Raw genomic sequence first — 144,179 nt, forward strand, 5'->3', positions numbered from 1 at the left:
CATCGTCAGATCCCTGTACTCCTCTTCCTGCCCGTTCCTGATACGCGCCACAATAGCTGTGTCATCTGAGTATTTCTGGATGTGGCGGGACACAGAGTTGTATTTAAAGTCGGCCGTATACAGGGTGAACAGGAACGGAGCCAGAACAGTTCCCTGTGGAGCCCCAGTGCTGCTCATCACTGTCCCTGAGACACAGTTACCCAGCCTGACGTACTGTGGTCGTCTTGTCAGGTAATCCACAATCCAGGATGTGAAGCAGGGATCCACCCCCATCCCTTCCAGCTTGTCTTTAAGGATGGGGGGGTTGGATGGTGTTAAATGCACTTGAGAAATCAAAGAACATAATCTTCATGTAACTACCTGGCTCATCCAAGTAAGAATGGGCCTGGTGGAGCGTGTAAAGGACGGCTGTAGGGGGTCTAGTGCATGTTCAGTCTGTGGCATTAGAAAGCAGCGAAGCAGCCGCTCCAGGGTCTTCATGATGTGTGATGTGAGGGCCACCGGTCTGTAGCCATTTAGCTCAGCTGGTCGTTTTAGTGCTTTTTATCTCCTTATTTTAGTTTTCAGACGTGTTTCCAGCAGCAGCAGCAGCAGGCAGCTGTTTCCAGCCAAAAAAAAGCTCTGATAAACGCACTGTATGCTACCTGCCCAGCAGCAGATGGGAGACAGACAAAGTTAACAGCGAGCTGGTGAACACAGTGGAGCATTTAGAAGCTAAAGAGCCAGAGATTTTGTCTCAGGGGTTGATGTATCACACGGCCAGAAACACAACACCAGATCTGAGCTCATGTTGCTCTGAGTCTGAGTCGTTTGTTTACGTAACACTAATTCAATGGCAAGGAACATTAATGAACAATTTAATGAAAGAAGAAACTGCACAAAAGAAAAATCAACATTGACACAGAGAGAGTCGTCACAACCTTGTGTCGACAGTAGATCTGCGTCACTGTGATTTAAAAACAAACAAACAAGGAGATGTTATTCATACTGACATGTGATTGATAACCTTGGCTTGTAAATAGTAAAAATAGTTATTTTTGGACAGTCAGACCAGGTGCATTTATACTTTGAATTAGTCACAACCCACCTCAGTCTGATCCTCCAGCAAGAGGAAAACTTTTCACCTTTGTTATGTTATGTGTTATTTCTTGTAAAATAAATTCTATCCAATAGAAAAGATTATTTTAAATGCAGCACTTCCCTAAACATTTTGATATTTTTCTAAACCATAATTTTAGCACACTGCACACCACCTTTTCTAAATGCTAACACATACAGGATGTCAAGAGCAGCTTTTTCAGTGGACAGTTGTTTGTTTGGTTCAGTGGTTTCCTCAGCACTTTCAGAGATTTTTCCACAATCAGGCATTAGTGAGAGGTTTTGTCTGCGCAGAATGTCAAATGTTTTTAGTGACATTTCAAGACACCTCTGGATCGGGTGAACTGCGGGTACGTAATGACAATACTGTTTGTGGCTGACGAGTCCCTAGGTGGGAAAGTGTAGTACACAGTATGCCACAGTTAGAGACGCAGCCCTACTGACACTGAAAAGTACTACAGGACGCATAATAATACTGAACTTATCATTTACAGTGAATCTTTGCAGTGGATGTGTCACAGCCCATTTCATCTTCTTACTGCGGGTCTATGCAGACAAAGCTTAGACAGTCAAGGAGGAGACGATTAAAATTAGAGTTGGCTTTGTATTGCCTGATGTGATTTCATCACCTCAGAAGAAGCCCATTATTTGTGCAGCCGAGCAGAATAGCTTGCAAAGGAGAATCACTGCCATTTGGCAAAATCTGTGTGGAGAGGATGGCCTCTAATTTCAGCCTGTGAAGTAGCTATTTCAGCATAGCCTTATCAGCATGTCCTGCCTGACTGAAAACCAGACTGTGCTGATGCATATTCCCAAATTAACGGGCTGTGTTCATCAAGTTTGTCATTTATGAATCTGTCATATGGGAACAGTCCCAAAAGGACTTTGTGCTTAAGGACCTGCCAATTCCTGCCAGTTCAGCTATTAGAAAGGTTCAAGGTTTTTCATTTCACTGTATACCCGCTCAGGAGAAAGATAAGGATTATATCTAAACAAACACACATGGATGGTCTCTCAGATGCATCGCTTTCTGAGACGTGATCGCTTAATTGTCAACAGCTGTTGCAGACAACACTTCAGGGAGACAGCGTAACCAAATCATCTGCTAACAGAACATAAAAAAATTTATGAGGTTACTAAAAACCCAACCTGTTTTCACAGCGGTTTGACTTCCACATCAAGTCAACCATATGTGATTTAAACAAGAATGGAGATGATTAAATTTCAGCTACCAGTCAGATGTACCGCCTGAACAGTCTGAGAGTGATAGTTTGCAGTGGCGTTTTCTCCCGGTGGCCAAGGGAAGCCACACTAAACACTCAGACTCTGTAAGTATTGTGTGCTGTACCTGCCATCCCTCCCCTTCCCCATTCTCATTTAGGTAAACAACGCCCCTCTAACTGATGTGTGAATGTGTGGTGAAACTACGGTGGCCGTGAGCTATAAACGCCCTCTGTAGACTAATGTCACATCTCTGAGGAGCTCGGGTCGGAGTTGGTATCCCTTGATGGAAAAAAAAAAAAAGAAGAAGAATGATTAACCAATCAGATGGAGCTGTCATCATGTCACTGCCAAACTGTGATTGGTCAGGACTATGCCAAGGGAAGCCAGCCAACCTCTGGCCACACACCAACTTATAACATTGTCATTGAAATTACAGGAGATAATTGCTAACCCAACAAGACTGGTAAGTGCAGTTATGGAGTTTTAGGATAAGTTAAAGGATGAGGGAGTATGCAGAGTATTTGTGTAGGGCAAGCAGATAAAACGGAGCTCGTAAGTCATGTGTTTGTTTCATACATGTACCACACTGTTCCTTTATGACGTGACCGTAAAACTATAAACGTCTCCTGCTTAAGTTTGTGAACGAAGCCGTCTTTTATTCCTTGTCGAATGTGTACTGTGCATTGATTATCAACTGGTTATGCACTTAGGTGGGGAGTTGCATAAGTGAGTAAGATGTTTAGGGCGGTGCGTGTGTGTGTGTGAGCGAGAGAGAGAGCGGATGTAGGTAAACTGAAGTGAAGGGTAGTATTTAGTAAATAACACACATGTGCTAGTCCTGGAGGAATACGGTAGTTCAATGGTTAAAAAAAATGTGGCTCCAAAGGAAAGGGCTGTTTGACGGCGAGATAAAGAAGTGAAAATGTTCAAAACGTAGCGTACCCTTCAAATGACATTAGCTTTCCTGAGCTTTTTTCTTTTTAAAATGGCTAAAACACATTGTTGCAGCTGACCCCGTCCACAGCAGCACATTGCTCAGCTCCTGTGCCGGTGCTCCTGGCTGCTTATCTAAACTGATAGGGCACTGATCTGAATCTACTGCAGGTAATACACAACCTCACACAACACAGAGTCAAATAACCTGAACTATCTCTTTAACATGTCAGTTCACAGTCTCCCATACTGAACAGTCTGTGTTCGGTAGAGTGGAGATCTGGGCCCGTCCTTATCAATCTTCTAAGAAGATTCAAGATCCAACAGGGAGAGAAAATGTATTTGCAGGGTGTGTAGAATAAGACACGTTTATCAAGAAACAACTCCATGCTACTTTTTTCTTTAGTTGTCCATCTCACACACATCTGAGAGAACTGAATCAATCCAGCATCTACACAGGCTCATTAATGGCTCATGTTTCACTTGTGGTCCTATTTTACACTCTATTTTCTTCTATCATATGAGACTAACATCTGTGATTGTGTGTTGGACTCCAAAACCATTACTCTGCCCAAATGTGTCCTGTATATAGACAGAGCACTGAAGCTGCTGCTGTGCTGTTAACATGCTGTTTTCTCTCATGCAATAACATGATCAATCACAGACATGATGAGGAGGAATAATCAGTCAGAGAAAATGATTAACCCTGCATCTGCTATACTGTTTATTCTTTATTTCCCTACATTTTTCTCAGTGATGTTTTTTCCCACAATTTCTTAATAAAGACTGTGTAAAATCTTAGATACTCTTATCTCCAGCCCAGAAGCAATTAACACAGGAAATTAACACCGATCTAATATATAAATATTTGATAAAATAATAGGACATAATAAAATGGAAACAAGCAGAAAATCTAACTGGAGTTCGAGAGAGATCCTGCTGCAGCAGTACATCAGACGGTTGATTTTAGTACCACTTGACAAGTGCAGACAATGAAGATGCATGGAAAATGATATAACAAAATCTCTGCCAGATTTGTTCCTAGCGTTTGCACCCAAAATAGATGCAAAAACAGAAAAATAAAAACTCAGAGATGGTTTGAATGCTCAAATCAGTTGGAAAAAATACGTTCAAAACACTACTACAGTACAACTGTCAGATCTACTCTTGACTCAGAGATTATCTGTACCATTAAAAATATTAGTATTTTTAAATCAAACGTTATTTCATAAATACTTTTGTATTTAAATTCTGCAAGTACAGTAATTGAAAAGTTGAAGGGTTCTTGCTTTGAAGTTACTTAATTCCAAAATATCACTTTTAACTGTTATATTAAAAAAAAGGATGTAGTGACTGGCAGTGAGCATGTATTATTATTATTCAGCTATTTAATATTTATACCTCTCTAATATTCAGTTCTCCAATATTTATTTTATTGAATTTTTTTTTCCATTAGGATCATAGAGGAATGGCGGCTGCAATAACTGTCAAGAACTTGTTCCATCCATACTCAATATTGAAGCAAAAATGTTCATTATTTGTTGTGTGTAAATCATCATTATCCCCATCACTTTGGAAAAGACATTTACTAGGGTCAATTTGACTTTGTTATCTCTTTGTTGTATTGTATTGTATTGTATTGTAGTCTTTTCTACTCTAGATCGTGTCATTATGAGACTAAAACAACATGCAGCTCATATGAGTAGCAGTTTATTCCTCTCTATGATCTTTTTATTACAGAGTGGCTCAGAACCTATAAACTACTCCTCGGACTACATCAGACATGATCCACTTAAAATCAGCCTGGCTTCTTTTCATCACTGGACTAACTATGACTGTTAGTCTGACCTCCTCAAACTAAACTACAGTAACTGACAAGACAACCTCCAATCTGAGCGACCATATAGACCACTTGGCCCTACTCTCTGATACCACCCATACAAACACACGATTTAGGTTGTGGAACAGTTGCAATTTGGTTTATAACTAACCACTTTGTTAGTTATAGGAACATAGTTGTGGAACAGCCATGGTCAAAAGAAATATCGATGATCATTGGTTTCAAATGGGAAACAGCATTTTATCCAAGCAGCAACCTCTAGGGCTGAAAAAAAAAAAACCTGCAAGTGCCAAAAACTGCAGTTCCTCAAATGACCACTTGAGGCTTGCTCCAAAAGTGAGTCAATCCCCATAGACTCCCATGTTAAAAAGGCCAACTTTACAACAGAAATAAAACATTTTTACTGCCTGGTACAAGAAACAGTTTTGGTCTCTACAGCTAATTTCCTCCTTCACGACAACTGCAAACTAGTTTATATAATTCACCTGTTTAAATTTTATTAAGGCTTAAACTTGTGTATAACTGAGGGCAGGGCTGCTTTGAGTGACAGGTGGGTGTATGCATACCAGTTTGCTTTCCACAAACCGGCATGCATTAAAGCTGTGAGTTAAGTGGAGTCAGGCACTGCCAAGATGGTGATGGTGGAGCAGCTCACTCTGAGCTTCGAAACCGCTCTTTAGAAACCTGTGTGTGATGTCACAGAGGTTACGTCCATCTTTATTTACAATCTATGGTTCTCTCAAGCTGGAACAGGTGTTCACAGAACCACTGTTTTTATGCTGCTAACGGGTAAACAAACAATGAAATCTCGAAATGAGGACTCGTGAAGATATATATGTATATATATATATATATATATTCTCCACATTCACTGAGGGATGTCTTGTGTCTGTGCTTTTTGTCTGCATTTTTTGGCCACTTAACAGACTCAACAGAGCAATGTTTTCAAAATCTAACTCATTCTAAATAATTGTCATGTTCCTGAAATGTAGCTTGATGTTTGATCTCTAGACAGCACATCAGCGAGGTTTCCCAGCCTCTCAGGATAAAAACAATACAAGAAGAAGTCATTGTCTTTCAAGAGTAGATGCTTGCAGGCACAAAAGAAACAGTGATAGTATGTTTGTGTGTGTGTGTGTGTGTGGTGCTGATTGTGTGTGTGTGTGTGTGTGTGTGTGTGTGTGTGTGTGTGTGTGTTTGTGTGTGTGTGTGTGTTTGTGTTTCTTCAAAGTGAGACTGCTGTGTCATCTCAAAACTCGGATGAAGCAAAAAAATTTACTAACTTCATCAGTGCTTTTATTATGTCTGATTTTCAATCTCCTACTTTTAGCTTTGCCCTGTAACCACAATCACACACTCATAAGTATGGCCAGAAAAGGGACCTTAATTGCAGAGCAAAGCCTTTGTGCTCCTATTTCTGTATGAACTAATTGTGTGAGCAGGAAATCCCCCTTAGGCTCCTTTGTTTGACATGAGCCTGGTTCGTAAATCCATTTTAATCAAATTCCAGTGGACTTTTAATGTGAGCGCACAATATGACCTATCCACGCTGAGAGAGATATTCTTTCCAGACAAAGTGAAACTGTCCTTCCCTGAACTTGGTCCAGATGCAGCTACAGATGCTTTTGTCAAATCTGTACATGGGGAAATGATTGAGAGCAGTGACTCACAAGCAGAGTTGGAGTAGCTCGATTAATAGGAAAGAATAGAAATTATGATTTGATTTGATTGTATGGACCTTATGTGGCCGACCTTTTCATCGTTACTCCCTTTCTTAAAGCTCATGTGGCCTGACAACAACACATCCACCACAAATATCTGATTAAAAAGATGATCTTTGGTACAGAAGATTCATTCAATTATAACTAGCTTAAAGCTAGCTCAGATGTTTCTATATTGACAATGTTCAAGAGCTCTAATGCTTAACGTATATGTTAATATATTAAAGTTAAAGTTAAAGTTAACAAGACCAGGTCAAAATCAGTATATGGCTGGACCATGTGGTCAATGTGTGAAACCAAGGACGTATTTGAGAACTGTGTGGGAACTGCTGTAAACAACTACTGTCAATGGAAAGCAGCTAAAGGGCGCTTGAAAAGTTGCTAAATTGTGTAATATGCTAATTAGCGTAAACACAGTCCGGACCAAATCAATGCTTTGTAAGTCACAAGTAAGTCTTGAGTCTTTCCACTCAAGTCCAGAGTCAAGTTTCGAGTCCAAAACAAGCCATAATGTTGTTTTCACCAAATATAATGCCATTGTAAATTTTAACAATTAATTAATTAATGGAGAGAATAAACTGTAGCTTGATCCATAATGAAAATAATTATTAGTTGCAGTTGTATACAAAATAGTTCAAAATGAGTTCCACCTCAACAAAGTACAACAATAAAATAATGCATTTACATTAATGCATGAATAATAATAATGATATAATGATTTAATATATATATATATATATATATATATATATATAAATGGTAGTAGTACTTTTACTAGTGTCTGAATACTTCCTCCATCACTGCTTATAGCCCTACATGAACTACAGATGAAATGACTCAAATAATTGTAGATAATTAATAATTAATTATACACATAATTAATTTTTTTAATCAAATCTCTCTCTCTCTCTCTCTCTCTCTCTCTCTCACTCTCTTTCTGTTTATGTGCGTGTGTTTGTGTGTGGTTACATTAACATATTTCAATGTTTTTTTAGAAGAAGCAGTAATGGTAAGCTAATGCTGGCCATCCATCACTAACAGATAGCGAGCTAACATTAGACATATCTAATTGTATATTGATTTTTTAAGACAAGATTAAGACTCCTGACTGCTTAACCAGCCATGTATCAATCTTGCACCGACTGTGTCTTGAGCTCAGGCTAAAAACCAGGACCTTTTCTGGCTTTTGGGGGCTCTGTGCATAATCTTGTTTTTGGGGCCAAAGTGGATACACACCAAATCTGCCTCTTGTTCTGTATACTGTAAAAGGAAATAAATGAAACCAAATGCTTAAAAACAATAATAGGAAAGCCATGGCTGAGTATTTCCTCCTTGGAACTGCAGTGAACCAATCACAGTCTCATAAAAACAGATTCAGAAAGCCAGGGATTCAAATGTCAGATATCTAAAGAACCAATCCTGTCAATTTGTGGGGACAGGGGCGGGGCTAATTAAACTTGAAACCTTATTAGTACAGAGAGCGACAGTTTGCATTAGCACAACCAGTAACACTGTGTCAGCCACTGCTAGTTACAAATTAACAAACAACATAAACAAATATCTAGACTTACCGTTAACTTTCAAGAGTGTAAGATGAGCCAAAAACCCACCAGGCCACCGGCAACCCGATCACCAACAGGACGTTTTTAAGGAAAGTGTGTTTAACCTTTTTCAATAGGTGAGAGTCTCTCAGGAAGGGTTGTTCAAAGGAGGCATATCTGCTTCCTTATTGGCTTAACTGATGCTTATTATTAAGTACATAAAGGTGGAAAGTAACTACTTTGTTCTGTTATCATTGCAGAATAATTTTAATAAAATCACAGCTGTCTATGAAACGAGCTGTGTCTGCCTCGATGCTGTGAATGGTATGGATGAGTGATGTGTCTGATAATCTTTGTCTGTACCTGACATCATGTCCGTGTTATTGAGGATACCTACATGCCAATTTTGCTGAGTTGTGTCAGGTCAAATGCAGACAGGTTACCAAACCACAGTATTAAACCTCCTTTATGAACACTTTTTCTATTCCACAAACACAAACTGAGCAAAGTGTAGGAGTGTAGAATATTTCTTGAGGCATCAAGATTAAACAGTCTTTGCTGTGCTTTTCTTATTTCAAAACAACACAGTCGGTGCTCTCAGACCGATAAAGATTGTTAGAAATCTTTAGATGGATAGATATTTTATTTATCTCCTAGGGAAATTCATGTACCTGGGCATTTAAAACCATCCACGACCTTGAAAGAAAAAGCATCAATAGTGACTGGTGACGGGAGTGCAGGTGGTCCTATTCTTGCTAAAGTCACTTTGATTTTACACACAATGAGAAAAAGGTTGTTCTCAGTGCAGCACAAGCAAATATCACTCTACTTTCTCTTGTGGGACTTCTCCCATGAGAGATTGAACTCTTTAACCTCATTCTGGAGTTATTATACACAGGACAACACAAATCAAGGTGCATTTCATGTTCTCCTTCCTTTAACTCACATAACTTACAAAGCTGATCCTGCTCTTTAATAGGGAAATAAAATAACCTCCCATCTCCAGATGTAATGGTCAAATACCGCACCTCACATTTAGAGCTCATACAGATCTTTTTTTTTTAGATATTCAGTTTCAGATAATATTCAGCACTAACTACTTTGCAGATGAATTGCGGTATTGAACAGTCTCAGAAGCCAGTGTGTACAGCTATGGAAAGCCCCGACAAGAAAACATGACAATCAATCACCACCTGCACTGCTTAATGCAAACTAAACTTTGTCACACAGTACTCAAGTGAGTCATTTACGCCGTACTGTAACAGATAAGGACAGACTAAGTTAGAGGAGATTTTATTTTGAAATTTGTGTCGACCTGATGTCCTCTCCAAGGCTCATGGTGACGTTACAGGAAAAGTATACTGAAATGATTTCTTCTTCGCTGTAAAAAAGAATGCTCAAACTTGTAGACAAGTTAATTGATTTTAATTTTGTTATTTATTTATTTTAGTTTTCATTCTTTCGTTATGTATGTACTTGTATCTGTTAGGATGGTCGTGTTCGTCATGTTATGGCACTGTGGGAAACAAGTGGTAGACTTTTTCATGCCTCTAATCTGAGAGTGAACTGATTTAAACTCATGCAATTTTACTGATGTCACTTTTTGTATCTTCACCTCACCGTTAGCACAACACAAAACAGAACTTGATGGTCTGTGATTGGATGTTTCTTACCGAGAAACACCTTGGGAGTTATTGACTTCTCTGGTTGAATTTTCTGACATAGTTGTTTATCTTTTGTACTGATGGTTCAACCTAGAGCTCCATCTGTCATTCAGCCGTTATTACTTCCTGTCCAGGTGAACATTGAGCGTGTTGTAATTAACACTGCAGCCTCTAAGGCACAGGACTGTAAGAGTTTCTCAGAAACAGAGACAGTCCTGTTCCAGTTCACTTTTATTATGTAGGTGTCCAACAAACCACGACTGTCAGCATTCAAGTATTTACACAGCGGTTTTAGCGATTTACAGTTATTTACTTAAAGTTATCTCATGAGATTTTTCATATAATTTACAGAGACCCAACATTCCCCCCAGAGCGAGCACGGCGACTGTGGCGAGGAAAAACTCCCTCCAACAGGTAGAAACCTCNGGCCCCCCCCCCCTGGGCCGGGGGGGGCGGGGGGGGGGGGGGGGGTAAAAGGGGTAGGTGGGAGAGAGGAGGGAGAGAGTGAGAGAGGACGGAAGGAGAAGTTGGAGAGAGAGGGTGAGAGGGGTAAGGGGGAGATAGAGAGTGACAGTGAGATAAAGGGGTGGGGTGAGAGAAAGACAGAGATGGGAAGGGTTGGAGGGTAAAGAGGGAGAGGGGGGGTTGAGAAAGAGGGAGGAGAAAGCTGGAAGAGAGAGAGAATGACAGGAGGGAGAAGGGGAAGTTGGAGAGAGAGTGAGAGGAGAAAGGGGGGAGATAGAGAGTGATAGTGAGAGAGCGAGGGGGAGAGAAGGGGAAGTTGGAAAAAGAGGGGGGAGAGGCAGAGCGAGAAAGAGTGAAAGAAGGCAGGAAAAGGGGGGAGAGAGAGAGGGTGGGGTGTAAAGAGGGGGGAGTAAGGGGTGAGAGACAGTGGGAGAGAGGGGGACGGGGAGAGAGAGAGGGACAGCGAGAGAGTGGAAGAAGGGAGTAAAAGGGGGAGAGAGAGGGGGTAAGAGAGCAGGAGAGAGAGAGAGGGGATGGATAAGGGTAAGTTGGAAAAAGAGGGGGGTGAGAAAGGGGAGAGAGAGAAAGAGGAAGGAAGCAGGAAAAAGTAGAGAGAGAGTGGAAAGGGTAAAGAGGGAAAGGGAGAGAAAGGAGTGAGGAAAAGAGTGGAAGGGGGAGAGAGAAAGGAAAAAGGGAAGGGGGTGAGAGAGAGGGGAAGAGAAAATAAAGGGACAGAGAGAGAGAGGAGAAAGAGGAGTGGGGGTGAGAGATAGGAGTAGAGAAAAGAAAGGGGGAGGGAGAGACCGAAGGGGAGAGAAAGGGAAGTTGGAGAGAGATTGGGAAGACAGTTGAAAAAGGGAGAGGGGAGAAAGAGAGTGGGACAGAAAGGGTGGAGAGAGAGTGACAGTGAGATAGAGAGGGGTAAGAGAGAGAGAGAGAAAAAGGGGGTAGGTGGGAGAAAGGTCGGAGAAAGGGGAGGAGAGAGAAGCAGAAGTTTGAGAGAGAAGGTGAGAGGAGGGAGGGGGGAAGTGTGAGAGAGAGGAGGGAGGGGGATAGAGTTGGAAGGGGCAGAGAGAGTAGAATGGGGTAAGAAGGGGTGAGAGAGAGGGGAGAGAAAAGAAAGGTGGAGAGAGGTGAAAGAGGAGGGGAGAGAGAGGAAAAAGGGAAGAGGGGGATGAGAGAGAGGGGGAGAGAGAGACAAAGGAGAAAGAGGAGGGGGGTGAGAGAGAGAGGAGAAAGGGGACAGGGGTGAGAGAGAGGGGGAGAGAGAGTAGAATGGGGTAAGAAGGGGTGAGAGAGAGGGTTGTGAGGGATGAGAGAGGGGAGCAAGAGGGATTGAGATAGAGAAGGGGCATGACAGAGGGGCGTGAGATGAACGGAGGCGGGGTGGAATAGAGGGTGTGAGGAATGGTGGAGTGAGAATGCGACGGGGTGAGATTAGGAGTGATAGGGGGGTGACTATGGAGGTGAGATGGGTGCGGCGAGAGTGGCGATGGGGGTAAGATAGAGAGTGGCGGTTGAGAATTTGAGGAGGGTGGGATAGATAGAGAGGGGAGGTTGAGAATAAGAGGGGGTGAGTAGCGTGTGATAGGAGGGTGACGATAGGGGGTTGGTGATATGAGGACGGGGTGATGTTAGAGGGGCTGGGATAGATAGCAGAGGGGAGGTGATGACAGTGCGGCGGTGAGAGAGTGGAAGGTGGAGAAGAGTTGATGCGCGCTGGTTATTATCGTCTCGTCGTGTCATGGCGCAGCAGCAGCAGCAGCACGAGCAGCAGAAACAGTCTCATGCACAGAGGTCGTTTGGTCTTTCTTCTTCTTCTGTTCAATGATCAAAAAACAACAGTCAGGACAGAAGTCACACATAAAAGGCCACAGCATCAATAAAATTCCACTGAGCAGACGTGTCACAGTAACAGCACACCACACTGCTCCTATGTGTCCTGAAGGAGACTTCATCACCTTCACCAACTCACAGAGGTTCTTCTGCTTTCAGCTCAAAGAATAAGATAAAACTGCCTCTGACTTGTGGCTCATCATGAAGCCTTCACACTGTCTGTGCTGCTTCCTTCTATGTAACTCAACATCATTTGATCAAATCTATCCTGGTGTACTTCCATTGTGGTCTCACTGATTATAATTCCATGTAAACACTGCCTTACCTTTGAGGTGGTGCTGCAGACCTCATCTGTTGTAGCTTCAGACAGGGGCGGGTCTTTTCTGGTGGAGGACATCAGAGGAGAGGGGGAGTCCTGTGTCATCGGCCTTGCAGTGAAACTTATCCACACGGGCTCTTCCTTCTCGGTGTGAGGCTCCGGGGTTTTCTGTTTCAGGACCCTTCTCTTGACGAGAGAGCCTCGTCCTGTCAGGATGGATTTCATCGTTTTAATGGCTCCTGCCAGAGTCTTCTTCCCTGCTCTGTCCTTTGACACCTGGGAACTGGTAGGAGAAACAGCACTGGAGGATCCTTTAACCACTGAGGCTTTAATGGCCACAGAAAGGACAGGGTTGACCACATCGAGAGCCTCAGTGGCGATGGCCTCCGTGAAGTCAGGTGAGATGCTGACGGGGATATCTGCACCGATGGTATCACTGACAGCCTGGCTGAAGGAGCTTTCCACGCTACTCTCGACGTCATAGTTGAAAAACTTTTTCAGATGCTCGGAGGAAATGGGGCTCTTCAGGATGGCGGTGCGAGATGTGGTGGATAACTGACTGAGTGACCGCAAGACGTTTCTTATGACCGAGTCTGAGATGAACTTCAGCAAGTCCACGCACATATCGATCAGCTTCTCCTTCACATCTCGATTGTAGACGCCTTCGCTTACTTCCCTCCATTGTCTTCAAAAGAAAGAACAGAATCAAAGGGTGAAACACAAATAATGCACACAAATGTGTAAATGTCTTCAAGCATCCACTAGAGTTTTAGTGAGAAAATAAAGAACTTACTCTTCAGTGAGACTCTGGAAGAATCTCCTTATTACAGGAGACATGTTTGGCACAGGTGTCTGGTCTGCTGCTGCTTCATTGTCCCCCTGGGAAAACTCAGTAGGTCCGTCTTCTTCTGAGGATGATGCTGAATGTATCTCCATGACCAGCTCATCTTCAGCCTCTGCACGTCTCTCTTCAAGAGGCTCAGTGAATTGTTGTTCCAGAGCGAAAGACGTTTGTTCAGCTGGAGCTTCATACTGCTCTTTCTGATCCTTGTAAGAATTTAAAGATCAACAACAACAATGGTTAGTAAAAACAAGTAAAAACAATATTTCAAAGTTGAACAAAAAGGCAACAGAAGACAGTTCAATATAATAAATAGGTCTCCTGTGTCCTGACGTCCTGCTCAGTCACTTGACTGATGGTCATATTTGGTTCTTCGTTGATGGCTCTGGTGGAGCTTGAAGAAGAAGCGGATAAAGCTTCCTCCTTGCTCTCATGTGACCTGGTGAAGAGTCTGGAGGATAATCCTGTCTCAGGGATCCTGACTTCCTCTCTTTTTTCTTTCTCTTCTTCCTTTTCGTCTTTCTCAGATATATCTGATTGAATAACATCTTTTGTTATCAGTTCATCAGCCTTAGTCTCTTCAAAGTCTTCAATAAATGGTTGCTCCAGACCAACAGATGTTTGCTGTTCCACTGTAGCATCGTCCTCCTCTGCCTCTACATCCACAGGGTTCATGTTTTTGCTAAAGCCTTTCTTTAATGTTGTCTTTAGGCTTTTGAAAAATTTCATCTTGGCTGGTTTTTCGGCTGTGGCTTCATTATCAATGGACTCCTGCGTCCTGATGTCCTGCTCGGTCACTTGGCTGACATATTCCTCTTCTTTCTCTGGTTGAATTATGCTTTTTGTTATCTTTTCTTCAGCCTTAGTCTCTTCAATCTCTTCCTTTGAGCATCTGTCCGTCTCCTTTTCCATGGTGTCCTCTTCTTCTTCTTCTTCTTCTTCTTCGTCTTTTTCCTCTTCATCTGAAATGTCTTTGTCCTTCTTACTATGCATTTTGCCAAATCCACTCTTCAACGCAAACTTTCTCATAGAACCCTCAGTTGTAGTAGTAGTTGTTTTATTCAAATTATATATGAATATGTGCATTTATTTATATTTTATCTGTTTTTCTCTCTCTGTTTTATATACACATGATGTACAAATAACATACTGTAAATATATCATTAATATAAAGGTGTATTGATCTTGGTGTTTGTTGTATTTTGATGCTTTGGCTGCATTGCTTTTCTACAACTTTCATGTCAATAAAGCATCTTTGAATTTGAATAGAAGTGTAAGTGTTAATAGTAGAAGTACTCAATACAGAAAAGAGGCATTGTGAGTGTTAAATTATTGCATGTTATCCACATATCGGGGTTAGGGTTAGGATTAGGGTTAGGATGTTTGAATTACTTTCCAGCCCAATAAGCCTTTGCAAACCCTGCAAGGCGCCTGCAATAATATGACTACGATACTTGATGGCACAGAGGATGTTATACTTAATGATGTTTGATTTTGCTTGTTTTAACTTACATAACTTAAATGTTAATTGCACAGAAGAAAGAAAATCCAATTAAAATGTCCTCATCCATCAATGCACTTCAATCCGTTCCCACCCTAACTTGTGACATTTTGCACAACAAGAATCAACAAGTTTATTTTTTGCTGTATTTATTCAGGAATGCAAATATGATATTAGTGTGTCTCCCTCCAGATGCAAAATTACTCATCATCTCCTGGAGATGCAATTAAAGCATCTAATATATTTAACTGAGACTTGAGATTAATGTAAGCTGGGTGCTAAGGGAACGGATGTACGAGGCTATAAACAGTAATGTACACAATGATGCTGTGCTATTTCCTCCTGATATCAAAGCAACAGTAGCCTGTATTCCAGCTCCAGGTGGGAGAGCTTTTGTATATCCCCCCTCTGTGTGCCAGGAGTGAAAAAAATTAACTGTTCAGACATTCTATAACGCTGCTGTAGACGCTATAAATTGTTTGGACTGTAATCATGGCACCATTTTACATCAAAGAGAGCTGCTTATTCACTGGCCCCTGGGCCCCCGAGAAGTTACAGAGATTACACTGAGACAGATAATGAAGTGCACCAGGTGGTTACAGAATCCAGCGGGAGAGGTTCACATTAACGCCAGCAGGTGTTGTAGCTGTGACTCAGTCTCTGAACCTTTATTTATAAGTGGCCACAGATTTCAACCCACACACTACGAGTCTATACTCAAGGACCATCCTTTGTCAGACAAAGACTTCTACTGGCTCATTAAATTAATTATTGATCTGAAGGTTATCTCACTGTGGAGTATTATGTAAATCGTCAGCTGCTTTGTTTAACTTTATAAAAGGAGTAATATTTTTAAGATGAACTTTTGTCAAAGCTTCATTACTCTCCTTTCTAAATCGCCCACCAACATCATCTGACTACTTTTAAACTTCCTTCCATTACAACTTGAAACATGTTTGGCTGCAGTGGAGGATTTCTAATGGAGCTAAAGGACTGTGAGTGTTATCTGAGCAAGACAGAGCATGGCAGAATGAAGTGGTCTTGAGCAAGGCTTAATACAAGTCTTTTGGGTAGAGCTGCAGTAGGACAGAGAATGATGGCTGCTGGGTGTACTTCTGTTTGCAGAATTACACGTATCAAAGAGGGAAATAAGAAAATGTTTTTATTCCTTATTTTTGATGCATAAACTTCTGGGGACGGGCTTATAACACCCTCACTAACTCAAAACCATACAACAGCTGGCTGATTCTCCACAAGGGGGAAGTGTTTGGTCATTGTCAGACAAGCCATCATGCTGACCTGCAACACCCTTTGGAAAGGAAAATAATAGCAGCAACAGTTAAAGCCTTCAGGTGTAGATATGTTGACGTCTGTTCTCAGTCTTTTATTGGTTTGTGACCTTTTATAGCCAAGAAATAAGAGTGTTTCTCGCCACCGTTTATATGCGCATCCTCAATTCGTGCATAAAAGCTTGTGTGGATACTAAATTAAAAAAATATAGTTCTTACACTTGGCTGAGGTGGAGATGTTGTTGTATCTCCACCTCAACTTAAATCCTATGTGGATCGATGTGGAGATTGTAATTTTTGTCAAATTAATCCATTAAACAAAAGTAAATGCACTATTACAGTCATATTTTCCACAATATTTACAGAATCTTGTTGCAACCTCTTCTTGTTCAATGGTTTTGTAAGTTTTCTCTGCTGCCGAAAGTGGTTTCTCTTTGGAAGCGGTGGTGGTGACTGTCGCTTGACAAGAGCTTCATCCATCGCTGTGTTTACAAGACAAGAGGTTATAACAGACTGATGAGTTGGCCAGCTGGTTAGCATACTAACTTTAGCAGAAGAAAAGACCTGAAGGAGACAAGAATTAACACTGGTGTTGCTTTCCACCACTGGGGACAGCTCTTGGTCAGTAAAGGAATGAAGTTTGACACTGAACTCACAACAATACTTCTAAACTGGTACAGTAAACAGCTGTTAATGCTACCTAGCTAGCTAACATTAGCTATGTATTGTATAATTAACAATATTGTGTCAAACTAAATGAACAACTAATGAATATTGAATACTAAAAAAGATGGTGTAAAGCATCAAATTTTGCAGGATATTAATTTATCATTTATTTCCTTTTCTAAATATACTGTAAAGAAATTCAACATTTCTTCCGATCAACAATAGCTCCATGTGCCATCTGCATCTGTAATATATTTTCTTTTCTGGAGACAGATAGAATTAAGGACTCCCATTTCTCTGTGAAGTTACCAAGAGTACAGTCATTGAAAACAGAGGGCAGACAATAACGTCATTCATCAGCTCCCTACAAGCCACAAAGTGTCAGGAGTTGTGGGAAAATTAGCACACAGGAAATTCCATCAGGGATTTTCTGGAGATTTCACCATGTGACTTTTACTTTCTCTCCCTCACCAGCTTTCCACTGAGAAGGTGGTGGGGGGGGGGCACAGATTCACAGTTTCCCTGAACACAGTGAGTAATAGTGTTGCATGATTAGTCTCACAGACAGACACATTCTTGTCCACTGACATCCCACACATGTGCACAAATGTACAACCAAGCGCACAAACTCAGGAACACACACACTGAAAAGCACCAAGACTGTGGACTGTGGTGTGTTGCAAATTGATTCAGTCTCATTTTCAGCCTTCAAGGCTAATTTTCTCTAAACAAGAAGAAATCTGCCTGTGGGGTGAGAAATTTGTGCCTGTGTGGTTTCTCTCGTTTCAGGAATATTAAAATTGAGTGTTATTATCTTAAGTCAAGACCAAATGTCATCTGACTGTACATTTACATTTCCTATACATTTAATGTAAATACTTACTATATGTTTGTACATACACCACAGACAGACATTTTAAAACCAGTTTCCCACACATCTCCTGCTATATTATTATAAATATTGGCTAATTTGAGAAAGCAAAATGCATTCTGGGGGAAACAATCTTTAAACATATCAGATACATTGTTTGCAAAACATTGGCACCTGTGAATTCAAGTGTGGGTAAAATCACTTGGTTAATTTTATGGAAACAACATGTTAATGGCATTATGGTTAATGAAGGTTTAACCTGCATTGATTAATAGTTTGGCCTCCTGGGGGCAGATTCACCAACCTGTCAGCCCCCACACCTTCCACATTAGTTGTTATTGGCTAACATGTTAGCAAACACTTGCCTATGTTCACATTCAATAGACACAGAGCAACATTGGCATTTGTTTCTATCCATGTGACAAACGTAATATTGACTCTCCTTTTAGCTCTGTTTTGGTCTCCTCCAACTCCAGAAGGAAATATCTGTCATTTTAGCTGCTTAATGTTCCTCTATGTTCATCAGATAGATGCTAAATGTGTCTGCCTGGTGTTAGGTAATGTGGAGGGGGGGGGTTGTTGGAGCTTTTTTCACAATTAAATCTAAAATTAAACCTGAAATTAATCTAAGCCTTAATTGCTATTTTGGAATCACTGCAAATGAATGTAATTCATAGGAAACAGCTGCTGTTTGGGAGTGGTTTGAACCTATTTGAAAACAGCAGACTGCACCTCAGAATATCAAACCTTTATTAACGATGACACACTTGAATTGATATCGCTCCGGTAGATATTGACCCATGCACAATGAAATAGTCATAGTTTACTCAGGGCGGTTGATGTGATTTAACTGACTCATAAGATCCACATGAAAGTGTCACACTCAATTATCTTAAAGACATTTAGAGATATCACACTTTTTTTTAATAATTTTATTGCTTTGTTTCAAACCTTTATTTGTCAAAGGAAGGTGAACTGAGCATCTTTGCCCTTTTCCTATTCTACATCACACTCATTAAGTTCCACACAGTAACTCCCAGAAACTCCCCATTATGACCACCGTCTACTGCTCCTGGCTGTTTATGAGCTCCATGAGAGCAGTTGCGGTTGAGGAGGCTGACATGATGGTACCTCAGCGTCTCTCCAGGGAGAGGAAACAAATATTAACTTTCCCTGCACAGATTTTCCCAGCTGTTCTGGGGAGTTGAACCAGGACCCCCTGTCACAGTCTTGTCTGGAAGGACAGCTTGTCTTGGCAGCTCTAAAGACAGAGTGGCCAGCAGTGCTGGAACAATTTGCAATGTCTTTCACTTTCTTTGACAGCACTTGGAGTTAATAAGGAATACAAATATGATTTAGTTGATCAATTGAACAATTATAACAGTCACTTATCTGAGAGCCAAAACCCTTAGTTAAGAATTTGAGTACCTACAGTTACAGTTACTGTATTTTTCAATATTCAAAGGGGAGGTCTTTGGTACATAGATGTTCCCCTCCTTATATGGTAAGTTACATTTTAGCTAGAAGGTTGCTGACACATAGTGAAAGTCACAAAAATATGATCCCTTAATTTTGGTGTAGTCGGTTTCTAATCTGTGAACCTTATAACCAGTGGTTTTGTTGCCCTAATTTTGAAGTGACCTGAATGAAATTGAACTTACGCTCAAGTGTGAATGGTTAGAAACAGCTGGTTATGGATGGTGATGCAGTGAACATAGTGATGATGTTATCTTTCCAGTTCACCCCAAAGGTGTCCAATAAGGTTGAGGTCAGGGTTCTGTGCAGGCTAGTCAAGTTCACATTCACAAAACTTACTAATAGCTCCTTTAGTCCATACAAAGTGTGAAAATGACAATTAGCTGTTTTTTTGAGGGGTTATGTGCCAGACTATTTCCTGGTCAGGACCTCCTTTATGGTGTCTGTGTGCAGTTTATCTTTCTGTTGTGAAAATGTTTAAATATTGAGTTTCAAATTATGTTGCTATTGTTACTGTTTGTGGCCATGCGGAGTCTCCAATATGTGAAGTAGCCCAATTTACTGTGGCTGCTACGCCGCTGAAAACCTCTTTCATTTAAACACCAGAAATTTTATTTCTTAATCCTCAAGTCACAGATTTGTCTGAGAGGGCTATACAGTCTCTACAACAGATGACACCCAATCTGTAAACTCTGACTTGGACTTGAAGACGAAAAACTCTTGTGAATTTCCATGCATGACAATGAAAGCATGGATTTTTATTCTGTGTGACCCCCAACTGTGTATCAAATCCTCAGCCTTGGCAGAAGTGCAGCCATCTCTATTTAACAGTGTGTTACTGTACATAAATTCAATGCAGTATTTAACACAGTGTAATGAAATCATTCAAGTTATGAAAGTCTGGGGTGCAAAGGTGCTGGCAGACTATAATTTCAGTATGTATGTGCCAACATGAAGCTAAATTACACTGTGTGTCACTGGCAGAGGCCTGGAAGAGCTGAAAGGCGTTTCAACCCCTCTCCAAAACCCATTACTCAGGTACGAATTTCCTGAATGAAACAGACAGCTGAGTCTGGGTAATGGGCTTCAGATGAAAATTTCTCATCACTGTGAGATGAATTGCTGCGGATTAAAGTGTTGTTGAGGGGTTGAAAAGATGCAACCTGGGGCCCGCTCGCTACAGTTCATCAGCTCCCAACAGAGAGATAGATAGATAGATAGATAGTGTGAGAGAGAGAGAGAGAGAGAGAGAGAGAGAGAGAGAGAGTTGTGTGCCTTCTAAACAGCAGGATCAATTATCTGATTAGATGCCTTTGTTGTCTAAAATCCTATTATTATTATTATTATTATTATTAAAGCTAATTAAAGCTTACGTCATACTCCTTTTTTGGCAAAAATAATAAGTGGTGGAGACAGGTGAAATGATAAAACACTATTAAATATTCTAATTGTTTTTCATTTAATTCGACAGTAAACGTTATGACTCAGGGGAATATTTCACTGTCCTTCCAAGAAATTACTGGAAATTTCAATTTCGGACTGTGTTATCAAACGGAAGTACGCACACACACAGACACACAGACACACACACACATATATATACACACACACACACACACACGGACACACAACTTCAGCCCTTCAACTTGAAGTTTCACTCTAAACTTTACGTTCAGCGCGGACCAGTCCCTCCGTTCAGCAGCATGGCTCTGTCAAACAAGTGGTGGCTTCTGTGCGCCGTTTCGCTCTCCTGTGTCGCCCGTTTGGGGTCTTGCAGAGGACATAGACAAGGTAAGATGAATAAATAATAAATGTGCGGGCAGATTATTATTTTAACTGTTTTCACGGCTCGACTGCTCTGTTTTGCTTCCACAGTAGGGCAAAGTTTTCCTCCGAAACTCGTGCGTAAAATTGAACCGAATCCAAACGTTGTACACACATTCACACTATTATACGTTCTAGCTTGAGTTTAATGTTTTTTGAAAGTTGCATTTAGTGTGTCAACCAATAGTGTGGGTTATTTTCGCTGTGATATGTATTCAACTCCCTTTCAAGCGGAATAATTGCTCTTCAGGGAGACTCGTTAAACTAAAACTCGTAAAAATAACAAAGTGGCAACTGTATATTGCAGTTTTGCGCAGGAGGTGATAATAATGTGTAACATCCCTCGGACTAATAATACAAGCTCTCATACTTTAATCAGTGCTTTTACTGAAATCCCTCTCTTGTGTCAACACCGCAGCCGCTGCACTACTTAGTTTGTTTTGTTGTGTTGGAGGCCGCTCAAGTCCTTATTACTGTGGGGGGGAGATGTGGCGTCATCCAGTGCCAAAGTCCAGATCGACAGCAGTTCTCGTACCGGCCACGACCCACACCTGAACCGCCTGGCACTTCCTCCTGTCTTGTCATGTAGTAACCACAGTCTGCAGGCGGTAATGAGGCTGCTGGGATTGGGTGTCACATACCCAGCAAGCTACAAAGGTCTCAGTGGAGGCAGGCCTGGTCCAAAGTGGAGGAGAAGCAGTAATACTCCTCTTCCCTTCCTACATCCCTGAGAGCAAACACTAAGCTGGACTAATGAAAGCTATGCAGCTAAGAGGAAAGTACAGAAAGGTCCTTCTAAAAGTGTTAGGTCATATATTGGCTTCAGGCGGAGGAGAGGTCTGCTGATGAACTGCAACTTTCACTGTATGCCTTTAGGGTCAGTGTGTTTCTTCTCTTATCTCTCAGCCGGGTTTGTGCATCATTCGCCAGTATGGAAGGAGCATTTACAGTCTATGAGCAGAACTTAAGTCTAGAAACGCTCTTATGGAGACAAAATGTGACACATTGTTGTCTCTAAAAACATTTTACAAATAATTCCTGTAAACATTGTTATCAAAGCTGATGTAGATCGGATATATAATAGACTGTTCCCAGTGTCAAAACCTTTTCCTAAAATACAGTAGACGTGGCAGCCTTGTAATATATATTTCCACAGTCCAGAAACCAATCACTATTACTGGCATATATCATTATATTATATGAATAATCAATATACCACAAAATAACTGCCACAGAGAGCCTGGGCCATATATAAAAGCATTTGTTATTTTCTCTGTGTCAGTAAGTAATTTGATCTTACTTTGAAAGATACTCTTCTCTTGAGCTGATAACATGACTGGACTCATATCTTTATATTTTGCCTCAGGCTCAAGCCACAGTCAAAAAACAACAGGCAGATATTTGGGGGGCTGAGGTAATGTTAGGCCTGAGGGGCTGAGGAGTGGCTGTATTTTGTTGGTACTGTGTTCCAGGCCAAGGGTAATTTCTTAGAATTAAAATATTAAAGGTTATGGGACATCCAGTCTTTTGCATTGTAATTAAAAGTTGTATCTCACTTAGCTGCCAACTTAAAGAAACTTAGCTTTGTTCAAGTAGTTCACGTTACACTTTTTCCTATTCATCGTTTTGTCATTGGCAACAAATAAACTATGAACATTTTAACCCAACCCATATCGATATTTTGGAGTTTTAAAAATTCAAAAATGACATATTTGCTAATAGTAATATGTTTACATGTTGAAACACAACATGAAAAAACATTCTTGATATGGATTCATTATTTGTTTTTTAATGATGCATGCTAAGCAGAACATAAGCTTGAAACAAAGCAGTGCTCTCTGGTGGAGATGCTATGTAATGCAGACACTACTTCGAAATTACTTAAAACCTCATTTTGCACTTTCTTGCTACTGATTGGCCAATAAGATTGGCTGATGTACCTGTCAGTCTAGCTCTATTGAGAACAGTTATTAGTTACAGGCTTACCTTCGGTCAGATTTTGGTTCTGTATCTTGAATAACATGAGAGTTGGGCTCACTGGTCACTTTACTCAAAAGCTGATGAGAGGATTGGCAGCTTCCTATTGGTTCTGTCCATTGAACACTTCAGTTACACTTTAGTTTCCAGCAGAAAATCCAACTGGACAGGACGTTATTATCCTTTGATGAAACAGATAAATATACTTTTCCTGCACCTCGAAATAACGGTAATATCACATGGTGCTAGCATAAAGCTATTGTGTTGTCAGAGCAAACAGCACATGGCAGAACATGTTGTATCTTGTCTGAATATATTTGAATTTGAATGTATCTGAGGTTTATTCTTTAAAGAATCTAATATTTTCATACCGTCTCCTCAAACAAGCGTTTAACATCTTTTGCATGTGAATAAGATTTCCCACAATCCATCAACTGACATTTATTGATGGTTGAACATTTGCAAACATCACACGTTCATCGTTTTAACCTTAAAGCACACGAGGACAAATGTGCTGAGTGCTTAAATATACCAAAGAAAAATTGAGCCTGCAGGCGGTATTACAAAAACACATTAACATTTTGCAATTATATTTGTCACCCATCAGAGATAAGAGAAAACAAGCTTTAGATAAATACAGAGAGGCAGTTTGGCCCATTTACACTCCACTGGCCTTCAAGAAGGTTTTGCACATAGAGGAGCATTAGTTTTTATTATTTGCATATCATTTAGGTGAAACAATAAGGGCCTCACTGAGTCTCTTTGAAACTTAACATCAGTATCATTGGTGCACAGCTCTGGTTGCTTCACTAATCGTCTCGTGGAGGCGTAAACATTGTGTCTCATTAATTTGTGGAGAAATTTAATTAGATGCTCACTCGCTGTTTGAAGTAGTCCTTTTATTAGGGAGCCTCGGGCCATAGAGAGAGAGGAGTCTGTGTAGCATGTGCCGTCTTAATTAGCATTTGCAGTACGGGGTAGACTTCAGAAAAGTACTGACCTAAACTGTCACTAAAAACCATTTCACCATTAGATGAATACACCTATAACTGTAAAGTGTAGACACTTCTCTGCCTTGACACTTATTAGGTGTAGCCTAATGTTTTCTGGACTTACCAGCATACATACTTTTTGTTTTGTTTTTTTAAACAAGAAAATGTCTGTTTGGTCTCAACATGAATCTGACCTACAAGCAATTTCACTGCAGCAAAAGCAGCACCTCTGTCAAGGAGCCACTGCAGCACTATAATACAGATACTTAATGAACAAAAACTGCATGTCATTTTCCCTGAATGATGCAAATCAAAATATTCTGTCTGTTCTCTGTTTGCACATGCATGCATCCACCCCCACTTTGTATTAGTGTTCAGTCTCTGCCTTTGGTCCTATTGGTTTTAATTAATACTTTTTTTTATACATTCTGATATTTAGTTTGATGTGCCAACACATTTAATTATTTTACGTTGTCGTTTTTCTATGACTGACTACTAAAAATCTATTTAACGGTAACCGCAGACTTGACAGTTCACTTGGACTCATCTGCTGTGGGACTTGACTTCTTGAAGACTCGTCTTGAGACTTGACTGGAGACTTGACTAATTTGTGACAGTTCAAGGGTACTTGATGTGAAAAAACTTGACAACCACTGCTCTATAGCTTCAAAATATTTATACAGATCAATATTTTTGTACAAATTATTAAATTATTCTAACATAATTCTTTTTGTTAACTGAACTAATACTATCCATTTCATTAGGGTAGTTGTAATGTGAGCTACTGTTTGTCAACTTAACTGAACTGAATTACAGTTTTTTATAATTGCTAACTGAGATTTCTTGATACTACAATAAGTTTGCTTTGCCAAAACTCCCCACGCAGTCAGCACCACAGTCAGTGTGAACCAGCTTCTTTCTTCTTCTGGTTTTCTGAATACTGTAATCGATAGTGTTACTGCGCCTATTGTAAAGCCACCTGTTGTTAGAGTCTGTGTGCATGTGAATGACAAAGTTTTCTTGTTGGAAGACGAATGCTGACAGTGTTCTGCTGCAAGAGTTGATTTTGAAATATGAATGACTTGTGTTTGTTGCATTAGTGCATTTCGGATTGTGAGATTCACTGTTGTGCTGAGCTGTGAAGAAAACTGGGAGTTTTACTGAAGTGAACTCATTAGAGAAATGTGATTGAGCAATTGTGCAAAACTGTAAAGACAGACAAACTTGAAATTTAATTTTATTTATATTTATATTGACAAGGGCTGCCTGTTGTGTTTATTTTACTTCCACTGCACCATGCTGCTTTATCATTTCACCTTCCACTGAGCTATTGACAGGGAGGAGTTCAGATGAAAACACAGGAACAATGTTGTATAGAAACTATAACTTTACAAACAGACTAAAACTCATCTTGCTGCTTTTTGCAGTAAAGACATATATTAAAATATTTGCCTTTAGTGTTCTTATTACTTATCTATCTACCTAGAAATGAACACTGAGAGAAGCTTTGATTCATTACTTGCAGCTGGATGTTGAGTGGAGTTAGCAGAGTGGAGTGTAGAGTGGACTCGAGGACTTGAGAGTGGACATATGGAAGCCTTCTACATACTTGACAAATACTTGAAACTGCACTTGGGTTTTCCATCTAAAGAAGTGAGACTTGACTTGGATTTGAACCAAAAGACTCCAAAACAGCTCTGCATTTAATTTCTGAAAAAAAAAAAAACATTCTTATTTTCATACTTATGTTATTGTACATATGTTTCAGGTGTTTTTTGTATAATATATTATTATTATATTTCATGTTTCAGATGTTCTTTTTTAATGTTTTTTTTTTTATTTGTCATGTGCCAAGGTAAAATGTACAGTAAACAAAGCGTTGAAATGAGGGTCGGACTCGGCACCAGGGCAGACTGTGCAAAACTGCAAAAAATGCTAATGATAAATATCGCTTATGGTGGGAAACATCACAATATTCAATATTATTGAATATCGGCCGAAGACTAGCCCCAGCACATCTGTTGTTGTGTTTGTTTTTGTTTTGTGGTGTTTAAACTCGGCTGTATGGATTACACAATAATTGTCAGTCGATGAAATGAGCTGCGCTGGTCATAATGACAGCAAGAAATTCATAATCTTTGCTGTAATGAAGCAATTTCCAGCTTCTTGATCATTGCTGCCTTGGACGTCAGCATAAATCTCAAGAGGTGACATCGTTCTGAAATGGAAAAAACAGGCTTGATTGAATCCCATTGGTGCATGTGACCTAGTTCTGACATTCCCAGCTTGCTCCCAACGCAGCATCACTGCCGGTCGCTGTATTTCTCAGAGGGTCAAATGGTTTAATCCTGCTGAAGGTGAAGCCTGCAGCTAGTACACTGATGGTCTAGTTATCATGTTTCTATCTTTTTCTCTCACTACTTCAATAAACTAGAGTGACTATATGGTTTATATTTAATATATAATTTATTATATAATATGTGAACCACTGCTGCATATTAATACACAAAAGGATAAAGAGGCTCCAGAGCTGAGTGGGAGTCGTGAACTCATTATGACACTTGCATTATGCAATGGATTGGGGACAATCTGTAATTTTTGTTTGTCTGAGTTCAAAAGGTCTTGCTGATTCAACTGCTGCAGAATATAAGATAAAGGACACCTCCTTGTCTAACATGACGGAAGGAAGGCTTTAGGGAACAAGATGAGTGTGATTTTTCAGCCGTGAGTGGGAGTGATGAACAAGACAGACAAGAATACTGGGGAGATACGTCTGCTGAGTTAACTCCAAGCGTTTTTTTTCTTAGCAATATATAGTAAAACAATTAACAGAAGCACAAATCACAAAATTTCCACATTTGATTCATCTTGTGTAGAACACAGACTCTCAAACAAAAGACTTTGCTCCAGGGAAACTGCGTCTGAGCATCAAACCTTTGAATCACAGATAAAAAAAATAAAAAATAATAAAAAAAACTGACTAGTTTGCAACATGATAGTGTAAGTGTAAGAGCAAATGGCTGACCACTTGAGTTTAACACAGCTGGAGAGATGATAAATGTGCAGAGCATCAGCCTCAGGTTAATCTGTGTCCTGTGCACTGTCACCTGTAGGAATGGGCAAAGGAGACTCACTTGGCTCTGTATTTAGAGAGAAGATACTGTCTCCTAGGTCATCCCCCCACCAACTTGACAAGATCGTTAAGTTAGCCTTTTTTTCTTTTTGCAGTAACAGCAGAGAAGAGAGCAGACTCGCTTCCAAAACCGACAAGCGAGAAATCTCTTTGCCATCTCATTTGCTCACTAGCAGGAGAAGATAGCTCTGCTCACAGGCAATCAGCTCACAGAGATACATTGCACCAAGTGGATAAAAACGAGTTTCGTGATGCGATGTTACAGCTGGAATCGGTACGGCTTCAGAACAGCCAACAGTTGTTCTTCTGTGTCTGCCTGGGTCGTGTCAGACACAGACATGCAGCATTTTCATATTAGCGCTGCTAAGTAGCTGCTGTGAGTAGCACTGAACACGTCATTTACTCTGTGTTTAGCGCTTTTACTGACTTGAGGTGTAGTTTACAGTTTAAAGTTGAAAGTTACACAGTGCAACATCTCTGATAAAAAATCCTTTCCTGTTCACAAAGACAGATGTCAGGTCAAATAATGTGTTGTAAAAAAAGTTCTTTATACACCTCATATCATTAGGGCAGAAATGATTAGTGGCTTAATTAGTTAGTCTATCAACATAGATCTAATCGGCAACAGCTTGGATAGTCGATGAATCATTTAAGTCATTTATCAAGTAAAAACGACAAACATTCTCTGGTTCCACATTATCCAGTGTTATGTAAACTTAGTATGTCTAATTAATTGTGCAGCCCTAATTGATATTAATAATAGCTGATATTGAAAACGATTGTTAGTTACAGCCCTACATGTCATGTCACAAAGGTGAAGGATTAATTACAGGATTTTTTTTTGCTGGGACTGCCCTCTAAATAAATGAGCCCATAGGTCGCCTGTGCAGCAGGTTAGCATGAGCCATAGTTTCATTTTGTTGCTAGGTGACATGTAGAAGTCGTAGTACTAATGACAGGAGCAAAGGGAGAAGTGTGGTGATGTAGTATGAAGAGAGACAAAGTCCACGGCAGGAGGAGGTTGTAGAGGACGGACGGGTCAACAAAACACAGGAATATGACACAGCAGTGTTCGATTCCCATCTGAAACTGGCTGTTTATATTGTAACCATGACAACAAACATAGTCTAATGTTGAGGAAGTACTTATTTTAACCGCTGCCGTAGAGGCACTATTTGAGCGGACACTCCTATTGGACGCTTCAGAGGGTTGAAACAAACGACCTGTGTGGTTGCTATGTAATACAGAAAAAAAATACACCTACAGTTCACACATGCATTTTCTAAGATTATATCTAAAATACTGGACAGTCCCTGACTTCACTGCCCATGCTTAGCACATACAGAATAACTATAGCAAATTAAATATGATAATGGAGGCCAAAGAAGAGACACCGTCAAGTTAAGAGACACATTTAATAGACAACTCCTGTCTTTTTCCTTCTGGTTTCTGTCTGAGCTAAAGGGATGATGCATAATATTCCTGTGGTGACACACATTGGACTGGGGGAAAAAAAACAAAAAAAAAACAAACCCACAGACGTGGTTCAGTTTTGACAACACTAGACGGACAGTGTGTGGACAGCAGAGTCTGCAGCTGGGGATTCATTATTAGTGTCTCTCTGTAGCTTACAGGGAGCTGTAATCTCTTAAATGTTGACGCATAATTGGATAAATATTTCACATTTTGCACTGGGGGTGAATGACACCAACAAGGAAACCAATTAGGGATGTGGTTCTGTTGTGTTCATGCCTTAATGACTCACTCCCTTTGCTTTGTTTGAAAAGATAAAGTGGTATCTTTCCTCGAGCCTGGAAAAGTTTTTTGCGGCAGAGTTCAACTGGCCATCTGCAGATGGATAAGACTATGGTGGTGTTTCCTGTATGAGTCGTATAGTGCTGATAATTGTAAGGGGGTTTATTTAAGGGGGAGAGTTTCAGGAAGTGATGTGTATTATAGGACACTGAACTTGTGTGAGATAACACTTGTTGTTAGTCACTGTGGAAATGAGCAATGCACAGATGCCTGAATGGAAACATTAGAAGATATACAGTGACTTCAGAGAGTATTCAGACATCACCACTTGTTGCACAGTTTATTGTTGTTGTTGATTTAATTGTAGATGGATGAAGCTGCCATTGTTTTCACATCCATCTACCACTCAATATCACCTAATGATCAAGTGAAAACATGTTTTTAGAAATATTAGCAAATTTATTTAAAAAAAAAAAATCAAACACAGAAGTCTATCATTTACAAAAGTACACAGACCCTTAATTTAATCTCTACCAGCCCCGCACGTCTGGATTTGGGCAGGTTTCCCCCCCCATTCTTCCTGGCAGATCCTCTCAAGCGTCTGTGAGCTGCCAGGTTCCTTCACAGATGCTTTATGGGGTTTAAGTCTGGACTGGGCCAGTCACAGAAAACCAGAGACTTGACCCAAAGTCACTCCAGCATCGTCTTGGCTGTTCGCTTCAGGTCAGCGTCGTGCTTAAAAGGTGACCCATCGCCACAGTCTCAGGTCATGTGCACCTCCCTCATTTCTGACCAGTCTCCCTGTCCCTGCTGCTGAAAGGCCCCCATAGCATGATGCTGGCGTTTAGCCAGATGTAAAGTTCAGGTTCTGCCTCATCAGACCAGACAATCTTTTTCTTCACACTCTCAGAGTCCTTTTTAAACACAGTTTGGCAAACTCCAAGCAGGCTGTCATATGCCCTTTACTCAAAGTGGCTTCCATGTAGCCACTCGACCATAAAGGCTTGATGGATGGTCGTCCTTCCGGCAGATTCCCCCATCTCTGCAGAGGACACCTGAAGCTCTGTTAGAGAGACCGTTGGGTTCTCGCTCACCCCAGTCCCTCTGTCTGGCTGGACGGCCGACTCAAGGAAGAGTCCTGGCTTGATGACGTGCGGCGTGAACTGAGGGAACTTTTGTGCACAGGTGTGTCCAATCAGTCCAATTAGCCATAGGTGGAATCGAGTTCTAGACACGTCTCAAGGACAGTTGAAGCAAACAGGAGGCACCTGATCACAGTTTGGAGCCACAACAAAGCATTTGAATACTTTTGTAAATAAGAGATTGCAGTTTTTGATTTTTAATGAATTTGCAAAAAATGTGTAAAAAATTGTTTGTTTTTAGATTGAGTGGCAACAATTTTATCCGTTAAATGAAATGTATAACATGCAGGGGTCTGAATACTCTGAAGCCACTGTGTAATTTTCATTTAAAATATATTTTGCAGAGTATAAAAATTCAGCCCAGTTTTTTCTTGATATGATGTGTGCCTAGTAGAGAAAAAAAAACAGTACCTCCTGCCTCACAAGAAGGTGTGCAGACCTATTTGAAAGCTTTTCACTCAACCATAACAACTGATGTGCGTCAAGCTTACAAAAGGTTTAGGGAATAAAAGAGAGAGGTGGACTAAGCCTGGACTTGCTGAAGTAGCACTCAGTGAACAAGTGATGATTTGTCTTCACTCTGTGCCGGTTCAGACAAGGTGGGGGTGGATGCCGGGTGTCTTGTTTTTGACTTGATGTCCATTCTCATTGAAATCAAGCTTTTTCCGAAGCTGCTCACAGGGGGGAACGTGTTAAATGACAAAATGTAACGTGAAAAAATGACAAGTTTGAGGCTGAATTAATATCAGCTTTTTAGGGAAAGAGAGAGACACCTACCGCTGGGTCATGGCTGGGTGTCTATGGGTAATGTGTTGGGATCTGTCTTTCTTTACTTTCAGTCCCACACTTCCTAACTTTGAGAACACAGCGGGGGTGCAGAGCAGTGTCAGGTTCAATGAAGGTCCAGTGCACCGTGGTTTATTTACTGAATGTATTCAGCTATCTTACCTTCATCAGAGTGGCACTCTATCATCTACAAGACCTTTAAACAGATTAACCTGACCATGAGTCAATAATGAAAAAATGAAAAACATGCCAGCAAGCTCTTTCTTTGCCAGTTTTCCAGTATTTTCAGATAGAAATTCGGCAGCTGGCTGTTGATTCAAACATGGTTACATGTATAAAACTATGGGACTTACCTATCACATGTAGTTTAAACTCTGGGTGTGAGAATGGAAGAACTGTAATAGTAGCAATGCTCTATTACTGGAAATCTGCCACAGCAGGATATGGGCGTATCTGGGTTTCTAAGGAAGTTGAATAGTTCAATACTGCAAATAATAGATTATATATTCGTATTTGAACACTCAGTTTCTCAGATCCCCTGCTGTGTAATTCAGTCTTTTTTATGCTTTGAATATTCTAATGGTCTGTTCCGGTTGTAGCACCTCATACATCTGCTTCTTAGTTCTCCTGTCATCTGAAACTGAACAGGTTGTTGTGTATGTTAATGTACCATTAATGAGAAATAACAAAATAGCAGTTCCATCAGGAGAGGCTTCATTCTGAGACAGTGAATGAACTTTTATTCCCATGTGCAAAAACAAGAGAGGAAAGTGAGGATGTGAGAGTGTCTTCCGATTAGACCTCGTCATGAGTTCTTCATATGTGAAAAGGGGGGTGAAGGCTGGGTGGGGGGGTGTGGGTGGGTGGGTGGGGTGGGGCGGGGGGGTTCGCAGCAATACGCCACCGAAAGCAAATGGTAGCTGACAGAAGATGAAGGGAGAACAGATTTTCAAGTTTGACAGCGACAACGTTACTGGCTGGTTGAGATCGTGGTGAAATCCGATTGGTTACCATAAACACCTGAAGTCAGCTGAATACAAGAAGTGGTGTGAGAGAGAGCGAGAAAGAATTGTGAAAGAAAGAGGCCTAAAGATAGTCTTCCTGATTGAACTCACGCTTAGCTTCATTTATTACTTTTTATTTCATTTATTACTATTACATTTATTATTTGCTTTTTTAACCAAGCTAGCAGCTTGACTCTTGGAACTATTGCATGGATTGCCATGAAATTTTGTATGTACATTCACAGTCCCCAGAGGATGAACCTTGGCAACCCTCTTGTGAAATATCTCAACATCACCAGGATGGGTCGGGACTCAAAATGTGGTACAGACATTCACGATTAATTGATGAATCCTAATGACTCTGGTGATCCCCTTTCTAATCATGTCTTTCCTTTGTTTGCAATTTCTGCCGCCTCTGAAATTTATTTCGTCTGAACATACAGTCTTGTTTAAAGAGTAAATCAACAATAGAGAAGTCTACAATAATAACAGGATAACATATCAGAGAGGAGGGAAAAAGATGCTGCTGATTTGGAGATAGAACAAAAAGAAAAGTGTAAACTCAGCTGAACTTTCATGGGTAATTATTTACGGCTCAGGTGTGACCCCAGCAGCAGCAGCAGCAGCAGCAGCAGCAGCAGCAGGGTTGATCCCTCATGGAAAAAAAACATGCTTTCAAATTAAACTTTCAGTCTCTGTGACACTCGCCAATTGCCAATAAAAGAAGCATTTCCCTTTTTTCTCATTTGTATTGTCCAAATGATAACCTGCTCTGCAGAAAAGGGCCGCTGCATCGATCTGCTCATCTAATCCGGAGTGCATCTACAGTACAATCGGTTGAGGATGACATTTGCACAGACGGGGAATGAGCCTGAGTCTCGCTTTGTGTCCGTCCCATTGATTCAGCTGTGTAATCAGATCCCCATCAAATGAGAGGAGTCTAAGACACAAACATTCATGGTTGCAGTCTTTAGAGTCCTTGAAGGTCCATTCAGTGTTTGACAAATGACAGCTTCCAGGGTTCAAATTACATTGTGGCTTTTGGGTAGATCTCTTCACTTGGGGTGGGGTAAAGGGGGGGCGGGGGCCTGATAGGTCCATTTTTGACAAATTGCTGTGGGAGGATATTGATGGGATGAGAGAGAGAGAGAGAGAGAGAGAGAGAGAGAGAGAGAGAGACAAAGAGGCTGCCGGACTGGATGAGCTATCAGGTGATGCTTCTCCGGCAGGTTGTTGAGACTTGCTGATCTGAACTGATCTGATCTAAGCACAATAATTAAGGTAATAATAAGGTTAAAAACATAATGTGGTCATGAGAAGCAAGATGAGTTTAAAAAGTGTTTAATAACAGTAGAGATTCATATTATGTAAAAAATTGTTAAAATGCAAAAAAAAAAAAGAAAAGAAAAAGTCTTTGTGTGTGTGTGTGTGTGAGCAGAGCCCCTGCTCGGTAGCTAAGTTCAACCCATAACTGCACCGAGTACTTCTGCCGTTTTGTGACTTCACCTGTGCACAAATGTAAACGTATTTTACACAGTTGTTTATATGTTGTTTATTGGTGAGCTCTGTGAGAGTAGCTGAGCTGTAGCTACGTGTTGTTTACCAGTAACGCTAGAGAAAATGAGAATCATGTGTCAGAGAAATACTCTGTGCTGTTGTAACCTAAATGAGGGTTTGTACTCTACTGAAACCAATCTGTTTTCCAGATGTGTGTGTTTGTAAATTGTGTACATATTTGATTACTGAAGAAAACATCATCCTATCTCGCTAAAACTTACAGGCATTATTGACAGCAGGGCAGAGCTGTGGACATACATTCAAAATGTATGACACATCAGACTTCAATTAGACTGTATGGATTTATTTCATTTATTGTAGTGTGAGAAATGTTAGTTGTTATTTATCACCTTTCTATTTATAATTTTTTCCCAGACTCAAACTTTTCTTGCTTCTGGAGGAGCCAAATATTTTAATATTTATGTTCAAAGTTGCTTAGCACATGAGTCGAACCCTGACTGCTCCATTGTATGTGGGGTATTGAAGATGAATAATTTTAGCTTGGGATTGTGATGTGCAACACAGCAGGTTTTTAGTTTCATGTGGTCGACGCTCTCGAGGGGCTGTTGTTCAAAAACCTGCAGTGTGGTCCTGTCCCTGTGGGAATTATTGACTTCCTAAAGTGTTGCCCTTTTTCTGATATTCTGACAGAAAATAATGTCGCCTTGTGGCAAACGGCACACTCTATAAACACTGCGCTAAACATATAGCATGTGGTGTGATAGCAGAGGTGGTGAACAGGATCGTACTGACTTCATATTCAACTGATGTTGCAGTGAGATAACAGTGTCAAAGTATTGCAAATACTGTTATATGGAGGTTTTCATTTCATGTCTAAAATACTTTTTTATGATAAAATAAATCCGTGTGGAAAACAATCAAAAAAAAATTTCTGAATTATATATAATATATAATACTAGTTATAGTATGTAACTTTTCCACATTAAAATGTCAAAAAATAACTCGACCTATGTTGGATATTTTTTGATCTGTGTATTTACATGATCACAAATTCTTAAATCTAATGAAATATGTGATTTTAATCATGATAACAGTCCGTTTCATTTGGTTGCCTATCCCCCTATGCAGATGCGTCAGTGTTGTGGTTGCCTGCCAGAAGCTCAAAAAGGACTGTTATTCAGTTTTGAGTCACATTTTAAAGTTACTCTTTTTTTTATTTTATGTCCTGGTCTTTTTCAACTGTATATTTTAAGAAGATGAAGGATTTTTATCATCAGATGTCTGGCTCTCAAAGGGATAGTTTTGTGTTATTTGACGTGGGGTTATATATAGTCAGTGTATTACCTGCAGTAGATTCAGATCAGTGTGCTCTTAGTTTAGAGAAGCAGACAGGAGTACCAGCACAGAAGCTGAGCAATTTTGCTGCCCTGCATGGGGGCATCCACAAAAACATGTTTTAGCCACTTCAAAAAAATGCCCACCACTTTATCTTGCCGTCAGACAGCCCTTTCCTTTGGAACTACATTTTCTCAAACATTGAAGTGCCGTATTCCTATGCACAAGCACACGTATGCTTAGCTCTGTCTGACTCAAACAGCTGATCTGTGGAGTCATACAGTGCACGCCGTATAATGCATACTATCTCTGTTGTCGGTCAAACCTCGTGGATTTTGGATTTTGGAATACAAGTAAAAATCTCGAATTGTTTGTCTGGCACTTCATCCAAAGTGATCCCATCACCCGGGTCCTTAAGAGCAGTCTGTGCTTAGCTTTACCTTCTGGTGAAACAATAAGGGCTCTTCAGTTTAAGCTTTAAACACTATACTTAATGTTGTCAAGCCGCATTAGATCAAAAGATCATGTGGCCTCAGGGGTCGTGTGTTATGTCTTCAATGGCTCTTAAGAACATACTTGTGCTTGGGATGAGTGGATTGGTAATGAGATTGCGTGGTGTGCAGATGCATTTTCTCTATAGGTTCATTTACTTATATATCGTGTTGGTAATTGGTTGATGTTGTATGTTGCCTACTTGGCTTAGTCTAATCAGAGCTCACGTACAATTAAATGAGGCCCATTACAAGTTTCCTCAGGGGACAATGAATAATGACAGAATCGAACTTTTGCTTTGTGAGAACTGATGTACTTTAAAGGTTTGCCTTTAAAGACAGTCTTCTAGTGTTTCACTCATCTAACATGCTCTAATAGCTTCACCTGTGTGAAACTAATGAGCTGCAGGTCACATTTATTTACATTAAACACAAAGCAGATGCGAGATGTGAGTGGTAGCCACATAGCAAATTCATTTTTTTTTAATTTTGCGCTCTGTGCTGCCTGGTTTACACACACACACACACACACACACACACACACACACACACACACACACACACACACACACACACACACACACACGTCTTGGCCAAGAAGCCCCCCATGTTCCCATGTTTGCATCTGATCCCTGATGTTTTGGAGGAGGAGTCAAGGGAGGCATGACCAGTCTGGTAGCTCCTGATGTCACAATGCCACCGTGATACGTGGAGGTGAAAACAACTGCAACTGCTTCAGGCTTGGCATGAGACTACGTGTTTGACAAATGGTGTGATAGGCCAGATGCCAGGTCCTATTCTCCTCCTTTTATTGCTGTAATTACATGCAGGAAATCATCGAGTGAGATTTTGATGATCTCAACTCGGCTATTTAAATTTACATGGACGTTGGTGAATTGAGCCTTACATGTTTAAAGACAAGTAATGTGCAGGGAAAACAAACTTTTAGATTAAATATCCATATACAGATTTTATTGCCTGTGTGTTTAAAGTAGTTAAAAATTCACTATGTAGTCCAGCTGGCCAGGGACTGAATCCTACTGTGGTCTCTCTTCTTTTTCCTCCTGTTCTGCGTTTGCACTCTTGTGCGTTATTTAAAATAGGTCTGTGGTAAGACATACAACTATACTGCTAAATGTGTCACTAATTATTTTGAGTCTCAAAAAAAACGACACAGTAGAGGATTTCTGCCTCTGAAACTTCATTTATAATTTAATAGATATAAGTTGTCTGCAGCTGTGCAGCCTTTATCTTAAGCCTCAAGCCTGAAACAATACTCACCACTGGTTACTGTCCGTTGTCTGTAGAGATTAGATTTATGTAGCTGGATTTCATGTAATATAAGAATTTTCTTAATTAAAGTTGGTCAGAACCCGTGTCTCACTTCAAACATGTAAAGACGTTGTAATCTAATCACATTACAACATGCCAGGGCTCTTTGCACTGAAAGCCTTTGATTTTTTTTTTTTTTTCATGTTTGAACATTTTCTGTTCCTGGTTTGAACACCTCCATTCTTGTGAATCATTTGGTTGTTATTGCGAGGGGTGCGATGAATAATTCACTTGTTTTGTACTTCCTCAGCTTGGCAGATGGTGCCGTGGTATTTTCTCCCCTACAGGCCTGTGCAGCTTATGGCAAGTTCACTTCATGTCCACACATCATATGTCCATATCGCTGATTGCCATATGCCCCTCCTGGACTGAGGAGCTTGCCATCTCCTGTCAAATTTAACAAAAAGGCCAGACAACCAATTTGCTCCTACAGCTGCATGCTTGATGCGTTGCAAAGTCATGAGCGGCGTGAGGATCTCTTTCACCCAACCTGCGTAATCATACACACATGCATTACAGTGCAGTCCAGGAAACACACTTCGTCCAGCTGATTGGCGGAGAACCGGCCGAGACAGGCTCTAATTGGCATTGAGCGGGATTGCTCGGTTCAGCAGCTCTCGTACTTTGCAAATGTCAGAGTGCGGATTTGGCAGAATCACTGGCGCGAGACGGATTTCTGGTCCCACTATTGTTTTGTTATCAGGACCTAGTGGGAAACAGGTAAGAGCTCAACTTAGATATCGCGGGGGAAACGATAATGGGGAGGGAGTTGAAGTTTCCACCACTGAGCTGACATTGGAGAAAAGGCTGATTGATAAAAACATCTATTCAGGTTTTGCACCTGCTGGATACAGAGAGGAGAGTTGAAGCTATGAAAAGGCAGACAGAAAGTTATATTTTTTTTATCTGTCCTGTGTCTCTTGCTTGAAAGAGCAAGATAAAAAAAAAAAAAAAAAAAAAAAAAAAAACACTTCAGTGGTTGTGGGTGGAAAAGGCAAGCTGAGATGAATGTTAAATCTGGCCTGGCACGGACAAATGGGTCGACAAAAGCGATCGAGTTGTGGAACGACAATTAACTTGCTCATTGCATCCCTCCTCCCTCGCCACCTGCCATACGAACATGCAGGCTCTGATTAAAAATGCATGGCTCTCACAAGCCTTTTAGATAATTAAGAAGGTTTCCCTGCAGTGCTGCTAGTTAGAGCAAAGGAGGAAGCACACCAGAAAGCAACCCCAGATAAAATACATACAGAGTTTTGTAGGTTAACCTCGTGGTACAAGGTATCATCGCATGATCTCTTTATGAGATTGTGACTGATTTTTCCACTCGGCCATGCCCATCAGCGACCAATCCTGGCCGAGTTTGTGTCATGCTCTATGTACTGAGCTGTACAGGACCAGGCCTGTTGCTGCTAAAATACAAGTAGGTTCACTACTCTCTCAGGCTTCAGGGCAGCCCCCAGGATGTTTCCCAACCACACAATGAGGGCTCTCAGAGCTTTTATTGTTTGTGGAAATGGCAACGGATTCCTACTGGAGGCACAATCGCGTCCAGTGTTTCAGTGGGACTCTTTTGATCTGATGAAGAAAGTGCTTTGGAAGGTGCTTGAAGCCCACTCCCATCTCCCAACATGGAGTGCCATAGGAAGTGCGCTTCCCCGGTCTGAAGGATTGCTGCAGGGACGAGGTCATCTCTCTGTAGCTGCGCAAAGGCCACAGTCTGTTGCTTTAATGAGCTGCATGTGAGATGATCTGTGGGGGTCACTGTCCCTGTTTCTTTCCAGTTTCCTCATACCCACCGCTTTGTCAGATTCACTATTATTGATCTGATCCACTCCTTGTTTTGCTGTTAGTAGCCTTGGAGTCATGCACATTAAGTAGCTATTGTCACACTCGATTTAAGCCTTGTGAAAGGAGCTCTGCAGAGCTGCTTGTCATAAAATCTAACACCTTCATGCTCAACACAACAGTCCCAGCTTTCTTTGTTAACTTAGTTGTGATGTTTGATGTTTGATCTCGATGTCAAAGATGATCTTTTTGTATGATTTGACATTTTAATCCCATAAAAAAATACTTCACTTTTCAGTTTCTGCATCTGATGACTGGGTCTGCTTTCCGCCAAGAGCATAATGTAATGCTGTTTCTTAACTGTGTAGTCTCAGACAGCACATAGGATGCCTGACAAACAGATGGCATTAATGTGACGTTTAAGACAGATATATCAACATTCAGTAAATAAATCAATAACTAAAATTAAACTCAATAACTACACAAGCAATAACACAAATAGGAATACATGAGCTTACAAAAAACGTTGAGACACCAGATTTGATATTATGTAAATGTATTACCACATAAAAAACAAACTAAAACAATCAGAAAACTCTTAAATACAGATTTAAGACAAAATTGCAATTTCCGATTTTAAAACTTATTACCACAATTAACAGAGTATCTTACCAAGCTTTAAGAAATGAAAGTTTATATGGATGACTGTTGACTTGTAAATTGGTTTTAATGACAACTATTGGAGTAAATTTACTGAACTGTAATTTATTAGTTGTAGCTGTTAGCTAACTTTGTTTACTTTGCTTAGCCAAAGAGAGGCTTTTTGATGAAAGAATATCCCATGTATAATTGTGATTTAAAAAATGAGGCGTGAGCTGCGTCTGCTCTTAAAGATCAACAGTGTCAAGTCTTTTTTTACACTACAGCTTATCGCCTCACGTCAGTTTCACACAGATGGCTCGGCAGTTGTCGAGTGTAAGTTGTTTCAATCTCCCAGTTAAACTTGGAAGCACATGGTGTCACTGTTTGAAGCTAATAACCTTAAAAGATCTGACTGAGACAGTTTGTCCTGTCCCGTCTCTGAAGTTAACATTAGCCAAGTGCCTGCACTGCAGAGCTAACACTAACACCGGGTGTCGTCAGGCTGATACCAAAACTTTGTCAGACGTGACATGACAGGAGTTAACTGTGTAGCTGTTATCATGTTGAGACATTATTCTATATTATTAATATATTTAATAAGAGCAAAATGCAAAATAGTATTATAATTTTATAATAATAATAATAATAATAATAAAGACCACTAATACAAGCCATTGTTAAACTGATAAAAAATAATTAAAAAAGTGATGTGGCTATGAGCAGACATTACTGGTTTCATTCAGTTTGTTTCCGTCACATACTCAACACACTCTTGAGTATCTCTTGGAAACATGGTTCTAGAAGGAGGGAGAGACCTTCTCTGACAGTTTCTCTTCTCTGTCCAGCGTCTAACATGACACCCTGTAACACCGTATTACTTGGCTGCCTGACAGATGACTGTGTCCACTAAATATCTGCGCTAAATAAATTGGGAGATGTTTTCAGTTTGTTAGGAAGTTACTCCACTGTAGCATCAACCAGCAGAAACTTACCGGTCACTTTTGGTACAGACTAGTCATAGCAGTAGATGAACAGATTGAAACTAGTCAGCCAAGCAACATTAAGGCTGTAAATAAACCCATGATGCAGCAGTCTTTTAAAATAACAGGCTCATTTAAAGCACAAGAGCTTTGTACTTTTTACTGCATTAAAAGAGAAATATATGTCAAGTCTTTGAATTAAGTACGACACCACTTTTTCAAATGTGTTTCTGGAAAATAATAATAGTAATAAAAGAAATTGTCTTCTTAAAGTTTATTTATTTGGAGCTTCTTCTATGAGAACCTTGAAACCTTTAAAAAGACAAATAAAATACATGTTTTATAGACACACACACATACTGCAGTAAGGGTGGCCTTATTTGCTCTGAGTTTAGCTGTAAACTTAGGGACAGGTTGTGCCTCACCCTCAGCCTTTTGTCTGCTGGCCTCAGGGCTCGGCTCTGATAAGCACTGACAGCCTTTCTTACAGTACACTGTAGGTCTATCTACTCAGGCACTGTTGATGCGCCCTGTTGCTTTCTCCACCGGAGCACACGCGTATCCCGCTGACCAAGTGTTGCAATCCCGCATTACTCTTATTGATGGAATTTGTACTCTTTGCTTCGTTAACCATTCAGTGAAGTGAGTCACCAAAGACATGAATGTTCCAGCTGCAGTGACTATGACAACTTGACTATTGATATATGTGCATTGCACCCAGTGATAAGTGAGCTCACCTGACCTTATCTTTAAAGCGGTGTTCACTTTTACGATTTCAGTGACGTCATACCTGACTAGCCCTGACATTATACCAGTGATTCTTGATACCAAATTCAATACCACAGCAAAAACAAAAAAACAAGCTACACACAGTGTGCTAACACACACACACACACACACCCACACACACACACGCACCTCAGTTGGTGTGCGAGCAGTAGTTTCAATTGACTAACAAGGGGACAGACTAGTATGAAAACATTCATTCAGTGTTTTATTTTGACAGACTGAGCAGTATTGATGGTAGCCTGCTAATGTTGTGACGTTATGAGCTGTCGCTATGTTAGCCTAAACAAGTTAACGTTAGCCTCCGTGAACGCTGATTGTGCGGAGCGTCGCTACAACAGATGTCAGCTGCCGCATCTCACAAACAAAAACAGAAACATTTCAGGATGTGAACATGTTGACGACACGTTAATATAAAGTTGACGACTGAAACTCACTCACCCTGAACTGTGTATAGATCTGGATGCCTGTCTTTGAGCTCCTTAGATAAGTCTGAGGAGTTTCTGCCTGTGGCACCAGTCTTGGCTTGATTATCTGTTTTTCCTCCACACGTCGTAGCAGACCTGTTGCTGCGCCCGTATCTGCTGCTGCCATGTCACATGTTTACTGTGCCGCCGCCTTCTGCTTCTCTTCGAATGTGATGTCAGACTAGAACGCTTGTAGGGTTATCATACTGTCCTCGTCAGTCCTGGAGGAATCACATCTCCTGTACCTCCGAGGTCTACAATACCGTCGGTACCTGCGGGACTGTAGACAAACAAGTACCCGCAGAATTTTCAGAATTGTGGCATCGGCTCGGTACCAAAGTATCGGATCTCGTGACATCTTTAATGTATAGTATCTGTTCGTCAGACCATGGATTGAGTTTTTGTTGCAGCGTCGACTGTGGCCGTGCAGCCCCCTCTCTGTAGAGGCAGTCTGTACTGCAGTTGGTACAGATGAATGAAGAGGGGCCTGGTACAGAGGAGGGGGCTGCTGCTCGTTCTTTTTCTCTCCTGCAGTAAGGAGTTGCTCCTTTCCTCGCCGTTGCAAGTTCCTGCAGCGATATTTGATATATTGCCATAATTCTGGACTGGACTTTATCTTATTGCTGCATTCTGTCTTTTGGTTTAGGAATTAGACTGTATTTCAACTTTAATTGTCATGAAAGAAAATGAACACCCCCTCTAAGCCATTCAAACACCATGACTTCTGCTCCACCATTATTATAATTGCTGTAATTATGCTGCTTTGCATTAGTACATAATCAGACACAATAAATACTTCAGCTCTGCAGGGTAGCATCTGTGAATTACTGACTTAGATCATAAAAGTGTTGTTTTGCACTTTAATGATGAGTACTCATCAGAACTCATCATTCATGTCTTATTGTTCTATTGTTTCTATTTATACGACTCTGAATGTGGTTATTATTTAGACTTATTGAACTTGGCAGCAAATGGTTTTATATATGCGCTTTACTTTTTCTACTGTTTCTTAAGAAAGCATAGAAACTGTTTTCTTGTGTATAGTTAAAGCTGCAGATGGCAGCTCTCAAGGCTGTGACAACGCTCTGTTTCCCTCTGTTTCCCTCTGTTTCTGACCCCGTCTGTTTCACTTTCTCTTTCTATTTTTCAGTAAGTCATACTTTACTGTCATCCTCACGACAGTGTGAGCTCTGTGGTGTTTTCTCTTTTACTAACTCATCAATAAAGGGCTCCCTTTTGATGTTTGCTGCTCTGTTGCTGCTGCACAATTGGTGCTTGAGTCCTCTGTGCAGGAGGAACTAGAATTGAAGATACAGGATAATCCTCTGGTACACTAAACAAGCTGGGACTGGGCCTCAAAGCAACTCAACCTGCCCATATTGGGAATTACAGAGGTGCTTGGCATAGTGCACATGTTGAGCAACTCAGGTCTTTATCCAAGTGTGTGTGTATGTGTGTGTGTGTGTGTGTGTGTGTGTATGTGAAAATCTTGGTCAAGCTGAACCTGTTAGCGGAATAGCTGCATGTCTAAAATCTGTTTCCCTATTTAACATGATCCATATTTGATATTTGAAGGAGCTGGCTCAATTGTTGGCAGGCTTCCAAGCGTTTTGTAATGCATTGTTTGTGAGAAGGACTTTATTTACTTAGTTTCTGTTTAACAATATGGAGGATTCCTGATGACTGATCTGGAGCTTTGGGTGGATTTGTGGATTTCTCGTAAAGGTTGTTTGCATTAAGAGCCGCTGCAAAGGGTGTGTAAATCCCCCTCTCTTCAATAATTAATTTGTAGTGCAAACTGCAAACTCATGATGCTTAATTATTTGTTTTCAAAAAATACCTACTAGTTCTGCTCATCCCATAGGTGAGGAGAATGTGAGCCTGCAAGAGTCTTAGGGATAAACAAAAGCAGTAAAATTAAATAATGGCACGTGTTCATTCCTGTTGTTTTAATGTCTGATCACTGTAGCAACAATTCTGATCACATAATGCCATTTTTTTATGGGCAGGAGGAAGAAATAACAGAAATAAAGTTGCTAATAAAGGCTGCATAAAAAAGCATTGAAATATTCTAGTACAAAAGCTGACATGGTCAATTTAGTATAATGTACATTTCCTCAGCACTAATTCCACCATTTTTAACAGAAACTTAGCAGATATTTCCCACTCTAATTAACTCTAGTCATAGACTACCGATTGATGTTAAGCCACCATGCCAACACTCAACACACTGATGGTTTTTCACATTGCCTACAAAGGCAAGGCTACAAGCCTTTTAATGTGAAAATGAATTGACTGACTCTTGCTGTACAAATGGAATTAGCACTGTGGAAACGGACATTAGACTGAATGTATCAAGACGATAGGTAAAGATGGAGGAAGTTTTGACTTTGCATTAACAAAAGAAATTAGCAGTAAAGTCCTGTGTGTATATAAGCTTGTCCCAGATCTGCTAACTGCTCATTACCATATAACCACAAATAACCACCATATAAAATAATTTATGAAAAAACAAACAAAAACATAATATGCACGTGTGCATTTGATCCACACACTCTAACACAGCTACCATCACCCACCACAGACGTCAGCTGAGTGGTGGTGCTGGTAACTGATCACTGCAAGTCTTCACACCTTCAACTTGTGTGATTCAAAGTGATGCATTATATGTTGCTGTGTGAATCGACTGTGTGGTCAAAACCTTCAGGGACTGTGGGAGACATCAAGAAAGTTGAATATAGGAATGGACATGTTTGAAGTTAAAACCTTGCTGTGACCTCTCCTGTTCACTCCCATTCACTGGACAATGGTACTATTCACATGATTGATTTCTCCATGGGTGCTCACAATTACCCATATGCACCCGAGTTTGTGAGATGTGGGATGGCGTTATTTAGATGTGTGAATGCATTTGGCTGTGAGTGCATGTTTGCATGTCTCTGTGTTCTCCAAGGAGTATTTCTGGTTTCCTTGCAGAGAAAATGTTTTAATTTGCCTCTTAACATTGTCTTCTGCTCTGTTTCTTTTGGACTGCCAGCCAATGGCTCTGTCTGGATATTGGACATGAGTGATTGAGGAACACACTGTTTATTGTACTTTGGTCAATCTCAGACAAGAGGAGCAGAAATCAATAGGAACAGCCAGTTTTCCTCCCTCTCCTTGGGCGGCCAAATTCCGTATTATTGAACATTGTTATTTGGAGGAGACTTTTCAAAGACCAGTCTGCACCACGTCTCTACTTTCTTCTCCAGAAGGAATGATTCTTTTGCAGCCATGGTAGCTTGAAGCATCCAGTGACAAAGACAGAGCAAACAATCTCAACTTGTCATTATTTTTCTGGTTTGTTCAGTGAGGCTCAATAATGAGCAGGCGTGTCGCAGTGAGGGGAATAGTGGAACTAAGCACCCAGGGCCACAACAGGGGGAAGGCTGTCAGAAAACCTGGAATGAGAAGTTTGGCTTTTTTTTGCAGTTTTTTTTAAAAGTAATTAGCATTATAACTAAAAAAATGCAAAACTTAAGGAGTAAATGAGTAAATCTCATCATCATCAGTGAGACAATAAGCTTTAGGCATGTGTAGACCAAGAACTAATAATGCTGGTGATTGGCTGTTTATTTACACAAACATGTTTGAGTGTGTAAAAAGACAGAGCTTAAAAATAAAACTACAGTTAAGCAAAAAATCTTTACTGTAATTTGTCATGTAATTTTCTTTTTGTTAAAATCATAGACTGTCTGTAAAGATGGACATAGCCTCTGTGACACCCCCCACAGGTTTCTTAAGAGCAGTTTTGAAGCTCAGAGTAGGCTGCTTCACCATCGCCATCTTGGCAGTACCTCTGTCTAGCTCCTGATTAATCCAAAAATGGGCAAAGAGGTGGGGCATTTGTGGAGCTGAGACTTTGGTGCATACAGGTTTAATAACTGTGGCAGGAATACGTTCCCGTTAGCACTGTTAGCACTATGAGGCATTTTGCTTTAAGGTTAACCCAAGCCAAATTAATTTGCTGGCTAATTAGTTAGTTAACGGGCTTAGCTAACAAACCAGGTATGGTGAGAAAACACAGTAGCTGCTACATAGAGCTAACAATGTCAAGGTATCAGTAGCAGCATGTATACTGTTTTCATATATTGGATATATAAGTATATGAAAAGTTTTTATCATGCTGCTTCTGTGTTGCAACAGACAGGGCTAGCACTCATTGGAAATGAATTCAACTTTAATGCTGCAAATCAGACATTCCAGTGAAGTCCTCATCAATAGCCTTTTATTATGAAATTTGTGCTGGGGCCAGAGTAAAATGGCTTTCCACCATGAGCTAATACTCAGGTTACAATGACATAATGTTCTACATTGTTCTGATAGTGAAAGCTCCACACGGTAATTACATTGTGTTGAGTCAGGGGTGAAATATTCTGGCACTGGAAATGGTTGCTCTAATAACTACTATATAATATATGCATGTGTTGACTGTGTTGATTCAAGTATTTGTACAGGTGTGACAATGTGTGAGAATTTAATTAAAGGTGGAAGCGGGCCCACCGAGGCTACATGAGCACAAGGCCCAGATTTCTCTGATACACCACTGGCAGTGAGGTGTTTTTACATTGCCAAAATAGGACTGGGTACCTGACAGAGACCCATATCACCCCCCCCCCCTGCTAGATGACCCAGTCTCTTACTGCTTATCAGCCACAACAAGAAGAATGTAAATAAAAAACACCACAAGGCTCTGCAGAGAAGCCTCCGCTGCCCTCAGGTCACCTCCCACAACAGTAGCAATACCACAGGTCGGATGGAGGGAAGGAGATTGGGAGTATTTGATTTGTGTCCCCCAATCCCTGGTTATAAATTAGAATTGGATGGGTGAAGCAGGAGGGTGAGGTGTAGTGGTGAGCCGCTGCCCTCATTACCTTGTCTGGCAGAGGGACTGTTTGTTGACTGCTGTGCTGATAGGACAGGGCAGGGTGGTTCCCATTAGATGCTATGTTTTGATGGAACTTTGTACCTAACAGGAAAGGGAATTTAATGTTTGTTTTCCATGCTGGCCAGGGAAAAAAAAAAGAATTGGATGATGATTAAACTACCTGCAGTATAAGCTGAATGATAGACACTAGACACAAAGTGCTAGAGCTTGACGGATAAATTGGCAAGGCCATAATAGCTTCATGCAGAGACTGTATATAGGTATTGGTGGATATGTTGGCTGATGAGTCAGTTATACAGCAGTAATATGTGTAACATTGTGAATTATACAGCAGTAATATGCAGTATTTTAATTAAATCTGAGTTAATAGTTATTGGTTGACATGTTAGCCCTCCAGAGTCAATATGTGGAACATTTGCGACTAAGTTTCTGTATCCCTACGTTCCAACACAAGCCACATCATGCTTTAGCCTTTCTGTCAAACTATGTTCAAGAGTTCAGTTGCTAGCTTAAACTTGTTATGTAGTACGCTAACATATTGCGTTTTTTACTTTGTGTAGGGGGTAAGTTACATGATCACAGTTCACTGGAGGATTTTGCTTTTTGGTCTTGGTCTTAACTGTATCAAAACATGACACACACAACGCTAGATACTAACTGCTCACATAACAAGAAAATGAAATCCATAGATGACAAATGTATGAGAAAAAGTAGAGCTTCAAATGGGAGATGATGTAACAGCATTCAGGTTATTAAATATTAACATATGCGATGCAGAGAGGCTTTTTAAAAAACACTGTCACTTAAGCTTTGGTCATCTGCAAATCGCTTTGGACAGACATCCCTCTCTTCTCAGTGGGTTTTTGAAGTAACTGCATCGCTACAGCCAGACATAACAGAGACCTGACCTAAAAACAGCAGGGATGAGGGGCAGAGACAGCCATTTCCCAGCAGCACACTGAGATAGTGAATTAACATTGACAACAGCGGTTAGTCGAGCTCAGAGGGTTTCATGTCACCTCTTTCCTGGCTCTGACAGACCCAGCCTTCATGAATGATAATGAATGCAAGGAAGTATGTCTGTGCAGAGTTAACTGTTCACAACAGTATCTGATCTTGACAGTTATGAATAATGTGACCTCAGTCCCTGTCCAACACAATATATGCCATACTCTTAGTTATCAAACATGCTCGCCTACAAAAGGGTAGATTATTCTCTCAGTCTGCTTGATGTGTTGCAGTGGAAACTACTGCCGTGTGCTGCTGTGAAATGCCACAGCTTTCGCTCACTTTTTCTCCTGCCAGCTGCCACCTGCCTGCATTTGCTTTTATGTACTGGAGGGATTTGGGTGGTCCCTGGTTTTTCTTACTCTCAGTGTAAGTGCAAAAAAAGAACAAGAAAACACCTGTAGGCCTGTGCCAAAACCAGAAGGTGTATTTTATTAAATATAAAAAAAATAGTATGTGAGTGGCATTTCTGACTTTTATGACGTTTGCACATTTTTAATTATTCATCAGTCATGTCACACAACTCATCATTCTCTGTGGTTAACCATCCTCCACACAGCCTCCCGCTGCAACCCAGCGTAAAGACAGTAAGCTGTCAAACCACTTATACTGAAGTATTTGGGAAATTATACTGGCATGCAACTTTACCTTATCTTAAAGCCTGAGGTTAGAGTTTGATGCTATGACCTAATTTCTTCCCCGACCAGTAAAAAAGAAAATTTCTCAGCATAGAGCGCCACAGGAAGCAGAGTACTAAAAGTTGTCTTTCCATCCCACCTCAGCAGATGGAGCACAGCCCGAGCTCTTCATCTTCAATGAGTTGTGCGCCCTAAAGGACGAGCCAGGGCCTTGCAAGGCCATTAAGGATAGATTCTTCTTCAATATCGACACGGGGCTCTGTGAGCTGTTTGAGTATGGAGGCTGTGGGGGAAACGAAAACAACTTCGAGACCTTGGAATCATGTGAGGAAATGTGCATTGTCTCAGGTGAGTCTGACAGATGTTTTCACAGATTCACAAATATAACTATCTTAAAGTTACAGCAACAGTGAACGCAGACACCAACATCACTGATACAAAGGGATACAAAAGAATTATTTATTCTCACATTACACAAAACAAAGATTTATTATAGCTTTGCATTGTTATGATGTTGTTAGCAAAGGATCAGTTTTGTTTTTAAGGACTGTTCCTCATTAGACTTTATTGCCACCTTGGGCATAAAATCCTATTACAAAGTCATTTTGTTGGTATGCGGCTGGAATGGAACATTGCCAGAACATTAATTCTCAACAGCTTTCCTCAAGGCATCTGGTAAACAAAAAAAAAGGCCACTTTTAAGAGAGGCAGTCAGTACTGTATAATTTATGTGTTACACATACTAAATTGATGATAAGTTGAATTGATATATTTAATAACTGAGCAATAAGATTTCCCAGTTCTCATGTCAGAGGGTGGGCCATTAGACTGAAAATTGATTTTAAATGTTCTTAAACTCACCTTGTATTATCCATCATTTTAAATGAAATACTTTATCAAAACACAGCAACCACAAGATGGTCACATGGCCAGCTTGAGAGGTATGGTGACCTTGTGGTTAAATATAGAAAATGTCCTATACAGAGGCCAACACTACCACTGTGTGTCCATCTACAGCCATGTTTCCTGTTGACATGTGACAATAGGATCACTCACTGCAGTCCCAATTCAGGGGCTGCATTCTTCGGAGGCTGCATTTGAAGACTGATTGCATCCCATTTCGAAGGCTCCTTCAAATTGTATAAAATGATATTAAGTTTATATGACAATAAATAACACCGTCAGAGACCCTGAATATTACAATTTTAAATGTAAGTATAGGGTTTCAGCTCAGTTGAACAGCTAATGGTACGACTATTAAAAAAAAAAAGACAACAAGGGCCTTAAAACCCCAAGTTTTAGTAAAAAGAAAGTTGCATGTTTTCAAGGTTGGTAGACGACAGGAGCAGCGAGAGGTGAGACCGTTTTCGGACTCATTTTGGTTCGGCCTTCATGGCCTGAAGGATGCGGCCCCTGAATTGGGACACAGTTACAGTTTGCCAAGCCCTCCTTGGTCACTGTTGCTATGCAAGTCAGGCTTGGAATTCTAGTGCAGCAAAAATATTCATCTCAGTTTATTTCAACCTTTATTTGTACATCGCCATTTCATAGAAAAGCAGTCAGAGTGCTTTAAATGCTAAAATATGAGCATACACACACATGTACACAAATATGAGAAAAGTACCTCCATGTATGCATACAGGCATGTATACATGCTAAAGAGCTGTTTGAAGACCAAAGTAATGTGGTCTGATGTTTTTCTCTTCCCAGTTAGAACTTAGACATTTCTTAACTGGTAAAAGGTGACTGAAGTGATGCTATTGTGATATGAGTCCAGAAACTAAGTTCACCAATCATAAGTATGCCTAAGTATGCCATTTATTTGCTTGTTTTTAATAACCATGACTGCAAGTACTCACAGACCAGCTGCCTACGAGCTTTAGCACCCACACCCAGAAGCTCAGTTTTCTCCTTATTCAGCTGTTGGACATTTACAACCATCCAGTCGTTCATTTCATCCAAACTGTTGATTACAAATCATTGTGGAATAGTGAGATAAGAAGCTGTGTGTCATCTGCATAACTTAAAGCAAATTTTTGCTAATAATGTAGTCAAGGTGAAGCATATAGAAGTTGAAAAGTAGAGGTCCTAGGATGGATCCCTGTGTGACCCTGCACAGCATATCATGCCTCCAAGTGTGGCAATGAAATTCCAATTATGCAGATAAGAAGTTTTAAACGTAAGGTGAGAGGAGTCCGCCCATATCAGAATGTGGTCACCTTCAGCAAACAGGTGGCAATCACTTCAGTACAGCCAATATAATGTTTTATTATGTAGTTAGATTAGATAAAAGTTATCATTGGAAAATAATTCATTAGCCAAGTATGCAAACATAACACTAAGGAGGGAGGAGGGTGTATCAAAAAGTGAAGTATACATAATTAACATAATGCATGGATGGTTGCCTGTGTTTACATCAGTAGTGTTTGTGTGCATGTGTACTGTGTGTTTGTCAGTATTAATCTGTGTCTATGAATCTGTTTGTGCTGCTTGAATAATGCAGGAAAGTGTGAGCATTCAACTAAGACTTGCTGTAAAAGGTTCTGATTGGGGGATGTTTTTTTTTTTTTGGTGCAATTAGAGTGAAATGAAAAACGTAGCTAAAAATAGTTTTCCCCACCGGATTCTGGATGGGCGGGGAGAATAGCTTCTGTGTGGCAGTGTTCCCAGGTAAGTGATGAGTTCCAAATGCAGATGAAAACATGTAGACATTTGCAGGGATTCTGTTTATTTTCTCTCACAGCACCCGAAAACACTGTAGTTAACATCCCTGCCACACATAGTTTGGATTGCAACTGGAATATGCTTCTGTAAATTAGTTACGTTGGTGATATTTATGTTTTTCACTTTGTTATATTACAAAACGCTGATGTTAGTTACTCAGAATCAAAGACGACTGTCAGAGATGAGTAGATTATAAGAGGGGCAGAGATATGAACACACGACATTTTCATTCCACGTTGTTGTTAAATGGAAAGATTTACTCAGCGATCATCATCATCATCATAATCCCTTCTCCTTCATGTAGAACAGAGCTGAATGCCACAAGTTCAAACATGTTATGTGGAAACCTTTCTCTGTTTGTGGTGTGGCATGACTGTAGTAAAAGGATATACACACAAAAATGCGAAATTACACTGCATGTGACACACAGCATTGAATTTGATATTTTATTTCAGTGGCAGAGCACCTGAGGAGATGACAAAGCAGAAGGATAAATGTCACTGTAAACTGCGTGTGCTTGAAAATGACTAAGAGAAGGATTCAATGATCTTTGCTTGGTGAAACCTGCTTCCGGATGAGTGAGGTCTTGACAGTGCAGGAATAAAATGCGTCATTGTGTTAAGTGGGATCTCAGTTATGTATCATAAAACTGCTGCTCTTGAAAAGCAACCAAAGTTTAAACAATTAGATCTTTCACACCTGGGAGTTCAGTTTATCCACAGTAAAACCAACTGTCTTGGTTCAAAAGCTCTTCAGGTGAGTGGGAGATTGCTGAGATACTTGTGTGAAAAACACTGCATGCCCACAAAAAGAAACTTGAGAATGGTAATGGAACACGTTACGTATGAATATAATGCTGTCTGTGGCAAACGACACACCTTTAAAGGCGATGTAAGTGATACTGGAGCAAGACAGTAAAATAAATACACCCCTCCCTGCAGTGCGCCGCCAGAAGCTCTGCCTCTCAAATTAATGGGCCTGCATTGCCAAGGCAACGACACAATGGCGGAATCCACAGTGTCTTATATGATGTGGAAGGTGGATACTCTTTCTCAACAAACCTTGTAATATAAAATGTCATCAAACAAATGACATGTAAGCAAACATCCCAAACGCAATTTAGTAAAAACTAGCGAGAGTTTAAATTGTTTTTACAAAACTACATTGACAGAAGAGAGGACAGGTTTGCTGCTAAGCAAACAAGTTAGTTAATGTTACCGGGCATAGCGTTTCAAATTCTACACCTCACCAAATAAATCCACTGTGCTAGCAAATTGGTGATTTTATTTTGTTTTAGCAAACAGTGGCTACAGTTCCTGCTGCAAAGCTCACATGCAGAGAGGATGAGACAGTTTCCCTGGACTGAATTTCTTTGGCAGTCTGACCGTGCAGTCTCCACCATTGGAACGGGGCTCTTCGCCCTTGCCTGATTGTACCACCTCTTTTTCAATTTTTGTTCTTCTAACCTTCTCTGCTTTGGCTATTCCTCAGCCATCTCCTCTTTGTGAAAATGCATTTAGTATATGCACATGAACAGGAAGCTAGCGGACCATGAGGAGATGTTTGCATGTGTATTAGATTAGAATCACTTACTCCATTTTTAATACTCAAGCTTGTGTGCTTAACATGAAGTATGCCCTTGCATGCATGGCAATAAAACATCTGTCAAAGTATTTAGATGGCGTGTTATTCTGTGGTGTGACAAAGTTTTGCCCACTGGCAGTAACCTTCACTTTCTTATTGCATATCACAGGATGCATTAAACAATCAGACATGAGGATCATGACTGACTTAACATCCTGCAGGCATCGCCTTATATACACATTTAATGTACATTCCTCTGTCATCACGCAAAAAAATCTGCACTGTAAAGACAAATCTGGAGGTGCTGCGTCTTCAGCTCCAGCTGATCCAAAGTTGACATTTAATAAAACTGCTTGGACAGAAATGTGAAGTTGACATGTTAGCACGGTGTCAGCGGTTAAAGTTGGTCTGTCTGCAAAGTCTCACTCATGTGTAAGAAACTTGCTGCTTTTTGATCGTAAAGAAAATGACATTTCATTAAACACAGCAATAAAACTTGGCATGGCATTTAAAGGACACTTTAACAACTATTTTTATTGGCGTTTGGTTGAACAAAAAAATGCATGTTACTGTATAGCATGACACCTAGTGGTTGCTTTTATCTAAATTGAATCACACTTCCATGAGCGTATCTATTTCTCCTGTGCTGGGTGGTGACTTTGGTTTAATAGCCAAAGTCAAAACTACAATGGAAAGGAATAAAATGCCCCCCTCAATTGCATTCTAAGTACTCACTCAAAACAGCTTTTTACAATGTAGTTCACACTGGAAAAATTATGGGGGAACTTTGAGGTGTATAATGTTTGTTACTACCAACTGTGTTAGCAATTACCACACCAAAGCTGACCAGGTGTTTTCTAAAAAATATAAAAACAGTTTTCAGGGTAGTTAATATCAAAACATTTCTGAAAGTGAGTTGAATTTAACATTTTCATAAGTGACTGCCCAAATGACAGTACATAGCTGCTGTTACAGGCACCTGCAGAGAGACCAGATAGTTACTATATTTCTCTTCTGTGAAAGTAAACACAGCACATGGGGCTGTAGATGACTGTGCCATATTCAGAATGAGATATTTCGGGTCTGAGAACAGCATGTTAACTTAACCGTGATAAACTGGCAGAGAGGATCTTAGGAAAGATGCTAACCCAGCCACAACACAGGTATCCAAACAGAAATACTCCCAAAGGGCCAAATATGTGCTTCTAGTGACTCCACCAGACGCCCTGTCTTTCCAGCAGCGACACAGAGAGCCAAAGAATAGCTGCTCCTGGCTGAGTATCTCAGTTTACAACCACTGTAGGTAAGCAGCAGTGTCCCCATACTCCCAGACACTGTGTGTCTCATATAGTAGTTTGCCCTGTTCCTTTGTTGCATTTTTTAAATATACTGGGAGAGATAGTTCTTGCATAATTTGTGGGTGTACTTACACTTTAACTGTAGGATAAACAATCAGTATGAATTCATGCATTCATGTGTTGATTACTGAGTGCATTCTTGATGGACACTGAATGTCATATTCAAAGGAGATGGAGGAGCTGCTCAAAACTGCAAAAAAATAATAAAGTATAATTGCAGATGGGAACAGGAAGATTTAGAAAAAAGAAAAAGAAAAGTTTTAAATCTTTTTTTCTTTTTGTAAAGTTTCATGCATTTCTAAAACTGCATATTGTATTGTTGCTTGTTAGTGTAAAGTATAAAGTACTCACTTACCCAACTGATGGGTCACTACACAGTCATGCTGTAAAAGTTTCCAAAGATACCAAATATGTCAGGCTGAAAAGTGAGGAAATTTTGCACAGCACATCTAGAATATTTTACATTTGAATTAATGGTGCAGCCATAAAACCACAAAGTCCAGGGAATATGTTATTCAGGGTAAATGTCATAGACCTTTAAGTTACAGCTGCAATATATGTGATGACACAGTCAAATAGTGTGGAATAAGATGATTTTTTTCCAACCTTAAAGCTGCAGTGCTTATGGAAAAAAAGAAAGGGGGAAGACTGTGCTGCAGAAACAGGATAGTACAAAGATTAGTTTGTAGTTCATATAATCAGTATGCAGTATGGAATAGGCACACAGCTATATTTTACAAACAACAGGCATGAGTGTGATCACTGCAAACAAATGGTGCCATTAATTCCTAATAAAATTAGGTAGCCTGCAGCTGAATTAATGTGATATTGATCCTATCTGGCTTATTAAGTCTAATGCATTTGTAAATTAATTTAAAATGAAACTAAATTAACAGCAGTCTAATTTTCACTGATCAACACCACCCATGTATAGTTTTTAGTGTGCTGTAGCATGTCCATGTTTGACTGTCTCTAACCTTACTTGTACACTATGATGTTAAATGTTTGTAGGAATACACTCATGAAATCTTAACCTTAACTCTATGCTTCAGTGTTGCAACACTTTTCCAGGAGGGATTGTATTTAACAGCTCCAGACATTTGAAAATGTCACCACACTTCTATCTTACAGAAAGCAGATCTCACGGGTTAATGTGTTTTGGTGCACTGTATGTCATTTTATCCATCCTGTGCAGCAGACAACAGTAACCACGACGAAAAATGCTAAATGATACGGTCTTATTTAAATTACCCCGATTATCATTATCAGTTAGCTGTGTCTTCTCACGTTTCTCACAAGTGATAACACAGCAGCCGTGGACAGCTTAACAAGACTGTTCTTGTAAAGGTCACAAACCAGTAGTAGGAACATTCTGGCTTACTGTCTGAGATACTTTTTTTTTTTGTCTCTGCAGCTTAGCAAAGGCTTTCACTTTCTAGCCCCAATGTTTTACTGAAACCACAATGAGTCATAGCTATTATGCCCTAAACTCTTCCTTTGGTCTGGTTTCCCTTTTATAGCTCTGCTTGAAGAGGTCAGAGACACAAACGCAGTGTTTCTCTGTGACAGATGAACTTTTTTTGTCCTTGGCTCAGGGCTTATGCTCAGTCAGTGAGCACAGACAATGGTTAAAAAAAAGTAAGCAAAGGAAAATTGGTAGACAAACTAACGGCAGAAACGATATGATGTTGCTGGATGTGGTAGAAACGGGTCAAGAAAATCTGTAATGTAAAAATATTATATAATATATATAAATAATATAAATATTAATATGCAAATATTTGCATAATGTGATGGTTTTGGGCTATTAACTGGACAAAAAAACCTTCAGGAAATTGTCATCTTCATTTAATCTAGCATGATATATTATTGACCATATTGTCAACGGACTAATCTAGAGAATGATTGTTAGTCGCAGCCCTATTACAGATGAGTATAATCTCAAAAAGTAATTCAGCCTTTGCCATTCATACAGATGATTTCTGACATCTAATTTCTCTGCTGAGGTAACACACACATTCCCCTCCTAAGAGCTCAGCCTTCAAACATAGACCTTTAACTCCCTGTGACGTTGGTGCTTCCCACAAACTAGATTTATGTAGCACTTTACAATACGCAAACAGTAACATCGCAATAGTAATTGTTTGGAACATGGATTGGCTGACATTGCTGCTGAGGTCAGAGTCTTTCTGTAGGATTGGATTACATCTGTCTCCATCCAGTGGCCACTGTTGTTTTTGTGCCTGAGTTAATTTATTCGGTTTAAATTTCTACTCCAGTAGAGTTCAGTTGTCTTTTCTTTTTATTGTCCAAAGAAGGCCTCACCAAGACTGTGTCAGCAGATATAAAGGCGGAGTAACAAAGACTTTTCAAAATATGTTGAAATATATTGGAGAAAATTGAAGGAAGAACTAAGCAGTGAGGAAAGCAGCTGTGCAGAGATAAGGGAGGCATGGGGTGATACAAAGTGTAGTCTAAACATTGTTTGTATTCAATAGATTCATTGTGCAATGTCCTAAAATCTCATCGTTCTCATCTTTCTGGGTATGACACTGAAAGTGGAGGAAATATGAAAGCCAACATGAAAATATATTTTTTTCATTCACAAACCAGACTATCTCTAAAAATCCTCTGCAGCCATCTGAAAGGTTGAAGTCTGTTTTGCTGAAATACTGAGGTTCTCTTTGGAGAGCAGCCAAAACCCTCTGGAATGGTGGACTGTTTGATTCACACCCAGCACTTGAAAAAAAAAAAAAAAAAAAGAGTCTGACCGATAATTCTCCTCAAAACACAAATCACCTATTCCACCTTCACAGCTTTAATAGAGAATTTATTTTGTTTCTGAATAATTCATCACTGCATTGCTCAAGAGAGTGTGCTAGACTACCCTTTGACACGTCTCCTTCCCCATGCTTTTAAGCCAAAGTCACCCCGTAAAATGTATTTAGATGTTACAATGATAGCATTTTAATCATGGCCAGCCCTCAGTGAAGTGTGCTTATAAAAGGACTTAAGAGATAAAACAAACAGAGAGTGTGGAACTGGTGCAAGACATCCTTTTATCTCAGAAGTCCTCGGCTGCTGGGACACAGTAGGTGCAGACACTTAGCAGCATTTATTTTTACACAAGTCAAACGTCTCTACAGATTTTTAATTTGGCCTCCTGCAAGTGTGACTGATTTTGTTTTGTCAGCTTGTTAACCAGCAAATCACACAGTCTGGTCAGCTAATACCCACTATCTTGTTGTAAACCTACGATGGCTGAATGTCTTATAGAAGAAAAAGTGTGCTTATTAATTTCTTTGACTTTTATGACTCTCATACCAGTCTGGTAAATGTAAGACTGCAGCCAGCTGCTTGTGAACTTAAAGGTGGAGTAAGTGATTCTAATCTAATACACTTTTAGTCAAGTTCAGTTAATATCTCCTCATGGTCCACTGTCTGTCTGTTCTGTGTATGTGCTGAAAAAAAATCCGGTCTTCCTACACAGCCCTGGCTCTGTAAATGGGAAATAAACAAAGTGGCTTGGACTGAGTAACACAGCACGAGTTCAGCCAAGAGAAGAGGAGTGATGAGGCAAAGGGGGCAGTGGGGAGCGAAAGACGGTAAATCTGGCACATGCTAATGGATAGTGCCAATTTAAGGATTACTAGGGGAGGGAGAAGGAGTAGTCTACCCTTCTGTCACTGCCAGACCTAGTGGGGTTCTGAATGGGACTGATTGGGACTGCAGACAATAGACCACCGGCAATGTTAAGGAATGTGCTCTGGTGAAGGCATGGCAGCGGTGTATCTCCACAACTGGATTGGGAAAGGAATTTAGCCCAGGGCTTATTTGCTGGGACTGGTCAGCGCCCCGATTGACAGGCACACAGGGAGGGCTGAGAAGGCTACAACAGAGACTCACAGGGCAGGTAAAAATTTCAACAACTTTATGGCTGTTTTGGCAGTCCGATGGCCAGTCTGACTATGATGGAGAGACCTCTGAGAGTTGAAAGCTTTGTTTCTTCGGGTTAGCTTTGCAGCTGCAAGTATACCTGCTGTTTGCTGTCTCGCTGTCTGCTCTGTATCATGATATTTGTCCAGACACAGTGTGAAGGGTTTTGTAGTCACAAAGACCTAAAAACACAAGTTCACAAGCTTTCTGATAAAACAATGTTTCAAAGTTTTAAAGAGTTTTAAAAGACACTAATGATGTAGCCTGTCTGATCTCGATAGGTAGACTGTTCCACAGTTTGGGGGCTCTAACAGCAAAGGCCCAGTCACCTTCAGACACCAGCCGAGACTGAGGAATAACCAGCAGATATTTACATGTTATAAGATTTTCTTTTGCTTCAACTATGACAAACAGCATCAACTTCCACGTCATATAAGACACTCTGGATTTTTTGCCATTGTGTTGTTGCCTTGGCAATGCCTGGTGGGGGGGGGTGCTGATGGGAGGTGTATTTCTTTTGCTGTTACGTGGAAATATCAATAGTCTTCTCCAGAATCTCTTACTCTACCTTTAACTTAGCACAAGTACTGGAAACTTGGAAACAGCTAGTCTGGCTAATCCACCTACCAGCACCACTGAAGCTCACCAGTTAGCATATTTTTTCTCATTTGTTTCTCATTCCTCATAAAAATGACAATTAATCGTTTTACGTCAACATATTTCTTCAACATTACATTGTTTGCTTTGTTAAATCAGCTATGTATACTTACTTCGTTAACAAACCAAAAATCAGCTGTTTTCAAGTCTGTTTTGCTGAATATTGAGGTTCTCTTTCAAGAACAGCCAAAACCCTCTGGAGCTGTTTCAGAAGGAACTGTTCATTTAGCTCATACACGTAACTTTGGGCCAATTATTCCATAATTAAATTCTATGTGAAAGATATGACCTTTCTTCTTATCATTAGATGAGACAGCCAGCTTTGATTTGTGATTTACCTACGAAGCACGCAAAATCAGTAATATGCATACTAAACTTGGATTATACTACTATTATACTATTAAGTCTTTATTTTATTTTGTTTGGAATATCAGAATATCAGACCTTTATTAATCATTATTAATGAACATACTGGTTAACATTGCTAACAATGGCTATATTTGTATTATTTCTATTGAATGTCATCTGTGATGTTACACTTGAAGACTCAGATTCAATGTAAGAATGAGTACATAACATAATAGTGTAGTGGACAGATATAGAATTATATGTCCAAATGTAAAAATAATAATAATTAATAAATTAATTAAAATATTTTATGCAATCTCTAAATTCATATTTATCCATGTATAAGTAGATTTAAGGTTGCTAAAATAATATTAGTACAACCTGACAATATCGTATGCATCATTTTGCTTCAGCCCTCCATTGAAATTGAAATACAATTCAAAACCTCAGACTTCACATGCATCAGTCCATGAAATGAAATTTTTCTTTTTGCACTGTGCATCATTTTAGAAACAGCACCCCAAAATACAGCCTTGCATATTTGTTATTTTTGGAAACTTTGGATCTCCATTAGAATTTAAAATAAAGTTTTGTGGGTTTGATCAAAGCGTTGGTTCACAGCATGGGTTTGTACTGACTAATCCACTGGCGGCTCAGTGAGGTTTTCATTTCACTGCCTCAACAACTTTTGGACTAAACATTTACAAAGAGAAATGCATCGTTGTTGTTATTTTAAATGTGAAGATGTCTCATTTATGTAATCACGAAAAAAGAACTCTTTAGTATCTGGAGTTTTATACACAATGTAAATCATCCATCGGTGTGTGAACCATTCAACCCAGTACACATGCAATAATTGGACACACACTCTCAACTCTGCTGTTGAAAAATGTTGATAAGCTCGTAACAGCTTGTCAGGTTGCACCTGTGTTAGTTGACAATGCCAAATGAAGTCTGTCCAAAACAGAGCCAGTCCACTGGAAGTGATGCATTTCATACCATTGTTGTGATTGTATTACAGACTCAAGTCAAGCATGAGCCAGTCGCTAGCTTGTAAATTTTTTGGGGTTTTGTGACAGCTTATTCAAATGAACAGCAGGGTTCCACAAAACCCTCCACAACAACTCTGCTGCTTTTGCAGTCGGGGTGCTCTGCACTGTAGAAGGTGATGCTGTTTAAAGTAACAAATCTCTGATTAAAGAAAATACAATGTACAAATTGCATTCTGAGATCTGAAGTACAAATAACTTTTAAAATGTATTTACTTTCATAGCTCAAAGGTTGGATTAAAGCTAGACAAACAGAATCTTACAGTGAAAGTTGCAGGATTTAGATGAGCATCAAACTGTCGCCAACAACCACCAGGGCCAGATCCCAGTGCTCCAAGACCCAAGGGTGATAAAATATACGATAACTGCTGAGAAGTGAAACAGAGGGAGTGGGAGTTGATGTAACAGGTAGAGAAGATATGACAGGAAAGAAAAGCATAGACATGGCAGAGGAGGAGATATGGTTCACTAGGGACAAGGCAACATAAGGACGTTCTTGGTGCAAGTAGTGACTTATCAGTTTGCAGAGGAAGACTGGGGCGGGGGGGGGGGCTGAATCTGAGAACCTGACTGGAGTGGAAATGTCATGTAATCTCTGGGGAGGCGGGAACTGAGCTAGCTGTGATTGAATGGACAGTGATTGCAAGGGTGATGTCCTGCAGTTCCTTTATTGCACCTCATGCTGTACAGGCTTGGAGTAGGTATGTCTTCCCTGCCTTTGTTTTTATTTTCAACACGTTTCATTGGACTGAATCGTACTCAGTGTTCTCTTTCAAATGTGTCATTCAATGCTCAAGGCCTTGCATCATACATACTGTATGTGAGCAAAAAACTACCACTGGCTTTGTTGCAATATATTCCATATTTTAAAAAGCACAATTTAGACGCCTTCATTGCAAAAGTGAAATTTCAACTGAGGCAGGGAAGTACATCATGTTTTTCTTGTATTTTGATTTCATTTTAGTTTTTTAAGGGAAGTTTCACAGACTTAAGGGAAGTTGATTTCACAGTCATTGGAGCTCTGTGGTCAGAACGACAGTAAGAACAAAGTAAGAGAGAATAAGAACTATGAGAGTAAACAGAAAAGTAACAGTTCAATGCAAAAAAAACTGAAGATGATGCTAAATAATGTAGACTGTAGAAGCCTGTTTGGTGCTTCTGTTTGACTCAGTCTCTCTGTCTTGGTCAAACAAACCCACCATGAAAGAAAGCTGAATTTTTTTTGTTAAATAACTGAGGAATGAAAGTCATACATTTTGTATTTCGGACCAAAGTTGAATATGGAGGAAAAACTGCTGACTGTAATGCACTGTAAAGAAACACACATTTACTATTATTTTTTTAGCAACATACTCAGTAATTAATTGATTCTTTTCTTGGTTTCTTATATATTTTTCCCCCTCTTCTTTTCTAGAGGACAAGAGTCCGTGTCATTTGCCAGAGGCTCCTGGTCCCTGTCGAGGACTGGTGAAACGCTACTTCTTTGACAGCAAGAGTCAGCAGTGCAATCATTTCTTTTATGGTGGCTGCTTTGGCAATGCCAACAACTTCAGGAGCATGGCGGAGTGCCAGGCGAAATGTCAGAACCCAGGTAGGCCCAGGTTGAAGTATTCTCCTTTTTCTCTAAAGACTGGCAAACGCCCAAGCTGTCATGGCAGTAACATTGTTAGGTTCTGTTCAAATTCAAATATAAAATCTAGAGGGTTCTTGTGTTCAGCTGTTCTAGAAGAAAAGTCTAGAAGAAAAGTTGCAAGTTCAGCATCAAACGTTATTGTCTCCAGTGGTGGAAAACTCATTCCTTCTTTTTCATACACATCTTTTCTTCTACTGAAATTAGCATGCTAACCAGCTTGCCTCGGCCCGTCTCGTAATACTGTGGTGCAATAGTGAGTCCAGTCTGCCCTGGTTTCAGTATTAGAGGATGAAGAAGTAACACTGATAAGGGCATATTATAACCTCCAGTCTTGTAAATACAGTGATGGCTGTAGCACCACCTGCTTCTAGCACAAAACTACGTTTGGTGGGAGAGAAAAATTACATACAGCACCTTTTAAAAGGGGTCGATGTGAAGCAACCTGACGCAACATTTGTAATTATAGTTAATCCCATTTTCAGCTTGTCATTGTAAATTCTTTAATTTGACTAAACAGAAATAATTACTTTCCCACCCTTATCTCACAGCAGTATGCAGTGCAGAGTGTCATTTGTATACCTCTGGGTTCATAGACAGCCCAGCCACAACACATCACAGTTGCTGCACAACAAATGAAAACTCATTTCAGAGTGGTAACATAATCAAAATAGTTTTACCTCAGAAAATTAACTTTCAGATGAATTTTAGCTGACCATGAAATCACATTCCACCTTGATTTAGCATTTAAATCGTTTAAAGTCACCAAAGCACACTCAATTATGCCAGACTTAGACACAACTTAGAAGTCATTTAGATATTGAAATTGTCAGAGAAAATAACGAGCGAGTCGTTCGACTGTGACCAATTCTGCTGACATCCGATGTTGTAGTGAAAATCAATTGGAAAATGTTGTGTGATTTTTTTTTTTATTGTGTTTGTGTTTATGATTGACTCTGTCTGGTTCCATTAGTAGATGATATCTGTTTGCAGACCAACACCATTTCTAGACTAATACTAAAAAAATTTAACTTACTTTGATTATGACTGATCACTGGGATTTAATGAGATTTTATTCTAAATATAGATGGTGTCAAAACCCTGGCTCAGAATCGATTGTTTTTAGCTTCATGTTATGTCGAGACTCCTTCTCAAATGTTGATTTTTTTTTTGTCCATATAGTAAAACCCACTAAGGCACCAGAAGTCCACACACAGCCTGCTAGGAAATTTATGGATGTGCAGCCAACCATGCTGACTGGTAAGACTGAATGTACCTCACTGTAATTCTCATTGTACTTCAACTATATTAGGTTAGTGATCTGTTTCTTGTTGCTCTTGTCTGAAAAATACTAACTGATTTTTTGGAAATGCACTTATTCTTTCGTCTTGAGAGTGAAATGAAAAGTCTCATGTCAGCTCACATCTGTCTGTGTGTCAAGTCTGAACTGGAGTGGGAGGCGATTAGCCTAGCTTAGCATTATGGAAGCAGAGTTAAACAGCTACAGCCCACACAAAAGTATACAGATATATAAACTGTTATTCATCAAGAATATAGATCATTTAGTTCATTAGAGCTTTATACGTGTTTGTAGATGTGTTTTTAAACTTTGGAGAGAGGTGAGCTGCCTGTTTTCCCCTGCTTATTATCTTTATGCTAAACTAAGCTAATCACATCCCAACTTCAGCTCTGTACTCGGTTGGCTGCGGTAGTCCGTGTACCGGTGTTACACCATATTCAGGTCCACACCGATTACATAACTTGCTCACTTTTAATAGACTTTTAACCCATTTGGTTCATTTTTGAATGTCAGCGGGAGTACCCACGTTTATCAAATAAAACACTCAAAATTGTAAAATACTAGTTATCAATACTTAGTCAGACGCTACAGTTTAAAACTGCAAGTGTCTCCTCCGTGCAGGTGGAGCCTTATCACATGATGACAGGAGGCAAGGCAAATTTATTTGTATAGGACATTATCATACACAGAAGTCATTCAATGTGCTTAACAGAAATAAAAGAAGCATAGAAAAAGCACAATCGGATAACAGTATAAAAACAGAGATTATAAAATAGATAATATCTTATTAAAGTGCAAGATTAAAAGATTAAATGAAGACGGACGAGAATGGAGCAGTTTTTTAAGGCCAGTTACAATTTGAGTGGATTTGTTTGAGTTTGCAGATCTTAGAGACCTATCGAGCTTGTGTACACCGAACACTTCAGAAAGATATTTAGGGCCCAGACCGTTTAGTGACTTATAGACAATAAGTGAAACTTTGAAGTCAACTCTGTATCTGCCTGGAAGCCAGAGCAAAGACCTGAGAACTGGACTGACATGCTCTCTTTTCTTAGTTTGAGTAAGAAGCTGAACAGCAGCATTCTGAATAAGCTGTAGCTGGCTAATGCTCTTATTTGGTAAACCAGTGAGGAGAGCGTTGCAATAATCAACTCTGGAAGATATGAAGGCATGAATGACTTTCTCTAAGTCTTGATTAGACACAAGGTCTCTGACCATAGCTATATTTTTGCCATGCCAAAATGCAGATGTAGTTATAGCTTTGATGTGGTCACTGAAACTAAGCTCCCTATCCATGATTACACCCAGATTTTTAATATGGGTTCAGGTCTGTAATGCTCTAGACTCCAGGTACATACTAAGTTGCACTATGGATAGTTGACTGACAAGACAGTGGTGGAGAATTTAGTGTCTAAGCAAAAAGTAAAAGAAGATTTAAACCAAATATCAAAAAGGGAACCTGATAACATTCATAAGACAATATGCAAATTTTATCTGATGAAGTTGGCAGCATCTGGAGATGACACCTCTCATCTACAGATATTCCAAGCCAACACGTCTTTTCTTGTAAAAATGTCTTGTGTAATCAGTAACACCACACAAGTTTATTACCCACTGAGAGGGTTTCCACATCATGGCATCCCTATTCTGTACTCACTCACATGAGAGGGCTATGGATTTTCTCAGCTCCATCAAGGAAAGAAAGTGAATAAATTTTAACTCAAAATGCTGAAGTACTTCTTTAAATGACTGATCTCTTGATGTGTTGTGTTTGTTTCTCAGGGGAAATGCTTGTAAGTGAACTTCAAGTGCATCTGAATGACTCTAATCAGCAGATAAAAGGTAAGAAATTATGACTGTAGAGGTAGTTCAAAGGGTATTTTTAGTGGTGGTCAAGATTAAGTCGAGACAAATACATGAGTGGGTAAGAACTGAGGCTGATTCACTCGGGTTGGTTTAGCCTCAGGTGAAGACACTTCTGCGTGGTTGAAAAAAGTTCTTTGTGAGTAGTTTAGGTCAGTCAGAGGCTGATACACACTTCCTCAGTATATCTAGCTGGCTGTAGTTATTGCCAAATTCAATCAAATTCACATGAATAACATGAGATGAACAAACTGTTTTCAGTCTTAAAAACATCAGAAATTAAACCATTGCAGGGCAAAAAGCCAGAAGCGGTAGATGTAGTGTATTACAATTTATCATAGAAATCAGAGCACCAGAAATATGAGACAGATTAACTGGTGTAAGGCATAATTAAATTGATTATCTTGTCATAAGAGCAGCAACCAGTCCATGCTGAATTGTGAAATATGCTTAAACCTCAGTGTAAGTGAATCCAGTTCATCTAATAAACCAGTGTGTGCTGCCAATAACTTTTTTTGTGAGAAGAAAAAAAAAAAGAAAAGTCAGTGTGCAGTGGTGCATAGATGGTAGATAGCTCGCAAAATTGATTCTGTCGTGAAAGGCAATGGGCAGAAACAAAGTGCATCAGTGTCTCCTTCCCACAGCCCATTTGTCACATATTCCCACCTACTAATTTTTTGTGTATTAGCAGTGAGGGCACATACATCATGGTTGTCGTGTTCCAAGGCTCTCCTGTGCTGCAGTGGGAGAGCTGAGGCCTGCTTCCCTCCACTCACTCAAAGATTTATAATTTTAAAAATTCAATTTCACTCTTGTCAGAAAATATCAAGAGGGAAAGATTCAGGATGAGTTGGTCTCAGTAATTCTGTCTCCTTATCAATCAATTTTTATTTGGTGTATTTCTGTGACAAGATCTCCAGCATGTAAAAGAAGCAATACTGGTATGAAATTAAAACTCCTTAGACTAACAATGAATTATTCAGATCTTAAATTACACATATTTAGAAAATAATATTCGGTAATGATCCATGTCAGTAGTAAATATCAGGTGATCATGTGTTTCACTGTTGAGTTGAGATTTTGTATCTGAATTTCAAATTCGAAAAAGCTGGAAATTCATCTTTATAGAACTGGTATGAAATGTGATGTCAGTCTACTAAGCAGATGTTGCCATGGTGAAACCAAAGACTGACATCTTGTGGTTATATGATGATTTACACTTAGTGACAGTGGGAGAAGCTGTACTGTAGAACCCTTTGTGTAAATAGCAATGAAATCTAACCCTACACTAAAGCAGCTCTGGGTCCAAAATCCTGAAAACATAAATAAATACTACCATGATACTACTACTACTACTACTACTACTACTACTGTCTGTTGCAAGTAATAATCTACATGTGCCACTATTATAGAATCATTTTGCTTTTGAAACCTTCTCTACTATATAGTTTTATACTTGCTGAGGTGAAATCTAACTTGTTTTGGAGAGAAATAAAAGTCACACTACACTTTGGATTTTTAAAGGTCCCATATTTTACACTTCTCCTGTGTTTTATTTGAAGTGTTGATCCATAAGAAGACATATTTGTGGTTTTAAGAACCAGAAAACAGCTTCGCTATGGAGCTCTAGTAACAAGCTTGAGCTTGGGGCATGGCTGGGGCATGGCCCAGAGCTGTGACAGCTGTGACTTCTTTGTTGGGACATCACAAAGTCACAGAAGTCCTGACAGCTCGTTTTAAGGCTCAGTTTCTGAATACAGGCTGTGTGCATTTCTCTGTGGACTGAGCACTTTGATACTTTCACAGTGTTAATATAGAACCTAGACCTGCTTTATAATCAAACAACACATGGACATCTGCCTTTATACTATAGAGACCTTTAAGCACTCTGAGATTTTGCAGTTAACATTGTGGTTGTTATTTCTGAAGTTATATTACAGAAGTCTATCATTGGGTGTGTATTTCCTTTTCTAATTGACCCCAGGTGACCCCAACAAATGAAGTAATGATGAGGAATCCATAGTGTTTACCTATGAAAATCAGTGTCCATCATTTGTGTGAAAGACCACTCATGGTTGCTAACAAGCTCTCCTACAGTTGGAGTATGGCTGTTTCTCATCATGAAGAAAGTTACTGAATAAATCAAAGAGGATAAGTTACACAGGCCTATGGGGAGCCATTACAACAACGCTTACTTTTCAGATCTGTCAATTTAATTCTGAGCGCCTGCAGACACTGGACAAAGTCCAGTCAGACAGAATCTTAATTTGTGTGTGTATGAGCTCATGTGGAGGTTTAAGCCAAGAAGATGTTGATGAAGTGCTAACAAGCATCATATGCATCCTCTGTCCTCCTCCTCACCCTTTAGTCAAACTGGAATGGATGTTGTCTACTGGAAAGTTGTCTACATATCTCATGATATATAATTCAAAGGAAGATGTACAGGATGATGATATATCTAATTTTATGTCCTGATCGACAATCAGAACAATTGTTAGTTGCAGCCCCAATTCAAAGCTTTGATATTCTCTGGCTCTTCCTATGATTTTCAGAGTTGAAGCCTAAGGATGTTTGCAGCAGTCCTATGGACAGGGGAACATGTCACAGTGTAGAGAAGAGATTTGCATTCAACCCCAACACCAAGAGATGCCAGATGTTTCACTACAGCGGATGCGGGGGAAACGAGAACAACTTCACATCACGCAAACAGTGTATTAAAAAGTGCATTAGGAGCAGAAATGGTATGATTATTTTTAACAGATCATTTCCAAAAAGCATGTTTCCATTTTAGGAATAAACACAGGATTCATTACTTAGGGTTGTTTAACTGTAGAAAGCTCATGTACAGTTGGTACAAGTGTAATAATTTTTCGAAAATCGTAGGTTTCTCTTTGTGAAAAATAACTTGTAATCTGTCATCTTCAAGAAAAACTGTCCAAAGGAAATCATGAAATTAAAATGCTCTGTTCTGCTGCAGGTCACGTGACGAAGAGGATCCGAATAAGGAGGAAAAACATAGGCAACATCGTTCATCGCTCAGCGTGAACACCTCGCCCTGCATTACATCCTGCACTGCTGTGGAGTCACCTGTATTTATGTCCATATTTTATTCTTAGCTTAACCCATACTGTTGTTTTGTAGTGCAACAACTAATGTGTAAAAACAACTAATTGTGTACCTGAATTAACTTTGTAGAGACAGGATCATTATCCACATAGTTTCAAATATCTCATTGACAAAAAACATTCTGTATTTGTTTTGCTGATCCAATATAGTGGCTCTCTACATTCATGATTTGCATGTGTGTTCTTTTGTATACAAATATCATTTAATTTTTACAGCTTCGGATCTCTGTTATGAGCACAATGATATAAACTTTTTAATGTAACTTTAAAAAAAAAAAAAAAAAAAACACCAAAATTACAATATGATTTTTGTTGAGCAGCAAAATTACTGCCTCTACTGCATATTGACTGTGTATATACAGTAACTGATGCTTGTCTGCAATGATTTTGGTAAAGCTTCACTGTTGTTTATCAAGGTGAAAACAGCATTAGCAGATTAAAGTGGTGGACAACCCTTGTTCCAGGATCAATGACAAGAATGCTCTGAAGCAAACACATTAATCTCAAGGACCATATCATTGCAGCTGTAAATCAATATGAACAAGGTAATGACTGCTTTATACTTGTCAAATCAAGCATGAATTTTTTTTTTCTTTTTTAATCAATGTTATGCAGTTTTATAAATCACTCTTGCATTATTGCTGGTGTTGTTGTTAAGGAAAAACAGAAGGGGGCAGTGTTGTGTAAGGTAAATTTTTAGCACTGGCCCTCAACAGTATTTTCTGTACAGTCTTGTTTTGCAGCTGTAAAGAACTGGACTGGATAATAAATTTCCACTGTTGCCTGCCTTCCTTTCCCTAGGTTTTATTTTTTATGACTCCCCATCTGACTTCTGTTTTGAACAATTACAAAGTGCTTCAGTAAAACAACTAAGAAAACAGGCAATATCTGAGATACCACTTTTATTATGGGCCTTACAAGTGAAGCATGTATGACCCTGATTCGGTTTCTTTCAAAACTCATCTGGACGACTGCAGGGTCAAATCATGAGGGAGACAATGTGATTAGTTTGTGTTGCTGCAGTGGATTTAAATGAAGATTCTACCATTGCAATAACCGGTACATTTAAAGTCAATGTAACTGTAATGTTCTTGTTATTTCTGAGGTGGATTGAGGAGTTTTACTGGAGTAATGTAAAAAGTAGTTTAAATGTTACACTGAAAACCACTTATATAGAGGGTTCTTGGATCACTGAAGTCCAGTATTTTGGATTTGGAGTATGTTTAAATTCGACCACTTAAGGTTTGTTTGACCAGTGAATGAAAAAGTCTTTCTCCACCAGAATGTAATTGCTGTGGAGAAAGCATTGCAGTAGCATTTCGATCTTCATGCCGGGTAATGTAACAAAAAACACAAGTGGAACAGTAAAATTGAAGCTGCACTACACAATATTGCTTATATTAACAATGGATCTAATGACTTTATGCAGTGTAATAGTGTCAGACCCAGAGAGAATCATTACTAACCTCAGCTCTACTGAGTATTTCAGCGTCTTTCAGCTTATTGTGTGGGATGCTGACCGGCAGCCAACAAGCAGTCAGGCACTGAGTTACAGGGGAACCAGCATTTAGCTGCTTAAGAGCCAGATATTTCCCTCGGGAGGTGGTGGGGACCAAAACGAGCTAAAAGGAGAACGGATATTGTACTTACATCAGGTGTACAGAAATACTGCTCAAAAATGAATGCTGATGTTGCTCTTTGTCTGCTGGATATGTAACTGCAAACACCACCATTACTACCTTATAATGTGATGTGTCAATGCTGTGTTCTTGCTGCTCAAAGTGACCTAAAAAAAAGAAAAAAAATTAGAAAACAAATAATTGCAAGTCTTATTGATTAATGTCGATTATATGTGTTATATTTGTTATTTATGTTGCAGGGAGATCAGGGATGCTGTCTTTCTTCATAAACTATTGTTGGATGAGTTATATGGTCCAAGCAGCTGGGCAGCAACTGCATGTTTCAAAACAATTTCTCTCCTGAAGTGCTCATGAGCAAGACACTGCTCAACATGCAGTGACTCCTGCCTGAGGAGAAGGGAAACTGGATTTGCAGTCTGCAGCACATTTAACAATACAAACTGTACTCAAGTCTGTATCCGAGTGTGGGAGTTGAGTGGCAAACCATTGTGTGGATCTGGCCTCAGCTCCCAGGTCCTCAGCTGTAGGCTACAGTGTGATGTAACAGGAAGTAGTGGGTTGCCTCCCAACGTCAACTTGACAGCCGTTTCTGCTGCGCTCATTGAGCGGCGGAGGTCTGCTGTGTTTGGTGCTCCGCGCCGAAGCCGACGACTGAGGACACTTTGGGGATCGCCTTGAGAGTTTTGTTCCAGTTCAAACCCCCGCGCCGCTGTTGGACTTTATCCTCTGGTAGGACGCGCTGACATGGGAGTGAGTGTGAATTGAGTGTGTGTGTGTGTGTGTGTGTGCGTGCGATGCGCTGTGGTGTGTTGTGTTGTGTAGTGTTACTGCCATGCTTTCTGGGCAATGTGAGCTGCAGCATTGTCGGAGAGAAGCAGTTCAGAGTTGACGGTGCATTTTGTCCATCATCGTTATTTGTTTGAGTGTGTGTGTGTGTGCGCGCGTGCGTGTGTGTCGAGGTCATTTATTTCAGCTGTGTCTGTGTGGATTACTGAGCCGAGGAATGTGCATCCGCAGAATACTCTGTTGTGTCCTCAATCCATTATAAACGTCTGAGCGGCAGTGTGAGCATCCGTAAACTGGGTCCAGTTAATCTGCATCGTCCTGCTGTCAGGAGGAAAATGAATGTTTGTGGTGCATGATCATTTAGATGGCACATATTTAATAAACAGTTCCCATGAGATAATGGCTCACCTTTATCCGCTTTACGGAGCGTTTCCTCACGACGTGTCGGGTCTGATCGAGTGATGTGCAGAGGGTTACTCAGCCTGCAGTGTGTTCACGCTTTATTGAAATGCGTAAAAGCCTTTTGATGGGGGTAGAATTACGCAGGACATTTTAAACGCACAAATTAGCCTGTTATTATAATCGATTGTATATGATCATGCATGCATGACTCACTCAGCCGGTAGACTATACATCCAGGGACTGCTGAGTCTACCAGACTTGGCGTTCATTCTATAGACTGAATAATCGCCGCTAAAGTACAGGAAGGTATGAAATGCACTCAGGCTGTTTCAGATTGATTGGGCTGGAAATCAGCAGTGATTCAGCTCCATTCAGCGCCGAGGCTTTGATGTAAGCGGTGGTCACTGGTTGCTAAACCATCTGCATGGTTACATAAGCAGCAGATTTGGACATGCTGGAAGTTTGTGGGCTGGACGGTGAAAACGAAAGGGGCGATGATGATGATGATGATGGTGGTGGTGGTGGCGGTGATGATGTGTAGGAGGAGGGTATGATGACGATGGTTCGCTGTATACTTTGCAGAGGAAAGACGCACTGGAGTCATTATAAGGGAGGTGACAGAGCAGAGGTAACTCCCAGGCTGAAGCACATCATCACAGCAGAGGCTCTGGACATGAGTGAACTCGTTCTGTCAACTTGTCAGATTTGATACAGTTCTGATGAAGCTTTACTGCGGATTTCTCATTGATTCTGCAGTGATGAAGTGAAGTGTTTACAGAGTCTATTATGTTTGACTAGTTTAATTTCATATTGGTGAACAGGAAATGATGACGATAGATCTGATTGTGTAAAAACAAAACAAAAAGACAGAAAGAAAGAATAAACATTAACAGGTTTTATGTGCTGTGTCTTTAAACTTTGTACCAAAGAGTTTTCCATTTTTAAACTACTTGTTTAAAACCTTAACCTTAACAAAGTTTGACAATTTTCCTCCTCAATATCTGCTCAAAACAGAAACTAGACATGGTAAAGTTTGTGAAACTAAAACAACTTGAAGGAAAAATTGTGGAGAAACTGAATAATGAAAAAAAAAAAAACCCATCGAAATGTGACTGTTTAAAGCCCCTGCATTTTTTTTTTATTTACGACTAAATAAACAACCATTAAAGTCACAGTTTTGGAAGAAAAAAAAAACACCCTTAGGTGTCATTTGTAGGAGTTTAAAAACTAATAATCCATGATGTCAGAACTTTGTGGGAGTGGTATAACCAGATTTGATTGATGGTTGCCTGGCAACACAGGCAAGCTGTCCCACAACCATCATTTACCTTACTTACAAATGTTACTAGATACTGATTGGTGCACAGAAGCCATGACATGACATCACCTAGAAACTGTTGTAACTTTGACAGATTATGTTGTGTTCACAGCCTTAGAGGTTTTTAGGGCCTTTCAAGCTGATCTTGTCATGGTAACCCTCAGATGTTATCTTGTGGCCTGTTCCTGACCCCCAAGTTAGTAACCACAGCTCTAATGTTCCTTGTGCTACATGAACGTCACTCCACTCTCTACACTGACTTTGAATGTTTCCGGGAAATAAATGCAAATTGTTTTGTGAACTCTTGATCATAGCACACAGGGGTCCAAATGATCGTAAATACCACAATCAGCCTGGTAAAACTGGATTCTTACCTCACCGTCCATGCATGTCAGCTCTCGGGACACTTTGGTCAGCGAACGCGTCAAAGCTGCCAATTGGCAGCGTCGTCAAATGAGTCTGTGAGGCCGTTTTGCTCGGACATCTTCCAACTGCCTGGACCCACACTAAATACATGAGCTGATTGTGCAGCGGGACTGTCGTGCAACCCATCACATTCAACCCCCTAAGCTGTCATGCTGAGGGTTTACTGCCTGAGTCCAGCAAGCAGCTATATTGAGTGAGACAAAGGTGTTGGCGGCATAGCTCCCAAAGCCCTGGCTATCTCCATGGTATGGTAGGTCTGCTCTTAATGCAACAGCATTTAAAAGGTTACACCAGTAGAATCTCATCGCCGTTACGGTGTCATACAGTAGCTTTAGGTTTAACCTCTTTGCAGCCAAACAGCAAAGGGCTGATTTTCTTTCTACATTCTATTTAGGAGCAGTTGTTGTCATATTAACATGGCTGCGGCGACACTGTATGCCAGTGTATGCGTGTTAAACCGATGGTATTGTGAGGCACTACCTTCCTGGCAACCCACACTGATGAGTGCAAAGACCACCAGATTCACAGTGACAAGAGTAATGACGATGCTGATGAAACTTAACCCCTCATAAATCACCACGGCACACTGGGCTCCTGCACCCTGCTCCTTATTGATTGCTGTGTTCTCCGTCCTGTTGTGGACACAACAGCAAGCGCTCTCACGTTTATTTAAACTAATTCCATATTCCTCCGCCATCTCGTACTGTCCTCCAAATGCATTCAAGTCCAACCTTTATTGTGTTATGAAATCAACAACCCATGTGTGCATTATATGTTTTTTCCTGTCTGCTTACCTCAGGCTGAGGTTATCGTATTACACAAAAGCACAATGATGTACATATGCACCGGTCCCAGCGATCCCCGCAGGTTCTGGATTCAGTTTCGGGGATGTGAGACCTTTTGAGGTAATTTTTCCGCTCATACATTATGGAGGGTCAGTATTTTTTTTCCCCATCCAGTTTTTAATTTCAGTGCACCAGGTGCCTGACGCCACCCCTCATGTGTTCACGTCTCCAGAAGCTGCATCTGAGTGTGAGCAGTGTGAGCAGCAGGGCTTTGTGGAGGATAGAGGACAGTGGAAAGAGGCTGTGCAGTGGTTTCTAAGGGTGTTCCATGTTTGTGTGAGCTAAACAAACCGTCAGTGACACAGGCTTCCTGATTTACTGTGTGGGAGGGGGCTTCTGGCATTTGAAGTAGAGGAAGTAGTCCCTGGGAACCTCTGTGTGTGTGTGTGTGTGTGTGTGTGTGTGTCTGTTTGTCTTCCAAAGGTGAACACGCAGTACTGTGTAATTGTTACTCACAGAGGAGTATTGAACCCCGGTCATTTTGCAGTCTAAGGTCTTACTGTCCCATTACACACAATTACCATACTCTACTCTCTGGGATTTTATAGAGCAGTGCATTAATGAATCATTTGTTACAGTAAGTGCAGAGAACTCTGGGTTTGAACAGCTCCCTCTCTCCAGCCAGCGCACACCGCTTTGGACCCATCTCCCACTCTGCATTTTCTGCTGCTATGAGCAAATGTCCGCTGCAGACATTTCTGTTGGATCTCCAATTAGCCAACTTACTCTAGTGTGAAAATGTGACTATTATTATTGTCAAACCCAGGCTGCCGTAAGCTGTGCCAAAAATCCTCTTCATATTAGTGCAGTTAATTGGTTTCCAAGGTTAATAAAAGTCCCAAATTGCTTAGTTCCCTTCTTTTTTTAAAAAAAACACAGTGTATTATTGTCCATGTTCTTAATAGTGGCCATTATCACAGCTCGCAGCGTGACCTGTATGAATACTCTACTTTGACTGGCTGGAGGGCCTTTGATTATTTTTATTAAACCAGAAGGTTGTATTTGCCCTTTGACAGGCAACACCTGCAACACATAATGTCTAGCTTAATTTTGCTAGCTAAATATTTTTTGTTGTATGATATTTTGCACTGTAGAAGGAAATAGAAGGCCAAATTAATTTGGACCCTCTATTTTTTAAAGTCCAACTGAAATCAAATAGCCTGTTTTTTTGTGCTCTCCTCCGACAAAAAGCCTAAGGATAGAAATGTATAAATGTATGTTGTTGTTGTTGTTGTGTGTGTGTGTTTTTGTTTGTTTTTCTGCTGTTTCCATTTGAAAACGTTCTATCATGGGCCGACTACACAACACGAGGACCGCAGGCGTTGAACAAACCGTATTAGCTTTCCTGCTAATGTCTCATTCTTATGTAACTTAAACATAATCATGTCATGTCAGTTGGTCCTTGACCTCAACCCCTTTAACCATAATAAACATCCTTCTGGGAGAAAGTGCACCGCTAACTGCTAAGATCAGTAGTTGACATATAGGCCACTGTGTAAGTCACTTAACTTTCATATTGCTCCCTTGCTGGTGCTCAACGTGCTGGCTGCTGTCCATGGACACTGACACTGACACGCCCCCTCCAGCTGCAGACAGAAGAGGAGCATTTCTGTTTACCCGTGGGCCTGTTGTCTCCCTTTTTAGTAATGCTAGTAATAAAAACTATTAGCAGTAAATTTAGAAACATCACACAATTTTGACTTTAATTTCAAAAGGGTAATTTCTGATCGGGATTTCAGTATGACCATAAATGGCTCCGGAGGTAGAGTGGTGCCGTCTGCTAACTGGTTAAAAGGTTCCTGATTCCTGATTCTTCCAGTCCACATGTTGAAATGTCCTTGGTCAAAAACGGCCCAAATTACCCCGGTGTAACATCGGTGTGTGAAAGTGTGCGTGTGGTATAGTAAGCCACTGTATGAATGTGTGTGTGAATGGGTGATTGTGTGTAGTGTAAAGCTGGAGTGGTCCATAAGCCTAGAAAAGCGCTACACAAATGCAGTCCATTTACCATATGACTTCAGTTTCCCCTAATAGTGATAATTTTTTTCATACATTGGTGACCCCATTCTCCTCTTTAAGTCGCTGTTTGTGCCTGTTCATGAAATAAGAAGCTGTTTTATATTCTTAGCTATAATCCCACCTTACATTCAGCACTGTTCTGTTGGCTAAAGTGAGTGGTGGCATGTGTGTTATGGCTGCTATTTAGAGCTTTAACGATTAGTGGAATTATTAATGGCCAAACAATAGCAAATTAAACAGCAATTATAAATAATTTCAATTATTTTTTTCATTTTCAAGCAAAAATGCCATACATCTTCTGGTTTCTCAAATATGACAGTTTTCTCTATCAGTTGTGCAAAACCAGCCAATTGAAAATGTCACCATAGCCTCTGAGAAGTTGTGATTTTTTTTTTCAACAGTTAGAAGACTAAACAATTCACAGAGAAAATAATCGGCAGATCAATAATTTAACTAATTGATTTACAGCCCTGCTGCTGTTGTATGTTGGCACTGGTGGTTGTTTTCAACCCCTGATATTTCTGATCCTTATACTTTATTTTCATAGTAGCTCACACATGTAAGCAGTTAAATGTTTTTGTAACACAAACCCATGGCATACAGAGCAACTTGAGCTCGCTAGTAGTGACGTGAATGCCTCCCTTGGAGGTCAAGTCTAGGGCCCACAGCAGGCACATGGAGGATTTTCCTTGGCTTCCTTTGAGCCATCTTAAAACAGCTGTGAATTTGACCGAGCTCCAGGGTTATTTCTGTCGTGGCAATACCGCTAGGGAACCACAGACACCAGTCCTGGAAGGCCCTGTGGTCACTGCTGATGTTCTCAGACTGCAATAAATTCTAAAAGAGATGTAATAATGAAATCAGACAGTGGGATAAAGCTTTTCAAATCCCCTTTCACCTATATATTGTATACATTTAATGCATTTTTTAAATTTCATTTCATTATAACATTCTACCAAAACAGTAATGATGTAATGCATAAGTGAAACAATTACAACTGTCTTACAACCTCACCCCTCTTCCATGTAAATTTTTTGTTTGTGATCAGTGTCTGTAGCAAAGTATGTCACACATCTCACCTTGGGAATTGGAGAGTCCCTTTTACTGACGCAGAATGTGAGTGTGACATGGAGCTTTGGTGTTGTTCAGATGGATGAACGACACTGGGCAACAGGGAGGATTAGTGAATGGTTCTTGACTAACTCGCAGAGAGCTCTCCCAAAGGCCATCTTTGCGGGTTTCTAATGTTTGCACGCACAGCCGGAAGAGAAAAGAGCTAGTAATTGAGCTGAAGTATCGTTGATGAAATTCAGAGATATGAACAACCATTTTCCTCTCCCCAAATAAAACCAGACAGGACATGTAAACACCCATTTAAACTCTTAAAAGTTTTTGGCCTGAAAATCCCCTTCCGGCTGTACGCCAGTTTAATGACTGCTAATCGCTGCAACAAACACAGCCGTGAGACGAAAATCTGTGAAAAGCAACAGCCAGTATATGATGCATAAATATCACACAGAGAGTGAAAAAAAAAAAAAAACCCTGCTGAGAAGGCTTAAGCTATTGTGTAAAGCTTCCAGCCTGTCAGTGCACTTAAAACACTTGACAAAGAAACTCTAGTGACCTGTGAAAATGTGGCTCTATGTAGTGGAAAGAATTGGTAGAATTAGCCGCTCTTTCCCACCAGACTGTACTGTATGCCTCAGGTTAAACACTGAGCACATGCTCAGCAGGCTAGACTATTTTAAACACAACCCAGAAGCCCTCGAGCTACATCCGAACATTTACACTAAAGAAAAGGAATAATTACTAGCAGCTATGCAGGTGCAACGCGCGATGGAGCCTGGTTTATTTTTAACTATGTATTTGTGCTATTTCTTTCCTTGGACTCCAGGCCTCTGGACTGGGATCATTTTCTCCGGTGATACCTTTTAGATCTGAAGACAGCCGGGATGTGTGCGATGTCTTTCCTATGTGTGATGTTTAAATAATGATGGCATGGTACAATGTCACTTCATATTCAAGGGGGAGATGTAACGTTATCTTCCCAGCAACTAACGGCAGTTTGATATGTTGGGGAATATGCATATTCAAGTGAGATGAAAAGATACCGCATTGATTCACCCGTCTGTACTTAAATATGTAATTATCATGCTACAGCCAGGAGGCAGTTAGCTTAGCACAGCACTAAGACTGACAGGGGGTGACATCTAGCCTGGCTCTGTCTAAAGGTAAAGTAACATAATCCACCTACCAGAGCCTCTAAAGCTCACTAATGTTACACTTCATTTATTTCATTCAGACAAAACAAAGTGTTAAAACATCATCAAGTTTGTGAGAGTCAAGAGTTCTGTGCAAGGCTTTGGCCAATAATAATTTTCGGTTTTGTATAGATAAAACAACTTAATATATGGTGTTAATAAGTTACATACTTTTGGTCGGAAGTAAAAGTAAAGTAAGTAAAAGTACAAACTACCTCATTAGCACAAGCCCTACATTCAAAATATCACTGAAGTAAAAGTATTATCAGCTAAAGTCACTTATAAAGTAACGTTTATATTATTAAAAGTAAAGGTAAAAGTTTGTGATGCATATATTCAATGATATCGTTAACTCTGACAGATCAATGTGTAAGCAGATTTTTACTCTTGTAGCTAGTCTTTGAAAGCTGGAAGGTGACAGGAGAAAACAGAGAAAACAAGATAGAATGAGCCATAATTTGTCTTCAGTGGTTCCTTTTGATTAGCCGTCTGGATGAGGGAAGATTGATGAACCAACAATACTCGCTGCATGTGTTAACTAAACACTGGGTTCAGTGTTGAGGACAGAGTTTTCTGATGCTAAGCAGTCATCCTGATACAATAACATCTCTCTATCTGTGAGCTGTGACTGCTGCCCACTGTTCCTCTTTGATAATGCTGCTGTTTGGCAGTTTTTCAAACTGTTCCCATGGCTACGTGAAGTAACTCTGGATTTTTTTGTGACTCATGTACCAACGGAAGAGTTCAGACATTGAATACTTGGCATCATTTGGACATTTATTAGCTGCTTTGTGGTGTTTTGAAAACTCAAATTAACCTGTCAGATCTTTTTCTTCACCTGTGTTACCGTTTTTTTTTTTTTAATGGATGCTTCAAATCGCAGTTTGATCATATTTTTCACTCATCTTGTTATGTGTTAATGAGGATGTGAAACCACACACTTTTTAGAGCCAACTATTTGGAGCGCCCAATTCCTCCGTGATGGGTTTCAGCAACACCTTTCTTTTCTTATACAGTGTTGCCCTAATTGCTACCAAACTTGGCAGGAACTCTCCATGGACTAATCTCTCACTGTACACAGCTGCCAAAATACTAACTGAATGATATGAATCAGTGAAATACAAGAGACTTAGTAACAGTTTGGCAGAAACAGATTCAGATCAATTGAAATGTGTTAAAATGTGACAAATTTTAAAGCTGCAATAATCAATATTTTTATACTGACAATGGATCACTGACTATGTGTCAAGTTAATGGTGTCGCCGGTAGTGATGAAAGCCATAGGTAGTTGTCGCCAAACTGTGCTGTGAACACCTGCTCATTAGCACCAAACAGCAGACAAAGTTAGCAAGTGGCTAGTGAACATAATGGTGTATTTAGCTGCTAAAGACACAGATATTTTTCTCAGGAGTTAGTCTGAGACCATGAGCAGCTAATAAGGTCCCAATGATACCAAATATTCAGTGTCTGAACTCTTCAGTTGGTACATGAGTCACAAAACATCCAGAGTCCTTTGAATCAAAAGGAGAGTGAATATTAGAATTGGATTTGTAATGCAGACAAAAACACACACTCTGAATGAATGAATGCCAAAGATGCTCTGTGTCTGTGGAATGTGAAAATAGGCAGATTAGAGCTGAACATGTAAATAAAATGTTATTGAAATTGCAATGTGCCAAAGTGCAATATCCAAATCGCAGGAGCTGCAATTTTTTTTGGATAAAGGTAAATTGTGTCACAACATACTATAAATGAAGCATTGTGGTGCAGCAGAGACGCCCCGGCCTATAAATCATACTCTCCACACGTAAAGGAACATGCTTGTTTGGTACAAAACCCCAAAATAAATCACATTATCATCATCATTTTTAGATTTTTCTTCAGTGAAAATGAAATGCAAAAACAATCATTCCAACTGAAATCATGACTCATATCCAAGCATCAACCTCCGGGGCTGGAAAATGAAGCCAACATGGAAGTACCAAAAACTGCAGTTCGAATCGCCGCTTGAGGCTTACTCCAAAAGCGAGTAAATCCTCATAGACTTCCATGTTCAAATGTCCAACTTTACAGCAGAAATAAACATGTTTACAGCTGGAGAATGATTAAGGTTTGATCAAGGTTGGGGAGTCACGGTCAGACTGGGTGCTGTTAAAAAGTAAAGTTCATATTAATGGTTGGTCTTTGAAGGTATAAGAAATCCACATGATGCACTACATGTCCATCGACCACACACTTACTCTCCGCCTCACTTTGAAAAGGACTCGCAGTATTCTGCTTTGGTACTAAGGCTTGGATCTAGACGAAGATGGTGTGCGACAGAGTCTTTCAGTATTTATAATTCCTCTGGATACTTGGTTGCGTCATCTGTCCTTTGACCATACAGCCTCAAGGCTTTGAATGACCATCGAGACTTGCTGTATCTCTCCCATCAGACTTCATTTATAATAACAATATTTAGCACCAGTTTGAACCTCTCTTTTCTTCATTTCCTCATCAGCTACATTAGTATTAGACCGTAGTGTTTTCTTCTCCTCAGCGCTACAGTTGTAAGTAGAACCGTGTGCTTGCCCAGACTACGTTGGCATGATGGCGATGAGGGCGTAAGTGCAATGACATGAATACTCAGGCATCTGTGCGCTGCAACACCACTGGAAGACAGCCTCCCTGTTGCCATGTTAATGCAAAGAACATTGCATCAGTCAGGGCGGGTGGACCGAGAGCTGAGGAGGTCTTTTCATGCAACAAAGCCAACTCCTCCTCCACATCTGTGTCGGATTGTTATTGTTTTTCCTGACATCTGGCGATGCCCTTGGCAACTTGAAGGCTCACATGAGGACTTTCTCTCACGTCCTGAGCTCGCTAACATCACTGACAGAGATGTTTAACCTCCAATTGAAACATTTTTGTTCAGTATCAGGGGAAAGACTTTCCAAATGTTATTTTGGTCTTGCTTTTTACGATAAGAAAATTTCAGAGGGGGGAGACAGCCAATTATTTTTTGTTTAGAATTTCCTTTTTCATTGATTTGTAATTATATGGTTCAATCACCAACTCTTATTTTGCTCAATAATATGAAAAATGACAGAAAACAGTGGGAAACCAGGCTGAAACTAATCATTAACTGTCCACACTTTCCGGTCAGAATCAACATCAATTTTCATTTATTTTTGTTAAATAAAAGATGATACACAGGTAGATCTTTTTTTTTCTTTAATAAAACATATGTATGCACAGACAGTTGAGCTGGATGCAGGGGATCATGTTGCTCATTAGTGTGGAGTGATGTGCTGCACTAACACCTGCACTCCTCAAGCTGTTTCACAACAAACATGTTTGATGTTAAGGTATCAGAAGCTTAGCTCAAAAAGGACATGGACCTGGGCCACGTGTTGCACGTGCTGCATGAAAAGCGAAACTGGGCTTGTCAGTGTCTAATGAAACATGTAATGTTACTGAGTACGCTGAGGAAGAGTGGACTGGTGTTAGTAAGGGTCACATTTGATCCTATACTTATCACAGCCTGTGTTTTTCTGAGGTTAGGAGACTGCCTCTCCGTTTCCAGCATGAGGTTGAGAGTGAATTTCAAGAACTAGCACTTAGAAATTCATCTGATGGGACGCAGCACACATATACAGAGTATGTTGAAATATCTCAGTGGGAGCATAGTGTGTTGTGATGCTGCCAAAGGGGTGGTGTAAATGCTTAAATCAGCACATTTTATCCAGCTGATCACAGTTTTTTCTTACATAGGAAAATGCGTTTTTTTTTTTTCCCGAGTCGTTATGTAACATCTCGTAGCAGCTTCATTAAAGATATATCGCGTGGCCCTGGTTAGATGGTGACCCATGCTCCAGTTGAACTTGCCAAGATAACGTTCATTCACAATCTCTCAACCTCAGGTACTGGACAGTTTCCCAGCCATTGAACTACTCTGTTATCTGCTGTTACTACTTGGTATAGCCCAACTCATACTGCATTTCTGAGGCCAATGCTATTGATATTGATGTTTGGGAGTTTAGAAAAATGAAATATAATATAATAAAATAAATAAATAAGACACTTCTTTCTTTTCTTTTCTTTTCTTTTCTTTTCTTTTCTTAGTGACCAGGATGCATAATGTCCTGAACATTTCACAGGTGAAAAATTAACTAAAAAAACAAAACAAAACAATCAAAAAATAAACTATGTAATGGTGACAATGTTTATAAATTACCTGCGACTTAATTTGGCTTTCTGTACTGCAGTTTCTCATCATTTATCAGCTGACATATACAACAATATCAATGTACTGTGTCTGCAATAAGATAATATAAGCTGATTACTGGTCTGGCTCTGTTAGTTGTAACTGTGAGGAAAAGAAAAAAGATATTTGATCCTCTACCGGAATTCAGAATTCTTAGTCTTTAAGTGTACTAGGCTGTGGCTGCCAGAGTGGGGCGTTAAATCAAGTCCAGTCAATTTTTATTTATTCAAATTGGCCTCAAGGAGCTAAACAATCTGTCCAACATTATGGCACTGTCTGTCCTTAGACCCTCGAATCAGACGTGGAAAAACTCTCCATAAAACCTTTCAACAGGAAAAAAAATGGAAGTGCCCTTTCAATAAACTAGGCTAATCTTGCTCTATTTGCTAACGCTAAATCCAGGTGACTAGCGAGCCATGCTGAACGGATAATTGTGTCACCACACCATCTCACGAGTATTGAGACAAAGCATTTCTGATTTGACACTGTAAATTGAGAAATCGTGGGCGAATTTAAGGCTGTTTGGTGCCTCAAAGTAACAACAGGTTGTAATTCAAGTGAGGCAGCATCTTCGCTAATGAATCCAGCAGTGTCAATTTTACAACGCTGTTTAGAATTAGAGTACGTACGTTGAGTTTGAATTAATTCAAGCAAATTCAAATTAGTTTGAATTCATTTAAAGGTGATGTTTTGAAAAAGTTACAGCCCGACTCAAAATAGTTCTTTGTATATCTTCATAAAGGAATCCAGATACAAATAGTTTTGAAAATGCTATAGGCTCCATTTATATTCTTATATACTATAAATCTGACACGACCCTGCACCAGAGGTTCCCTGTCTCCTACTGTTTACCTAAATGAGTCATTAGGAATCCAATCCAGAAGGCACAACTGTGCTGTTTCCCGTGCTGGGAATTTTCTTGTTTCATGTCTAGCAAACATAGCAAACAAAAGATATTTACCAGTCTACCCCGGTGACCATTTTCGTGTTTGGCTTTCTAATAACACAATCATTCAAACATTGCTGTGCAGCAGCACGGTATTTATTTTTGCCCCCTCACCAGATGCTCCTTGATGCATCAGAAAGAGCACTATCATCTGAGCTCGCCTTAGCTTTTACTGAATGGGGATATTTTGCTTAGTATTTGCACTGAAATAAAAAAAAAAAGGGGGGACTTGGGGTTCTCCTGCCAAGGAACAGCTGGGGAACTTGGCAAAGGGTTCCTCAAGTCTTTAGTTCATTTGCTCGAGTGCACTGCCACTATTACAAGAATATGGACCATGCATATATAAAATCTTTAATACATAGTTTAATACCTCTTTTAAGAGGTGGGGTCACTTTGCCCCTATGCAGTAGAACATGAACATGAGTTTTAACAGGCAGTCAGTGCAAAACCAGCACATGGTTCACATATTGATTGTTGTGCTTGTGCGAGACTTCATCAGTTCTTGAGGCTTCTCCCCTCTCCAGTTAAGTCTGTACTCTGCTATAGATCAAAGCAGTAATGATGTTGTAGGCTCTCACCAGCCTAATGGACCTCCGAATGCCACTGAGTGGAAGTTGTGGTATGGGGCGCCAAACATCCTGTAGAGGGCAAAAGGATCTTTACAGCACCGCACAACATATCTGCAGGGACAGTGGGAGTTGATAAGTACAGGCCGAGCTCTGGCACTGCCCTGAGAAGACAACAGCTGTTATGCATAGGCTGTTTTTCTGGGTATCGTTGTGTATGCTGGCGGATGTAATAGGTGATGTCAGCTCTTGTGCAAAGTGTACATGACTAACCACTTGTGTGGAACACTCTTAGGTACTACAGATAATAGCGGACCACCCACAGTGTGCACCGGTCTGCGGTTGGTTTAAGTTGACCCAAACAAGTCTATAATCAAGTGTTGTGCATCTGTGGAGCTTGGTCTCTTAGCTTTGAACTGCATTTAGCAAGAAAAATATCTGTTTAATCTATTTAGGAAGTATATAATCTATCTATTCATTTATCTATTCTTTCTTTTTTCTTCATCTGTTTTGCAGCCATCATGTCCTGATCTGTGTAGTGGTAGGGGAAACAAAGTGTGGCTTATGTTTTGGTGTGATCTGTGCTGCTGTAGCTATTACCAAATTGATGAATTTTCACATGATAGACAACCAAAGAAACACAAATAGTTCTTTGACCTCAGACTACTGTAGAATAGAACATATGTGTCCTTCCCATAGATTTTCAAATTGTTCTGCAGCCACCCAGGACAGGGCAGCAGAGGATTTTGGCAACATTTTCAGGAAGCTGCAAACAATAAAAGCAACAGATTATTTCTCATTGGTTTTGCATTATAGGAGCAACAGGTTTATAACTTTGTCTCTGGCAATTATCTGATAGCCACATTAGACATCTGCAAAGTTATCATTAAGCTAGTAGCTATGGCTAATAATTAAACGAACAACGTTAATGTCGGAGCTAGGCAGCAAATATTATCAGTCCTGCCCATCTGTAAGACGGTGTTCATTTAACAGGATAACACAATGATTTGTGTATGAAAAGTGTTATATTTCTCTTAAAGTCCCAGATTGAAGCTGAGAAAAGTCGACCAGAAACTAGACAGAATCAGCAGCAGTGTGCCCAACCAACTCTATTTGATCAGCAACTAAAATATGGTGACCAGAAGCACAGAAAATAAACAGGGCTGTAGCTGAATACATTTGCATATCATATATATATACAACTTACAATAAGGTTACTATTGTTTTTTTGTGTTTTTTTGCACTACCTCAAGCTAAAATAGTGTTGTCATTAATGTTATTGTTTGTATTGTTCATATTTTGTGGTATCGAAAATGGTATCTAGTATTTTCCTGGCTATCGGTATCGAGTTTGAAATTCTAGTGTGGTGACAACCCTAGCCTAAGGTTAGGCCCGGACTTCCCAGTACCAGTGAACATAACTTGCTATTAGACGCAGACAGGTTTGGTTTGGGACCCGCAGAATTAAAACCTTATACTCTGTGTACTGTCATTTGTTTTGAATTAGAAATGACAAAAGACTTTTACGCCCCAACCATTCTTCATCCTTTCATGTCACTTATTACCCAAGGCTATGCCATTCAAAATCGGGCTGTCTGGTGTTGACCATGCTCTTCTGTTTTGGCTGTGGAATACCAACACAATACCAATCACAGTTAAGCTACAGCATGTGTTGAGTTGTTTGCCACTTGTCAGCAACATTAACTGCTCAAAACATAGTGTTGTTTCTCCATCATAAATAGATTATTTGTGTCAGAAACGAACAAAATGTCTTACTGGAAATTCCCACCATGACAAATGGATTCTATTCAGAAGGGAATGGTCATGGTCATTTGTTGACCACCTTTAGGATTTGTTAAATTGCAATGTATGGCCACTAAAAGAGAAGCAGCAGCCAAAGAAAACAGGATGAGAGACAAATCTCAACTACTGTGGCTATAGGCAGCGTTCAAGCAGCAACTGGGAAAGCATTCTTTACCGTCTGTTCTCTGCCATCTCACAAGCTATATCCTCTGTATCGCAATGCTAATGTATGAAGCACAACTCTTGCCAAGAAACACCCGGGGAACTTGGCAAAGTAGAGCGCTGTGTGTTTGCGCGTGCGCGTGTGTGTGTGTGTGTGTGTGTGTGTGTGTGCATTGTAGTGTGTTTGCATTCATGCACGTGTGACAGAGCAGCTGATCTTTTCCTGGCTGTTTCTAATTTGCACATCATCATAATGTTTTACAGTCCCCACTTTCAGTAAGCCCCTCCCCCCCTCCCTTCCTCTCCCCAGTGTAATGCTGCTTAACTCAGAACAGACTTGTGGAGGCACGAGGCCAGTTGCTCTGGAGACTGAGCTGCAGGGAGGCTGGTGGGAACCAAACGGGTCAAATCCCTCAGTGATGTACAGACTGATGACCCCCTGCTTTACCTCCTCCTTTATTCGGAGGCTCATTTGTTTTCAAGCTTTCAGCGAAATTGAAGCAGCTTCAAATCCATTAAAATCCAATTACAAAAAATGTTATGAACATGTTTCCAGGTTTACAAGCAGTGGAGGACAGGTGCACATCAACACATCATGAGGGTAGAAAGAACATCACCACAATATCATGATAACCTATATATGGACATTTTCAGTATTAAATGTCCCATTTGGTCCAAAGGTAGATGTCCATGTGTTTTTTGATTATAAAGCACGAATGTATCCACAAATATATCTTCTTATGGATCAACACTTCAAATAAAACACAGGAAAAGGGTAAAGTATGGGACCTTTCAGAAAAAAAGCAACTTGCTGGAAACCAGTTTAACTCTTAGAGGTAGACATAGCTCTTGCAGTTATTGAGAAATATGTTGTTTGTGTCCTAAACCATGAATGGACAGCATGTGTCCCCCCCTTTCACACTTGTTACATTATCATGTTTGACATAGATGTAACAAGCCAATTCTGCACTCTGAGCTGAAGGCGCGCTTTCTTTCTTGCCATATTCCACATTTTCAATGTATAACCTTAGAACTTTCACTTCATGTAGTTTATGGCACAAAGACAGACCTTCATGTTGATCTCCTCATGAAGTCTGAGTTACTCTGAATTGTTTTCAAATTCCCTGCGAGGATTTCCCCCAGAAACCCATTCGTTAAAAAAAAAAATCCCACTCGCAGCACAAAAAAGGATTTTGTGGTTTCATTGTTGATTGATTGAATGGGACACTGGTCGATCTGCAGCATAATCAGCAGCTCCTCTGTTTTTGCTCCTCATATTTCTCTTCACTTTCTCTCAGCAGATTCATATTCTGAGCTGTCACATGCTGTTAAAGAATAACCCTGTTTCGTGCTAACTGCAATGAACAGTAGGCACCTGTAGTAGGGAAAAAAAAAAAAAAAAAGATCTCGTGAAGTATGAGAATAAAATCCTGTGGTTCAAAATTACGAGCCCTAAAACACTACATCTTCTTACTTGTCAATTTATCATTAGTGATAGAAAATAAATACTTGTGTAGGTAAAGTTGAAGTTCCTGCATTTTGTAAATATTTGCCTCGTAGATTCATTTTCCTATCTCCCTGTTGCAGTGTTGGTTTAGCTGTTCCATTCCACCACATTTAATTAGACTTCAGATGTTGCAAATCCAAGTAATGACCTAGTTCCTTTGGGGTATGAAAGACGTTATTAAATTTCACTTTTGAATGAGATGTAACTCACTCCTGCGAGCCGTGTGTCATCCTGGGTTCAGGTTCTCTCTTTGTCTCTCTCATCCCTGCTGATTCTTTTTATTCCTCAGCTGCCTGTTACAGTTTCACGCCGAAAGCAACGCTGCCACATGAACTTAGCCTGGTGATTTCCTATCACTGGGTGCCAGTGCGGAACTCTTGGCTCATGCTGAAATACATTTATGGAAAAAATAACACATGGGCATGACTATTAGCATCACACAGAGCCTCTTTGATAATGAAACATTAGAGGTAGCAGACATGCTTAAACTAAAGCCACCTGAGCATTAGCGCTGCCACTGTCTTGAAAAGCAGATTTGTACAACCTGAGGGATGTGTCTCCATTTGAATTTTGTCTCATCTGCTATGCAGCAGCCGTGCCGCGAAATCGCAGTGGCCCGCAGCTTTGCCGCAAACAACTTTCTGGGATTCTGCTTTGATGAGAAACCAATGTCACTTTAAAAAAAAAAAGATAATTTCAAAAGTGCTGTCACATCTGAGAATTTGTGGAAGAGTGCAAAGGAGATATGGCTCCCAAAACGCACAGCAGCAGTGAGGTCATGGGTCTCAGCTGTGCTCAAATGACTTTTATCAGGGAAATGGAAAGTTCTTAGATCGATGGGATTTTGTTAGTTTAGATTAGTAAAATCATACACTGACGGTCACTTTAATTGAATATATTACTTTTACTACATTTTAAAATCCGTTAAGCCAGTGAGAGCAAGTGACAGATGAATGAGATTTTCTGAGTCCCTTTAAGTCTTACACACCTATTCAATTAGATCGATCCGAAAAAGTCTGTGTATGTTGCTGTAAATAAGTCATTATGTGTGGGCTATTTAGCCTAGGTGTCACAGCATTTCAGTCAGAGATAATGATTTTTATGTCACTTTAACGATGTTCTCCATTCCAGATCTGCAGCTGGGAAACCGTCCACCAGCTCTGACATGGCCAAACGCAAGATGGGCAGCATCGGACGGAGTTGGATGGTGGCACTCGTACTGCTGTGTAATGTAACAAAGGTAGGCCAGCCTGCAGGCACACAGGCAAACAAGCAAATACTGAAAACACACACACAAAATACACTTCATAGAATAGCTTTATTTGTGGAGAAATCAAACATAGGAGAAGCTACATATATGTCAGAAAACCCAGCAGATTTTCTTTCGTTTTGTTTTTTTTTTTTTGGAAATGCCTTTCGATTCAGTGAAAGAAACAGCTGTGTAGTGATGGATCACACAATTTATCTTGCTGTACCAATGCACAGTATCTAAATTTTACAAATATTGTAGTTAACTATGACTAGCTATGACTTAGACCAACCTGTTGAGACTTATTTACAAAATGTTGAAGATTTTCCAAAGGATTCAAAAGCTGCTTCAGGTTGGTATCTGCTGTGTAATAAAAAAGCTGGACACATCTGGTTGGCAGTGGCTCTGCATAGATGTCATATTTTCCATTCAGCGCAAATGGATTTAATGGAAGCTTGTGTATGTTAGACTCCCTTTTCAGGCATTCGAAGTAGGATGTGAAGACTGTCTTACTTTAATACATCCCCGCTGAGTGAGAATACACAGCCAAAATTGGAGTCAGACACAATCTTGCACGTAAATACTGTTAAGACCGTCTTTCTGTCGGGTCTCACCACAGCTGGACGCAGTACTGGAAATTATATTCAACTAAAAGAACCATCCCTGAAAAGAAATTTTTCTGGGTAGAAGTAAAATTATTTGTGTATAAATGTACTTAGATAAAAATACAATCAATGTATACAATGTATACAGGCGTATATACATTGATTTTCATATACATATACACCATTCCCAGGTGACACACCTCGGTGGGTGTCCACAGACTTTATGTAGCAATGTTAAGCTACATAAATCAAACAGCTGCCACTTCTTATAAAATTAACAGAGGACTGAAGCAGCAGAAAAGGCGGTGATGTATGAACAACATAAACTCCACAGCTGCTGCAGCCAACAAACAAAGACAAAACTCTATGTCGCTAGGCAACACAGTAGTTGTTGATGCTCTCCTCTGTGCAGTGAGTTACAACAATCAGTCATCCGTTGCCCTCACCTGTCCGAACTTCGCTGTGAGAAGTCCTCCATAATCTGCTTTGAATCCAACATGTCTGCTTGTTTACTCTCGCTGTAAAATGTAACCAGTCCATTCAGCCTCTGTGTCACTGCGCTCCTCCATGTTTTCAAACACTGAGCTGAATGAGCTGCTGTCACAACAGAGATTGTTTAAAACAGCAGAAAGGTAGTGAACAGAAAGGTGGAAGTGAACGAAGAAAGTCACAGCTGAAAGATTCACCATCAGAATTTGAACATCTAGCATATAGGCAGACCCAGCATGCACTTGTTGGTCATGCAACATGGCAGGTGTGTTTGATTTGGCACACTTGTCGTGGTCAGCGGGTGGTGCTTTGAGTCAGCTTTTTCTCTGCTGCAGCTGCTGATTTTCGTTTGTTGCATTCTCACACAGTGGATCATAAATATGTCATGTGACTTTTATTTTTACTCTGTAACAATTTTGACTTTAAATGTAGCAGAGTAAAATACTTGACTTTAAAAATAATTACGTAAGAGTGAGACTGATTTTTTAAAAGTGCAAGTACACACGCACGCACGCACGCACGCACACACACACACACACAAAAGTATTTGCAAAGCATCAATATTAATTATTATTAACTAATTTGTAACTTAACAACAATAATTTTTTTATTGATGAAAATACTCATGTCCAATATATCTTCTGTGTGACATTTCCACAATCTCTGTAGAATTATATCTCTTGGTTAAAAAGTGGCTGAATCAATCTATTCACTTTTTCGCTCTTTCCTTTTTCCAGTTTTTTGTGAAGGCTAGCCTGGAGGTCAATGAAACCCAACACCAGCATCCAACCAATGTCTACCATGACATGGGACTGACCAGGAACAAGATAGTAACTGCACAGTTTGAGTGCTATCAAAAGATAATGAAGGATAACACCAACGGCAGACAAGGTAGCTGTGGTGTTTCATGTTTCTGAACTTTAAAGCTGTCTACATTGAATGGCAGTAAGAAATAACTGGAAAACACTACTTGTAGAAGTCTATGTTGCTAATTTTGGGCTTATCGTATTTAATGTTCAGTAGTTTGAAGCATTTGAGAAACTTTTTTGATCAGTATGGAAGAACAAAAATAATAAGATGGTCTGCAGAAAGGATTGACTGATTAACGTTCATAGCACTGAAACATGAACACTGCTTTTTCTCTTTTACATCAACTTATTGTAAAGTTTTATTGGAAAACACCAACTGAATAAATGATTTGATCAGTATAATGTCCGATGCTTGGTAACCCCTAACACTCTCTATGGTTTTAGAGGCCATGTGTAATCGCACTTGGGATGGCTGGCTGTGTTGGGACGACACAAAGGCAGGAGTTATCTCTGAGCAGCACTGCCCGGACTACTTCCAGGATTTCGATCCCTCAGGTGAAATCTGTGACTTAAACATTGCCAAATATGCTCAGTCCATTTGTAAGTTTAGCAAAATCAAAGAGCAGAGGTTCAGCTAGCCCGATATTTACTCCCTAATATGGGTCAAATCCTCACCTGTAGTTTGTAATGGAGGTTTTTAGTTATAAACCTGCAGGTTGCCAAGCCCAAACCCAGATAACCTTCATGGCATCATCAGCGTTAAAGCTCCTCCAAAACCACAGAAGACATTACACAACAGATTTTTATAGGCTGAGTAGTATTCCTCTTACTAATAAACTGATCTTCATGTGTAAAACTGGTGGAGTGCCCCTTTATATCTGAGTGTTTCCCCTTTTTGTATAATTCATTCAGCCAGAAAAGAACAGCGACACGGGACACCCCAATGTGCATGCCTGGGCCCACTTCAAAGAAAACTATTCTGGGACTTTTCAAAAAGTCCAGTTGGGTGTCAATGGGCATCTTCTTCTTGACTTCATTTTCAAATAATTTTACCTTTTACCACATTTTTTCCACCTGCTTTACTGCAAATAATAAATATCCTTTAAGATTCAGCCTAAAGGACTGATATGCTCTTAGAACGTGGTTTAAAAGCAACATATAATGTCAAAAGTACATCTTTACCTACCACGTATTTAGGAGGTATTCTGTCTCATATCAACTTTTTTGCATTATTTTTTACCTGCAGAGATGGTAACGAAGATTTGCACTGACAGTGGTCATTGGTTCCTGCATCCTGAGAGCAACCGGACATGGACCAACTACACCCGCTGCAATGAACACACCAATGAAGGCAGAGTGGTTGGTCACTCTATAATATGGCATTAAAAGTACATAATATATACAGCTGTATAGCATAAAATAAGAAGAACTCAGTCATGGTTAGCGCTGACCTTTTTAATAGCAGTTAAAGTTCTCTGATGTGCAAATTACATGCATTTTTATGTTTTAAATATATTTAACTAAAAAGCACAACTGAGCACACGTCATGCTCATGTTACCTGAAATGTACTGAAATGATTGTGTGGTGGGGCTAAAAATGTGCAGTTTGTCCTCAGGATGGATTCATTGGGTTCATGAGATGAAAATTTAATAGCAATCTACTTGTATGGAAAATTTTTCAATTTCTCAGTATGGACCAAAGTTTAGATCAGTGGGAAAAGTTGGTGAGTGGGATGGTGCTAGATGAGAGGTTGAGGGGTTCACCACAATAATTACATTACAGCTCTCTCTCTGGGGGCATGAATATCCATAAAAAACTCTCTCTCTGCTCCGTATTAATTCATTTCCCGTTGACAGTTAACTTTTCCATGATTTGATGTTATAAGTTAATGATTTACTGTAAGAGGAAAGGATATGAGTGTATTTATGGAAACTTGTAGCTGTATATAAAGCTCATGGTAAAACTATAATAATATAGTGTCTCACAACATTAGTAGTCATTAGGAGATCCAGATAATCTAATGTTTTTCTCTTGTTTCCTTCCAGACTGCAATGAATCTTTTCTACTTAGCCCTCATAGGTCACGGATTGTCATTGACCTCCCTCTTCATCTCCCTTGGAATATTCTTCCATTTCAAGTGAGCCAACAAGCCTCATTTCACCATGCTTTATAGACGGATTCTCATCCCTCACGTATATCACCAGCACCAGGTGTAATGTAATTTTCTCTTCTTGCAGGAGTTTAAGTTGCCAAAGGATCACCCTTCACAAAAACCTCTTCTTTTCTTTTGTTCTCAACTCTGTGATCACCATCATTTGGTTGACAGCAGTGGCAAACAACCAGGAGCTGGTGCAGAGGAATCCAGTGAGTTTATGTAGTTTGTTTTAATAGTTTTTATTATTAATTTAATAATTCATTTTATAACAGATTTCTGTTCAATTTGAGTTGTTCCTTTTGTCATCCTATTTTCATTATTTAATCATAACACTGTTCCAGAAACTGCACTCTTTATTCATTTCATGTAACTGTGAAAATACTGCACAAAAGAAAATGTCACAGTCACTATCTACATTCATTATGTGCATATGTTTCCTCCTCAGACGAGCTGTAAAGTGTCCCAATTCATTCATCTGTACTTGTTTGGCTGCAATTACTTCTGGATGCTGTGTGAGGGAATATACCTGCACACTCTCATCGTGGTGGCTGTGTTTGCTGAGAAGCAGCACCTAATGTGGTATTATCTCCTAGGCTGGGGTATGTAGGAGATAATGTCCAACTAGCTGTACTCCATTATTCTAATAAACTTATATTCTGAGGCACAGTCACAGCTATGTAAGGTTTTCAGACTGCAAAATCTTAAATCTTGTATTTTCTCACTTTTCTTGCAGGCTTTCCTCTCATTCCAGCCTGCATACATGCCATTGCTCGAAGTTACTACTACAATGACAAGTAAGTGCTCGAGTGCATTAGCTAGGCTATAATAGTCTATCTATACATATATATATATATATATATTCTATAAAATAATAATAAATTTTTAATGTGAAATATCTTAAGTAGGCTCACACCGCAAAGTGAAAGTGAACTGGTGAGCTAACGGTTAACTCACTAGCTTGGCAAAATAGCTCTCTAGTCTTAGTTTTTTGTTTACTTACCAACCCAAACCCCTGTTTTTTGTTCTCCATTGCACACCATTTTGTTCAAGTCAGCCACTTAGCAAACTTATTCGCTTGTTAGCTTAGCTTGTTTGCTAATGACACAATAAGTACAGTTGTGCCATTAGCAAGCAAGTACAGTACACAATAAGTACAGTTTATTCACTGTTATTCAGAAAACATTTGTACCATTGATTCCATTGAATTAACTGATTTCAACTTGATTAAATACATAAATAAACAAATCCTGCCCAAAATGTGTTTAAAATATGAGATGTAATAACTGTGCCTTGTAAGATTAATATTATGGTAAAGACTGTGTAAAATGATCTGCTGCTCCTGCAGCTTGCATAACTCATCCAACCTAGCTTCTCTCATGAAAACTCTCAAGCTTTTTCATGCAGATTAATTTCTCAGAACAACCATTGATCTGCATCATGGGTCAGCTGTCATGTGATTCATTGACACTGTTGTGTAAACTTTTCCCTTTTGTCCTCTCCTCCGCTGTAGCTGTTGGATTAGCTCCAATACATCGCTGCTCTACATCATCCACGGCCCCATCTGCGCTGCTCTTTTGGTAATAACCAATTACAGCAAAGTAAATCACAATAATATTGATTTGCTAAAATAAACCAGCTAATTTGTTCCATATTTAACTTGGTGCACTGTTTTTATTGCGCAATGAGCAGCAATGAGCTGCTTTTGTCTTCTTCCGAGTGGACACTGTGGGGGGCCTGAAAGCAGGACACAGTTTCATAGCATGCATAATTGTGTTTATCTTGCGAAATCAATGCATCTGCCCCTCTGAGGATCTGCCCAGGTCCCCGGACCCATGTTTCATTCTAGGAATTCACCTAATCAGCACAGCCAGGCAAGCTTCAGAGAAATCTGGTCCCTTAAGACTCTCTTAGGACTAAATGATTCAGCCTCAAACAACCTTTACAGTGGTCTGTTAAGGTTTTGCGTTCAAAAAAGGGCTTGATGTAGTTTTGCACATCATGGATTTTTTGTTTTAACCTTAATCATAGATTACTTTTTAGGATCTGAATTATGTGTCAATTAACTTTTTGTTTCATTTTAAAACAGTAACAGTAAAAGACAGGGTCTGTGTGGCTGTTTTTGTTGGGACTGTTGTGAATACCAATCTTCTACAATTGTGTTCTTTATAGCTTTATGTGTGTTTTTATATATTTATGTTTACATGTATTTATATTTGCATATGTATTTGTGTTGATGTCCTCTCTGCTGCTCCCTAGGTCAATTTGTTCTTTCTATTGAACATCGTGCGAGTGCTTATCACCAAACTGAAGGTGACCCATCAAGCAGAATCGAGTCTCTATATGAAAGCAGTGAGAGCCACCCTTATCCTGGTGCCTCTCCTGGGAATTCAGTACGTCCTGCTTCCCTACAAGCCAGAGGGACGGGTCTCCTCTGAAATATACGACTACATCATGCACATACTAATGCATTACCAGGTGAGAAAAACCGTGCCTGAACTATGTGCAGTGTTGTAGATGTGGCTGAGTGATGGATACCAGCTCCTTAGAACATGTAAATACATAAATAATTAAATACATAAACAGCTGTGCATTATGCCATGCTGTTGAAATGCATGTGCAATGTGTATTTTTAGAATGGTATTCAAAGTTTACTCTATGTTGCTTGAACTGCAATGCTCCTGTGCACTGTTGTCCTTGTATATGCATGTATATCATTTATTATGAAACTTGATTACATGTTAGTGTCTGCCTCTTCCAATGTAGCAATATATACAAAGTGAACTGTTGCCTGGACATATTGTCCTAGGTTTTAGTAGAAGACAAACATCCCCATCAGCCTCCGAAGAGACTTTGTTTATGTTGTAGCCCAGTGAAGAACAGCAGGAAGGAAGGCATGATTTATCTGTGCTGAAAGGGGCTGAAATCAGTTGGATGTTAGCGAGGTGTTATCTGATCATCCTGTGCTGTTCTAGCATGGGCAGTGTAGGGAGAACGTATTGAGCAACCAGCTGAATCAGCTCTCAAAATTTATTCAGTTTGACCTCTCATTTTTTGAGCTTCATCATGTTAAACCTTAAGATATCATCTACAAACAGACGATTGATGCTTAAGACCAGTTACTAGGGTATATTTTATCTGTCTTTTTTATGATGATTTTATTTTTTACATTCCAGGGTCTGCTGGTGGCCACTATCTTCTGCTTTTTCAATGGAGAAGTAAGATGGGGTCACACCTTTTCACTGTTATTTTTAGACCTGCATCTCACATACACACACTTACCCACATTTCCCCTTTGTTGTCAGGGGTTGACTGAGCCACTTCCTCTGTATTACCATTAGATCAGGATGGTGGAGTAGGCCTATGTCTTGACAGTCTCATTCCTCCAGGACTTTTCTGGAGACTAAAGATTATTTACTGTTGGCAATCAGCCATGGGCTGTACACTGATTGCTATCAATAATGCAGGTGATGGCTCTGCATACAAAATAGCCTGTTTTTTGCCTAAAATGAATGTCTTACAAGAGCCACTGAGAAACTCTTCTTTAAGCTGTGAAGAAAAGGAGTTCACAAAAGAATAAAGTTAATTAAAGACAACATTGTTGTCACAAAGTGCATCCAAGAGAATTTACAGCGAAGAGAGACACATTGAAGATGTGATCAAAACAGCAAGACAACACCAGTCCAAAAGCTTCAGCTGTGATTAGAAATTGTTGAACATATACAGTATATCTAGACTGGTTTCTAACAGGACAAACAAACAAACAAAAATCTGCTGAATCACTTTCTTTCCAGGAGCTATATTAGAGGAAGAATAACAATTTACTGTCTGTGCGTTGAGTACTGAGCTGGATTCATGATGTGGTTATCTTAGCTTAGCATAAAGGCTGTGGTGAAGCTAAAGAATACGCTCACTAATTACCATCTCATCTGTTTAATCTGACAGTTTGTGGAGTAAGAGGGAGTTGTGCTTGATTTTTCATGCAATATTTATTGACATCAGTTTATCCATCTGCACAGCACTTCTGCAGAATCATGATGCTCCGCACAAGTATGACGGTAGCAAACCTGGCAAACTTATGTACAACTCCACGAATCTGCGCATACTCACTGTGCTCAGCGCTCTTGTCCATAATGAAACAGCTGCAGCATGTAAAGCCCCCATAAAAAACACACTGTTGCCCCCCTGCTTCCAGCCTGTTGCTAGGGCAACCATGTCTTAGCTCTAGCTCCATTCTTAACACATAAGACTGATATGGTTCTTAGAGATTGAGATGACAGCAGACACACATTCTCAAGTCTGTGCGTTAATTACAGAACTGGAGACAGGAGCCTTTTAGCTTAGCTTAGCATTAAGACTGGAAATGGGGGAAACAGCTAACCTGGCTCTGTCCAGAGTTTAAAAATTCACTTGGCTGCTGTCCTCCACTGACTTCATGGGGTCTTGCTATCACAGTGAAGTTGTCAGGCAACCAGCTGAGACACTAGACAGATGTACTGACTGGATGAAAAAACTGTTGTTTGTCAAGAAATAGTTACCCTGCGCAAATTCATCTAAAACCACAGTGTCATTTTTATATTTCTGTTTGTGTACAGCTTAAAAAAGAGATACAGCATGTTGATTAATAAGCCTTAATCATGTCCCAGACATCATCTCATCTTACTCTTGGAAGAAAACGCAAATAATGTATTTCTCAAACTGTTAAACTTTATTTTCAATGTATGAATTGTAGTTATATTTCAACGAATGATTCCTACATAGTCCAATTAATATCTGAAATGTGGTTTCTCTGGTTAGGTCCAAGCGGTTCTGAGGAGGCACTGGAACCAGTATCAAATCCAGTTTGGCAGCAGCGTAGGAAACCACTCGGACGCCCTGCGCTCAGCCTCCTACACGGCTTCCTCCATCACAGAGGTACAGGGCTGCTACAGCATCGACAGCCACACAGAACACATGAACGGCAAGGGCTACCACGACGCAGACGCCTCCATCTTAAAATCAGACAGCCCCTTCGCCTGACAGCGAAACTCCTCTCAAATACTATCCATCCTATCCCACCCGTAAAAAAAACTGCAGCATTTTTGGAGCTCTGTGGCAACTAGGAAAAATTTTCCTCTTCCTAAACACACGATGTCAGAAGAAAGAGAGAGGAAAAGGTCTGTATACCCCAGGCTCTTACCTACACCTGAAGGAAATAGTCACCTCTCTGTCACAGGCCCTTTAACAGTACTGCAAGGTGAGCTCGGTACAGCTGTTCCTGCGCTGTCTTTTGTCTACAATTTGCAACTGAACTGCTTCACTTGGACTAAGATGCATTCTGATAATCACAATATTGTCGCAATCTTTCTGCTGGACAAAATTGTTTTTAAACGGATGAATATTAACTGCTTGACTATCATACTGAGGTCATGTCGTTCACAAAAAGCCATTGGTTACACTGTAAAATTCTTTCGACATGGTTAGTGCCAAATCAAGAGATCCTGCCTGCCTCATTTATTTTTTTATTTTCATTACAGAATCAGAACAGAGTCAGGACATCTAACAGGTGCATAATAATATATTAATGCTATATTGTATCTTTCAATATGTTAAACTTAATTTATCTGAACATATTCTTGTTTATTAAATGAAATTAAAATAAATACCACACAGTATTTATTTAAGTTGGCGCTACATTTTCTCAAAATCTGCCAACTTAATACCAATATGACATGTTGCCAGCTTCACATACACTTTAAAAGCATTTCTTGTTTGTTTCGGTGTTTGTTTCTATGTTGTATGCAGATGATGGTATGAGTCATACTGTTAGCTTGCACGCTTCATTTTCTAGAGATTTAATGTTGCTTATGCTAATGTTTGAGCTTGTGTTTACTGTAAGCGATCCTTTCTGACATGTGTATCCTTTAAACCACATGGTAGGTTGTAATGTCAACACAATATTATCACCGAGAAGCCAACATGAAATCACATGTACTCCAGTATCTGCTCATTATACTTGAATGTAACAGTTAAGTTTAAAGACCTGGCTCTGTTGAGCATAAATTCATCACATTCCCATTCACTGCTGTCTTTAGCCTTATTCTTCTCAAATTACTTTATGATTATAACTGACATGTAAGCATGACTGGGTGTTCAGACCGAAAACAGCACTGTGTTGGAAAAAAAAAAGGTGCAGGGTGGCTGCCTGAGTGAGGGTGTGTTGCTTTAGCTACTGGTGAGAAGATTTTATTTCACGTAATATTTCCTTGTGTTCGTACAATCTATGAATCAGTTCCTCCATACTGCAACTACACTTATAGAAATGAAGGACAAGACGACAGTTCTCTTTCTAAAATTCAGTGTAAGCTGATAGCAATTAGCCAGATCAAGTGTATATGCTTACGCTAGCTCGTCGCATGTGTGTCTGTTGGTTCAGTCTTTGGTTCAGTCGATGAAAGCCAAGTTCGCCAAAGTCCAATGGAAACAGAATGAATCATGACATATATATGAAGCATGTGACTTGATGTCCACTGAAGTTTCTCCTGCACTGTGGGGTGATGAGGAGACTGTAACTTTCCCCAAATTAATACAAGAAACAAAAAATAAAAACACATTTCACATAATTTTCATTCGAGTTTGGACCGACGCCCTTTTAATTACGTCATCTCGTTGTGCCCTCTCCCTCTGCGATGTTTTACTGGCAGCTGACAAAAATTAGTGATACCAAATATTTTTATTTTTATGTTAATCTCAATGTATCAACTTCTTATCTCTGCAGAACAGTAGGGGATGGAAACACAAATTCATTTGTTTTGATTGATGATTTTTTTTTGGAAGTTGGTTTAAAATTTCCACATTGACATTTACTGGAATGCTTTACAATACTGGGAGGCTTTGACAGTGACAATCATTTTAGCCTCTCGTCTTGATGGTTGTGAGGTAAACAGAATAGAACAGATGATGTTGTCTTGCATTGTGGCATAAGTTGAGTCAGGTTCAACTTTTTTGTCAATGACCCTATGAGTTTTTTTTATTGTTGTTTAGTTTTTTTTTTTTTTTTACCAGAGCCTCTGCTGGGGCAACCCCCTGCAACAACGTAGTGACCTCCTTCAATTGAAGGAGAGAGCTGCGATTTTTTTTTTCACGTATTGCTGATATCAGTCTGAACGCAGCCTTATTCAGAAGTGCATGTGATGTGATTATCATGTCTCACAAGAAGCTGTGCAAAAAACATACTGCAAAAACCATTCTCTGTAAAGCATTTAACTAAAGCAGGCTGCATCCAGACCTGTTCAATAAACATTGCACCTTTTCACAGTCATGTTGTCTGTTTCACCCATTCAAATCCCCCAAACCTTTTATTATTTTTTTTTTCTTCATTTCAGAACATCTTTAACACATTGTCCACAATGCTGGGAACATGAGTGACTATCAGCTGATGTAAATAATTTTGTAAATCTAGCATTTCTGAACGCGTGAGAGTGCGTATGTGTGTGTGTGCATGATTTATATATACAGTATTTATGAGTATGTCATACTCAAAAGCATTCAACCATGAAGCGACCGTCTTATGTGACAGTGTGTTGGACGTTGATGAAGAAGCTGTTTGTTCTACTTGTGTTTTTCAAAAAGGGAGGGGTGGGAAACGGGCCGGGGTGACTAACTGAGAGCTTTCAATGAGCTACTGTATTTATCTGTCCGTGTCGTTTGTCATCATCTTTGGTATATTCTGTCATCTTCCTATTTTGCCTGTATTTGAAAGTGAAGAAAGAAAAGTAGCACTACCCTCTGTGTGAGTTACTCATGCCATGTTATCACCACTCAGACATAAATATGTTTCATGACACAAACGTAGTGCAAGTCTAATTATGTGAAGACTCACATTCAGCCTTCCAAAGGGTGTGTTTTTTCTTTTCTATGTCAATGGAGAGTATTGAAAACAAATATGTACATCCCGTTTCACAATTGTTGTATAATCTGTTGGTAGAAATTTAGATTTTTTTTTTTCAGATACATGCTCCAAAAAAAAAAAAAAGATCTTAGGTTTATCCGTGGTCAACAGGCTTTAACTCAGCTGTGGGAACGTAAAGCGCTTGATTCTACACAGAGCAGGAAACATTGACACTTGGCTGTCGGTGTCTGAGGTAAAGGGGTTCATTCCAAACAAATATATTCACAGTAGTCAGTTTCAAGCTGCACTATCACAGTTACAGTTTGCACTTTTTTACCTCAGATCTGCAGGACAGTCTCTCAATTTAATCATAAACTGTACTGCCCACATTCATGGCTGTCAAGTACTGCTTTGCAGCAACTGAGTAATGTGCAACGACTGCATCGTGAAGTCTTCATAAATCAAAGTCACTTACTGTGGAGTCATGCATCACGATAATTTATGAAGCCCCAGTCATTTCATCACAATCCGTGGAGAACTTTGGCAAAAGTAGTAACTCCTTTGTACATTTAAGTTGTATATTTATGTGTGAATTATTTTCATATGACTCTCTAAAGGGTTTGTGACACAATGTTGTTAAAGCATTGAGGACAATGTCTGTAGTTTTTGTTTATACTGTACTGTATTTAACTTTGGTAGTCTTGACACATTGACTCCACACTGCTGTCTGAATGTAACTGGTGGTGCTTTATTCTCTGGATGTGAAAAGCATATATATATATATATATATATATATATATACACATATACATATATATTTACATACAGTGTCTCTTTTTTTCATTATTTCTCTGAAAGAGTTCAGTGTTAAAGTCACCCTTGCCAGAAGTTTAGGAACACAATGTAGCTGACTCGTGGAACTGATTTGACACCTGTGGCTCTGTGGTGAGCTGTTGTAATGAGAAACATCTGCTATGTTGGCAAAGAGTCTCCACAGTCACTGTCAAAAGGAACAAACAAGCTTTGTTTTTACGTCATTCACCTCCTAAATCCCTCAAGTCCCTCAAGTGCTCACTTAAGTTCATTTATGCTTCTATCTGACAAACCCATTTCCCCTTGACCTTTTAGAGACGTTAAAACATATAATTCATCAAAATTGTTGATGAATAATCCATTATTCTTGTTTATTGTGTCTCCATACATTTGGATCATTACAACGTGGCAGCATTTTACTGTTTACTGCTACAGTTAATCCAGAATAATATGCCGTCACAGCATGAGATGAGTATTGCATGTGAGAACATGCAGTGTTTTCAATGACTACTTTTCTCCTTTATTGTTTCAGTTAACAGTCTCGCTTGTGAATTCTTTATAGTTATTATGGAATATGCGATGAACTTCACAGTTTTCTCTACATCAGCCGTCTCAAGCCTTGACACAGAATAACAATTCCTTTATTAAGCTCCTTTGATGGTAACACCGCACTGAATTTCCTCTTATTATTTTCATACATGCAAAATCATGAGAGTGTAGGGATTAACATTTAAAATACGTCAGGATTACTATTACTGTAATAAATAAGATGCTGTTCTGAAATGATACATTATTCATAAAGATTTCACGAGTGGTCCTAATAGAGTGTTTATTAGTGTAATATTATTCATGAGATTACATCGATGAAGAGCTGCTAAATTATGCGCCAGTAGCAGATCACTCCATTCAGAGGTGTCACAAACATAATGTGCACATTCACAAAAAGATCCTGATGATCTGCTGTGATTGCGTCTGCTTTAAAACAAAAGAATCCCTCTAGAACATGGAAAGCAGAGCTCCTATTTAATGTTGGGTTGTCTCACCACAAGAATGCATTCATACTGTCAGTTCACAAGCTGCTCTCAGATTAAGTTCAAAAGTTCATTCACAACTCTCTAACTGTGGAACAACACTGGGATAAAGACATGCTTCCACCACCCTCCTCTGTATCCCACTTTGTCCAATTATAACTCTCTGTACCACTCATTTACTGCCGCCCCACTGCCCTCCAACCAGCCTGAGCTGACATACGGAATTTCTTATGACCCATATCTAGCTTTTCAGCATCTGGCAGGAGAAGCTTAGATCTAAGTCACAACATGTCGCTTTAGCAAAACTTTTAAAAAATGAAAGATTTCATTCAGTGATGAAAATGGTTCCATGTGAAGAGACATTTCATGTCTTTTTCTCCGCTGCTGGTGGCTTGTCTCCCTCTTACGTGACCTGAATAAGTAAGGCTGCGCACCACTGGCTGGTAAATAGCGAGGAGAAGCTGCTTTAGGGCGCTGTCGCCTGCACTTAGCCTCAAAAGCAGTGATACGTTTGTTCACTGCACAAAGTGCAACACGGGAGCTATTACATTGTTCTCTCATTTACACTTTCTGACTGGAGTGAGGTAATTTTTTTTTTTTTTTTTTCTGTGCATATTCTTGGTATGGATGACAGCACCAGAAAAGTATATTCCAACATGTGCTATACTGAGTTAGACAGGAGTTGTTCTGCATTTTTGTTGAGTTCATTTAAAAATAAAAACTTGCATCCTGCCCATCCGAGCACTGCTGTCTCTACTGTCTACAGCTGCTTTTGCCCAGTATATTTAAAGTGGCTATGATCAATATTTCTATAATAACAATTTAGTGACAATGTGAAAACAATGTGACAGAGGTTGCTCATGGTGATTAATCTACAGAGAATTATCACCTGAATCTGCAGCTCACCTCAACTTTACAGAACTAGTGAGTGTGTTTCATAGTCTCCAGCCCACAAATTCACTATTTTGGTTCACTCGCGCTGCTCTCATAGTCTTGTTTTCAGCCTCAGTAGGCAGCTATTTTCAGCAAAAACCCTCTAAAAACCCACTGAACACTACCTGCTCTAGACCAAGACAAAAAATAGCAACTGTAAGTACTGTAGCATTTACCTGCTAGTGAGACAGATATTTCCTTCTAGAGTCAAAAGGAGAGTGAATATTGGATTTTCAGCAGGTCTGGAAACAAAGCCCATATGAATAATAATGTTGCACTGTATCTACTGGATGTGTAAATAAGCAACTGTTTAACAAGTTTGCCACATAGTAGGCGACGTTGTACAACATTACTATAGCCGCCTTGGGCCCGAGCTATTTGGTTAACATGCACGCTTCAGCAGGAGAAAAGAAGTAATGGAAATAGAAGCAAAACAAGTTCGATCCTGAAGTTGCAACGTTTCTTCTAGAATGATAAGTGAACAGCTGTTAATGTGATAGTCCAGCTTATTTGACGTGGGGTTGTGTGAGGTACTTATCTATAGTCAGTGTATTACCTGCAGTAGATTCAGATCAGGGCGCTCTCAGTTTAGAGAAGCAGTAGGAGCACCGGCACAGAAGCTGAGGGATGTGCTGCTGTGGCCGGGGCCACTTAACCACTTTAAAAAAAATGTCACTGGAAAAAAAAGCTAATATCAGTTGAAGTGTACGCTTTATTTACTGTAGATATAGATATAGATATAGATATAGATATAGATATAGATACAGAGAGGTAGTTATGTGTAGAGATTTACCTGTGGGGTAATTGAACAATATTGAAATGCATGTGTGCTGTAGGCTGAGTAATTGTATTAACAGCGGTGGAAAGTAATTAAGTACATTTACTCTAAGTACTGCATTTAAGTACAATTTTGAGGTACTTGCAATTTACAGTTAATGTTACTTGTTACTTCCACTCCATTTATATTTCATTTGACCACATTTCAGAGGGAAATATTAATCATTCTTCCCCACTGTATTTATTTGGCAGCTTTAGTTCAAAAAAGCAAGATACTGTAAGGACTGTAACACTTCAGTTCACTGACGCATGCACTTGCACTGGGTTCCCTTTCATTTCAGAGAAAAAGTCAAACCCTCCCCAATTGTGATTGTATAATTCACACTCTGAGGGCAGCCAAAGACTGAACACTGGCTCTTATGCAGTAGCCTATATATACTGCTTTGCTGAGTGGTGTTCTTGTCACACTACTCCTAATAGTCTCTTTTATGTAATCCCCCGTCAACAAGTCAGTGGAGATACAGCAAAGATATGCAGATTTTCTCGACCCATTTTCATCCGCTATAACAGATGTTCATTGGCTTAAACTGAACTTTTCTTAACCAAGATCACCAGCGAGTTAAGCAGATCCAGACTGAGAAAGTAATTCAGTGAATGGTTCAGTGGAAATCAGTTGGAATTCCATACAAGGGAAAGATAATAAGTTTGCAGCTGCCAGTTCTTAATTAGACTCAAATGCACTGCAGCCACAAGAGCTGTTGCATTCCTCACAGTGTGTGGTTACAGCGTTACTGCGTGAGCCATCCACGCAGGAAGAAAGTTCCCTTCTCACTCAGTAGTGCAGTGGTGAGACGGGTTTGATTGATTAGAACACGACAATGTAGTCTCAACCCTCCACTGCACCACACCAAGAAAGCTTCACAGGATGAGAAGGCGCCAATGTGTGTGCTTGGCGCTATCTAATCACCCCCATCCTGTAGCCTACCCCTCCATGACAGCAGAGGAAATGGGGACATGGGGAGGCCCTTAGCTTAATGAAAACATTTACCCTGTCTCGAACTGATAGCTGCTGTTGTTTATATGTAGGAGAACGGCCAGCCTCACCAGAAAGACGCTAAGCAAGACTGTTTACCTTTGGGGAATCTCAGAAATCGCTATGTTCAGGTCAGACAAGCAGGATTTTAAAGAATGTAGCCTGGGCTTAAGGCAGATCAGAGTCAGGGAACCAAGCCTAATTGTTTCTCCATTGATTTGGTTTTATCAAGATCATCTTGTTCTTCAAATGTTTACGTGGATATTCAGAGGGGATTCATCAGAGTCAGAGAAAGGGCTGCAAGTTGTGATTTTAAGGATAATGAATTTGTCTTTAGATAAACGTACTAGCCAATTTGATGTTCACTTCTGAGGTTACATATTAAGAACTTTTATAAAATTCATCAACATTTTCCTGCATTATTTTCCAGTTTCTAACATTAAATCACATTTTTTCTTCCATATTATTTTGTGGATTCAGCATTAATCAACACCATTACACCGACATCACATCTTTTAGGTCCACCTTTTTTGTTTTCTTCTTCATTTGGTCTTTCCGTCCCTTTGTTCATTCATTCAACCAGATTTTTAAATCACTAATCTTGGTTGAGGTCATGGTAGCAACAGACCAACAAAGCAGCCCAAACATCCTTCTCCTCAGCAGCTTCCTCCAGTTTCTTCTATGGTTTTCAAATTGTCACATTTTTCTAAAACCTATGATATGTTTGGATATGGTGCTAATTGATATACTGTATATCTGAAAAAAAGGATTCTTACATGACACAAAGTAACTCCACCAAGAAGGTTTCTGTTTTTACCTGTTTGTTTGTTGGTCATTTGTTTGTCTGGAGGATTACAGAAAAGGTACTGGACCAATCTGCATCAAACTTGGTGGAGGGATGAAGTGTGGACCAGGGAAGAACTTATTAAATTTTGTTGTTTTTCAACATTTTCATCAATTTCTCAGGAACTAATGTATAGATATTTATGTAAAAATCTATGATTTATCTATATAATCATCTATGAGTTTATACAGGTATGAATGTTTGGCCTTGGCAGAGGTACGACCTCTACTGAGTGCCAGCATGGTTTAATGGGAATTTGGTAAATGCACACATGATCAACCATGTGTCTGTACAACTGAACTTACTTACTTTTGGTATCATCTCTGATGGTGTAAATAATAATAATAATGACCACAACTTTATTTATATACCACCTTTCTTAACTAAGTTACAAAGTGCTTCACTGAAAATATAGAGGACAATAAAATGTAGTAAAAAAAAGTAACAGCATAAAAAAAAACATATATTAACATTATCAAAGGCTATGTAACAACAATAATCAGGGATAAAACAAGATAAAGTTAAAAAAACATATCAAACATTACCAATGGCTCACAGAAAGTTAATGAGTTACAGCATCAGATTTCTGTCTGGAGGCAGTTCCAGAGTGTGGGGGCTCTAAAAACAAAAGCCCAGTCACCCTTTGTCACAAAGCTTGACTTTGACCAGTGGGGCTCCTTCTGCAGCTGGGGATGTACCACGTCAGTAAATCTGAGATATAATTGGGAGTGAGGACATTTAAGGCTTTAAAAGTCACGAATAAAATTTTAAAATGGATCCGAAAACTAACAGTGAGTCAATGTAGGGAGGCCAGAACAGGAGTAATGTGATTGTCCCTCATGGGAGTTTTTCCCATTGGTATGGAAATGTGGCATTAGCCTCCATACAATGGCCCTGTTAGAACATCTTGAGCTTGTCAGGCTGAAACTGAAACTGTTGTTTGTCGTACTGAGGCATGGGCTCAACAACGCTCTGGGCTTGTGTGTTGAATATTACCATGTTAACAATGCTAATATGTTACTTTTTTACATGCTAATTTAAGAGATCATCTAATGTTGTTGGCTTGTTTCTAGCCACACTAGCAGTGAAGCCGTGCGGCCAGCAGTTGGTTGGTTCACCGTTACGGTACAAGCTCCTGATGGCTGCCATGAAATTTGGTACAGATGAACTGTAAAGGATGAGCTGTGATAACTTTGGTGATTCCCTGACTCCTTCTCTCCTTCTCATCATCGGCTCAAATTTTTAATTTGTTAATATTTTAGATTTAACACAAAATAACTAATGAGGCTGGTGTGGCTGCAGATCCTTTGGCATGTGTTGGGGCTATCAGGGTTCTGGTAGATCAGTTTGGTTCACTGCAACTCATTTTGGTATGTATGAAACAACATCACTACAAGCATGTAACACTCATGACCTAATGTTCAAATCCAAAGTGTTTGCGTAATCTGCTGTTAGATTCCCACTGATAAAGGCATTAGTGAGGCTCTCCTGATGGGAAAATTTGCTTTGGGTTATGTGTCAGTGCTTTGGTCACTGTATATCAAAGATTTTACCAGTTGTGCATTAACAAATGTTTCTCTCACTGAATAAAAAAATTTCAATGTTGATTCAATCCACAGCAGCTGGTGTACGCCACAGTTAGATTGGTTTTTTAAAAAAAAAAAAAAGGCTATCTGGGCAATTTATTACTTGAGGATAATAATGCAACAGGAAATTGAGCCTGACTCTGTCTGACTTCCCAGCACTCTTTCTACGCTTCCTGTTTATCTCTTCATCATTCTCTGAACCCTCACAAACTCCTCTTTATACCCCGCAACTTCCCAGCAGAGGCCTCCTTGGGACCTCAGCGGGGACAGGTGCAGATATCTGAGAGTCTTGCTGTTGCTTCTCCCTCTGACCGTGCCTGGGATGAAAGATTCACCAAGCCTTCCTGTTCCTTGTGTGGCTGTACGCAGGGCTTTAGAAATACCTTGGGAAACACCTCGGGGACTTTTGTTTACAAGATGTGATTTTTTTGAATATCCAAGGGGTACGTTATTGAGCCAGAGATGAAACTGAGAACTGCTGGGGGAATACAGATAATTATTTTTAAGTCCCTCATAGGATGGGCACAGAGTCACAGTGAGATCAAGGTGGAGTGGAAAAAGCCCTGTCTCCACAGGTCTAGTGCCTGGTGCTGGCAGGAGGTTAGAGTAAGCTAATGTGAGCCTGTAGATAGAGAAGACTAGTAAGGGAAGAAGAGGACATGTTACTGAGAGGTCTTTGGTTGGTGAGATGTAATTTGACCTGAATTCTTTTGTCAGAGGAGGATTGGTTGACTGAGAGTAGATCAAACATGCAGCAGTGATCTTATTCATTTTTAGGAGGATACTATTACTACAGTAGTGGAGCCTCATGCATCTAAACCTGTTTGGGTTGAGGTATAAAATGACTTTTATCAAAAACAAAACGCAGTGGGCACTTTAGAAACCTATTGCTTTCTTATATTCACAGGAATGGTACTTAACCTTCTCAGTGCTGGTTAACCCGATACAAAAAATTCAAATGTTTGTAGTTGATCATGTAACTAATCAATCTGCTGATTGTATTGATAACAATGCAATATACCAGGAGTGGAAAAAAAAAGTTATTGCGTTTGCATGCATGCTGGTGTGTCACTCTAATGACCGACCAATCAACAGATCTCTGCTCATGAATTAGATACTGATATTATTTTGCACAGTTAGAGAGATGTTAGTATTCTGATTTCAGTTCTATTTGTCTACAGAAAAGGGAAGATTATTTTAAATATCTATATATAAGTGGCTTAATCTCAACATATACATCCATAGGTTTTGTGTCTGCCAATAACTGGGAGCTTCATACTGTAGGTCAGTCAGTAGATCTGTGTCTCCGAATCTATATCCAGCTTGAAGCGCTTCCAGGAAACGGCTAATGCCTATCAGCCAAAAGTTGTTTGGCAGCTGACGCTGGAGAGTTTGATGACAGGTGTGTGGTAACAGTGGCACACACACCACTGAAAGTGAGAATAGAAGGATAAGCCATGACAGAGCTTTTTTTTGTGTGTAATGAGAGCTGTGTGTCTTTGTATACGTGCTCTGTGAATGCATGTTGTGACTAGTATGTATGTTGCAAGTCTGTGGAAAAGAAAAAAAAGGTGTATGACATATTCAGTCCTAAAATATTTAAATATTGTGCAATTTTGCAATCAACGCATGTTGTGCATTTGTGTCCATGGCAACAAACATGCACTCACTGTGTGCTGTCACAGTCATTCGTCCTGTGCCCTTGGATTTGAAACCAGAGGTTTGGGGATTTAACCCCTTGCTAAATATGTCTCCTGGAACCCGGAAGAGATCAGCAGCTCAACTGACACCAACTGCATCAGCACTAGTTTCAATTATGAGAGAATCACCTCCAACATCTGCTTAGTTTGTGCCTAATCACAAGTCATTTGAAATTAGTTCTATTTATTTGTTCTATTTACATTTGTGGGAAACTTTTATTCACAAAGATAAGTCAGTCAAGACCTGAAACCTGTGACATGGACACTTTGGTTTGGTATAGATATGATGGACTGCCATGAACTTCTGTACATTTGTAGTTCCCAGAGGACGAGTCATAATAACTTTGCTGAACCACTAACTGGTTTTCACTTAGGCAATGAATTATATCAGCATCCATTTGACAGATCGGCACAAATTTGATTGATGATTGGTGGTCTACCCCGCTCCGCCTTGTTCCTCTAGCACCACCAGCAGGTTGCCATTTTTGGTTCACAGTAAAAGGCGTATATTGTTCTGCTGTGAAATCTGCTACAGAGATTCATGTTCTCCTGAAGATGAATTGAAACAGTTTTAGTAATTTTTAACATCAACTACCTGCAAAACTATTCTCGTCAGTAATAGAGAACAAGCAAGCATTGTCATAAGCTGTGTCCCAATTCAGGGCTTCACTTTTCAGAGGATGCTGTCTATGGACCGCGAAGGCCGAACCCAAATGAGACAGTCTGGCCTACAGAGGATTTTTGCTTTGCGTCACCAGCTGTGCCCACCCTTATAGTTGCATCACAAAGTGTCGCTCCTGTTGCCTAGCAACCTTGGTGACATGTAACTTTTTTTTAAAACAAAAACTTGAGGTTTTAAGGTGCTTGGTTTTTTTTTTTAACAGTTGTACCGTTAGCTGTTCAACTGAGCTGAAAACCAATACTAACATTTAAAATCCTCTGGCTCTCTGTCAGCGTTTGCTTTCATTACCAATGGGCAGTGACTCCTGGAAGCCTCCACTGCCCAGGAAAAGAAGACCACATTTATTGGCTGCCTTTGAAGGAACCTTCAAAATGGGATGGCACAGCCTCCTCAATTGGGACGCAGCCACAGAACTAATCATTAGGGTTAATATCATGCATATGAGTGAGCTGCAACAAAAGGCTTTACAATGGAGTTGATGTAGGCCAAGGCAATGTTTAGCCTATCTTCATACTTTTTTATACTTCATACTGTATGGATATTTTCCTCAAGGCTTAACTCTACAAACGTGCGACCCATTCTCAATTTGTTTTTTTTTGTTTTTTTAACAATTTCTTCCTCTTGCTTCACGGAGACAAAACAAGTTCTCCTTTAAGTAAAGTTTGTCATTCAGCAAGTCTCCCTGGAATGTTCAACAGTTTACACAAGTTCACTCTGTAAAGTGGAGAAAAGGGAAAGAGGTGGCTTGTTTGTGGAGCCGACTATTCAGGACATCTGCTAACAAGACAAACTGCAGTGTGGAGCTGTGCTATCACACGAGGAAATGTCTGCCCAGGTTGATCGCTGCTGAGAGGGGCAGAGCACTAAGGAGTCTTCCTGTGATTGTGAGAAACCACTGACTTGAAGTGCGTGTGTGCTTTCTTTGCTTGTAGTGGTAAAGATAGATATGTTCCTCCACCCAAATGTAATGCATACTAGTGTGTAGTGCGTCGTCGAATGGCAGCTTAAAGGGAAAAAACACATTAGGGTAATCAAAACATACAATTTACCTTTTACATTTCTTATGAACTGGGTTTCTATAGTCTGTAGCAGACAGCAAGGAGGAACAACATGGCGCTATTTTTCAATTATACTTTTTAGTCTGTGTGTACATTTATAACAAATGGTAATAAGTTGTTTGACATTCATGACTCTGCACTTAGCTGCTGTCTGGTCTGAAACACCACACACCACAGAGCCATATGGCAAACATAATAGAAGGAAATGGATCTCACTAAATTATGGGATGATCAGTAATAGCAGGATCAATTTGTTCCAACCTGCATATTATGATCTTCAGTTATTCATATGAGTCATGCCAACAAGGGATAGAGACCTGCAAGATACACAGCTGCAGACCAAGGCTGTGTTTTAGTATGCTCTTGTGTTAAACATCACTATGGTGAGTAATGGCAACATCTCTCAGCGTACTCCGAGCCTTTCTGCTGAGATATCTTAAGTGCACAGTTGAATATATTATGAGACTTGAAGAGCAGGAACTGATTCAGTGTTGGTCCCTATGATAAGAGGCTCTGTGTAGCAACAAGGCTGTTGCAGTCGAACACCTCTTACACTGGTTGTGATGCAGTTGTGATTATTAATCACCTCTCAGGAGATATAGTAAACCAGTATAGCTGTCTACCTTTGAATGTCAAAGAGCTCAAAGAGAGGGAATGACACATGCCAGACATCCGAACCCAAGAGAGCAGCCAGCAGAGGTGACACATGGCGGGTAGGGACAACCAGCGTAGGGGTATAAGTTAGTAAAATTCCAGTAACAGCAGCAGTGGCATTAGAGATCACTTAGCCAAGCAACTGAGTGATGCAGTTGGTGTTGCAAGAACCAGAGCAGGAGCGGGTCATTTAAAAACACTGCAGTGTGATGATGATGAACTGTAATAGCTATGGCACACGTTGCTTTTCCCTCATGCATACCATGCTATCCCTGAACATTGCGTCTGAACGTACTAACAAAGCCCAGCTCTCATAGACTTGTTCTTACTAAATAAGTACTATGTAGTTTTTTATTCTTATAACACAGTGCACTGTCTCATATGCTTCAGCGAAAAAAAGATGTTCATGTCATCCCTTCATTATAATCCACTGGTTCCCATCCCTTTTGGCCCGTGACCCGTCATTTTTAAGTCTTACAGCAGAACTCTGTACTATTTGAGTGATGAAAGCCAGGAAAAAGAAACAAACATTAGAAACAAACACAAACAAACACACAGATTATTTCTTGTAACTGCCTGACCCGCAGCTTGGGAACCACTGTCATAATGTGAAGAGGTTCAGGCGGAGCAACAGATGCAAATCCCCAATGTAACCGCAAAGCTTCCTAGCCAACAAGTCCATAGAGCTGAATGACCACATCGGCCATTAGTCCCTGACCTCTGATACCACCCAAAGGAGTTTTTGCTGAATTTGTGCCCCACAGATAAACTGTTTAAAAAAATCACTGACGGAAAATAAACTAAACTGAGTAACTCTTGACTCTTTGATGATGTGACAATGCTGTGGTAGATTATTGCCTATAGGTTTGGGCACAAAAACAACTTATTTAGGTTTAGAGAGAGTTTATTTTTTCAGGGTTAAGATAAATGCAGCATTAGGTTAAAAGACCTCTGTCATACTGGTTACAATAATAAACATGTGGTTAAGCACTGAATATCAGCTTTAAACAGGAAACAGCGTTCTCGCATGTTTAAGGAAAATGTTTTGTCGACTCATCGATCCATCCCAACCAACATCACCTAAGTTCTTCCATTGCTCCCGTCTTACTTACAATGGCCACTAGAGGGCTTTGTCACTTGGACGTAAACATATTGTTTTGGGGCATTGGCTGAACAGAGTGATGTTGTCATACTGTTAGATGTCACTAAACTAATAAAACGTAACAAGGGGTTGTAACAAGTGCTCGCACAAATGACATGTGGGGTTGTTTTTTTTTTCTTATGGGAGCCCTTAAAACTAGTTTATACACTTTGGGGTGAAATTATGACACATGAGATGTATATCAATGTACTGAAAAACAATACAAACAAAGCTAGAGATAAAGAAAAAATTGTTTACCCCACACCCCACGGTCTTATTGTCTTAAAAACCAGGGTTTGAATGTCATATTTATGGATGTGACGACTGGTTCAGTGTGTCGCAATGCTTTTTCCTTTTCCTCTCCCAAACATATTAAATCTTCCTTTGGTTTAATCTCCTGCACATCCACAGATAAGAAATTTCTGTAAACACAGGATGGATTGTTTACGAAAAACTCCACTCCCCCTTGTGCCCTTTGCTCATAATTAAATGCAATTAAGGAAGTGATATTGAATTAATGTTGACTTCAGTGTGGGAGTGCTGCTGGGCTTTGCATCAGAGGATGGACTGAAAAAACAATTCAGAGTTGATCATTGCTTTACACTTCAGACAATAAGTTAGGCTGAGGCACTTTGGGTAAAGTTGCAATACTTACAAACATATACTTACCATCTGTGACAAGACGTTTTTACAAATAATTATCCATATTTAATCTGTTGATGGACCAGAACTGTGGAGTTTAAAGAAAGTAGATAGTGTCAAGGAATAACAGATACATACACAGAAATGACCTTTACCTGCCTGCGTGGCCGTCTTCATAGCTTTTGCTGTGCTGTGGTGTGAATGGAAAAACTGTGTCTAAATTTAACCCTAACTCCTTTGTAAACTTTGTTTACAACTTTCTTTTTACGGAAACGGACAAAAAACATAACAGAGAAGAGAGATTTCCAGTTACCAGCCGAGACAACTGAAAACAACCGGCGGTGCTTTGATTCCTGAAGTACTACATGGAGCTTTTTTTGCCTTATAAGCTCTGCATTACTTCCTACTGCCAAAATAGCTTTCATCCTAAGTGGCCTTCCCTTCTCACGACATCACTTTAAACCATCTTATATATCTTAGGAAATGACTTGATTATATGACGGTGTTGGTTATGTGATGGTGTTTGCAAATGTACAAGCTCAGATCTATGACTGAAAGTAATAAATACACATTATTGGTTATTGGATAAAGGAGTTTATTCTGTTCTAAAAGTATAATTGTTGATAATGTGTGGAGCATCCTGGATAATGAGCATGTTCAAATTTCTCTCAATTCAAGTTTTTGAAAATGAAAAGATTAATTCCACTACAAGGCTTGTAATGCTTGGAAGTTCTTTCTTGCTGGCGGACCTGGTAGTTTGACTAAACAAGCCCAACTGAAAGTGGATGGAATATCTCCTTGAAGATCTGTAGATATACAAGGATTTCATCACACGCGTAAGTCCCAAAAGTGCTATGGAAGAAACTGAGCTTGTATCTCAACAGGTACATCTCTCTGGCAACTACACTCCATCTACTGATGAAGACCATGTGATACAATTGAATGCTCCAGAAAAAGTGAACAAATGTACTGAGTGGATGCATAGAATAAAAAAAACAACATCTACAAAACTAGATATCTACTGTAGTGTTTGCAGAAATAAACTCTATATCTGACGCAGAGTTCTTGTCTCGTTTGTTCCAGCACTGCAGCATGAATGACTCATCATCACAATGACTAACATGACCTGTGAGCCCACTTCAAGTGACAGTCAACTCATAGAAAATAGAATTTGCTCTCACACTTCTGCATAATGGAAAAAAGGCAACAGAAAACACCCACGATTTCAAGTACTCAACGCAGGTTTTGATGGGTTTCAGGAATAGTCCAGCCACCCCCACTCAGTGCTCATGCACATTGAATGCCCATGTGCATGGAGAGAGTCTGACCACTTGATTTCTGGTCTTTGCCATGAGCTATCAATATGTCATGATTGGTAAATATGAAACTGTGTCCTTATTTGATTTCTGTGCTTCATATCAGTTGATGGGTATTGTGTTTCTTCCTTCATAAAGTTAAGTATCTCATTTGCCTTATACTTTGTGTGGTGAAACAAAGTATTGGTATCCCTGACAGGGAGTTCCTCAAATGACGCATTAGACCACTAATATTTTGACAGGAGGAATAATAAGGAGTATGTCATTATAAGGAGTAGTGCGATTGTTTTGATGTCACTCCCTGCTGAAATATTAGTTCTCCAATGGCTTACTATTGTAGTGTTTTATGAATATTTGCATACATTTGCAGTTTATAATCATAGACTTAGTCATCATCATTGTCTTAAACCTCCGTAGCACTTTACAAAACAGTTACCAAGCTCTTTACAAACTATAGAAAATAAAAAGTAGTAAAAGCAATGAGGACATGCAAGCAAAACTAAATTATGAAGGTTATGACAAAACAACACAGGCCATAAAACTGAAATTTAATAAGTAAAGGACACAGTAACAGATTTAGCCTGACCGAGCTCCTCGTGCAAGTTGTTTTAAGGTTGACAAGCCCTAATGGAAAAGGCTAGATCATTTGTCTTTAATCTCCAGCCAGAAAACTAATAAAAAAAACTGCTGGAGGACCTGAGGCCAGAGTCAGGCTCATCTGGAGTTTAACCATCTGCCTCATCATATTACACTGCTGTTTAACTTAAAAAGGAAGTTTTTTTACTACAGAGCTGGCCCGCGGCAATGATGAATTAAGCAGATGCTTTGAGCCACTTAGCCATCAGGGGGCACCAAAACAGACTACTACTACAAATTTATATTCATCAAATGTTGGTATATTTGAACTTTAAAAAAAATGCTTCCCAATGTTAATCATGTCCATGTTTTTCCCCAGTAGCTTTTGCTACCTTGAATCAGTCCTACATTAAATCTACACTGACTGATTTATTGGAAAACAAGCTGTAAACAAAACACTAACACGCAGTAATATCATCTTAAGAGTTGATATGACTAGCATTTTTATATAACTACTGTTTACATTTCATGAAGACTTAAAGTTCTGCATAATTAAGGATGGATTACACTTTGAGTGACAGGTGGGTGCCATCACAGTCAGCTAGCTGTCCGCTACGTGTCACCTCAGCTAATTTGATTCACTGAACGGATTATTCATACAAATATCAGAGAAATATGTTTTGCTGTGCTGTTAATTGATATTTTTTATTTATATGTTAGCACAAATTAGCAGGTAGTAGTGTCTCTGCTCACCATGGCTGGCTTGTTAGTTTAGCCTGTTAACAAGCTAATTAGCCAGCAAATGAATTACCCCTGGGTTAGCCTTCAAGCAAGACACCCAGACACCCAGCAGAGCTAATGATGCTAACAGGAGCGTATGCTTGCCACTGTTATGAAACCGGCCTACACAAAGTTTTGGCTCCACATTTTCCCCACTTCTAATTTTTCTGTTAGCTGGGAGTAAGGCACTCCGGCTAATAATCCGGCTAATATCTTGGCACTGCCAAGATGGCGAAGGTTAAGCAGCCCACTCTGAGCTTCACCACCACTCTTCAGAAAATTATTGGTGACATCGCGGAGGCTACATCCATCTTTGCATACAGTCTATGTATGCTACGCCTGGAAACAATGCCGATAATACAGCAAGAGGGGATCACAAGTAAAGTAGTGGGCAGTGAAAATCAAAACAAAGAACGGAAAGATGCCAAAATGCTCCGTCAATCTGAGTGGAACTGTAGGCTTGGATGGTAAATCTTTGTAGGTTTGTCACTACAGGCCACCCCCTTTACATACACGCAGTCATTTAATCTATTGTTAATAAAAATATTTATTACAGTAGCGCTAACAAAAGGAGTGGCAGATCAGACAATGCTAATACAGATAGGTCTTGGGGGTCAAGACAGTAGAATGGGGCAAGTTCATCTAAACTCTTCTATACAAAAGACAATGAATCTATTCATGCCTTTTTCTGTCACAAATGATTGCAACGATAAGATTTACAGTAAGCGTCATTGTCTTTGTCACAATCTGTTTCCTGCGTCTGTGATTCTGATATTGTGGCATTCTTGATTTGACAGCTACAGTACGTGTATTAAATTTGAGAAATTATAGTTTGAATGTTGTAGATGTTTAGGTTTATTTCAGTGATTGTTTTGCAGTCGAATATCATCTAAATGCTAAAATGTTAAGTTTAATTTTAATTTTCTTAATATATGGATGAGTTTTCATTTAACTCATGTTTATATGCACCATGTATTACCCTCATATCCCAAAGTTATCAATAGATTGGTATAATACAGTATCTTTGCATATTTGTTCCATTCTCATATTGTATATTTATCAGTGTGTGGCCTCTCTAAACCATTTACAGTACTTCATGTCGCTCCTTCTGTTCAGCAAATCATTTTAATCACCACCTGCTGCACCTATTTTAATCATGCTATGTCACTCTGTCTGCACATGCACAGCTGGCGTGTTCTAAGTTTAAGTTACACTAGAAAGCGTTTCATAATCAGAGCTTCAAATAGCAGTGGGTGCCCTGTGCTATTCTCATTCCTGTCACATTTGTACAGTAGAAGAGTGCAAACAAAATAATGGAGAAGTCTGACTTACATTTTCTCCTCTCAAAAACGTTTCAAACATTCAAATGATTTTATTTTATTTCTGTGTTAGTACCAGATGATTTTCAGTTTCTTTAAGATAAATCCTAAATCATAGTTAGAGTTATGAGCTGACTCCAAAAGATATGGGGGAGCCTGAAATTGATAAGAAGAACCCCCGCACACTGTTTCACTTACTGCTGAAATATGTAATGATCACAACATTTCACTCTGTATTGCCTTCATCAAGTATATGGTCAGCATCACAACACTTCCATGTATATACTATATGTATATAGATATACATATATATGTGTGTGTGTGTGTGTGTGTGTGTGTGTGTGTGTGTGTGTGTGTGTGTGTGTGTGTGTATAGGAGCTGCCTGAATTATCCAGTCATCCAATCAGAGGACAGAGATTGGTTTGACTGATGATCACCTTACATATGAGTCTCCAGTCAGAAAATAGCATTCAAAACATTAGAAAGACTCAACCTTGTGTTCTAGCGTCTTCTACCTTTAAATAAATGCAGAATGAGAATGAAATATGAGAATTTATGAGGCTTTTATGTATTTATTTGAACTCTTGCTCTATAATTCCACAAAATGTATTTATTGAAGAGTTTGTCACATTGGAACAAAAAGTAATCTTAGGTTTGAATGGAGTATATGATGTAGTCTTAACAGTGAGGTTACTGTGTTTTCAAGAAAAAAAAACAACTTTAATTTGTCTAAAACATCGAAACAGGTCGACTTTTAGGCCAAATATATTTATGACCCCGTTAGGTAAGAAAAGAGATATGGCTTCATCAGAATCAGAGAGTTAGTTCTCGGAAATATTTATTACTCTGTCCTCGAATAACGTTGTGTCCATGGGCGTTGTCTTTGTCTTCAGTGTTCGCTTGCCTCGTCTGCACCTCTTCTTCGTCGGTGTTGTCTGCTGTGGTTGAACAAAAGAAGAGACCCTGGAGGTCTGGGTTGTGTGGGAGTCACTGACAAACGAGAAGTCACTGTCTCTGTATGAATCCTGTCTTGGTTTTTCCCTTCAATTGCTGCTTGTTTTCTGGGTTGAGGTCGAGTTTATATGGAAGTGCTGCTGACCATATCATGAAGGCTGGACAGACTGAAACACTGTAATCAATAGATATTTTAGCAGTATAAGCCAGACAGTGTGCAGGAGCTCTTCTGATTGGTTTCAAGTTACTTATTCAGGTGTCATATTAGATGAGCCTGAAATGGAAAATCTGCACAGCTCTGCAACACAGAGGCTCTTGAAAGATGAAAACACTTTGGCTGTAAAATGTAGGTGTGGTGTGTGAAGATGAGAACATTATGTGTCCTCAAGGCGCTTGGTAGGATGAGCAGGAAGGATAAGGTGGAGCTAGGAAGAACTAAGACACACAGAGAGAAGTGACAGTCTCACTGAGGTCAAAATTAGAGAGAAACAAAAACCTGCTGGTTGTGTCACAAAGTATGTACTGTTTAGTGATAGAAAGCAGGCAATCTACTGTAAAACTCCACCTGTGATTGTTTAAACTGTAAAGCACATATTGCATGGCCTCCAAAAAAAATGATCACAGATCAACAGATCTCTCTCACATTCAACACGGAAACAAAGTGTTCTGATATCTTCCTTTCAGCCACTCTCTCTGTGGGATCGCGCTCTCTGCATCCCGAGGTGCTCGTCGAGTAGAAGTGAAGTGTCACGTGAAACAAGATACTGCGAACCAACCCAGCCTCTAAAACAAACTCACAGCAAGTGTTGAAAGGAAATGGGAGGTGGTGGTGGTATTACATGGAATTAACAGCCTGAGTGGTGCGCCTGCTCTGAGGATGGCCTGTGGAAACTTCCTGCACGTCTTGAAAAGTTCCTATGCCCTTGATTTGGACCTGAAGTATCCTGGACTCCCTGCTTTCTCAACACTGGCTTCCTCTCAGCTTCCCACAACTTCTGTTTTTGAAACTTTTTTTTGTTTTTTTTAGTTCCAATGCTATTATCATACGAATTCCCGCTTTCTACACTGTCTGTATGGTTACTACTGTATGGTTAAACCTACAGGAAAATATTTTTGGCCACTTGGGGGCAGCATAAATAAGTAGTGAACTGAAAACTTTAGTTATTTACACATCCAGCAGCTACAGAGTAAATTTAACTTTCATGTAGAGTCGTGTTTCTGACCATCTGGTGATGGTAAGCTAAAGCTAAAGCTAAACAATGAGATAAAACTCGCTATAAAGCTCCATGAACCTGAGGGTAGATGTGACCCCATTTACATAGTTTTCAAATTGTCATTTCCGATATTGTTATCACAAAAATAGCAATAAAGTCAAAGACACATTCGTGCAACGAGTGCAACTAGACTACATGTAGTTTGAATACAATAAAACTATGACCTCTTTCTGCGCACAGACAGTGGCACATTGCCAAAACGGATAAAAAAACAATGTAAATACTGCAAAAAACTCTATTATCTGTATATACAGTAAATGCTAGGATATGGTATGAACGTTATTTTGTTCAGAAAAAAAAAGAATCCTAGTCTGACAAGTGTTAAACCCTCAGCAATTCAACAAGGCAGATTTTTCCACTTTTTATCAGAAGACATCAAGGACGTGAAGTAAGACAAGGCATCTTTTCTGTTTCCCCATATTTTTTCTGATGCAATTTTCATGAAAGGTTTTTTTTTTTTTTTTTTTTACATTGAATGTGTTGATTGGGTATGGGCGTGTAAAAATTCCCCTGGATTGTTTTATATCAGGGAAAGTGGGTCAGTGTTAATCCAGTTAATGCTGTGGATGTGAGTAACAGCGCACAGATGTGGGAAAGTCATTATGGCACAGCTGAAATGTGCACCAGAGTCATGTGTTCATGTGAAAAGAAGAGAGGATGGAGAAAACCATCCTGACAGAGTGATAGCAGGCCATTTGTTAAGGTCATCTTTCTTGTACAGGAATTCCCACTTGACAAGACATTAAGTGACTTCCTTTGAGAGAGGCATTGCATAACATACAGTCAGTGCTAGGCCCAGCTCTGAGCTGGGCACTATCTCTGTCTGTGTTCACTGGCCAACTTTGTACATCTCTCTTTTTTACCTTCCATAAAAAATGTACTCATCATGGTTAAATGGTTCTCACATTTCTCATTTCATGTGTCACAGCTTTTTATTTCCTGGCACAGGATAAAAGTATCCAGGGAGGTGCACAGTCATGCCGAGGGGTAGTGACTTACACTCAAATTATTTCTCCCAGTCTTAAGTCTCAAGACTCACAATGTCAACACACTGACTATTACTACATCTGCCATGTGGTGCACGATGTTTTAAGGATGAATGAGAGCCAATTAAGAACAAAGTGTATTGTGGATTAAGGCTTATTAAATACACGGTAGTGGTTCAAATACTTGACGCGTGTGTTGAATGTAGGTTGTGATGTCGGCTGCCAAAATTCAATATCAGGACAACATCCAATGCCAACGTCAATTTGACGTAGAATACTGACAACAGCTGACATTGATATTTTGTTGGTTTGAATTTTTTCTTGTTAAGTAACCAAAATCCCAATGTCTCATGCCAACAACATCTTGACACATAAAATACCAACATTCTGGTGGTTTGCGAAACCCAACGTCTGCTAAACATCACAATGTCACTGAGCCAACGTTGGGTTTTGACGTCAACTCGATTGTCATTTCCAACCATAATTTAACATCAGTCCATCATTAGAGTCTTTCTGACGTCACATTGGGTGGGTGTGTACCTATAGAATGAGTTTCCTCATCTATTGCACCAGCCGTTTCCCTGTCTGTCTGTCTGAACAATGATTGTCAGGGGATTGTCTTCCTTTCGGTTGTTTTGATCACGATCTGGATTCCCCTCAGTTGTTGCTGTGACCTCTGCACTCTTGCCATCAGTGCTCATTTAGTGTAACCAGCGTCTGAATGAAAACTGATGCCTCAAGTATAAGCTACAAATTTGTGTTTGTCTCCTGGGTAATAAAGACACAGTTTGACACTGGTTGTGCAACATACTTTCTGCAGCTGCGACCCATTGCTGATCCGTCTTGTGTCTGCAGCTTGTGCAAAATACTTTGAGGCTGAACTACGAGAGGCGTTATCATCCCGCAGCAATCTTTGCTGCCCTCCACTAATCGCCCGTGAGTTTTAGAATTTAATATTTTATTTCTGATTTTTATTTTTCAAATTTTTGATTTATTTGAATTTCTGGCATTTAAACTCAGGTTTCTTTTCTTAGCAGCCAAAAAATGTGGCTCATCTGGCCCCAAAATCTTCACTGTCAGAAACCCTCAGCTGTCAAAGTCTCCGTCTGATGATGGTGTTTTTCTTAAAGGCCTCATTAAACCCTGTTTTTATGGAAATGTTTTATGAGTTGTCATTTTCACTATTTTACTGGGGTCTAAGGACGGCAATGTTGTTTGGTAGATCAGTCTTTTACACCTACAGAAATTGCATGTGGTTGCTAATTGTTGACACCCTGACATTTAATCTAGCCAAAGTTTCTATTTCCAGGCAAGACATTCTAAATGCGCCGCTGCCGTCCAATACATCACCTTTCATCAAAACATCAGCTTTTCAACTTTTTTTTGTATTTTTGTTTTACTATTTTTTATTTTCTTTGTGTACTTGAGAAAGCCTTATACTTCTCTATAGCTTTGAGCTGGGCTGTAGACTCGGTGACCTCTGACCTCAGAGCTGTGAGACCCCCAGATGCCTGCACTTGGCTCATCACAATTCTCATGCAGCAGTGACCTCTGGATGTGTGATTTAAGACACGTGTCAAAACTGTCTCATGAAGAGCTCCAGCTTTCCTTGCAGCTGTTACTGGTTTGTTGAGCCATCACAACTAATTTTTACATCTCACATAATCAATGTGTTCATTTTTAGTCGAACAGCGTTGCAGCACATTGTTTGACTCATGACTGACATTGCATGAAGAAATACACAGAAATTATGTTTTAAATAATAAACTATATTAACTGTGCAAAATAAGAATACCAGTCATTTGAATAAAATAGTGCTGGATACATATTAAAATGTAGTCTAAATATTGAGAAAAAGTTATGTGTATGGGTGACAGCAAACAGAATAATAATTATAAAGATGAATAATGACATTTTAGTTTAGGAGCAAAGTAATAATCTTTAATAACTGACTTCTAGCAAAACAATTATTGTCCAGGCTAAAATGAAGAAATGAAATAGAACATAATGACTGCATTTATCAGGCATGCTGCTGCTGCTGCTGCACCTTCCATTTGTCCATCTGCATTTGTCTCACAAAGCCAAACTTGCACTTCTCTCATTCAGCCAGTTCTGATTTCATTATGTTTTGATGACACCAGTCGTCAAAAATAGACAACCATTTTCCCAGAGGAAGCTCGTTCCAAAGTTTTAGGAAACTGTCTCTCTCGTTGTACTTGTTATTGCGCTCTGTTAATATCTGCAGCTTCCTCAGATTCAAGCTGGACACCAACAGGTGCATTCATTTTCGCTCCAAACACACAGATGTTAAATGGGAATATTTCGGGAATAGAGACCGGAAAACCTAAAATATAACTTTTCAGTCCTGCGGGGAAACATGACTGAAAAGACAGATACTGTGGCCATGGTTGGCTGGTTTAATGAAGGAAACACGTTTTCACTGATCTGCTGTGCACGCAAAAAACTTTTCTGCCAAAATATCCAATCTTGCAGGATATTACAGGATTATTAAACATTATGTTAAGACTCGCACTGGTAGAACACTTTAAATTCTACAATATCACCTAAGCATCAAGCCCCCAAAATCATTTAAATTGAAATTTCTCCAGGTATTCATAGTATCAATTATAAAAACCAATCTTTCCTAATTCTTGCTAACCCATTTGAGCGTGTCTGCTCCTTCTGCTTATCCTCAAGACAGAGCAGACGAAGGCACCGTGAGTGCTCAGGGTGCAGCTTGCATTATGAATAACCACGCTTGTCCCTAACCAGCCAAAAGACAAAACAAGACAGAACAATAGAAATAGAAAGTGTGGAAGTTAAAGTCCTTCCTGCTCTGTTTTTGTCCTCTCCTCGAGTTAGAGTGTGTGTGCGTATGTGCGTGTGTGTGGGTGTGGGTGTGTGTGTGTGTGTGTGTGAGAGAGAGAGAGAGAGAGACAGACTTAAAATGGGAAATGGGGTTGGGGGCCACTGAAGACCCACACTTTTTACTTTTGTGAACACAGGAAACGGAGATAAACAGAAGGAAATGGTCTAACTTTTTTTTTTTTTTTTTTGGGGGGATGCGAGCAAGACAGTGTCAGCTCACCAGACTGAGCTTCAGCATGTTTTCACTTTGAAGATGGCTAATCAAAACCACACTGTGGATGTATGTCGCAGACAGCAACAGTCAGGAGGCTGAAGAAAGGGAAGGAGTCGATGGAGGAAGGAAGCTAGTGGTTCTGACTGTCTGCTGACTGACTGGCAAGGCAAGAGATACTCAGAGTCAAACAGGGTGAGAAATGACTTACATGGTTTTCTTTTCAATTACAATGAATATAAAATAATCAGATTGGCCTAATACTGCTGGACAGCACATCCTTATCAGTCTTAAAGTTAACAATTCAATCCCAAACTTGAAGTCCTAAAAGCATTTAAAGTCTAATTAAACTTTAGGCAAATAGTATTTTACTCAATCATATATTCAAATTAGAACTCAATACTGTCATGAAATGAATTAAAGAAACTATCACTAGTAAAATAATGTCATTTTCTTCCAACACAAATTAAAATGGTTGAAGAGTTCGCTAACTAACACTGGCTGTCTCTTAGCCAGTCAGCATTAACTAGTTACTACCTCGATATACCATTACTCTTTATCTATTGTATAGATTTAACACAACATAATGTGTAGATGTGTTTGTGAGGCCTTGGAGGTGCTGGTGGTCAGAATTCGTTACTTTTGGACAGAGCCATACAAGCTGTTTCCCCTTGTGTCACTCATTTGGTTAAGTGGTTAACTGGTTAACTGGTTAGCTAAGCTCTTTCATCTAGTGCTCTGCACGAAGATGAATGTATGTATTTCCCCAAAATCTCAATTTCTTTAAGCACAGTGTGCGCTGCACAAAGACCTGAAACTGAACAATGACTGAACGTTTGTCCAAATATTACAAGACATTTCCTGTGTGAATGTAAAAATACACAACATTGTTGTGACTGTAGGACATATAGCTTATTCCCACACCACTGCATTGCAACAAGATGGTTCCATCTTTCAACAATTTGATCTTTCACTTGAGAATTTGCCCTTCATCTATGTGCACAGAGAAGGGAAGCAGGTCATGTCTTTAAAGCTCCATGAAATGAAAGCCAGATGTTATCCCGGAAAATTCCCACAGAAGGAAAAAAAAAGTATGCATTACAAGTAGAAAAAAACACAGCCATATAAGGATATACCATGAATAATTCATATGCTGATGGATGGAACATGACAAACCATTAAGGTCATGAGAAGGACATGATTTCCTTTTTTCTTTGATAGAGAGCGAAAATACCGTCTCTCATGCCTTGTTATTGTAGAACAAGGATAGCCCTTTTTTACACAACATCATAAAAATGAACATTAGTATTATGATTGCTGAGTATATCAGATTTTAGACACATAATCATTCTCAACCATCTTCTAAAAATGGAAAACAAATAAACAGAATGAAAGTAAATGTCAGCGCCTGGAAACTTGACAGCCTGAAGCACAGGTGGACTCCAGGACAACTGATGACCTGCTCACATGTGTTGCTTGAACCTTTGTCATGCTGCTTCCTGTGAGGCCTTTGGTTTTTTTTTTTTTTTTTTTGGTGGGGGGGACATATTACACACTACAGACTCGGAGTGGCCTGCACAGTATTAAGAACAAAGGATGCCGCTTCGCATTAAGGAGGGTAACTGTTTGCGTGAGGGGAGATATGAATGCCATATTTCACAATGATTATGAACAATGGAAGCTGTTTTACATGTGGAGCAAAACACAGTCATGAAAAATACAAAACAAAGACTCAGTCCGATGAAAGTATGTAAACCACAAAAACACAACAATCCAAAGCAGCTCTCAGTTCACTGGAGGAATGAATGTATTTGTCCTGCTGAGAGTTTCTAATGAGTAATGTTGTATTGATGTGGTATTCCATTGTAATACTGGTCATTAATGTTAGAGAGGTCTTTTTACATAGGGGTCCCATACAAATTTACATTTGGATTTTTGAAGTTACCACTCAGAGGTAAGTGAAATGGAAAAAAATATTTCTTAACAAATTTAAAAAAAATAAAACTTAAACGCTTACTAGGGACATAAAAGTTTTGTCAGAATTGAGGAGATCTGCTGTCCGGACTTTATCCCATGTGCTCTTACCTGACGGTAGTTTTGGCTTGTGCCATGAACAGTCAACTTAACCAGTGATAGCATAACATGCAGGAATGATTTGAGGGATCTCTTGCATCATCTCACATGTGTATGACTCTACCTCGCAGAACTGCTGCAGCTACAGTGTGTGTCCACGCCATTGCTACATTTCTACATGACAATGGCCATCAATACTAATAATTATCCAATGTTGATGAGCGGTTGGAAAAGCGAAGAGTCCAGAAAGCACTCACGTGATTTGAATTTACCTTTGTTCAAAACCAGAGAGAGAAAGAGAGAGAGAGAACTGTAAAACCAATGTCATACACCCAATGTATATATATATATATATATATATTTATAGATAGATAGATAGATAGATAATAATAACGATAATCAAAGGACATTTGAACATTTGAACCATTGGTTTTGGTCAATCACAAATGTTTGCATTTTGTAATCTGGATAACTTAAACATACATGACTGTGAAGGCCACAGCATATGATTCACATCGTTTTCTTACTCATCAAACCGTTCAGTGATCCATCGTGTCATTGATGGGAGCATTGTCATCCTGTTCCTCCACTCATTCTTCAGGTTTATCCTTTACTTTGTCACTGTTCTGTAGCATCTTTTAACCATTTGCACATAGAGACTTTTACTGTGACGTCCCGCCTGGACTCTTTGTGGTTATTTCCTGTTTCATATGTGTTGAATGTTGTTTTACTTCCTGCCTTTGTTCTTCCTGCCAGTTTTCCGTGTCACCTGTGTTTCATCAGCCAATTAGTCTTCTGTGTATATATAACCTAGTCCTCCCCCTTTCAGTTGCAAGGTTGTATTTGCACTACCAGTTAGTCAATGGGTCCAGCTGTTCCAGGGTGTAGTTGAGTGCTCCTCATGGATGACTTCTTGCCTGCTCCTCATCTGCATTGTTTGCTACACTGATTGACATCCTGTGTGACCTCTGGCTTTCAAGCAAATACTATGATTTTGCACTCTTGCCTCATCTCCTGTGTGATCCCTGCCATTGAGCAAATTCCTTTGACTTGATATTTACATTTACTGCTTTACAAGTTTTTTTTGTTTTTTTTTCAAATTTGGGAAACATTTTTAACAAAGAGCTCCATGCAAAGAAAGCCTATAGCTTTTAAAAATGAATGACAAGTTATCAAGTTCTGTTTTTATGATGTGGCTCATTTTGTTGATAACCTAAATGGCAGATGAACCCTAACGCTCTTGAACATCACAGTTTGCTCTGAACCTGTAGACATCCCACAATGCCATGCGTCTATGTCATGATCTCCTAAAGTCATTTTCTGAATGGTGGCACTGGTAGTTCACAGGGCGACACTGAAATATTACAGTAAGTTAAGGGTCCCATATTGTATAAAGTGAGATTTCCATGTGTTATAAAGTTATAAAGCAGGTTTAGGTTCTACTGTGAAAGTATCAAAAAAAACAGAACAGAAAATACACAGCCTGTATTTAGAAACTGAGCCTTAAAACGAGCCGTCAGGACTTCTGCAATGTTGTGATGTCACAACAAAGCAGTCACCGTTCTCAGCCACACCCCAAGCCCCGCCCGGTGGCTCCAGGTGGACCTTGCAGGATTTGGTTTCTCTGAGTGTTTACCTGAAATCTGCTATATTTTCATTCAATCACTCAGTCGGCCTCAGAGCTCAGAGCCTCCTCTCTTCTGATTGGCTCACTGACCTGTTGTTACTCGAGCTCCAGAGAGAAGCCTGAGAGAGGAGATGTGAAACTACATTCAGATGGTTTTTGGTTCTTAAAACCATAAATATATACAGGAAAAGTGTCAAATATGGGACCTTTAATTTTTTATCATTGTGACTTCTAGGTACAATCACTACACAGATCTTCCACAGAAGGTTTGATGCAGATTTCCTATATCAACAGTTTTGATGAAAAGAAACAACTGTCAACAAAAACTGTCTGTGTGCCACTGTGCTGCAGTAGCTGCTGCACACTGTGAGAGGCCTCAGGTCAGAACAAATGATGTAAAATTGTCTTAACCCTTAGATGCACGAGTGACTGGACCCTACACTCTTCCATAAGTGGGTCAAAAATGACCCATATTAGAATCAATGTGTTTTTATGCCATTTTTGTCATTTTGGTTAAGGATAATCACTTGTATAATATTTAGTATTATATTTAGGACCACACAAGAATGATTTCATGTTTGAAATATCATTTATTTTTCACTTTTTAACATTTTTGAAAAAGAAAATTACCCAGAACAGCAATAGAAACATGTTAACATCCATGTGTGTGTGTGGTGTGTGGTCTGTGTGTTCGTGTGTCTGTTCTCTGTGTGTGTGTTGTGTGTGTGTGTGTGTGTGTGTGTCTCTGTTGTTTGTGTGTATGTATGTGTGTAACTGTCCAGTCATTGACAGTTCCTCTCTCTTTTCCCTGTTTTGACTTCTTGTCTCATTCACTGTATGCAGTGCAGACAAACTACCTGTTCTAGGTGTGATCATTGCACACAGGTACATTGCATTTCCCACACCTATTGTGACTTTGCGATCTTTGTTACTTGGCAGACTGACACCTCTTTCTCTTTGGTTGGCCCTGTCTGCTTCTTTCCTTGGCTGGGTTGTGGCTTTTGCTCGGTTCCTCATTATCAGAAATTTCAGACTCGGAGTCCAACCCCGTTACTGCCTCTCCATCATCCAGCATCTGTAGTACATTTCAGCTGTGTATCTAGCAGCCATGACACCTTGGATGAGGAAACATAAGAGTAATGTTTTCAATAGATCAATATGTAGCTATATAAATAAATACACTCACACACACCACACACACACACACACACACACACACACACACACACAGACACTACATATAGTAATGTTAGCTAACTTAGTTAGCTAGCTAGTTAGCTAGTTATAAAGTAGGCTAATTTGTTGATAAATAATAACATACTCTTTCACACAACAATCATGAATGACACGCCCACACACACCACACACACACACACACGATACATATAATAATGTAGCTATCTTAGTTAGCTAGCTAGTGTTAGCTAATTAAAATAGGCTAATTTGTTGATAAATAATAATATCAACAGTCATGAAAGACACACACACAATATTATATGAAGATAATACTTACATGTATCAGCTCTTGCTGTGTAAAATAATCTTCCTGAGGGGTGACACTTCTGATATAAGTCTGTGTGTCCACAGTTAATTTATTCCTGACAGCCACAGTTGATAAGAATCAAAGGTTCCCATTGGATTCCATAGAAAATGCATGGGTCATTTTGACCCACTTATGGAAAACTTGGGGTAGTAATACAAAAACTACAATTTCTTAAAATGTATAAAAGGTAAGTTAAAAATTAAATGGCGATTAATCAAAAACATGTTTTTTGAGGATACCTGGAATATGAAATCGATAACAATTTTTTCATTACGAAGATATTTCAAAAAACAACCTCACCGGCGTACATTTTTGCACTCACCCAACACCACCACTCCATCCCACCGCCAAACCCTAAGCGCGATAAACCACATCACCATTAGTGGATTCTTGACAGCCAAAATTTGAAATCTGGAAGACAGATGACACAAATTAATTAGAATATCCCAACTGAGTCATTTATTAGGAGCTTAAGTCTGCAAATGGCAGTTGTGTTGATAATGAATGTGAATGGTAGATTAACAGCATTTGACAGACATGTACACAAGGGATAAAACAAGGTTTCAGCTCTGGTATTTTCTGCTTTGTTTAATTCAGACAGTCTTTTGTGACAAAGCTAAATATCTCTTCATCGTGCTGATTGCTGCATTATGTCCCAGATCCACAGGGGCTCCTGCAAGACAGTTGTGGCTATTCCAAAAGAAAATTGGCTTTGGCAGGGAAACAAAAAGAGCCAAAGGGCAGTAAAAATGCTCAACTTGAGGTTTGCTCATACTCGGATCGTGTCTTTTTTTTCCCCTCTCAAACAACCCCCTGCTGCCTAGAGATAACAGTGGTACAGTTCAGTCTGGGAGATGGCAATGTCACAGGGAGGGGACAGGGGGGAGGGGGGAGGTGACAGAGACAGAGGTGAGAGAAGAAAATCTGAGGTTGCAAAATTACTACTGTGTAGTCAGCACATCAGGGGCTATTTAATGGCTCACCTATTGCTGTTACTGTGTATTTTCCAAATGAAAGGGGCTGTAATTTCACCCCAAGTTGTTCTTTTGCAAAACAGGGCAGTTACTGGGAGACTGTATTCATTTTGCATTGAGTTGAAGGCTGGTGGGACCAGGGTCAGACTGGGAAAGAGATTCAGCCCTGGACTTACCTGGAGCAGCGCTGGACAGACAGACAGGGATGGTAAAAGCTTTATGGCTTTTTGTGATGGGCAACTGGCCCACCGGTATGCCCGACGGTCACTCTGACCCTAGGTAGGACTGAATGAGATCACTGGGAGGCTGACACGCTTTATGACCATGGGCCATTGGCTAACATTAGAGTTACATAAGAGCAACCATTTCTACACCAAGTGTTTCAGTGATGATACCAGACAGGAGAGGGGAGTCAGATTGTGAAATGAGCAGTGCAGCCAGGCCAAAAGCTCACATCACCTCTTGTCTTTGGGGAACTAAATGTTTGGGAAGTGGAATATTACAAAGTACACACTTCTTCTTTTTTTTTTTTTTACCTAACTTTCATCCACCAGATTCAGCTCCCTAAAGGGATCATGTCAAATACTGTTACTGTCTCCATCCCTGTAAGTTAAATGGACTTTACTTTTTCTGCTTATGCTCTTGATTCAAGATGAGGCCTCTGCTTTTTCTTCAGACAGCCATGTCATTTTCAAGTATGTTAGTTGAATCAAATATTAAATACCACATTGAAGGCTGCATGCAGTTCTTCTGACATGTAGCAATGTGCCTCAATTTTGCAATTAGCAATTTGATTCAAATAAAACCAAATAACCTGTAAATTGGTATTCTTTTTCTGCCTAAATCTGTATATACTGTGTCTTCTGAAAGTATTCACACACCTTAACTTTGTGCACATTTTATTGTAATGTGAAAATTGCCAAATTACATTGACTTACATTCATTTCCTGGAGTCTTGCTCTAACCTTAAAACATGTCTTCATCTTAAAATTTAAAGATTTACGTTATGGGGACTTGCTATTTGTCCCCATGAGGAAGACTGATCCTCATAATGTGACTGTATGAACAGATTTAGGTCCCCGTAACATGAGTAATAACTAGGCCACACACACACACACACGCACACACGCACACACACACACACACACACACACACACACACACACACGTATATTACCGTTATTCTATATTTGAATGTCAGTCAGTTGATATGTTTTAATTGCGATTGCCTCGAGAGACTGCTGCAGTATGTTGGCTAATATCGCATCTTTTGCTTCTGTGTGTTTCTTATAGTGGATGTTAGCGGGTCAGGAGTTTTTCCGGTTCTCAGGCATATTTCTGAGAGAATAACTGAAATAAGAATAAAAGCAGCAGGGGTCGTCATCCCGACAACGCAGTAAAATTGGACTTGCTCAGCAGAGCAAACATAGTTACCAAAACTGACGACACGCACTAACGGGCAGAGCAGCAGGAAGAGTCCAGGAGAACAGGTGCTCAATCAAATTATTACCTGTAATAAAACTGTGTGGAAAATGTGAAATAGCACATTCATTGTAAAACAGTGTCATTTTCTGGTCCAAACTATTTCTCCAGAGTAGTAGTTGTCCCACATTTTTTAAAAACCATTTTCTACTTACAAATGTCACTGTGTATTTTATATCTTGGCTATGACTATGTTCCCAATGAGGACTGCTCGGGGGATGCAGCTACTGAAAAGCTGGCATCCTGTTGGCCTAGGCTGCGTATCTGTCAGTATACTCACTATTAAAATTCTCAGATGGGAACCAGGGTAAATTTGTCTTGTAACTGAAAAACTAAATATTCATCTACTGCTATTTGTGTAATAACAGTTTTGCAGTCATATATGCTTATTTGCCTTTCCTGCCTCTCTCTCTCTCAAGTATGCACACAATTACACACATTTCATGTCTTCAAAGGGAAAATGCCTTCAAATATTTGTAAGGATAAGTCAGTTCAGGAAATTAAGAATACAACATAAATAATTGTGAGGTTCACAAGCTGGGATCGTTTAACATAGTGTTTTAGTGGCTGGAGACCTACAGGACAGCATGAGTCATCAGAACCTGCGCACAGTACCTCATGGTTTATCAGGGAGAGAGCGAGAATGATCTAAATGGCAGGAAACAAGCATACCACATGTTCCACTGATTGAAATTATAGCTATTTAAAAACACGCATGTCTCGCACGGCCCTCTTACAGTACTTCAAAGAGGCAACACTCTAATGTACAAAAGGGTAAAGTGAGGTTACCAAAGGATTTACTCTTATCATATCTTCCACATGGCCATACTGCTATAGATAGCCTCATCTCCCTGACCTCTCAGTGTAACCCCTAACAACATTATATGGCTCAATTGAACTGACATTTGAAACTTCGCCTCAGTCTCACATTATCCCATTTTGACCCACAGCTGCACGTACACACAATCATCTGTGTGCAGCCACCAATTTACAATTCAGCCCTATCGCCGTAGCTAGGAGGAATGATTTATTTCATTATTTTCAAAGTCAAACGCTGCCTGTCTGCTTATTGTTTTGCCGATAAACCAAGAGCTGGCTCGCCCTCAAAAGGCTGTTTAATGTTCAAGCAATTTTATTTAAGCTTTCATCATTGGTGCTATATCATTTTCTTGTATTATTAAAAATAAGAGTCATGAAGCAGGCAGATGTTGTTCACAAGAGTTCACATTCAGGAACCAGAGCAGAGTTCATATGATTAAACCATGAGCTCTGCTTTTCTGACCCTTATCTCACTCCATACAGGTGTCAGACCACAAACATCGCAACTCAAACACATTACGGCAGCATGGAGCCTGCTTCCTTTTATTTGTACAGCTGAAGCACCGCTGGCCTTGGTTGAAAGGCAATTGATGATGCACTTCTATTACCGAACAGATGAGAGACCTTTGTAGTGAGAAAACCAAGTAAAACAAACTTGTGTGTCCTTGGCTTGACCGATTATGTTTTCACTCATTAACTGCTGTCATATCTTTTACAAAATGCTTTGGGCTGTTTTCAAACTCAGCTCATAATGTCCACACATAGGTACCATTTCCCATGACTTGAGATTCACCTCTGTCAAAGTAAGTAGGCTAGATCTTTTTTTTTTCAACCAAGTGGGGGACTTAATAGAATACTAGAATAATTTCCTGCAAAACAGGAATATTAGCTAATGAAAATGTTTGCTGTGAAAAGGACGTGCATGATAATACCTGAATTATATCAGATTTTTTGACCACTTGGTGGCAGCAGAAACAAGCTGTGAACAAAGCACTGAAATACCATCACATTTTAAAGGAGCTAATTGTATGTTCTTCTATTGCTATATAGCCAGCATTAGCATTAACAGCTGTTTACTTACCGGTCTAGAAGAAATATTGTGAGTTCTGCGTCAATGTTCATTCCTTCGCCTCCAGCAGTGGAAAGCAACACCACTGTAAACTCTTGTCTCTATCACGTCTTTTCTTCTACTGAAGTTACCATGCTAACCAATTAGCCCCGGACCATCTCGCCACTTTCCGATAACGACCATGTAGTGTCCAATCTGAAGATGTAACGCTGCTCAGAGAATGTATTGAATATAATATTCATTCTCTTTTTAGCTCTGGTTTTGGTTTCCACTAACTTTTGAGGGAAATGTGTGATTCACTGTTAGTTGCTAGTCCCAAACTTTGTCTACTGTTTGGTGCTGGACATATAGTGTGTTGGCCTATGACATTTTCAGTAGGAGAAGCTGCCTGCTGTGTCCAAAAACAATGCTATAACAGCCGTGAGAGTGAACCGAAAACAGGGATGTTGCAGGCTGAAAAACCAAAAGATGCTTAAACGCCTGAGGGGAAAGAGAATTATGTATTTTAATTTAAAGTAAAATCTTGAATCTGTGTCGAACTTTCAAACACTATCAGGTACGAGCACAGATACACACAAACACAGAATAAGCAACCATCTGTCAAATCTGTGACTGAAATGAAGTGGAACATGAAAAACAAGTCAATGTCAAGAAACATCCTCATCTTCAAAGCTAATCTCACATAACCGAAGGTCTGTGAAGCATTTAACCACAACAGACCACAGACAGAGTGAAACCCAGTATCCTCACCAAGCAGTTCTTGTGACATACATTGGACCCAGAACAGCATGAGAAACAGCTGCTCTGCATTTGCACCCCAAACCAAATAAATAATGAAAACTGTTTCAGCTAAACTTTATAAGGTACATTGACGTTCTATCCATGCAAGGACGAATGTTTGTATGTAATTCAGTCAGCTATAAAAGGCTGAAACAGCAAATCAACCATCATAAATCAATTTTGCAGTTTTTGGGGCTTTAAAACTATCAACAGCCATCTTTGATCCACCCAGTCTGCGGAGCACATGTCCCTCATTTTCTATTGTTCACAGAATAACAATCAGAATCCCTTTGTCTTTGGAAATTTAGATGTTGAAATCAGCACTAATGGAAGTTTAGGGTTGTGCGGTTACATAATCATTTAATTGAAATAGATGTTCTGTCATGTTGTACAAGGTTTTAGCCATGCTAGCAGTGACTGTCTTGGATAGCAGTGTCGACTGGTCAGTCAATCCACCACTTTGGTTCAGACTGAAATACTGCAACAATGGACTGCCATGAAATTTGGAACAGATGACTAGGCATCAATGCATATGAATCCAAACCACTTTGGTGATCCCCTGACTTTCAGTCTGTTTTCCGTCATTCGGTGAAATATCTCCACATGTACTTGATGACAAAGACACAGTATCTTCTTGCAACTGTGAAGCTTGTTTTTTTCCATTTTGTAGCGTTTGAATATGGTGAGTTTGCTTGTTTTTCTATGGGATTTTTTCTTTATAAGTTACTGTGAGTTACATTGCTTCCTAAATTTGTGCTTGGCCAAGTGAGACTTCTGATTTCCTGCACATATACTGTAGACTTACAAACTGTCTTGGAAACACCAGCATCTTCAACCCCAACCCTTATGAAATAAGTCAACTGCAGCACAAAGTATTTAATGAAAAAAAAACTCATCTTTTCCTTCATTAGTTCTTCATAACTTCATTTTTTCCCAAAAATACACCATAAAAAGTGCACTGCATAGTCTATTGCATATATGTAAATCATTCAATCATTCACAGCAGTTTCAGCTCATTCTTTACTGAGAGACAAACAGAAGTAATGAGTTGGAAACCACTTTATATACAAAATATTATATCCTATAGGATCATTTCGACATATAGAAATCATGCATGTACCACCTGTGTCTCCACCTGTCTTGACTTTTTTTTTTTACCTGCAACATGCTCAAAATAAAAGCTTTTTTTTTTAAATATGTGGGGCTCCCCTACAAATACATAGAACAAAGATTACACATCATAGTACGAGCTGATTAACAGCTGCTATAGAATTAATGGGCATTAATCCCCTCAAAATGTGGTGTAATAGTGTGAACCCAAGTTAACTCTCAAGATGCTGAACATGCCTGGCACTTCCATAGGTACATACCGTATCTATGTGTGACACAAACAAAATGTAGGAAGTGAGATGACACCTGAGACTGAACAATCTCTCAGGGTATCCATGTCTACCTCTTTTCAACTCGAGGCTATTTCTGAACCCATTTACGCCAAGCGGTGCTATTCTGGGTCGACAAGGGGACTGGTGTGCACGCAGGGGAAGGGGGAATGTGTCACAATAATCTGAATGAAGTTGCACTATTTAAATCTGCAGGAAGGCAAGAAACTTCTATAAGCATAAGGATGGTGATTTATATACTATTATTATTATTATTATTATATATTTTTTTATTGTTTTAATTATTTATTTATTGTATACTTTACTAACGTGCTCAGTCAGCAGAGGCGGTTAAGGTCACTGTGCAATAGATAGTGACTTTTGTTCAACCACACCAAATATGTAGTACTCCGCAGCTCAGAATAGTCCCCATATTAGCACTATGAACTCCTGTATGAGTAATAAAACTACAGTACCCACAGTACTTTTAAAGCTTCGCATCTTCAGTGTCACAGGCAGAATATGGGAGTTGGTTTATTTCAATATCAATAAAGTTTTTTTTTACTATATTCTTTAGCAACAGACAAGATTAAATCAAAAGTTAGAGTGATGATATGCTGACATGCTGTGACGATGAGTCAGGACCACGATAAACTGCAACGATAAACTCAAACAGATCAGTGTTTTGAAATGTGGAGATTACGTTTTTGATCAAACTGTGAGAATGAGTCTCAGTTGTCCTGCTAACTTCCTGACTGGAAAACAAAAATTTAATGCAAACGCAAAAAATGCTAAAAATATGATTTGCTGCAAATGTTGCACTGATTTTACGATGTAACATCTTTCGATACACAATGTGTATGTCTGTGTGTCTTTGTATTAATCCTTTTGTGTTTTGTGGTTAAGCCTGGGGTTGAGGATGGTTGTGTAGTGGTTACAGTACACCCACAATAATGAATCCTTTTGGTCACAACAAGCTGTAAACACAACACTGACATATTATCTCTGACATTTTCAATCTTGACAATCCGCAATCTGAATGAAATGAAAATCCAAACCCCTTTATCTTCATTACTGAGGAGGATTTGTGACATGACTGGAAACCCTTGTAAAATTCACAGGACAAGCATGCCTGCTAATAGCCTGCTGTTAAAACAAATACCGTTGAGCTGGCCTCTTGCCTGTGTAACAGATACCCCCTTTTCACCGCCGGGTTGCATTCGCTGTCTGGCCTGGTGGGGGTTCACGTTTCGAAAGCTTGGCAGTGCAGTGGCATGTGAAAAATGTCCCCCGTGTTGGGACGGAAGGAGAAAACTAGAACAATAGAGCATGCAAATGTAGTCTGATGTTTGGTGCCATCATATTCCATGAGCATCAGGCCTTAGTCAACAAGAAACGTCAGCGTGACAGTGTGCAATGATGGGTTACTGTTCCTTGTGTTTTAACTAATGTTAGTTAGCAAGGCTTTGCTTCAAAGGAAATCAGTAACATGCAGTAACCAACATTGTCAGAATGTCATCTGAAATTTAAAGTAATTATTTCCAGCTAATCAGCTGGTTGTCATCATGAAATCCATGCGATGATATTCTCCGTCCTGGGAGCAGAGGAGAGTCTGGAAAAACTCCACTTGTATTGTCTATGCTACAGCAAGCTTCAACAACCAAACTTGATGGAGAAAAAAATCCAAGGCAATTCATCTTACAGACAACTGTGGGAAGTATCAGACTACTCCTACACACTGTCCAGAAGTGGAACATAGAGTTGCACATGCTCTGCCTCTAAGTCTCTATTTGCTCTAATTGGGATTGCTCTGACAAAACTAAACTCAAAACTAAACTTTATTAATTCAACTCTCAGAACTTCACCTATACTGTTTATAAAAAAGGAAAAAAAAAGGAAAACTAACAAACAAAAAAAAACACACATGCCAAGTATTCAAGAGGTAAGGTCCATAAAAATGCTGGAGAAATATATATGGTAGTGAGGCAAGCGCCCAGTTCCCATTAGGTGTTGGAGTGTGTTTGTCATTCACTGTCCCCTGTAGACCAGTGCTAATCCTGCTGGTGTTTTATGATCTACCAAGTGCGTCAGACTGTTTCCATTCCAAACGGATTCTCCAGCCACTTTGCTTCTGCGCTCTGACTCCCCACATCCAGAGTTCACTGGGCCTGAGCCAGGTAACCGAGGCCTCTGTCCAGGGGCAGTGAGAGACACTCAAAAGTTATTCCTTTGTACCAACGCAGCAGAGGCAGCTGGATGTGATCTTGTCTCTGTCTGCTCGCTGTGTGTGGAGATTGAATACTCTGGCTGGGTAAACCCTACACACCCTGATCTGGGATTAATTAAAGGTGATGCTAACTCATTTGCCATGTCTCATTTAGAGGTTTTTATTAACATTTGAATGAGAAAGGCACCAAGACGTAAAACGATGACAGGATTATTGGACTCTTTTGGGCGAAAGCCTGCATAAACTGTCTCGTGTGTGGGCACTTTGTATTTTATCATTCACATGTTTCTGTCTCCAGAGTGAGAGTCAAGAGTCAAATGCCTGTGAATAAAACTTCTTGAAAGTTGAATCATAGTGATTTAGCTGGTTATAGCATTTTCTATTATGAAGAATAATACATTTTTAGTATACAGGGTCCAACAGTGCATTGTAAATTTCATTGTTACCATGGCAGACTCAAAACTTGAAAAACAAAACTGGCTCAATTGTGACCTCTAGTGGTTTGGTAGGTTACATGCAGCAACCTGCTTTTGAACTTCACAATGAGTGGTATCATTCAATCATTATCAACATTTACAAATACCAATCTGTAAGTTCTAATATAACTTATAAAACATACACCATCAGATGTCATCTTTCACTTTCACTTTTTCACATTGATTTGGAAAAACTTGAATTCAACATTCCTCATCACCAATTTCTTGTAATTTCTTCGAGCTGTGGATATGTGCAAAGAATATCAGATTTTTTGAGAACGTCAATAAAATCTTCAATAGATTTTTGATCTTTGCCCAAAACTAGATCGATCAGTTTGATGACAGCTTCTTCTGGTTGAGGGATATGCTTCAGACGATTATACTCTCTGTCCGTGACAATATCTCTTTCTTGAACGTGCTGCAGAATGAAGGAGTGATCCGCACTCAGGCAGTAAACGAGTTCCACCTTGTGCTTCTTGATCATTTTCGCAGCAGGGGCCTGTGAAAGATGACGGGATTTGTTAAACATGTTAAACCTAAATGAATGAATTTTTTTGTCCTTGTTTTATTTTCCCCTCTTCCTTTCTTCACCCACCTCACTTCACCTTCCCTTACCTCGCTTTCCTTTCCTTCTCACTGATTGGCTCTTGTTTTCACCCTTACTACCCCTGATTTACCTGATTGAGTTCACCTGGTCACTCCAAGGTTGTTTAAAGAGTTTACTGACATTCATTCATTCTTTTTCAACTTTGCATTCGGCAGAAGTTCTGATTCATGTGTGTTCCTCCTTCATGTTTACAAATACAATTCTTTTGGGAAATGTGAAAATAAAATTTTGGTCAGAGGACTGAAGTTCCATGGCTTTCTTTCCCATGCATTCTGACAGTTAACCTGTCATTCTGAACCTCCCAATTCACATTGTTTTTATTTCAACAGGCAGTTTAAAGGTATGTTGGTTGGTTGGGGAGTTTCCCTGTTCACTCAGTGGTTGATTGGTGCTTCCTTTTTCTCACACGCCTCATGCCTGTGTTAAGTGAGAAGAATTATACCACTCCCATTTCTGTCCAGTAAATATAACAGTAGAACCAGGCGACAGTTAGCTTAGCTTAGCTTAAAGACTGGAACCAGGGATAAAGAACTAGCCTGGCTTTGTCCAGAGATGAAAAAAATCCACCTGCCAGAACCTCTAAGTCTTTTTTTGTTTTTTTTAAATCTGTTAAAAAAGTACATGTATTGATTTCACAGTGAGATACTGTAAGCAGTAGATCTCTTGGCAACTATACCTCAAAAGATAAACTAACAAGTGTAAAGTAGAATAATGATCTTTTACATCACTGGGCTAATATCAGTGTTCAGCCTGACTTTAAACTACAGCTCCTGGTTAATTATAAAAATCAAACTAAACCAAACTAATCTCTCAATGTGGATCTTACCGTTGAAGGGTTTCTACCACTAATGTGTGAGGCTATGTGTGTGTATGTGCTTTACCTGAGAGGAAGGCGGTGTCTTTTCTACTGCATCTGAGAAGAAATCAGAGTCAGTCAGTCTTTTATTGTTAAATGCTTTGATTTAGGAATGAGACACTGACAGAAAGTGACACTCACATTATTATACTGCACAAATATCTAACAGATCACGAGTAAGAAGTTGGCGAAATGTTACCTGCACGCACTTGTGATGGTTTCACCGACACTGACAAATCGATGTCACCGTCAATAGTGACACCGGATATTTTATCAGCACATATTACACTGCCTCCACGTGCACTGTAACCTGCTCGGGTTCCCTGTCCAACAATATTCCCTGAACAAGAAGAAAAAAAAAACATGTTCAGAACATATATCAAAATATGTCTTCAAAATGCTCACAGTACACTGAACAAATAAACACAATACTGTTTGTTTTTATTCCCATTTCTCTCCATCGATAGATAGATAGATAGATAGATAGATAGATAGATAGATAGATAGATAGATAGATAGATTTTTCTAACTACATAAAAAACTTCTTTCTCTCAAATCTTTACAAACGTGTTTAAATCTGTGTCGGGGAGAATTTCTCGTTTGCCAAGATCATCCGTCCAGCTGACAGGTGTGGCATATTGCTCAGGTGTGCCTCGGGCTGGTCACAATAAAAGGCCACTTTAAAATGTGTAGTTTTATTTTGAAAAAGGACATTTATTAGGCGCTAAACTGTGTGATTTAGGCTTCAGATGTTAGTTGTTGTTTTTTTTTTAGGGGGGCAACATGCTCAATGGGTGACATGGTGACTACACAGGCAAGTACTGGGATGTTTTAAGCTTCCAGTAATTGTGCACGTCATGCTGCAACATAAGGTGATGGCAGCAGATGAATGGCATGACAATGGGCTCTGTGTGTTTGTGTGTGTTTGTGTGTGTGTTTGTGTGCGTGTGTATGTGTTTGTGTGTGTGCGTGTGTGTGTGTGTGTGTGTGTGTATGTGTGTGTGCGTGTGTGTGTGCGTGTGTGTGTGTAGAAAGTCTTCAAAACATATTTTTATTTCAACTCATGAAAAAAATGAGAGTAAAAACAAAAGTGTTTCATTTATATTTTTGTTCAATATATTTTACAACTTTCATTTATGATTTCATTCTTCAGGGAACCTGAGAACTATTCATGCTTACCGGACGGACTACTTCCTGCACCACTCACTGTTTCAATCTTCAATGAGAGGGACTTTCCCCTCATATTTGTTATTTCTCTGGTGCTTACAACACTGCTACTATCAGCTTCTACTGTTGGAGCGTGTGGCCCTGGAAAGATAAAAAAAAAAAATATATATATATATATCAGAACGTGTGTACCGCTGCCTTTCAGACTTCAGTCTTTTTACAGACTGGTCTTTACCTTGAGCGTTAGGGCTGAAGAGCTGTTGCAGTTGCTGGTAATGTGCTTGATGCTGCCTCAGAATGTCGGAGAAGCTCTGGCAGGCGTTTCTTCCCTTTTCAATTGTTATTTTCAAGAGCAGTCTCATCTTCTCGAGATCACTGCTTTGCTTTTGTATGTCTCGGAATTCTTTCACAGACAACATATCCACACACTGCTGAAGTATGTAGTCAGGGTCAGCTGAAAGCCACATGCACAGCTGGCTCTGCTTCGATTTCAGCATGTCCATGGCCTGGAATCAGAGGGACAATATTCGACATGTTAACAGAAAGACAGTGTGACAGAACATGTCTAATGAGGATTTGTTGGTTCCCTCCTGTAATATGATTAACTGAAAAACATTCACCCATGGGTTGCCACCTTTGTTGTTAAAAAACCGATATACTCAGACCAGCAGCGGCAGCAGCCATAACCCTTGCTGTTGCATATAGTTATTACTATCTCTAGTAGTTAGTTAGTCATTCATCTCTTCCCCCATTTCATCACACCATCAAAAGATCAAAGTTTTTACCTGTTTTCATATGTTTATGGACACAGACACATTAGGGGACAATTCATGTCCCAGAAAATAGCATTCATTTTCCAGAACAGTGGCTCAAAAAAGAGAACAATCCTGGTGAGACCACGACAGGTAACAAAAACAGTAGTTAATACAGTAGTGTATAGGTTTTAGCCATATGAGTAAATTCTGTAATCAACACTTCCAAGTCATCAGCAACGTTTACAGGGTACTGATTACGCAATACGATCAACATATCATATAGGCCTACAAATGTTTCATCAGAAGGAAACTGAGCAACATGACAGATGTGCCAGACTACAGACTAGAGTCTCTTTATGACAGAGTAAACAGTGCACATGACCTACCTTCACTTGGTGTGACAAAACAGCAGGTAAAAAGATTAAGTGTCTTTTAATCGACAGAAACCTGAAAGATCACTGTTTCCTGCCTCGTCACTCTGCCAGGTTGGAGGGTACAGAATCAAATTACTTCCTTATTAGTATTATCTTTCAGTATTGGTGTTGCATGTGGGCAGGCACAGTACAAGCGCAAGGAAAATAGGCCACACCCTCGGCACAGCTGCAGACAATTAGACTACAGGCTACTGTAAATATGTCTATGTCTACATGTCTGTGAAGAATTAAGAGCAGGTCTGCCATCGACGGCCCGTAAAGAATATGTGTCATCTATTTATAATAGTAATAATAATAATAATAATAATAACAAACCATAATTTCTCTGCTGAACAATTGAGGTATAGGCTTTTTTCGTGTGTGAGAAACTTTTCTCCATCTCAATCTTCAGTGGTGGAGGAAGTAAACTACTTCTTAGGGAGTTTGAGTGAGTGTGAGATGGTCTGGTGAATAAATCTCTTTTCACTTACACTATTTTTTCTTTTCTCTAGTCTTGGCTTTGTGTTAAGTTGTGGATGATTTTATCTATTTGGGCTTTTGGGCATTTATTTAAATGAACCCACCTGACAGGTTTAGACAGGTGCGTGTCTCTATGCTGGAACTGCTAACAAAGGTTGTTAGGTTGTTACATAACTGCAGTGGTGTAAGACACATGCATCAAGTAAACCACCTGAATAGTGAACATCACTCTTCATTAGCCATGAGTAGACAGGGCTTTTTTCTGCAGCTTCACAAGCCAGAGTAAATACACAGAGAAAACATAAATATGCTGAGAGCAAGTATTCCTCAGCTGTTTCAGGTGATAATGATCATTTATATATATCATTTTATTCCTCCATGTCGGCGACAGTCAGAGCCAGAGCCATATTGTTTTCCAGTGTGTCCATCTGTCCCATTCTCACAGACACGATATCTCAGTAACGCCTTGAAGGACCTTTCCTCAAATCTGGCAGTGTGGTGACCTCACAAAACCTCACAATAGGAAAAATCTTTTTTAAATTTGGTACAAATGTCCACTGAACTGATCAGACTTTGGTGGTCAAAGGTCAAGGTCACGGTGACCTCAGAAAACACTTTTTAGCCATTACTCAAGACTTCACACAGCAATTATGACCAAATTTCACACCATTAGTTCATATTTTATGCGACACCTTAAACTAATCTGGTTATAATTCTAGTTCAGTGATGTTACTGTATCTAGATAGAAGAAATAAATAGACCTAAATGTGGGTTTAAAACAGGAAATGTCAGTTTTATTTATTCATTTATTTATTTGTATTAAAATATAATTAAATGATTCACTTCATGGCAAAATACACCAAAACATGCGCAAAACATGCACAAGTATAAAATCAATAACATTACTGAACTAACATTAGCATTCAGGCATTTAAGTTAGCCATCCATCGTCGTGCTGGAGGAGGACAAACAGGGCAGCTGCGGTGGCCGTAAATCATCAGTAATGTAATGTTATTTGAAAATTTGAAAACAATTTGACATATATGAGGCAGAAGATAAGAGATGAGACAGGTTGTTAAAAAGCAGGTGGGTTGTGAGACATTTTTGGCATTTAAGGTTTAACATCCACGACTACCGCGCAACGTGCTCCACTTCTCTACATGTGCAGCAGTTGGTGTGTAAAGTATGTGGAATCTGATGGTTGGCGGAAACGGGGCCATACAAACATTAATATGTAAATATTTACGCGATATGAACTGTAGGCATGGAGGTATTAAGAGTTTCTACTGTGGAGCTGCGTGTTTACCGCCGGACGTGCTTTTGACAAAAGTAGCGTTGCGCTCCAGCGTTACAGCCCTCCGTCCGGACGGCTGGTTCAGTTCGCTCATGTCCACCCCCGAGTCTAAACTGGTGTCCCGACTCTCCACTGGTCTCCGTCTCCTCTGCTGCTCTGACACGTTGTAATGGATCTCGGCTGCGGGTTTGCCCTCCAGTGACACAAACCAGGCCCGGGGAGGCTGGGGTGAGGGCATTTTGGAAAACTCCGCTAAGGCGTGTACCGAGTGCCTGCTGTCCCTGATTTTATTTAATGTTCCCGGGACCGACACTGACTCTGGGAGGCTGAAGGGACCCCTGGGTGTGCTGGTGGAGGTTGCTGCCTGAGAACCCTCTAGAACTCCAAGCTGGTCCTCGGTTTCTCCCGCCTGGTTCTGGGCCGCAGACGGACCTTTCGGCAGTGTCTGGGCGAAGCCGTCTTTGCTCAGCGGCTCGGTGGCAGCACTGTTTGAAGCCCCCGCACGGGGCAGAGTAGCCGACTTGCTCCGCTGCTGCTGCTCCGCTTGCTCCTCCAAATGGAAGAAGGCTGGAGCGTGAAGGATGGCAACAGGCTGGTTGTAGAAAAACAAATTCTCAGTCAGAGATCCTGGAACTCTCATCTGCTCTCTGAACACACAAGTCCCATCATTAGGTTCAGTGTTCAGGTCCAGTTCGGCGCACTCCAGCGCAATGGCCACAGCGCTGGGGTTGGCTATTACGCTGTGCGTTGAATTAACAGAGGAATTGCGTCGATTGTCCCCCTTTTCTCTGAACGAGTGGTTAAGCCCATTCTGTGGAGGAGACACGTCCCTTGAATATACTTCAAAGAGTTCATCGTCACATGTGGAGGTGGTTTGGTCTTTTCTCATCACTGGTAGGATCGTCTTTGCCTCAGTTTCACTGAGGGGACGTCTGCAGACAAGACAGCATTTGCATAAGCAGAGTCAGGCCAAATAAAATGAAACAATTTGTCTAAAATCTCATCTTGCAAACACGGGTTATTCAGTGGGAAAACGGATATTATATACACATTCAGTTATGCAAATCACTAATGCTTTGTTATGTTTAACAGCTTGGTATTTTACTGGCATTGAAGTATTTCTTAAAGGAACACTGAAGTGAAAAATAGTGATAAAATAATAACATCCCCCCCAGAGTCATGGCAAAAAAAAAAAAAAAGTGTCACACCACATTCTCAAATCACTCCTGCAGGAAATAATTCCCTGAACACACGCCTTCTGCTTCAGCTTCAGTGCTATGAGGAGGTGATACTGCAGCACAGATGTGGTATAATTATCCATGTTGTGGGTTGGTGTTTGGACCAGATGTCAACAACAGAGAGGGATCACACTGTGGGTGCAAGATGCTACCTTTTCAAGCCTACACAACATCAGTATTTGATACTTGAAAGATTTTCAGTAAAATATTATTTACTTATAATTACCACTAACTAGGAACTACATAATCCAGTTGCA

The 144,179-nt window shown here is 39.8% G+C and overlaps 4 protein-coding genes across 5 annotated transcripts in view; 2 read left to right on the forward strand and 2 right to left on the reverse strand.

Annotated features, from left to right (window-relative positions):
- Positions 1-20,905: 20,905 nt before the first annotated feature.
- On the forward strand, positions 20,906-67,660 carry LOC111218786 (tissue factor pathway inhibitor-like). 2 transcript variants are annotated; one of them, XM_022741258.1, is made up of 7 exons: positions 20,906-21,076; positions 47,955-48,158; positions 60,881-61,057; positions 62,279-62,356; positions 64,179-64,238; positions 66,812-67,000; positions 67,237-67,660. In XM_022741258.1, the coding sequence occupies exons 1-7, from the start codon at positions 20,989-20,991 to the stop codon at positions 67,302-67,304; spliced, it is 864 nt and encodes a 287-aa protein (XP_022596979.1). In that variant the 5' UTR covers positions 20,906-20,988; the 3' UTR covers positions 67,305-67,660. The 2 variants fall into 2 exon arrangements, with proteins under 2 accessions (XP_022596979.1, XP_022596980.1); XM_022741259.1 differs by having other exon boundaries at positions 47,958-48,158.
- A 1,965-nt stretch (positions 67,661-69,625) lies between these two features.
- Positions 69,626-98,911, forward strand: LOC111218237 (calcitonin gene-related peptide type 1 receptor). The gene is made up of 13 exons (XM_022740433.1): positions 69,626-69,753; positions 87,442-87,550; positions 89,391-89,544; positions 89,907-90,017; positions 90,709-90,821; positions 91,509-91,600; positions 91,701-91,827; positions 92,064-92,217; positions 92,352-92,412; positions 93,129-93,195; positions 93,875-94,093; positions 94,792-94,833; positions 96,413-98,911. Exons 2-13 carry the CDS (start codon positions 87,476-87,478, stop codon positions 96,632-96,634), a joined length of 1,437 nt encoding a protein of 478 aa, XP_022596154.1. The 5' UTR covers positions 69,626-69,753; positions 87,442-87,475; the 3' UTR covers positions 96,635-98,911.
- A 37,917-nt stretch (positions 98,912-136,828) lies between these two features.
- On the reverse strand, positions 136,829-140,975 carry LOC111218631. The gene is made up of 6 exons (XM_022741021.1): positions 140,884-140,975; positions 139,978-140,248; positions 139,755-139,883; positions 138,775-138,915; positions 138,601-138,632; positions 136,829-137,611 (listed from the first exon to the last, which is right to left on the reverse strand). Exons 2-6 carry the CDS (start codon positions 140,243-140,245, stop codon positions 137,327-137,329), a joined length of 855 nt encoding a protein of 284 aa, XP_022596742.1. The 5' UTR covers positions 140,246-140,248; positions 140,884-140,975; the 3' UTR covers positions 136,829-137,326.
- Positions 140,976-142,187: 1,212 nt separating this feature from the next.
- The window catches only part of LOC111218595 (protein FAM171B-like), a 9,939-nt gene continuing 7,947 nt past the window's right edge, over positions 142,188-144,179 (reverse strand). Inside the window, exon 8 of the mRNA XM_022740965.1 lies at positions 142,188-143,616. Coding sequence (XP_022596686.1) covers positions 142,674-143,616 — 943 coding nt within the window. The 3' untranslated portion in view covers positions 142,188-142,673. The remainder of the gene's footprint in view (positions 143,617-144,179) is intronic.

The sequence above is a fragment of the Seriola dumerili genome, unplaced genomic scaffold (assembly GCF_002260705.1).
Source record: "Seriola dumerili isolate Sdu_G_001 unplaced genomic scaffold, Sdu_1.0 BDQW01000052.1, whole genome shotgun sequence".
Classification (NCBI taxonomy): Eukaryota; Metazoa; Chordata; class Actinopteri; order Carangiformes; family Carangidae; genus Seriola; species Seriola dumerili.

Coding starts and splice junctions, on each gene's coding strand:
- LOC111218237 (XM_022740433.1), top strand. CDS start 87,476: ATGGCCAAACGCAAGATGGGCAGCATCGGACGGAGTTGGATGGTGGCA. Junction 87,551..89,390: donor TGCTGTGTAATGTAACAAAG/GTAGGCCAGCCT, acceptor TCCTTTTTCCAG/TTTTTTGTGAAGGCTAGCCT. Junction 92,218..92,351: donor GTATTATCTCCTAGGCTGGG/GTATGTAGGAGA, acceptor CTTTTCTTGCAG/GCTTTCCTCTCATTCCAGCC.
- LOC111218631 (XM_022741021.1), bottom strand. CDS start 140,245: ATGGACATGCTGAAATCGAAGCAGAGCCAGCTGTGCATGTGGCTTTCA. Junction 139,884..139,977: donor CTTCAGCCCTAACGCTCAAG/GTAAAGACCAGT, acceptor TTATCTTTCCAG/GGCCACACGCTCCAACAGTA. Junction 137,612..138,600: donor AGACACCGCCTTCCTCTCAG/GTAAAGCACATA, acceptor CATCTTTCACAG/GCCCCTGCTGCGAAAATGAT.
- LOC111218786 (XM_022741258.1), top strand. CDS start 20,989: ATGGCTCTGTCAAACAAGTGGTGGCTTCTGTGCGCCGTTTCGCTCTCC. Junction 64,239..66,811: donor CTCTAATCAGCAGATAAAAG/GTAAGAAATTAT, acceptor TATGATTTTCAG/AGTTGAAGCCTAAGGATGTT. Junction 67,001..67,236: donor GTGCATTAGGAGCAGAAATG/GTATGATTATTT, acceptor GTTCTGCTGCAG/GTCACGTGACGAAGAGGATC.